Source organism: Anastrepha ludens, chromosome 6 (assembly GCF_028408465.1).
Source record: "Anastrepha ludens isolate Willacy chromosome 6, idAnaLude1.1, whole genome shotgun sequence".
Lineage (NCBI taxonomy): Eukaryota > Metazoa > Arthropoda > Insecta > Diptera > Tephritidae > Anastrepha > Anastrepha ludens.
In genome coordinates, this window is record NC_071502.1 from 109166402 (window position 1) to 109310580 (window position 144179).

Genomic DNA, 144179 nt, shown 5'->3' on the forward strand with positions numbered 1-144179 from the left:
CAAAAATAGCATTACCGTTAATAGCAGAGTTAGCGAAAGCAGCAACAATTTTAGGAATCAGTGTATGTACAAAATCAAGTAATGCAAGACTCACAAAAACAACAACAACCAAAGGCAACAACTAATCGAACAGAATGGTGCGCACGGAGCAATGCACGGAATTGAAATTCAAAATATTTTGAATAGAAAAAAAACAAAAAAAAACCAATTTAGGAAAAAAATTAAACCTGCAATATGTGGAATTGTGCAATAATTGAGGCGTGCGAAGCAAAATGCGAAGCAAAATGCAAAGCATTGGCTGTACAATAGAAGAACACTAACATTTTCACATCTAAGTAATGAATAAAAAACTAAAAATTGCAGGCAATTAATAAAAAAATAATAATAATTGGAAGCAATTCGGAAGCGCTGATGAATATGAGTTTCATTTGCGCAATAAAGAAGCAAAAATAGATTGAAATGAAATGGCATGGAGATTGATGGAATTGTATAGAAAAAATTAAAAGATTTAAAATTAAATTGAATGGAATTAAATGTAAAGTAACGGAATGAGATGAGAATAGAGAGGATATAGTAATATAAAATGGAACGGAATAGAACCAGCAAGTTAACTGGAGGGAAATGGAGAGTGAATTGGAACAGAATATAATAATGAAGGAATACATTGGAAGAAAATAGTTGAGGAGTGAAATACTGCAGAATTGAAAGCAAAAATAAAAATAAAACACTGCATGAGATGAAATGGAATGACATGTAAAGAAACAAATACTATAAAATTTGATAAATTAAAACCTAATGGAAGCATTGAATAAAAAGTTGAAAAGTTGAAACTGGTTACAAAAAGACTTTGGCATATAAAACGATGAGGTATTGAAAGTTGAAACACCAAAATTAAGAAAAACATTTTTCTAATAGCGGTCGCTCCTCGGCAGGCAATGGCAAACCTCCGAGTGTATTTCTGTCATGAAAAAGCTCTGCCGTTCGGAGTCGGTATGAAACTGTAGGTCTCTCCATTTGTGGAACAACATCAAGGCGCACACCACAAATAAGAGGAGGAGCACGGCCAAACACCCAAAAAGGGTTATAAATATATATATATATATATTGAAAGGAAATTATATTTCGGAATAAAATGTGGTGAAATGGAGTAGAATTGAGTGAAAATAAAACAACAAAATCGAAACAATGTATATTGTCTCATAATGAATGGAGTTTAATAAAATGGAGTGGAACTGAAAAAATAAAATCGGTAGAATAAAGTGGAAATACAGCGGAATCAATGAAATTAAATTAAATAAGCACAACGCACAATAAATTTAAATAAACAAATTTAAGTAAAGAAATATGTCATTAATTGAATTGTGAATTGTTAAAAAATTGTTTAAATTAAATAAAGATTAAGTAAACAAAAAACAAAAGGGAAAACTAGAAAAAATGAATTAAAATAAAATACCGCATTTTAAAAATACATAAAAAGATTAACTCATTGATGTAAAAAAAAACCAAGCAAAGTTAGATTAAACAAATTCAAATAAAATATGGTAAAAAATGAGAAAATAAAATGAAACAAATTAAATTAAACAACTTTTTTTAATTCGTAAGATAAAGGAAATTTAAAAAAGATTTACAAAAAAAATAAAACAAAAATAAAAGTGTATTTTAAAATAAATTTAAATTAAAAATTTTAAGTAAATAAATGTGATATAAATTGAACTATTGTAAATTAAAATTGGTTACAGAATAATACAAAAAAATACAGAAGAAGTTGTTCAAAATAATTCAAAAATTATAATAAAAAAATAATTGAATAAATTAAAGTAAAAATAAAAAAATATTTAGAAAAAATTTAAGAAATTGAGTTAATTGAATACATTATTAAAAAGTTAAAAATATAAAAAATAAACTTAAATAAAATAAAGTAAATTAGAATAACTAAATTCAATTTAAATTAATAAATTAATGAAAAAATAAAATTAAGAAAATAAATGTGAGTAAAACAAATTTAAATAAAATACTGGAAAAAATTAAAATAACACAAATAACTAAAATAAAATAAATTAAAGTAAACAACTTATGTTAATTAATAACACAAGAGAAAATAAAAAAATTAAACAAAGAAAAAAATATAAAAAAAATTAAAAATTTATTGTTTAAAATAAATTTAAAACAAGAATTAAGGAAAGAAGTATAAAATGAATTAAAATAATTCAATAAATAGAATAAATCAAAGTAAAGATAACGAAGTCAAATACACGAAGAAATATAAAATAGAATAAAATAAATTAAATCAAAGTTAGACAAATAAAACTAAAATAAAACGCAGCAGAGAAAAAAACTTAAAAAAAAATTAAATAAAATAAAGTGGCTTCAAAGAAAATAAAGTAAAATAATAGACGGCTCCCTGGTAAACGTCAAGCTGCTATATTGGGGCTTGCCATTTGTTAATTTTTGAATGACAAAGTGATCTCTTATTTTGTTGTTATTTCCCTTATTTATATAAACTTTGATTTAAATTTGGGTCTTGTACTACCCCCTTCTCCTCGTACGAACTCGGGTTGATTAAAACGAATCGTCCAATTGCTGGATATATGCATAAGACGAAACAAAATAGAGCTACTATATATAAATTTGAAATATAATCGCTTTTGGGTGTTCATTTTACAGGTCGGATGCAAAAGTAAATTAACTAAAATTTTATCAAATTAAATCTTTCATTTAAAATAATTTCAGAGATAAAACAAAGCAAAACCCAGACAGCTCCTCGACTACTCATTCAGAGCATTTCATGAATTTTAATCAAACGCCTGCCTCCTTTGTAATTGCCATAAGCTCTTTTGTTTACTATTTTAGTCAAAAGCAAGACCTGCCTGAATTCATGGCTGATTTATTAACCTTATGATGAACTTCAAGTACTCTTGCTAACAGAAAACATAGAATATTTTACAAAGTTTTCGAATTAGATTGACCGCACAAACAGGCCAAACAGTGAATCTCGCGGGTATTTGTGTATTCGCATGCTGAAATTAACTCCGGTGTAGCCAATTACATGCAAACAACCCCAGACAATTCTAATGAAATTCCTCTTCATTCATTCTGTGAATTCTCTAATTGCTCACATACCTTTCCTTCACTCAGCAAGCTTTAAACAAACTTAATCATTTATTATTTCTTGCGCACATCACACTTGAATGGAATATTCATTTAAATTGCTTAACGACTCTAATTGTTAGCGATCCATATTTTAATTGTTCAATGTCTAGGACAATTAAAATTACTTAAGGCTGTCATGAGTTTCGCAGGGACTTGATGAAATTCGCGGTCAGTTAAGAAATAAGTGTAGATAAATTTATGAATAGGAATTCGGTGGAAAAAAATCAAGATTTCAGATGATATATGGGCAAGCTTTAGTTAGGGTATTCAATGAATTATGATTGGGGAAGAAATATACTCATGATGCTGTTGGGGGTCAGCTGCTTACCAGAGGAATGATAAAGAAATTTCAGGAAGGGTAAGGAAACTCCTATACTCAAAATATATTTAGGCTTAAAAGCTAACTGCATATTATTAATTTGAATATGTACTAAGAAAGTCCTGGAAATGTACATAAATATTTTTGTATGAATTTGTAAGCTCATAACACTTAAATATATATTCGAAAATACTTTCTTTTTGCTCAATCATTCATTTTTCTTTTGTGCTCTTATAATTTTCTCAGTGCATTCACATGAATTCGAAACCTGTTCGGTACATTTATGACTTTAATTGGGAAATGAGGCGCAAATAGTAAAATGAAAAACTCAAACAAATGTCAGAAAATAATTACCAGCAAAACATGTCCAAAATTAATTTAGCCTATGTTCTACAACAATAACAACACAAATCAAAAGCCAAACAAGCATGAACTAAGTTGTATACAATACACTAACAGAAAAATACGCAGACGAAGCAAAAGTTTTAGTCAAGCAAAAAAAAGTCGTATAAAAAGTCAATGAAAATATGTCGCTTACACAGCCCAAAAGCGGAATTCAAGCCAGCCAGTCAACCTCAGTCAACAGCGCATTGTTGCAACATGAAACAAAAATAAACAAAAATTAATAATAAAAACAAAATATGAGAAAAATAAGAAAATAATAATAAAGCAATAAAGAGATAAAAGGAATATTTTAAAAATTTAAAAATAAAAATAAAAATAACTGTAGAGTCTGTTTCAGATTTTCAATTTTGGTACACGTTTGGAGATTTTTTATGCGCTCGCTGGATTTACACATAGGCGACTACAATCGTATTTAGACTGTTTAATAGCCAATTGCTTCCGTTTCTCGCGCTTTGTCGTGCACAGTCAAGTGGATCACTACACGAGTTGAAATGAAGTCTGACAGGAAACTAATTTTAATTAAATGCTAGAAGCCGGAGAAATTTCTATCAGTGTAACTCCATAATTTTTCGCTTTGAAAAAATTGTAAAATTGAAATTGGGTAGCGGCATAATTTTGTAATATATATAAAAAAGTTAATGAAAAAGCATTAATGTAGAATAGAATTTAATTTTTTAAGAACAAAAAAAATTAAACTTATTAATAAAAAATAATTGGGGCTAATGGAATTGCCGTCTAATTTCTCATTTTGAAAAACTACAAACTAAGTATAAGGACTATGAATAAGTTCGTGCGGGTTTTTTTCGAAATTTGAAACTTTATTGACGTAAAATGGTTACAAATTTAATATTCAAAATATTGTCCATCGCTTACTACTACTTTTTCCCATCTTTCTGGCAATTCACGGATTCCCTTTGTGAAAAATTCGGTCAGTTTTGCCGCAATCCACGAATCGATCCATTTTTTGACTTCATCGTAATTACGGAAGTGCTGGTCAGCCAGGCCATGTTGCATCGATCGGAAGAGATAGTAATCGGATGGCGCAAGGTCTGGACTATACGGCGGGTGGGGTAGGACATCCCATTTGAGCGTTTCTAAGTATGTTTTGACCACTTGTGCAACATGTGGCCGAGCATTGTCATGTTGCAAAATAACTTTGTCGTGTCTATCGGCGTATTGCGGCCGTTTTTCTCGCAGTGCTCGGCTCAAACGCATCAATTGTCGTCGGTAGACATCCCCCGTAATCGTTTCATTCGGTTTCAGTAGCTCATAATACACAACACCCAGCTGGTCCCACCAGATACACAGCATAACCTTCAGGCCATGAATATTCTGCGCCGACGTCGATGTTGAAGCATGGCCAGGGTATCCATACGTTGCCCGACGTTTTGGATTGTCGTAATGGACCCACTTTTCATCGCCAGTCACAATTCGATGCAAAAAACCCTTTCTTTTGTGCCGTTGAAGCAGTTGTTCGCATGCCATAAAACGGCGTTCAACGTCTCTTGGCTTCAATTCATACGGCACCCAATGGCCTACCTTTCGGATCATTCCCATGGCTTTTAAACGTTTGGAAATGGTTGATTGATCAACTCCCAAAGTTTTTGCAACCTCTTCTTGCGTTTGAGCCGGATCTTGATCGAGCAATTCCTCCAATTCGGTATCCATGAACTTTGGCGGCGCACCCTCGCGTTCTTCGTCTTCCAAGCCAAAATCACCACTTTTAAAGCGTGCAAACCACTTCTGGCACGTTCGCTCAGATAGAGCATGCTCACCATAAACTTCCACCAAGATACGATGACTTTCGGCTGCTTTTTTCTTCATATTAAAATAATGAAGAAGAATTCCCCGCAAAAACACATTATTTGGCACGAAATTCGACATTTTCAAGTGTGGTAAAAATATTGTTGTTTACGCTTCAAATAAAAAACTTATACTGACGTTTGTGCCTTACGACAGTAGCTCTCCAATGAATGTTTGGAAATGTGGATCGATGGAATAATAATCAAGTTACGCCATCTGTTGTAAAACCGCACGAACTTATAAATAGACCTATTATAAAAAATTGGAAGGCAATAATAAGAAATAGGAAATGGTGGGCAAAGGATTACCCAATAATGTTACGACATAAAAAAATTAATAAAAAACATTAATGAAGGCTTTTGGGGCGGGTAAAAATATTTACCTTATGATATCTTGGCAACGAAGAAAAATTAATGATAACAACAAAAAATATTAAATAAAAAATGTAATAAAAACAATAATGAAAAACAGGAATTTATGTTAGAACAATAAAACAAGTAATTTTTTATCATGAAAGGCAGCTTTTTAAAATAAAATAAAATTTAGATAAAACAATTTTTAGATAAAAAAAAATTAATAATAAAAGTAAATAATAATAATAAGATAAAAAATAATAAATCAAATAAATAAAAAATATAAAAAATAATGAAGAAAAGGAATTTAGGACAGTGAAAAAAGTAGTTTTTTAGTGTAAAAACAGTTTTTAAAATAAAAAATGTGACGAGACTTATAATTTTTATTAAAAAAAAATAATACTTATAGTAGTAATAATAAAAATAATGATACAGAATGAAAATTAAAATAAGAAATAAAAAATATAATAAAAACAATAATAAAGAACATGAATTTATGACAGCAAAAAAAGTAGTTTTCTAGCATAAAAAGCAGTTTTGTAAAATAAGAAATGTGAGCAGACTTATACCATAAAAATATAATACAATAGTAATAATAATATCTCACTCCCAACCAGGGAAGAATGGAAGACAAATCTTACCGAAATCGATGGCCCTCTGATTATATATACAGATGGTTCAAAATAAGACGGTAAAGTGGGATTTGGAATCTTTTCCAATTCCCCTCACATCAATCTATCATTTAGATTACCCGACTACTGTAGTGTATTCCAAGCGGAAATATGCGCTATCTGGTATGCTGCGAAAATTATCTTAGAAAAGAGAATATCACTAGAGGATATCCGCTTTTTCACTGACAGTCAAGCGGCCGTTCGAGCACTCAGCTCCTCTTATACCCACTCAGATGTGGTTCGATCCTGTCTCTTATCTCTTAACGAGATAAGTGTTCAGAATTCTGTCCAAGTTATCTGGATACCGGGTCACAGTGGATTCGAAGGTAACTGCAAAGCTGATGAGCTCGCAAGAACTGGAGCTGCGCAATCCAATGTTAGTAGCTTACCCACAATCGACATTACGCTCTCAACATGTAAAATGATCATTGATCGAGAATTTCACAGCATTGCTGATCGGTGGTGGGGAGTGGAAACTACTTGCGTTACGACCAGACAAATCTGGCCATCCTACAATCTGAAACAGACAAAAACCCTTATAAGTCTTTCGAAACACAAACTAAGGCATATAATATCTCTTATCACCGGCCACTGCCTTTTGGGCACTCACGCACGTCGGCTCGGGGTTCCTCAAAACGACCTGTGGAGATACTGCGAGGACGAAGATGAGGTAGTATCGAGCAGGCATTTGCTGTGCAGTTGTCCCGGCCTAGTCAGAAGTCTACTCGCTCTTCTAGGCTCTCCAACAATAGACAATCTTTCAGTACTCTCCGACCTGAAAATCGAATCTCTCATTAAATTCTCGAAACGAATTAATATTTTGGACCAGAATCTATAGTCAAAATCTCGGTTAGGTGGGGGAAATCATATAATATAATGACAACACAACGGACCCAACTTGCGGTCTATGTGGCACTCCGATGCGGGGTCACCCTTAAACCAACCAACCAACCGATAATAATAATAATGATAAAAAAATAATAAAAAATAATAATATAAATAAAATAATTAATACAAAATATAGTTATAACAGTAACGAAAAACAGGAATTTAGGACAGTAAAAAGAATAAAATAATTTTTTAGTATAAAAAGCATTTTTGTAAAATTAAAAATTTTAGTAGACTTATACCATAATTTTTAGATAATAAAAAAATCAATAAAAAAGTCCATTGAAATAAAATGAAAAAGTCAGAAAAATAACTCAAAAACTTATATTCAGTTTCTTAGCATTTGTCCAATTTAATCGACTTATTTATTTAAGAGAAATATAAAATATTTTGTACCGTTTTTTCACAATAAAGCCCCAAATCTTCGAAAAAAACCTTTAAAACTAATTCAATCTCCCAATAATTATGAAAAATCTTATTACATTGCAAAGTACATTTTAGCTAAAGATTATGAGCCAATTTAATTTTCATTTTTTTATCGATATTTAAAATGATTGCATCCATAATCAGCACAAATTTGTCTGGTCACCTGATCTGGCTATTCACCACTTTGGAACACTGTTGCTCTCAACGGGCTTTCAAAAATGCAAAACTATTACAAAATTCATTCAGGACGTACTATCAACTTTAAGTAGCGAAATATTATGAGTCGATGTGATGTACGAGTACACATCGAGAAACATGGCACACCAAAGTCATCTGACGCAAAACACTCAGAAATTTTAACGTCACCTCCTAATTATTATTATAAAAGCTACACTTATTGACAAGTTTTTTGTTATTTAATTATTTATATTTTAATTTTAGTTATTTTTTTGTATTATTTAAATATGCATAGTTCATACTAATATATAATCAAGACGATAATAATCTTAGTTTCAAACTCTATACAAGATTTATAAAATTGCGAAAAGTTTTAGCAAAAATATCAAAGTTTTGGATAAAAGTGTTAGATTTGAGTAGTAAAGTCCTCAACAATGACAAACAAAACTAACACTTCATAAGTTTCTCATCATGCCCCGTCCTATTGTATGGCGTGATGACAACATCCGAAGAGGCATCCCTTGAAATGTTTGAGAGAAAGATTCTGCAGAAGATTTTTGAGCTTTTGCACGTTGGTGATGGCGAGTCCCGCAGGCGATGGGACAATGAGCTGTATAAGCTCTACCTTGACATAGACTTAGCACAGCGCATACTAATCCAGCGGTTCCCGCGGGCTAGGTCATATTCGCCGAATTGATACAAATGCACCGGTTCTGAAAGTATTCGATGCGGTACCAACTGGTAGCAAAGGAAGAGGAAGGCCTCCTTTACGTAGGAAAGATCAGGTGGAGAAGGACTTGGCTTGACTTGGTGTATCCAACTGGCGCCGTTTAGCACGAGAAAGAAACAACAGGCGGGCTTTATCGAGCTCGGCCAAAATCACGCCAATTCGGAGGAAGAAGGAGTTTGAAAAAAAAGTTTAGGTGTAGAATTTTATAGCCTTATAAGTTGTATCATAATAAAGTAATATACAAGTTTGAAATTTTGATATTTTTTCCTCCTAAAAGTTTTGCGCATTTTCTCCAGTAACGAAATCACGACATTTTTTATACGAAGTAAATGCAAAACGAAAATTTTCAGTGACTTCGAAATTATACTTTTTGTACTAAAATTTAATGGACTTTGAAACAGCGTATACAAATATTTCCCAAAAATTCTGTTTAAAAATTTTAAGACTTTGATGATAATTCAGTAATTTTTTTTTTTCATTTGCACAAAGATTGAAGCTAGGTTTCATATGGCTTTCATAGGAGAATAAACAATATTTTCGTGAAGAAACAATTAAAATTAAAAAATAGATAAGTAAATAGTCAATATTTGGTACTTTTATAATAAATTCGGTAGATGACACTTGCATTAGGAAAGCTAAGAAGGAGCATCTTTACATATCAAAAAACATTTATATTTCCCTTAATTTTTTCCTCATCCATGCCGAAGTCTCGAACCACCGTAGTTTATTACATTTAGTGAAGTTTAAAAATCCAATTCATTGCAAAAACGTTTAAGCGCTAAATGACGCTGTTGACAGCGCCACAACTCAGAGACAACCGGCCAGCCAACCAGCCAGCCAACCAGCCAGCCCAATTGTAGCCACTAAGTACTTACTTAGCAAACCAACCGTTATTCATACATGCATACATACATATTTACTTTAGTATTATTGTTAAACTGGTCAAGAAACGGCACCGAGTGCGGCTTAACTCAGGCAAGTATGAACGAGTATATGACACGCGCTTGGAGACGTTTTGCCTTCAAATTCACCGGCCAGCTGCTCATTAAGTGGCTCATTATGTGAGATGTGTGTCGCGTCGCTAAATGAGCGAAAACGAGATTTTTAACGCCGACGATTACGAAATATTTCACAAGATGCTGGAAGGTAGATACCAAATGGACTGAGAGGCAGTACGCAATTTAACGAAAGTAACAACTAAATAAGTAAACTCGCTCCGTTGCATGAGAAATTCGTGTTTTCTTGCATTGCGTAATGAAAATTTTTGCCAGTAAAATTATTGATTGATTGAGTGGAGTTACAGAGAAGTAAGGATGCATATGTATAGATGATTCACAACTGGCTGCAGCAGTTAAGTGATTTTACAAGATTAAGAAATCGATGTTTAATGTATGGGAAAATAAAGACACTGGTGAGCAAAACTGGATATAGGTGATTTATTTTGCGGAAAAATCGCGTTGATTTTTAATGTTTCTTTGCCTTTTGCTGATCGTTTTTTGCCTTTATTCCATATAAAAATGAATTTCTTTAGGTAGAAAACACGCTGGACTGCATTTTTGTAAATTGCACTCTCGAATAATATGACCCTCAAAATTGAAGATGTATTAAGAATTGATATCTATCACATGCACCAATGACAAACGCATACAATTTCTTCGGAGGGGTTTAAAGTATTTTCTTTCTATATTATAAGTTCTAGCTGATATGCGTTTCGTGCTCCCAAAGCTCTTACCTGTGTAGGCCTGTGTCCTCCAATGACAATGTGCCAATCTACCATCTCTTTTCAAGCAAGAACCGAGCCAGCCAAAGCAGTACTGGCAGATAAAAACAAATTTTCCACTCTTTTACGCTTATCTATGCGATGAAAATTAGGAAGGATAAAAAGCTCGAAAAACTCTGTCACAAAAAACTCTCAAATAGAGGAACTATGCAGAAACCGGAGTTCTAGCATAGCAGTTGATGCTAAACTTCCTCGTCACAAGAGCCCTTGAAATAACTCTTAGCAAGTGCATCTCATCTCCTTGAAATAAAAGGATTATTAGTGAAATAAGAATGTCCACACCTATGCAATAGAGGCACCAATATTTTTACTAGGCGTTATCAACATACCCATTTCTCTGAACTTCGGACAAAACTCACTATACGCAAACTAGGGTTTGAGGGTCGGGTGGGGGCAATATTTCTATGTAGGATGGATTGGAGCGATGAGAAAATCTGCACCCAGGCCGGCACGTCTGTCTTCACTTACGACTCCAGGAATCAAGAGTCGGGATAGGGATTTTTTTTTTCAATCAGCCAATTTATCTATGTCCTTTGAATTGACGAATAAAAAAAAAATAAATAATTGGCGCGTACACTTCTGTTAGGTGTTTGGCCGAGCTCCTCCTCCTATTTGTGGTGTGCGTCTTGATGTTGGTACACAAATGGAGGGACCTAAAGTTTCAAGCCGACTCCGAACGGCAGATATTTTTATGAGGAGTTTTTTCAAGGCAGAAATACACTCGGAGGTTTGCCATTGCCTGCCGAGGGGAATACTTTTAGTGTTTATCAGTTAGAAGTCTTTGCGATCCTGCAGACATGCAAAATACGAGGGAGATACTAACATTTTTTCCTATAGTCAAGCCGCGATCAAGGCTCTGACGACGCCATGGTGCAGATCGGAACTAGTAAACACCGTAAAGAGGAGATCAAATCTCTTGGGTGTGCAGGTAACATTTTTTTGATCTGTGTTACAGAACATAGGAACATAGAAGGAAATGAAATTGCTGATGAGCTTGCCAGGAAGGGAACTGAATTGGTCTCAGAGACCTCCTACCTGGTCTGCGGCATCCACCTGACTGTTGTTAAAGGGGGATGGCACAACTTATTTCTCAGGAAACTCATGGAGTTTCATTCCTTCATGGGCTATTTCGAAAATACTTTGGCCCCAATACAATAAATGGTGAACTCAAAAAGTTCTGTGAGCTCCACGTTTTTCAATTTCCAAATTAGTAGGCGGGTATTTACCGGTCATTGGACGATCGGCACGCCCGCAGAAAAGCTAGGATTACCATTTTATCCCAATTGCAGAAGCTGTGCGGACCTTTCAGGGAAGGATAATGTTGCGCACTTTCTCTGTAAATGTTCGGGTTTGGTAGCTAGACGATTCAGGTCACTAGGTGCTCCTTTCTTCGACTGCCTGGGGAAGTGCGCCAACCTAAGTCCCATCAATCATCTGTATTGCATATCACAGGCAGTATATATCTTCCTGCTCATAATGGTTTCAAAACGGCGCTTTAGTGCTACTTGGGGGTGCCAGAGTGGTACTTCAACCATTTCACCTACCTATCAACATAGTTTTTTTACAAGCAACATTTTTTTAACAAACATAGTAATTTATTCAAAGGCACAAATTTTCAATGACCAATGTTCGTAATTTTTAATTCATCAGCGCTCCTTAGCCAGTAGTCATTAACCATTAACCATTAAGAATTGGTAAATAGTCATTACCCAATGCTCATGTCAAAAGAAGTACTGAAGTGGACAGCATCTAAGGATCATAGGTTGGTAGTCGCTAGCAAGTGTGAGTTCGTTATTAGTCAGTAGCCTTATCTGAAGAAATATTGGTCAGTATTCATTTACATCTAATATGGATCAGTGTAATTTGTCAATAGTCCTTGGACAATAGTCAGTAGGCAAGAGATGTAGAGCAGTAGTCACTAGTAGATTGTCGTCAATAGCAAAAATCATTGGTCAGTAGTAATTTCTTAGGAAATATTGATCAGTAGTCATTTCATAAGGGTCTTTAGCCACAAGTTACTAGTCATTGGGTTAATATAATTGCTCAGGCGCATATGGAAAGTAACAATTTTCCGGTAGTAAATGGTTCATTTGTCAAAGGTCATTAAGATCCTTGATAAATAGTCACAATTATCATTAGAAAATTTGTCATTAGTCAGCAGAAATTTTCAAAGAAATATTGATCAGCACTTATTATCTAAAGGTCATTGGGTATTAGTCTTTAAGACTGCAAATTGGTCACTAATTAATAGTCAAACTTCAGAAGCATTGATCAGTTTAAGGCTCAATCGTCACTAGTCACTAGTCACTAGTCATTAGTCGTTAGTCATTAGTCATTAGTCATTAGTCATTAGTCATTAGTCATTAGTCATTGGCTTATAATCATTGTGAAATGCCAGTTGACTTTAATTATTTCCTATGGCAACTGTTGGATTCGTCAACAGTTACTGGAATCCTTGATGCAAAGGCTCGCGTCAATTGTCATTATGCAGAAATCATTATTATTATTATATTATTATTTTTGAGTTGTGTGAAAGGGCTTAAAGAAATAGAAGCTATGAGGAAGTAGATTGGCGACATCGTATCGAGCAACATAGTCAGCAAAATGCGTGAAAGTGAGGACAGGTGGAACATGGTAAAGAGATACATCGAAGACTACATACAAGGCGAAACCTCACAGACAGATGCACAAGAAGACGAGCCTATAACATGAAAGCTGACTACAAATACGGTGAGCATAGACGTGGGTGAATCAAATTGGTCCTTTATGGATGCCTTCTTCTGAAATGGCTTCCTTATGGACACTCCATAAGTAATGCAGGAAGTAGTCCCGGGAAGTGTGCCTCCCTAGAAGAAGAGGAAGGATTATTTTAATGGCCACACCACTCAACGCAGTAAACGACGGTCGCTGTAAGTGCGAAGGCATTTTCAACGCTATCTCACCCAGCAAAGAAAACAAAAAAAAAATTATTATTATTTTAATTCTTTTCCTTTAACTCCTATTGGAAAATAAAGCGTCACCTACGTCTCTTCGCCAAAGCACACAGTTTTGAGCTATATATCCTTCTACGTTAAACCAAGAGAGTTAATTTCAGCTAGTGTTGAGCATCCCCAGATGGTACATGGTCTACCCTCTCCTCAGAGAGCTTGTTGGAAGAGCTTCCAACGTAGGGCTTGCCTAATAACATTGTCACCATTTTTCCTAAGCGTATGCCCTATGTGGCCCTATAGTTCACCATGAAGCGGAAGAATAAATTTGTGTATATATGTCCCATCCACTTCCCCCTCTTTTTTCCTGTTACCCGTTTTTAGCGGGTCCGAATAGGCTATTGCATGGGTCAATAAAATTCGCAAAATACAGGAAGTGGTTGGCAAAAATTTGCAGGCACCTCGTGATTGTCGCGGTTACTTGCCATGTGGTGCAGTAAAGATTGATCAATAAGAAGTAGCCAGTATAGCCAGAGTTTTAAGAGTTATTTGTTACAAGACTTTAGCCGGTAATAATTAAACAATAGTGAATTATTGATAGACAAGTGGAATAGTACTGAGTTAAAATCAATGCCCAATACTCGCTACTAGAAGTCACTAATCAATGGTAATTAATTCATCGTCGTTGTTCAATAGTTTTTGTTCATTGCTTATTTGACATTCAAAGAAACCTTGGACATGAACTTCCCTTGTCCGTATGCCATTATTCGTTTTCAAAGTATCGGCATTTATGGCAATGGAATTCTATTCATTTACTCTGCCTCTGCTTCAGACCTTTGCTCCAGACAAAAAGGAGCATTTGCTCTGACATCTAACGAAATAAATTATCTATTGTAGTCTTCTAGCTTATCTTCTCTTTTAAACTAAAATCCATTAAAGAAACAGACAGCAGGTCATGACTACACGCAGGATTTCGCATTATTGCGTCGTTTAACTATAATATTGACAGATAAAATAACCATCTTTTATTTTTATTTCCAATATTTTCTCATTTCTTAGAAACATAAAGGCAAGAAATGATTGAAAATATACCATTTAGTAGATTATCATATTTAAGTTCAGGCACAAATCCTGCGTGCAACCGCGTTTATCAATCATAGGCAGCATAACAGTGAACGATCGTACATACACTAGCACTTACATATAGTAATTTATTCTACCTTGCAGCATGCGAAATCCGCAGCAACCAGCACTGAAAGCCTTGACATGATAAACGACTGAATGAGTGGCTGAATGAATGGTTGTAGTGCAAAGCAGCCGAAGCCTGAAGTAGATGCTGCACTAATAAACGCAACAACTGCAACCAGAGCAAAACGAAATTATGGGCAACAGCAGCCACTGCAACTGAAAATAGCCAGCAAAAATGAATAAAAAATGTACTCGCTATCAGAGTCAGTAGGAAAAGTGCCAGCAACATTAGACTGACCTTAAAATGAATATTCATATGTACCTATACATATTTACATCTACAAGTGTGTATATATTTGTATAATTGTGCGCTTGTTGCATAAAACACTGACCGCAAGTATTCCTGACTTGTTGAGTTTTTTCGTTGGTTTTCTTTTGCTCATACAAATGGGTCGTAGTGGTTCTAGCCAGTGGTGACTGTTGCAATGCCTGCGTACCAACATGCAAATAGGGAGAACAGTATTTGCATTCCAGCAAACACACACACACATACACACATGGTATGTATGGGGAATGTACATATGTATACGTGCAAACAAACATTGTTACTAAATTACACGCCGCATACGAGTTGGTAAATACTCCGTTCAGAAAGCAAACAAGTGTGCCAAAGCAACTAAAGAACAAGAAGAAAAAGAACAAGAAGAGGGAGGTGATGAAGAAGAGCGAGAAGATGCATATACCCCTGTAGAACAGCAAATGAGGAAATAGCAGCTGCTACAGCAGCAGTATGATTGAGAAGAAGAAGGCCATTGACTTGGACGCAGTAGGCAAATGAGAGCTACTGCACTAGGACTGTTAATATTTACATGCATACCAGCAAGCATGCATACATACATACGAACATACATGGAAAACAAATCCATATATAAGCACTACACACTTCCCGAGGCTTGTATGTTTATTATTGGGCGTTAATAGGTTATTAGGGTGTCGCCTGTAGGGGGCTGTGGTGAGTTTATGAGAGTAAGCGAACGTGAGCGCATAGTCGTGGGTACGTGTGGAGCGAGCGAGAGAGAAAGGCAGACAATTGTTAATATATATTGTTCCGGGGTTGTGGAGAATGTAACCCTTAGCGTTCGAGCGCACAAAAAAGGTGAAAAGAGAAGTGAATTAAAATTGACGATAGGTGACGCTCTTTTTCGCAAAAATGCTGGGAATGCAAAAGAGAAAGACAAATTCAATAATTATGGAAATATTTTCTGAACAAATTTGAGTGGCGTACACTTATATATGATTTCATTCGACATGAAAAAATTGAAAAATATTAAAAAAAAAAAAAAAAATTGTACTCAATTATTTACAATTTAAGAAAATTATTATTGGAACTTTAATTTTTAAAGCTATACGTATTAGTAGCCCGGATATAAAGAAAATATATGCTATAATATTTTTTCTAATCTCAGAATATTTCTTCATATGACTAACTTTAAGACTGAATATCGTTGAAAATCGCTAAGCAGATCTGTAAGTGATCCAAGTATGTGTCCAAAATAGTAGTACAAATTTTTTTCTGAAATATGATTCATTTGTTGTCTTGAGTTTAATAAGAAATAAATTGAGAAAGTTAAAAAAAAAATATAAGTTGAATATTTTGGTACTTGAAGAAAACCAATTCAACTCTGTTTTTTATTTAATATTTCTTGGATTTTACCAACAAAAAAAATTTTAATTTAAATCTTAATTCATGTTTTTTGTGGTATTTCAAGTTTCTTGGATTTAAATGAAATTAAAAAAAAACTTAGTTTTTCTTGGATTAATAATATTGGAACATTTTTGTAATGATATTTTTCTTTAGTAACCAAATCTCTTTGGTCCCAAAATTGACAATAAAAGTTATTGCGCATTGTGCTAATAAAAAAAAATATAATTTTTTTAATAAATGATTGTCAACTAAAAAAAAAATTTGTTTACTACTTTTTACTACTGAAGAAAAAATAAAATATATATAATAAAAATAAATATAAAAAATTAAACTTTTCTTTTACTTAATATTGGAGCATTTCTTAATATTTTTTTTTGGAATTAAATGTTTCTTTGTCTAAATAGTGGGAATAAAAGTTATGAATATCAGATAATAAAACAGAAATTTTAAACCAATTTTTTTTTAAAGAAAATTATTTTTATTTAATTTGCTTGGTCTTAATATTAGAAACAACTTTTTTTTAAATTAAAGTTTTTAATAAAAACATGTTTTTAATTTAAGTTTTCGTAGTCATAATATTGGAAATAAAAAATATGAACATTTTATTACTGAAGAAAAAGGAAAATGAAATTAAAATAAATTTAAAAAAGCTTACTTTTTCTTGGACTTAGTATTGGAAAGGAAATATATTATAAGAACATTTTAGTAATGTAAAAGAAAAGTGTATTTTTTTAAATAATTTTTTGATTCATTTTTTCCCGAACTTAATATTGGCACATTTCTAATTATTTTTTTTGTTTTGTAAATAAATTTTTTGGTCTAATATTGGAAATATATACTTCTTCAAAATATATTTCCTTTTTTATTAAGTTTTTTAACTAAATTTTGTTTTAATTTTTATTGGTCTTAATATTGGAAATGAAAAATGTGAACAGTTTACTACAGAAGAAAAAAGAAAATCTAATTAAAATAAATTAAAAAACAATAGTTTTTCTTGGACTTAGTATTGAAAGAAATGATATGGAAATTCTAGTAATGAAAAAAAAGCTTTGTTTTTAGTAATTATTTATAAATATTTATTTTATTAAAATTTAATAATTTTTTTTTGCTCTAATATTGAAAAGAGAAGCTAGAAGCATTTTTTTAATTAAATTTTTTTAATTTAATTTTTGTTGACCTTAATTGTGGAAATAAAAGATATGAACATTTTAGTAATGAACAATTTTTTTTAACAATTCTAATTAATTTTCTTTGTGGTGTAAATATTGCAGGTAAAAATTATGAAGTAATAAAATATTTTTTTCGTTAGTTTTATTAGATTTTCTTGGACTTAATATTGGCGGTAAAACATGTGATCATTTTACTACTATAATTTTTTTTTATTTTATTGATTTTGTCAGCTATCTGGACTTAATTTTAGTTTAGAAAGTAATTCAAAGCATTATTATTAATTTCTTTTTCAAAAGCATGATAAAAACCAAATTTGCTTAAAATCACATCGCTCATAAATTATCTAAGAGAAAAATGCCAGCAAAAGCTCATGCCCTCCTGAATGCCACAAGTGTTGCAATGAGCGCGAGAAGCTCAGTGAGAATGCCAACTCATGGATGTTGGCAAACCAAAACACTCTTGACACGAGCAACAGCGCCAGATGTGGCGGCAAGTGGCAAAAGTATACAGCGCAATGCCAATAATGTTTACTTCATTTTTGTTTTGTTTTTATTTATGTACTTATTTTCTTTTTTTTTGCAACAAAATTCGTAAAGCAGCAAATATCCAAAAGCAGCCAACTGTGGCAAGAGTAGAGGAGCCACATAATCATTTTACACACTAGTTGCTTAGTTGAGAAATTCACCACATGCACTAACACAAACACGTGAATTGGATAACGTAGCTCACCACTGCTGGACTGCTCGAGTGGACCGAGCAAAATCGCTCGCATAGCTGCCAGCAGCTGGTGCTTGGCATTTTTCACAAAGTATCGGGTTGTTGAGCGTTGCGGACGTGTGTTGACCTGAACGCGGGCGTCAATCGGATATTAAAGTGAAAGAAAAATTAATTCAATAAAACTTAAAAACAGCTAAGTAGCAATTTGAGGAATTGGACAAATTGAAAAAAAAATTTGTAAAAAATACGTAAAAGGAAATAAATAAATCATTAAAAGAAAATAAATAAATAAAATTATCTAAAAAATAGGTGTTTAGCTAAGAACACAAAAAACAAAAACAATAACAAATATACATTCAACAAAGCGATTAGCGGCTTGGCGCTTGTGTAAGTGAAAACTTTATTAGCAGATTTACTGAATTGAATTCATTCACGCTGTTCGCTTATTCTTTGCTCGCAGCCACTGGATGGCTGTGTGTCGTTGACAGGCCGACTGTGAAGCGCGCCACACAATGCATTACATTTTTTTGAATTTTTTTGTTAAATATTTTTGCCAAAGACCAGTTCGTGTGTAGGGGTGTGGGAATTTGTGCGGGAAAATATAAAATTTGTTTTGCATGTGGCCAGTGTGACACTAATTGGTATACCGCCGGCACTGCATGTGAACTTTGTGCAATTTTTGGTGATTTAATTGAAGAGAAAATTGTATTTTATACCAAATTTTTTGTAGAAGAAAAGGATTATTTTGAATTTTGGTTAACAAATTTAAGAAAACATTTACAATCAGAAGGTAGAAAGATTATCGATCTGTTAAAATTTTCAAATAAGTAAAGTGTTCCAGCAGCCAAAAAAGGCTTAGTGGACTATAACAGAAAAAAACTAGATTTAAATAAAAAAGGTGGAACCAGAATAAAAAAATATACCTTGAACGCTGCTGAATCCAGACCTGCTTACGCATGACTGTTACTTGATCAAAACTAATAGAATTTGAGTCTTTTCTGGTGGTGTCACAAAGCATGATGAAAGTAAATCTGAAAAAAGAGCCTAGAAAGAAGAAGGCTAAGTCTCTTAAACTGATATTAAACCGTGGTGCTGTGCCAGGAAAGTTCTTATGGGGAATGTAGAATCTTAAGATATTTAAAATTTATAAATCTCCCTGAGAACAAATAAATAACGCTTTTGTGCATTCTCACAAGTCTCTACAGACTGTAAAGGTAGGTACACAGGCTTGGAGTATTGTCTAATTCTGCGTCGCATCCATAGAGATGTTATCAGTCATGGTGCTGAACTGTGATGAGGCGAGAAGAAGAGTCGAAAATCTCCTAAATCTTGGTCTGATAGGAACAAAAAACACATACTCGTATAGTCAGCACATAGCCCACTACCAACTTAGGTTCTTTTAAATAATTGGGTCTCGTTGAGAAATTGTGAGTAGTAAAGGACATAACTCGAAGGGTATACCACAATTTCAGATATGTATGTCAGTGATTGTATGAATCTGTGGCTTAAATTCAATAAATAAGTTTGAGCATACAGATAGCTTTGTTTCATTTTTATGCCAGCTCCCTCCAGTAAACAATCCTAATATTAATTTCTTCTATAAATCGAAATCAGAATTTACGACAGTGAATAAAAATTTAGATTATTTAAAAAAATTCAATAAAAAAAGTTCATTCTAATTTAAGTCAACTATCTACTACGGTATGTAAGATATGTAAATAATCAGGTCCGACGAGAGGGGGTGGATCGGGGACTTTTTACCCCGGGTCCGAAGTTCTCAGAGGGGCCCGGACTCGAGATTATACGTACTTACATAAATTAAACATAATTGAAAAGGACCCACATTTGCAATTTTCCCCCGGGGGCCCGGATATGCTCTCTACGGCCCTGTAAATACTCGTAATACTCAGTTATATATTACTGAGTTGGAAACCAAATAAAACAAATTCCGAAAGCGACCATCCCCCAACAAAAAAGAGCAAACGACCAAGTTCCGTCCTACCAAGATAAGGCTTCTCATAAAAATTTGTCAGCCATTCGGAGGTGGCTTAAAACTGTGGGCCCCTCCATTTGCAAAACAACATAAAGATACACTCCACAAATAGGAAGGGGAGCTCAGCCAAACACCTTACAAAGAAGGTACACGCCAATTATACATAAAAAGGCCACACACGCACTAAGATAAAAATTGGAAATCAACTAAAATTAATTAAAATTAACTAAAATATTACGAATTAATTCTGAAATAGCTAAATTGCCTTGTCTTGCCTTTGAATTCCATTAGTTCAATTTTATTTCACACATCTCTTTTAGTATTTGCAGCTTAAGAACCTTTTTTTACGTACCTGTCCAACGAAATTCTAACTTAACCGGTTTTCACTTTGCGCTTATACACTCACCCCATTAGAAATTGGCACAATAAATCAACAAAAATAAATAAAATAAAACAAAATAACTGTAAACAAAGGCAAAACTCTTGAAAAAAGTCACAACTTGCCACTTTAAAGTCACATAAAAAGGCGCGTGCAGTAGCAACCGTGACCGTCGCCACAAAAACCAACAGAGCAGCACCTACGCAATTTTACGTTGTACCGCCACTCGCATTTCGAAGCGCCCACACTGTGGTAAACAATAGCCGTTAGAGTGTTAGCACCCTTGTGGCATTACTGATATTATCATATTGATTATTTTATTTTTGTTGTGTGCTTTTCGCTTAAGATTTGTTATTGTTGTACATTTACTATTACTCCCAGTAGCGCGTGCATCCACGCTTGTCGCTCAACCGTCATTCAGAAGTGTATTTACTCGCATATCTACTTGTGTGTATTTAGTTAGGGGAGCGTTGGCGTGCGGTGCGTATACGTAACTTGTTGATACTCGAAAATGAGAGAAGAGACTCTAAGCCAGTAGCGTACGATTTGTGGTTTTCAAAGCGCGATAAGCGTATGTGAATATATATATATATATAAATGTGTGGAAGTAAAGAAAAATAAAGTATAACAAAAATAAAAATATTTATATTAAGGAATTTTAATTAATTTGGTAAAACAATTATTTTCGTCTTCAGAGCAGAAATATTCGGTATTGTTCATGATTTAGACAATTGTGTATATGCCAGGTATGTAATTGTGGTTACTGAATTAGGTTTGCTTAGGCGGACCGCTGTTAAAACTAATTCATTTCGTCACTACATAGACTACTTGTGGTCTCAATGCTATCCTTACATGTCTCTAAATCGGAAGCGCTCCAAGTGAGTCTGTATGAAAACTAAGTGGCAGAGCAGTAATCCAAAGTGCATTTTTCGCGGAGATAGTCATTTGAAAAGCAAGCAGAAAATGAACTCTGCGTCTCTTTATACAGTCGGTTGTATAATTATAAACGAAGAATTATCTTACTTACCTTTTTTACTTGGTGTTAGAGAAAATATTTTTACATGAATTTTTTGGGCAAAAGTGTTAAGAGAAAAAAGTTTTTAGATTATTCAAAATATCTGTTACTTACTCACGCCCGTTATGTCTGGTATTTCATTTCTTTTTAAGAACTTTAAAAATCCTATTCGGCGTTGAATCAAGTAACTTTTGGACTAGTAGCGTGCTACGCGAGTCCAATGAATGAAGGATGGCCTCTTTCAACTATTTCTTTGTGGAGTACTCCTTATTTTTTCCATAAGCCCCTCTCACGTTCCCCATGATATTGATATCTCGAAAAATTGGTGGCCACTCAAGAAAGGCGATAACATTGTTACATTGCTACATTGTTCAACACACCAACTCAAGGTGGCATGAGATGAATGACAGGCCGCATTATTTTGCTGGAAAACAAGATTTTCGACAGAATACACATTGAGGAATGGTAGTAATTTATTCGAAAATAAGCTCATATTCTCTTCGGGTCTAATGCGTGTTGATGGAAAGGGGACACTGACTTTTCCAAGTATACTCCCAGCCCCTCACACTATCAGGTAACCACCGCAAAAACATTTTTTTTTTTTTAAATGATCTTGGCTCTAAACGCAAAGCTCGCCAATGCTTCCTAAACCCATCTGGCCCATCTAAGTTAAATTTATTTTCATTAATTGGCAAAATTTGAAAAACCTATACGTTTTTGAAAAGCTATTTTATTTATTTTGACCTAGCATATTCCAAAATGATCTACATATGTTAAGTATTTTTCAATGCATCTACAAAATGGAAGTTAAAAAAATTGTGTGCAACATTTAATTTTTGCTGCTGAGAGGCGAAGGTCAGGAATTTATAATTTATTATATTTGCCTTTCTGAAAAGTGTCGACTTTTATCGAAGTACTAATTTTTTTTTTTTTGTTGAAAACTAAAAACAAATCGAGAGATAAAATTAAAAAAATCCCATAACTTTTTCGAAAAATTATACATTTTTTCTAACAAAATTTGTCAACTTTTTTCGAAGTACTCACCTTGTTTTTTTTGAAAATTAAAAAAAAAACAGTTCAAAAGGTAAAATTCAAAACATTCAAAACTTCATCGAAAATTTACATCTTTTTTCTAATAAATTTTTTTTTCGACTTTTCTCGAATTACAGAAATTTTTTGGTTTTTTGTTGAAATTTAAAAGGAAAAATCAAAAGATCCTTAACATTTTTCGAAAAAACTTCACATTTTTTCGAACAAAATTTATGGCAACTTTTCTTGAAGTACTGACATTTTTTTTTATTTGTTGGAAATTGAATAAACAAAATCAAAAGATAAAATTCAGAATATCCATAACTTTTTCGAAAACTTATACATTTCTTCTAATAAATGTTTGTCAACATTTTCGAAGTACTCAAATTTTTTTTGTTGAAAATTTAAAAAAAATTCAAATATCCATAACTTTTTCGAAAAATTACAAATTTTTTCCAACAAATTTTTTGGAAAACGTTAAAATTTCTTATAAAAAATTCGAAGCTGATTAAGTTCAAAAACCTAATATAGTTTTTTAGTAACTCCCATACTTCATATCGTTCACCCTGTATATTATAATGAACGAAGGTTTTCCGTCTCGTTTTGTAATCAACGGAAGAACCGCTTCTTCCTATTTGACGGCCCATTTCTCGAGATGACTTTTTTTAGAAAGCAAAGGCTAAAATGTTACCTTTTTCCAATTCTATAAGTTGTCTGCCACGCGGCATTTTAATAAAATATAAATACTAATATAAAATGGCAATACACCTCAAATGTCTAGATTTTGCTTTTATAATTGCGTAACACTTACATTTGTTTACTCTCTTCTTGCCTCCATTTAGCAGAGAAGCTATTTAGATTCACACAGTAAGGTATTAATATATCAATCCCTGGTATGGGTAGAGACACTCAATGACACACAACGGCAGGAATTTAAATAAATGTTCTTTCCAATGCCTCGAGATAAAATAAAAAGATTATTTGTGCTTACAGAAGTAATACTAAAATTTTGAGACTCTGCAGCAGGCATTTATTGCTCACACTAGCTGGAAGTGGCCGCCGCTTAAGCCAATAGGATATTTTATCAGAAGCAGGCATTGCCGCACAAAGCGTAAGCTCAATGCTTACTCAAGTCTGTTGACGAGCTAAAGTACTGGTTTATCATGTAAACCTTACCTTTCAAATAAATAAATAAAAAAATGAATGTGCCTTGATATTTAGATTCTTCAAATATATCACTCACATATATATATAAGTAATTATTTATGGGGAGGAAAAGGAGGAAAATATGTTTAACAAATTTCTAAAAAATTAAGAAGATTGAAGATCAAAACCATCCATTTTTCATTTCTCGGTTTTTTTCTTATCAAACTTACATTCTGTCAAAAGAGTACCCTAGGGTTTTTCAATAAACGCGAAATAATGGTTTAATCATCAAAATTTATTTTGTCGCCTTCAAAATGGGCTCCATTCGAAGCAATACACATAGCCCAATGATTAGAGCAGTCATCAAAGCACCTTTTAAATGTGTTTGGAGATATCTTCTTCAGCTCATTCAGCGAATTCTCCGTAATGGCTTCTATTGACTCAAAGCGGCGTTCGCAGAGCTGCAATTTAAGGTTTGCGAAAAGGAAAATGTCACAGGGGGCTAAATCCGTATTCACCGGTTGTTGTTTGATGATATATGTCGAGTTTTTGGTCAAAAAAGTGTTCACAATATGAGCCTTGTCAGACGTTGCCTTATCTTGGTGCACGATCCCTGAGTTTTCTTTCCACAAATTAGGCCGTTTCCTACGCACATTCTCTCTCACACGCCGCATAACTTCCAAACAATATTTTTTACCGTAGTACCATTTGAAATGAATTCCAAGTCCACAACTCCACGATAATCAAATAAAACGAGTAGAAGACTTTCATTTTTCACCGATTTTTACGTGGTGTTTTGGGTTTCGGTGGATAGCGCAATTCAGCCGCCAGTTAACTGGTTTGTATGTCAAACTCATATACGCACGTCTCATCACTTGTTATGATGCGTTTGATAACCGTTGGGTCCGAATTCACTTGCTCGAGCATGACTTCGGCCACCTCCTTCCGGTGAATTTTTTGAAAGTATGCCCATCATGCCCAATTGATGGTGTAAAATATTGCGAATTGATTCGTGAGACACGCTAAGGTCACGAGCTACCTCCCTCAAACTTTAATGATAGTTTTCCAGCATAATTTCCTTTGTCGACGTTTTCATCCGTTGAAGACGTTGATGGGTGACCAAATCAGGTCAAATCTTCCACGACTTCTAGACCGGTTGCAAAAGCCTTATACCACTCATAGACCCTTGTATTTGATAAAGCGCACTCGCCGCAGGTTTTCTGCAACATTTTCAATGATTCGGCGAACGAAATGCCGTTCAAAACACAGGCAAATTCTTTGTTCGATATTTTTATCCATAGTGAAAATCGTAGAGCACACCTGCGCCTTACTGATATAATTAAATGAAAAAAAAAACTCAAACTCTGTCGCACTATAGAGGGCAGTTGTATCAACATACCAGCAAAAAAATTTGAATCTTTGACAACGACGATATGTGTTTTCAACAAAGTGGTGCCTATGCCTAAACAGCCCACGAGTAATTAATTTTTTGCAAACGAAATTCGCGGAAAGAAAAATTTCACGATATTATAATTTATTAGCCACCAAGATCGCTTGATCTAATGCCTTACCAGCTGCTGGAATACGTTTTTTAGGAGAAAAAAAATCTTGAAGTATAATCAAGAATCATTTTTTTTTTTAATTTGACGTTGGCATATTTTCTTCTGCTGCGAAGTAAAAAAGTAAGCATCTTTTATACTGTTGAAAATCTTCTCCTTTCTTTTGATGTGAAAGTAGGAGGGAAAGGTTGGCAGAGTATATTCTGACTGAAAACTCCCCTTAGAACTTAAGTCTAGACTTCCGTATCATCCCTATACTTTCGAAGCGGCGCTAGCTACTAACAAGAAGGTAGTCATTGAGTCATTGAACTATTCAGTCCTTAAAAAGGTAAAAATATATTCTGTCAGGAGGTAGCCAAAGTCATTGCCGTTGCATTTGAATATTTTGCTACCTCACAAAGTTCCATTATTACCCAGTTGGCTAAGCAGACATCTCATGGGGTGATTTCTGTGCGCAAAGAGATGGTATGGGTGCCCTTATGTAATAGTTTGTAACTTTGAAAAACTTCAGAACTTCATAAAAAATATGAAAAAAATAAGTAGATATAAAAATTATGAAAAAAATGGAACAGCAAAGTTTTCTTAATACCTACTAATATTATTTTTTTTTTGCTTGTTTGTTTATGGCCTAGATTTTCTAGTTGCTCATTAAATGTCAAATCTTTTTATTTAAGAAACAAATATTATTTTATTTCATAAAATAAAAAAAAACAAATACGTTCATAAGTCACTCGATTTTGTTATTTAATTTACTTATTTTGAAATGATTTTACTTTCAGGTAAATTTATTTGATTTCAGCCAGCTGTTGAGTACTAAAAAAGTAAAGGGCAATTAAACGCCGATAAAAGCAAAAACAACCTACAGAACAAAAGGCCAAGTAAAAGCAAAATAACAATAAAAGAAAAAAAAACCAAAAGCAAACATAAAATACTATAAAATAAGAACAAAAAAACAAAAAAAACATGCGTTAAAAATTCCAAAATTACAGCTGTGCAATATCCGCATATATTGAGGAAATACCATCACTCCAACACATACACCAAAACACACACACGCACATGGCAGCTTAAACAGCTGTAGGCAGTCAACAATAACTCCTACGCAACGCAGAAACTACAAAGAAAAAATTGTGTGAAATTTCACAGAAAAATTTCGTTGAAATCAAAAAAAAATTTATAAAAATAAAAAAAGAATATTGCAAATATTCGCAATCAAATGAATTAAACAATAATAATAAAATATGCCAAAGTGATTTGTATACAATACTGTAACCAAGCGTTGAAGAGTGCGAGTAAAATGGCTAAGTAAACAAAGGTAAGGAAAATTGCGAAAAAAGTTGTGAAAAGAAAAAACAATAAAAATAAACATTGTGAGGGAAATAAAAGGAAATACATAAAAAAATCGATGGGCAATAAAATCGATTGAATAAATATAGCTGTCTGTGTGTGAGTGACGATATTTAGTGGGGGAAAAATTGCGAATAGCTGAAGGTGTGTCATAAAACCTAGTTTAAATAAAACAATTAGGAATAGCGAGCGAGAGTGTTGAAGATATGTTGAAAGTGGCAATCTCCGTAATTAATAACTAAAAATAAATGAAATGTTAACTGAAAAATAAATTTTTGAAAAAAGAACTGCTGTATATAGTTGTGAAGCAAGTTTTCAGTGTGGAGAAGTTAAAATACAGCACATTATAAAAGTCATAAAAAATCTTATAAAACCTATGAAGTGAAAAAACAAGTTTTTTTAATCTAAAAATCTGGGTGTTGGAAAAATAACGCTAAGAGTTTAAGAAAATATAGAAAAAGATTTGAAAAAAAAAAATTTTAAAATCAAGAAATTTATGCGTTGAAAACAAAATATTACAAAAAAGAAACCAAAAAAAACAAAATAAGAAGAAATGCCATAAAACTCAACTCACCATTTTGAGAAAAAAAAATCAGATTATCGCAGCAACAAATTTAATGATTAACGCGTACTCACAAATTCAATAAAAAAAACCATACTCTAGTATAGCAACTTTTTAAGTTTTAAGAGCAAAGCAAACTCTTGAAACTTAAACTCAAAACTGCAATAGTAACAACCACCTTTAACACCACCTAAACACCAATTTGCCATCATGTCCGAGACGCAAGACAACAATGGCGATCAGCAGTTGCTGCAGGAGGAAGCTGGCGGTAGTGAGAATAAAATGAAGTCTCGCCTGCGTAAGGGCGCACTAAAGAAGAAAAATGTATTTGCGGTTAAGGATCATTGCTTTATACCGCGTTTCTTCAAGCAGCCTACATTTTGCTCGCATTGCAAGGACTTCATATGGTGAGTTGTTAAAAATAAATAAAAAATAAATAATTGGCGCGTACACTTCTGTTAGGTGTTTGGCCGAGCTCCTCCTCCTATTTGTGGTGTGCGTTATAGGAGGAGGAGCTCGGCCAAACACCATGGTGAGTTGTTAGTATGTAGAAATTGTTCAAATATAATGTAATAAGGAAAAAGTTATTGCTTAGAAGAAACTTGAATTCAAAAAATTAACTATTGCTTACTTAGCACAAAAAAATATAAATTAATAAGTAAAATAAAACCAAGTAACAATTCGGGAAATATTCGAAGACTCATTTGTGTTGAAAACTAGTTGTATGTTCATCATACGCCATGTACTACCTAGCACTTATCGACAGATAGCATACAATAACTGAACGCTTCCTAAAATTAGTATAGCGGGAACGTAAGTTCAGCCAAAAGCTAATATATAATTATATAACCCGCGTGCGCTTTAAGTTCAAGTAAGCCGCATTTCTTTACTCACTGGAAAAAATTTCATAAAAAGGTCAACTTTCGGTGACTTCAATACTAATTCTCTGGTTTCTCTTCAGTTGTTGAATAAATCTGTAACTTTTCACTAAAAACCCTACGTTAAGTCCAATCGTGCACTTTTCTACTCTTATTTCATATAGGGCGGAACCTCACCATTGCACCATCCCGCATTCACACATCATCTGGAAGTAGGTCCCAGTGAGACCGTGCACGTATGGTTCTAAGTTGAATGAATAGGTTAGGTTAGGTTAGCCTGGTTGGCAATAAGCCACACCTAGACCTTGTGGTTCCTAGCGATACCAAATTAAATGAACATGAATACTGGAAGTAGACATCATGTAGGATGTCAGCGCTTCTGGCGAATGTAAGCAGAGCTGGGAGATCCGCTTTTGGGACGTTCTCCAGACCCTCAAAGTTGGATGGATATTTTCGTGGAAGAATATTCCACCTGGATCTTAAATCTAGGCTTCCATATCATTGCTATACTTTCAAAGTGGAGATAACCACTAACAAGGAGGCACTCATTTGGCTGCTCATTAATGTTATATCCTTTAAGGAGCTAATAAGTGTATTCTTATAGGCAAATTGCAGTCAAAGCTCTTACAGTTGCATCTGAGAATCTCGTTACCTCAAGAAGCTACATGACTAACCAGTTGGCTGGGCAGACATATTAATACATGTTTTCTTCGTACAGAGAGAAAGTAAGGCTACCTGTGGTCTGCTTTTAGCTAGGTGCGCCTGAAGCGAGATAAGCAACCAATGGGTAAGTACACTAACGTGCGTAGGTCCATGCCACGGTAGGTCCATCTGCCTCCACGTTATGGAAAATTATTATAAAGAAAGCTTATAAAGGTCAGAATACCGTAACTCTCTATAAGGTGAGAATCAGCTTAAAATCGAGTTCAATCTACGATGTGGAAGATAATGAGGTGGAATTATCCCGGCATCAGGTATTTCTACTGTTTCCTTTGAGCCACCCCTGAAAAGCCATTAGTTCTGGATACTAATGGCCTGTGAAATTTTTCTATTATCGAAAATACTCCATCGTTCAAATTTGTCTTTATTCGCATACTCTTGCCCTTTCATACTCTTTCCCTTTGCTTGTAGCACAATTCACAGCTTAAAGTATTCGTTTAAGTGCACCCGTCTTCTGTAGAGGACAATCATTCACTTAATTTAACTTAGTAAAGAGCAGCACTTTAATAAATTTTTGAAGGGGTTAAAACCTTTTAGTTTTTTAACGATCTGAGCAGATAACATAAAAGGTACAACTTTTCACACATTTTCATTATTAATCGAGAACAATTGGCTGTTTTGGCAACGAGTTAAACCACCTTCGTATGTAAAGGCGATGTGGTTTTTGACTGGCTTTGCCCATTTCAATGTGCAATTTACTTCATATCAAGAATTCGATATGTACGAAATTCCCTTTAGATATGACAAATTTACTTTAACGGATGGAAATTCAAATATAAATTTAGTGCTGGGTAGCCAACGTAGTTGTAGCTAAATTTGTTGGTGCTGACACTACCATTCGGAAGTGCACAGGTTCAAATCTCTGGACATGAAACCCTATTTGAGAGACACATTTGTTTCTAATAGTCATTTTTTCTAATGACCACTCCTCTGTAGGCAATAGCAAACCTCCTTCGATTGTATTTCTGCCATAAAAAAGCTTCTTTTAAAAAACTAACTGCCATTCGAAGTCGGCTTAAAATTGTAGGTCCCTCAATTGTGGAAAAAGATCAAGGCGCACACCACAAATAGGAGAAGGAGCTTGACCAAACATGAAACAGCGATGTTAATGTCAGATGAGGTTTCAGTGGTTTTAAAAAATTTCGAAAAATAATTCTTAAAATACTAAATATATTTTCCATTTTCCAAAGCTTCCGTTTTCATTCAAAAATAATCAATAAGTCGTTTGAGAGACAATGTAATTTTAAAATCGCAATATTTTGATAACAAATCTGGTCTCGGACCCGTAATCTTTACATATTTCACAGTCATGGACTTGGGAGTAAAATAGCGCGGAATCTAAAGATCTGTAAAATGGCTTAAAAGTGCTTTAACCGAGAGGAAATTTCAAACCCATCTCTTCAGCAAATAAAAAAACAAAAAATAACTGAAAAACTCCCATTTGAAATATTTTCAAAAATATCGCTACTTTAATGATATTTGCATCCAGACTTATTTTTTTTATTATTACTTCATACCAAAATTGACTCAAAGTCATAATTTAAGTCTCCTTACAGTTGTCTACATTCTAGCATAAACTCAACGATGAATGAAGTCTTTAAAATAGCTTCAGAGGAATACTAAAACAGTAGTCAAACAATCTGAGTCTTAATCCTAGGTTAAAATAAGAATTAAAGATGATACTTAGCGTTATCGTGTAGATAACCTTAGGCAAGCGCCCGATTACATCTCCAGGTTTATCGATTTATACGACTTGGCTAGGCTTAAATTTCGCCCACGGCCAGAATTCTTGAAAACAGTGAAGCAGAAGATTAGGTGAAAAAACCGCAGTTTGCACTTAATATCCCTTCACCTTTACTATTTTGCCCTTCAGTGTCTTCAACATTTCCTCTTTTATTCGTTATTTAGACGCTGCTGCTGCAGCTCACTGCGTAGCCGTTGGCCTTTAATAATATTATGTTATTTTCAGTATTATAAAAAATGCTTTAAGTCTATGCGGTAGCTAAAGCAGAAAACCAACGCTCGCTTGCTGATGGTTTGAAAGCCATAAAACCATAAAAATAAATAGAAAAAAATATATAAAAAAAAATTAAAAAAATATTTATATTAGATAGGCCTGCACTGCCTGCGCTATCCGTGTGCTTTTGCACGTGCTTATGTATTTGTTTTTGTTATTGAATGTCAACCACCAGCAATGTTGTAAACTAATATTGCAAATTGGTTTAAAACTACTGCGGTCGACAATACGTATCACCTCGTCAAACAAAAGATGATACGCTAGCTTGTGGTCTTGCCAGCTATGGTACATTGTTGTCTATCTTTCTGTTCCGCCAGCCCACACACACACCACCACCATATTTCATCGCTCCAAAAGTGTAGGGTAAATCGACACTGTAACCCGTCATTCAAATAAATATACACAATTCAGTTTTCACGCCCAGCTGGTGGTAGTAGTCGTTCATTGCATGATGAGCAGGGCGGCTGCCTATCAGTCTGGCTAAGTATTGTGTAAAGTGAGTCAGTCACATATTTACTGTCGCCCACTTTTGCGTCGCTGGTGTTAATTGTTATTTCCTTTTGTTACTGTTGCTTTTCGCATTTCGTGCCTTTATTAGCTCCATTTAAAAGGTAAGGTGGAAATACGAATAGCGCAGAAAGCAATCATGAAAAAAGTGTGCGTGTGCGCGTAAGGTGAGAAAATGGTGAATGACGGATGCCTCGCGGAATTGTGTCAAAGTGAATGATGTTTTTGACGAGTAAAATACACAGATGCGCACACCTCCCCATCTATAGAATAATAACGTGTGGGAGTCAGTGTGTGTGTGTGTACCTTTCACAGTGTGTAATCTAAGTGCTCCCACGCGTTCTCCTCACAGCGTGAAAATAATTCATTTGATCATTCACCTACGCCCTACCTTAAAACTGCGAAATAGCGCACGTGCAAAACTTGTTTCGTTATGCAGGTTGCCAGTTTTATCAGTAACGCGAAAAATTTTAAGTATTTCCACTCAAAATTTACAGCTCATAAAAAGTTCAAAGTTTAATGCGCTGTAACAAATAGTTTTCTTACATAGTTGACAAAATGAGGAAAAATTAATAAAATAATTATATTTGTGGGGAAAATACCTGTAGTTATCGTTAAGATATCGATAACACTGCTCAAAAATATATCGATTATTTTCCAGATATACCTATATAAAAATACCTGCTGCTTTTAGAAATATACCCATAATTATAAAAAAACTAACAATAAATATATATCAATAAATTTTCAAAGTAATGTGGACATTTTTAACACACATTTCCAAGCATATTAGAATTCCTAGAAAGTGAAAATATGCAAATATGCAGATGGGGAAAATAAGTAAAATCCTATGCGCTTGAAAAACAAAAAAACCCTTTATAAAAAAATACATTTATAGAAAAAAATCTAAAATTATTTTAATTAACGAAAGTGTAGACATATTTGAATGGGTATCTTAGTAGTAGTAGCCGAATGGGTTGGTGCGTGATTACCATTCGGAATTCACAGAGAGAACATAGGTTCTAATTTCAGTGAAACATCAAAATTAAGAAAAAGTGTTTTCTAATAGCGGTCGCCCCTCGGCAGGCAATGGCAAACCTCCGAGTGTATTTCTGCCATGAAAAAGCTCCTCATAAAAATGTCTGCCGTTCGGAGTCGGCTTGAAACTGTAGGTCCCTCCATTTGTGGAACAACAACAAGACGCACACAACAAATAGGGGGAGGAGCTCGGCCAAACACACAAAAAGAGTTTACGCGCCACATATAGATATATCTTCCAAAGCATTTCAGTACCTGGAAATTTCAAGAGCGCAAATAAGTAAAGAGTGGAGATAAGCCAGTGGAAAAATAGAAATAGGTACTAAGCATTTTTTTTGTTGTTCCTTGTTCACTCCACTCGGGAGCATAGGGCCTCGACAAGACTCAGTCTTGCGTTGGTTTCGTTAATCTATTTTGCTTTCTGGCAGAGTAGGTGATAAGCCTACCGCTACCAGTCCTAAATAGTTGGAATGTCCACCTGTTGTTGCTTAGGAACAACGCCTTTTAACTGTTAAGAGCGCCATCCGTGCTTCACATTTCTCTGGCAGAAGGATCACACGTATGGTTGAGGACTTCGCTAAATTTGGTGTATCAGCGCTATTACCGCGATTGCCCGCTTCCTCTTGCTGAAGCCATTGATGCAATGCGTAACTGTGTATGTTTCTTTGTTTTTTTGATTGGATAATGTTTTGGGGTTGAGGAATGAATTTTGTTTTTGTTTTAGAAACTAAGAGAGTAGGCAAGTTTGCAAAAGTGCGAGGACCGTGCTTTATGTGGAATTCGAACCCACACCCTCTGGAATGGCAGGCCAGTGAACTTACGCTAGACTAACTAGGCCGCCAATATTATACTTTATTATATACATATTATACTAAGCATATAAACGATTTAAAAATAAATATTGGAATTGTATAAATCGATATGCCGACATTTCTTACAGAAATTTGAGGACCAAATATTACAACACAGGAACAGAACAAAAAAAAAACGAAAACTTGATCCTGTAACCTGATCTTCTGAAGAAACAACAGTTGGAACATTCGCTTATGAAACTGCCATAGCCACAATTAGCACCCACTCCTATGTAGCCTCCCAACAGCTCTAGAAAGGTCTCGAAAAAATAACACTTTACTTGAAAGAGTGGCGCATTAAGCCAAACAAAGCAAAATCTTCCCAAATCACTTTTACACTAAATCGAAAAACTTGCTCGCCCGTTAAGTTCGCCATAAACAGAGCGCAACTCCTAGCTATTTATGCCAGTTCGGAGAAAGTCCCTTGTGTATGACGGAATACAAGCACAAATCCCAAGTAATTAAAAGTTTTCATTTTCCTGGGATTTGTTGCTAATGTGTGGCGCAGTTTGGAGATTTTCTCATTTTTTTACTGACCGTCGTCGAGGTAAGTGTAAGCGGAATAAGTATTAATAAAAATTTTGAAAAAAATCTATAAAATTCAAAAAATTCTTTTCGTTTTTTTTTCTTAATGCACATATAAATAACTATAAGAGATATCACGTCATCCGGTTTTTGTTTCGCAAGTTAACAGTGCGATGCCATCAACGAAATGATGGCTTATGGATTTGTGTACAGTGTGTGAGCTACGGACTAGGCACAATTCGTTGGGAATTGTGCCCTGTTTAATGTCCCAAAACATCTCGGCATGCATCTCGATAGCAAACTTACATGGAAAGCCCTTTTGTTCATCAAACGAAAGGCTCTAGAAAGAGAACTTAAAAACCTATACTGATTTCTACATCGAAGCTCTCATGTTTCTCTAAAAAGTAAGGTCTCAGTTTACGAGGCAATCTCGACACCGATATGGACATATGGCATTCAACTTTCGGGCACTGCAGCTAACTCCAACATCGAAAGGCTTTAAAATTTCCAGTCGAAAATTGTATAAAGAACTCACACGTCTGTTATCAAATGTACAATTGCATTCTGATCTCATAGTGCCCACTTTAATTGAAGAAATAAGAATAAATGTCACATCACACAGCACTCGACCACAATCGCACGCAAACCCTCTTGTCACAGATATATTTGCAAATCCCATAACCTTCACCAGACTCAAGAGAAGATCTACAAAAGACTTCATATCATAATAAATAAGTCTATATTATTATTTATCATAAATTGCATAAATAGTTACACTACTAATTCTTTAGAACACTGTAGGTATTTACACATATTTACTTTCTTGATAGACATCAGGAGAACTGCATTTTTAGATTCAAATTAGATTCACATGTGTCGGAAGAAAAGAACCAGGTTCATTTATTGTAACTACAAGGTATATTTCGCTCTGCTTTTTGCTGCATAATAATCCCACTCTAGGGCTACGACGCCAGTACTAACTCAGGTTAGTGCCGTTTGAAATTTTGCCGTAAACGCAACAAACAAAAACGAGTGAGAAGTACATGAAACGTTTCGAGACGGTATTTTTATGCACGCATTCGAAAGGGTCGAAATTGTCTCACACCGCGGCTGCAAAAGTAATTAAAAATAAGAAAAAATTTGTTGTGATGTGGAATCAGCGGTATAGGTAAGGTGTACAAAAATGTTGACGCCAAAAAAGCAGGATAAAGTGATCATGCAACATTTTAAGCCGGACCCTTCTTTGTGACTACGCCAAGCATGATCAGTTCTTGCTAAAAAGGGAATAGATGTGAGTATTAACACCATCGAACGTCGTCTGAAGAAGGCGAACTTATCCTACCGTCCCTTATCATCAAAACCACTGCACACAGAAACACAGATTGAGAATCAACAAAACAAGGAAATGACGTCACAGTATTGGATTGGCCTTCCCAGTCCCCAGACGTCAACCCCATTGAAAATGTGTGGAGAACTATGAACAAGCATCTTGCCGGAAGGCCAGTCCATGATTTAAAGCAATTCGTGCATCAAGTTCGCAAAATCTAGTCCTGTTTGTCGACGAGGGACGCAGAAAAGCTGTTTCAAAGCATGAAGAAGACTACACGGCTTATTGGGTAATTGCGACTCATGATATACTTTTATAATGATTAAAAACTTGTACTTTCGGCGTAATTCGCATTCAATGTTTGATAAGAATAATCGATTTCGATAATTTGATATAATATCGCTATTCTCATATAATATATCGTAAGATTTTTACTAAGTCTATTAATTTGAGCTAAGAGCGTATTTTAAGTGATATTCGAGATGCTAAGGATGAGAAATAGAGATGTTGACAATTCTACAAAAATCGAAATTTTAAAATATTGACATATTTTAGTGAGGTCTAATAAATTTTGTATGAACTTTGTACCATATAGTTGATATCCGCAGGGATTGAAAAATTATTTATGTACTAGAAAAAAAAATGTCAATAAGCATTTATGTGTATACGAGTATTGCGGTATTTTCACATAATTTTCGATTAAACATATCGTTGTCGATAACTCTACGAAAAATCAATACTTTAATATAGCGATATTGCTAAGCTAAACTTACAATTATTCCAATAACCCTACAAGCCGATACTCAAAATATACAGGACTTAAAACGCTGAGAAAATTTCAAAAACATAAAAAACTTACACTTTTATGTATCGATATATTTTAAGCATTCCACTGTGCTCTCCATTGCAAGCTCAGTTCGTGAAGGCACTAATTTTTTCACATTCATTGCTTCTATTGTTTAGCTTCACACACACATACTATACATACAAATAACTACACATGTGCCGCCTCCATATCTATTTCTGTGTTTTGTTTCGTAAATTCCTAATATCGATTACTATTTCCCGTATGTTCGCTTTTTTGCCGTGTTTTGTCGTCGCCCTTCATCACTACCATTGTGGGTTTTTACCAATTTTCTGTTTTGCGTTTTTTTTGTTCTTGTTTTGGATTCCCTGAAATGCTCTATAGCTTTGCTCGCTTGCCCGATATTTCACATGTCCATCGATTTTTCTTTTTCTATTTCCCAATCCACCCACACACTCAACTGCACGATATGTACATCGAAAAATTGCACAAGGATATGTACCGCCGTGCTGTTATTCACTACCAGGCAGTTTTTAGTGCCTTTAGCATTATTTGTACAGGCACATACACACACACACACACGTATACCACAATGTGCACTTGCCTATTAGTAGACTGTAATGACTAGAGGTTTTGTGGGCGTACTTATATGTTTCGCTGAGTGAAATGTTTTTAATTTTGAAATAAAGGTACCTACAAATAGCATAAATGACATATATAAATGATTTTTGGGCAGCTTGTGGGGAGACGAAGGAATGTAAAAAAAATATATTTGTGTATATGTGCAGCAAAAGCTAAACTCACCTCAATCTTCTGAAATTTGATTGCACAGGAAATTTTCATTGAAATTTTAGTCATTCCCACAGGATAGCTTGAGTGGATTTTGCCTTCCTCCTACAGCTCCTACGAAAACTTCTAAATAAGGCTCCAGCATTGACCGCCTAATGGCGGGCTATCCAATGACATAAGTTTTTGAGAGTCACAGCTAATTCTGTATTCTTCAAAGGCTTCTCAATAAATCGCAATTGATGTGGAAATTTCGCTTGTTGGCGCAACCAGACAAATGAAAATATATTAGATTTCGACTCAATTTATTTTTTCACAAAAACCAACGAATGTAACTAAACTAACATTTTCACAAAAGATTTTATTACCAAAGTGTAATTTTCGAACGAAATTGATTTCATTTCAATAATTGCTAAAGCCACTAATGTTCTTAGGTAAAAAAATCAAGTGTCAAAATTGTGAGGATATTAGATTTTGACCCTATTGAAAACCAGACTTCTTATTGAGAGCCCTTTTAGTTGGTCCAGGCTTTTCCCAAACTTGCAATAATAGCAAAACTAGCGGAGCTCATATCATTGGACTGGATTGCTCAAGTTCTCTCTCAGATACTTTACTCGCACATTCGTCTCTTACTCTTTCACCCAGCACACCGCGTTCATATCCTTTACCAATATCTATGGCCAATATGATTGAATAATCGCTGAATAACACTTGAAAAAATCTGATGAGGAATTTCAGTGACTTCAAAGTTTCACATTTCTTTGGTCATTCACATGAGGAGTGGTTTATATTGTAATCTGTTAGATAATTTCATGGCATTTATTTTTTGAGTATGATATCCGACATGCAGTCTGTGTCAGAAAAAAGGAACCGCGGTTATTCATGAGGTATAAAAGATTTATATTTACATTTTTTTTACTTGAAAGTATGTATAAAACTATGAGCCGCAATTACTCAATAAGCCCGTGTAGTCTTCGTCGTTGTTGAGTATAGCCTAGCATCTTCTTCATGCTTTGAACCAGCTTTTCTGCGTAGCTCGTCGACAAACAGGACCAGATTTTGCGAATTTGATGCACGAATTGCTTTAAATCATGGACTGGCCTTCCGGCAAGATGATTGTTCATAGTTCTCCACACATTTTCAATGGGGTTGACGTCTGGGGACTGGGAAGGCCAGTCCAATACAGTGACGACATTTTCTTGTTTTGTTGTTTCTCAGTGTGTTTTTCTGGGAGCAGTGGTTTTGATGATGTGGGACGGTAGGATAAGTTCGCCTCCTTCAGACGACGTGCGATGGTGTTGATAATCACATCCATTCCCTGTTTAGCAAGAACTGATCGTGTTTGGCGTAGTCATAAAGAAGGGTTCGGCTTAAAATGTTGCAAGATCACTTTATCCTGCTCTTTTGGCGTCACCCACTTCAAGTCGCGCTTGGAAAAGTCATCAACATTTTTGTATACCTTATACAGCTGATTCCACATCACAACAAATTTTTTTGATTTTTTAATTACTTTTGCAGCCGCGGCGTAAGATAATTTCGGCCCTTTCGAATGCGCGCATAAAAATACCGCCTCGAAACGCTTCATGTACTTCTCACTCATTTTTGTTTGGTTGCGTTTACGGGGACTAACCTGAGTTATCACTGGCGTCGTAGACCTTGAGTGAGACTATTATGCAGCAAAAAGCAGAACGAAATATATTTTGAGGTTACATGAAAAAACGGTTATATTCTTTTAACACAGACTGTATGTTCGCCGCTACTACGAGTTAAATGATCCAACCAATCAATCCAGTTTTTGACTACCTTTTCCAATAAATCTGGCTGTATAGCGGCTTGAATATTGCCTCGCAATGCTTCAAGAGTTGCTGATTTGGTGGTATGAACCAATGACTTACCACAAAGAGTAACTCAAATGCGTTAAAACGTTCGCCCATTGGGGCCAGTGAACAGAACCACTTCTGGGAAAAAAATTTTCACCAAATTGACTTTATAAAACTTCGATTGTTAAGCCTACTGTAGGGCAAGTTGTGACATCTCATTGGAAACAAATGTCGTCAATGTTTAGCTGATAAATTTTGGAAACAATAATTCAATCAGGAAGGCTCAATAGAGCTCGCCATTCTGCTCGCGTAACAGCAGCTCCTTCATCATTTCGAAACAAATAAGGATCGAACTTTGCGAACAGATTTTTTGTTTCAAAGTAAATTTCCACAATTTGGAAGCGTTGTTCGGACGTTAAGCGATTAATGTTGAGTTGCCAAACCTTATTGAACGGGAATATCAACACTGTACGGCATTTTCAGCTATCAAGCCATAATTATCGATATCGATAGTTCTCATACAACTAAAAACACAGCCGATATTAGACACTTTGATTAGACATTCGGCATTATGAAGCATTTGCTGATATACTGAATTGAACGCTGGCAACTAAATCACTGATCAAAATAAACCGTTATCTTCATACTTACACCCGTAAGCACACATGGACACGTGACTCCATTATTTCTGAGGTAATTTCGTGCATCTAAAACAACTGCGCTAACCCTGAAAATATTCGCGATACTTGCTTATGCTTTAGTCAATAATAAAAGTTACAGGAAGTCCTTCTATTCTCAAAATGTTTCACCTTCGTTTCACTCTCATTTCTCTTTTCAATTTGTGTTTCTCAAAGCCGCAAATAAAAAACGCGACATACCTGCACTGCATATGCACACGTACATATGCCACCAGATGTCTGTGTTAATGACAGCGGGAGGCATCTTTTATGCTGTCGCGAATGTTTGTTATTTAACTGCATAGCCACCTAACAACAAATAGCCGATAAATGACATAGAAACCAAACAAATTTGAAGTGGCGTGCAACACAATAAAGCCATAGAAAGTAATATGCACCGAGTTGAGAATGCAAAGCAAAAATTTCACATATCTACATACACGCATACATAAAATACAAATATACGATGCAAAATAAATAGGCAGCACCATAGACAGTCTAATAGTTCTGGTAATTGAAGCTCTTGACCCTGTGGTAAAATAACAGGTGCGAGGCCCATTACCGGTTTGATAGGGAAGCCAAGCAAGTAGTGAAATTTTGTTCTGCAGTAGAAACTGTGAACGAAAACAGACAATGCGATAGATGAATGCCACAGTGAATACCTACATGGTGGCAAAATAATGGCAAAAGATAATATAAGTGAAATAAATTTTGGAAGAAATTACTCTGGTGAGAAAAAAAATGCAAGTGAATGACCAAGGTGGCAGAAAAGTTGGAAGAAAAGACTTTCGGTTAATCGTCGGTATTATTGCAGAACATAATCCATGGGGTCAACATATGATTACCACTGGAAGCATTGAGGACCCAATTTGCCTGTCTTGCTTAGAGAAAGCGGATCGCTTTGAGCCTTCCCGCTGTAAGTATTCTGGATTTGCTGGAGCAAGGCTGCGGATTTTAAATTCCGGGAACGAGTAAAATTCGTTTTTCAAACTGGAGGATATTTCCAGATTATCCAAAGAATTTGGAAAGTTTTCACAGGTCCAGCTACCTTCACTTCTCGTTTCTATCCTGTCTTTTTGTTTCTGTTAATTCTCTCCTATCCTCCTTGATTGTCTATCCTTTCACTTTCCACAGCTTTAAATACAATGGGTTTCTTAGCCTGAATGCTTTAGAAAATACCAAATCTCTCGGTGCTTTTTGGCTCAATTTTGAAATTGTTTATGTTTATGACTGAAATTTTGATTGCAATGAATCCAACGTATATTGCCGTACCCATAATCTACTGAGGGATGCAGTCAGCATAGCAGAGCTGTATGAGCTTTACGATGACATAGACATAGCGCAGCGAATAAAGATCCAGCGGCTACGTTGGCTGGGTCATGACGTCCGAATGGATACAAACGCTCCGGCTTTGAAAGTATTCGATGCGTTACCAGCTGGTGGTAGCAGAGGAAGAGGAAGGCCTCCTCTACGTTGGAAAGATCAGGTGGAGAAGTACTTGATTTCACTTCGTGTCTTCAACTGGCGCCGGTTAGCACGAGAAAGAAATGACTGGCGCGCTTTCTTAAACTCGGCCAAAATCGCGTAAGCGGTTATAGCGCTAATTAAGAAGAAGAAGAAGTCAACCATTTTTTGGCTTTATAAAAAGTTAGGATAATCTGGTATAAACCTAGTCCAAAAATTCGGACAGAGGTATCATCACTCCACTGAAATTCAGTTTTTAAATCTTTGATGACATTCTTCAAAACCCTTTATTACAAAACTTCATTTATTAGTACTCAAATTCCTGCCGGTTTTCTTCAAGAAGTATTTATTATTTACGAAATATTGAGACAGAAGTGGTTTGCGTTTCGACCAGATATTATTTATTAGTGAGAAAAAGCACCATTCACAACAAAAAGAGCTTCCCTAAATATTAACACCCATTTGTAATTTCACTTACAATAGGATAGAGGACTTCAAGCGTAGTCCTACCATTACCGAAAGCGATGAGTGTAGTAGATTTCCTTCTGAGACTACCTTACTTACTTACTTAGCGGGCAACTGCAACCGATAGTCGGTCTTAGCCGCTAGGAAACGCTTTTTTTTTGGCGAGTTCCATCAGTACTTTTCGAAAAGAGCACCTTCTTTGCTGGAGCGTTATTGACCATTCGTTCAACGTGACCAAGCCAGCGCATCCGCTGAATTTTAATGTGCTTCACTACGTCGATAGACTTAGCTCGTAGTTCTAATAACCACCCATCGCTGTTCGTCAATGTCCTGGACTCAGCACGATACAGCAAGACTGAGAGAGCGAATCATTGATAGATATAACGAAAAACTCGCTCTATTTTGAGATCTCCACTTCGAAAAATATCCGGAAAGTCTAAAATATCGCTTCGCGATTGCAAAAAATTAATTAGTTTTGAAGCAACTGAAACCATTGGCATACCCATTGAACACCTAAAGAATATTTTCTGGAAAATTTTAAGCAATAAAAAGCGAACTTCGCGATGGGTGCCACATTCTCTCACTCCACACGCGTCTTAAAAAATTTAACATATTTTCATAACATTTTATTCTTACTTTTATTTTATTTCATTTTTTTCTAGAATTTTTAGAAAATTTTGAATAAGTTCGTGCTGTTTTACAACAGATGGCGTAACTTGATTATTATTCCATCGATCCACATTTCCAAACATTCATTGGAGAGCTACTGTCGTAAGGCACAAACGTCAGTATAAGTTTTTTATTTGAAGCGTAAACAACAATATTTTTACCACACTTGAAAATGTCGAATTTCGTGCCAAATAATGTGTTTTTGCGGGGAATTCTTCTTCATTATTTTAATATGAAGAAAAAAGCAGCCGAAAGTCATCGTATCTTGGTGGAAGTTTATGGTGAGCATGCTCTATCTGAGCGAACGTGCCAGAAGTGGTTTGCACGCTTTAAAAGGGGTGATTTTGGCTTGGAAGACGAAGAACGCGAGGGTGCGCCGCCAAAGTTCATGGATACCGAATTGGAGGAATTGCTCGATCAAGATCCGGCTCAAACGCAAGAAGAGGTTGCAAAAACTTTGGGAGTTGATCAATCAACCATTTCCAAACGTTTAAAAGCCATGGGAATGATCCGAAAGGTAGGCCATTGGGTGCCGTATGAATTGAAGCCAAGAGACGTTGAACGCCGTTTTATGGCATGCGAACAACTGCTTCAACGGCACAAAAGAAAGGGTTTTTTGCATCGAATTGTGACTGGCGATGAAAAGTGGGTCCATTACGACAATCCAAAACGTCGGGCAACGTATGGATACCCTGGCCATGCTTCAACATCGACGTCGGCGCAGAATATTCATGGCCTGAAGGTTATGCTGTGTATCTGGTGGGACCAGCTGGGTGTTGTGTATTATGAGCTACTGAAACCGAATGAAACGATTACGGGGGATGTCTACCGACGACAATTGATGCGTTTGAGCCGAGCACTGCGAGAAAAACGGCCGCAATACGCCGATAGACACGACAAAGTTATTTTGCAACATGACAATGCTCGGCCACATGTTGCACAAGTGGTCAAAACATACTTAGAAACGCTCAAATGGGATGTCCTACCCCACCCGCCGTATAGTCCAGACCTTGCGCCATCCGATTACTATCTCTTCCGATCGATGCAACATGGCCTGGCTGACCAGCACTTCCGTAATTACGATGAAGTCAAAAAATGGATCGATTCGTGGATTGCGGCAAAACCGACCGAATTTTTCACAAAGGGAATCCGTGAATTGCCAGAAAGATGGGAAAAAGTAGTAGTAAGCGATGGACAATATTTTGAATATTAAATTTGTAACCATTTTACGTCAATAAAGTTTCAAATTTCGAAAAATTCATAGTCCTATTATTTTTTTTCGATAGCTCATTGAGTTTTAGTTAATTTTTTCAGTCGAGGTGTTGCTTGTTTTGCTTCATGCAGCAAACTTTCTAGCATTCGTTATAAGGAAAAGAGCATAAGACCGCCACCAAAAAAAATGCAATGGCTTGGGCCACTTATAACTTGCCCTTTGTGGAATTAAAGTTACATAAGCTATAAAACTGTGTACCCGACATTTTTTTACAAACTTTTATTAAACATTTTTCTAAAACTTTTATTCAAGTTTTGATTACAATTTTTGGATTTTCTTTTCCCTTTTCCTTTGTGGGACTAAAATTTCATAGGCTATAAAACTGTGTACCCACAATTTTTCTTTTTTTGCTATTAAACTGTTTACCCAAAAATCTCCTAAAAACTTGTATTAAAAAAATTTCTAACATTCTGGATTTTCTTTTTAAATTGTAAGTTATAATTTAATTTTGTGGCAGAATAGGCTACACTTTTATAACCAAATGTTCAAATTAAATAAAAGATATAAAAATTGTTAAAACTTTTTAATAACTTTTAGTGCTAACTTATTTAACGCAGTATGTAAAAATAGTTATCACAAATTCAGGTGCGTGACTGTAAAAAAAGTAAAAATACCGCCATAAACTGCCTATTACAAAAATATATTTTTCATGATTCTAATTATAATTAAAGTAGTTGTATAAATAGCCGTGTAATTTTTGGACTACAACAATGACGCAACAGTTTTCATATAATTTCGAGCCTTTGTAAATGATCAGGTACTTTCGGTCAAGCTCTAATGACTGAATGCAGAGGAAAAACCCTCTCAGCCAGAAATAGTTAGGTAGCATAGAATAGGTATATTTAAAGAGCGGTTATGAGTGTGTATAGAAACATTTACTTATAATTAGAAGTAGCTAAGCCAAAATTAGTGCAAGAATTTACCTTACAAAACTTTTGACTCATTTAGCGTAAAAAGGACGAGCAATGGAAACAACAAAAAGTTGGTCTAACATACAAGAATAAACTTACAACCCACAACAATAGGAGCTCCTATAACAAATAAGTTGAAAGTGTCATGAAAATGAAAATAATACCGCAATTACTAACAAAAAGTTTTTTAAGTGTTTGTTTAATACACAGAATTGACAGGCAGAGGCCGAGAATTCTGCTCTAAATTTTATATATGGAGAATAATGCTAGTAACCTTAAAGTGGTAGAATTAATTATGTTTCGCTATATAAACAGAATTATCAAGAGAACAAATTAGAGTACGGAACTCAGAAGCTTTGGGTCTCTTTTGCTAATATCCTTTCTAATTTCTCGCTACATACACGTCCGGCAAATTGCAATAATACGTAAAATGTGGCATACGTGAGTTCCTAAAAGTACTCTAATGGTTTTGGTAGGCTTTATGGTCCATTGTGGAATTGCTAAGTTTTCCCGCAATGCCGCGCTTTTTTATTTGAAATATTTGGTATATTTAACGAACTATGTATTTTGGAATAGTGTCCTCATATAAGATATACTTTTTAAATGCCTCAAACAATATGTTTGAATATATTTGTATTCGCTCTATGCCCCCTTCAGCTTTTCTATAATACTCTATATTCAGTCCGATAGAAATATGCCCTGCCAGGTAGTTCTCCTGCAAACTCATTTATCCCACAAAGTTTTCAGGATTTAATTGTTTGAAATCTGAAAAGTCGAGCCAAGAGACACCGAGGGATTTGATAACTCCTAAAACACTCAGGCCAAAAAGCCCATTGTACTTAAAGCTCTGGAAAGTGAAAGGGTAGATATTCAAGAAGGAAAGGAGAGAAGTAGCAGAAGGAAATCGATAGGATAGAATAGTGAAATAGAGGTAGCTAGACCCGTGAGAATTTTCCAAACTCTCCTGTAATAATACCGACTATCATCCGAACGTCTTTTTTCACCAAGTTTTTGAAGAAAGTTTTTGTTCGGGCTTGTAACAAAATACTTTGGAGATCTGCAGCGTTCTAGACCGAACCATCGCTCCTTACGTAAATTGCACACATTATCGCTGGCAGCCGCCGTAGCAGAGTGAGTTGGGCCTGACTTCGATTCGGAACTCAGAGAGAACATAGGTTCGAATATCGGTAAAATACCATAATTAAAAAAAAGTTTTTTCTAATAGCGGTCGGCCCTCGGCAGGCAATGGTACACCTTCGAGTGTATTACTGCTATGAAATATATATATATATACATAATAACTGAACGACTTCATGATTCCTCCAGAACTGATTCCGATTATTGGCTCTGATCCCTGTGGGGTAACCAGTGATCCACAGTTGGCCAACTCATCGGAATTTTCATGGACTCCGCAGGGTCCTAGAACCCATATAAGTGCAACCTTATTCCGTCTTGCAACATAATTACGCTTCTTCTTACTTTCTTGAACAATCTTTGGGGTTTGTTTTGCGTTGTCAAGTGCAGCTTGACTGTCACGAAAGACTCTAATCTGTTTCCTGCTCCATCGTCTCTCAATTATCCATTCTGCTACTTTGCGTTTGGAAAACAGTTGGCATTCCTCCCATAACGTAGTGATACTTATTACTATCGTTTAACCGTCCGTTGTGTGAAAGTTTTATATTCTTTCGTTGTTTAAAATGGCCTGGCCAGGCCGCGTGCTTTATTTATAGGCTGGTACGAAAATTATGTCTGTAATCAATTTAAGTGTAATACCGATTATTAAAAAAATAGATTGATTAGTGTTAAAAGAAATTTATTTATCAAGGTTCATTCTTCTTACTGTTTTTTAAAAATTATTTGAAAAATTCAATTTATAAATAAATAAATAAAAATATAAAATTTGAAAAGTTGCTATGAAGTTGACGTAGTTACTGCAGCTAGACATATGCTGCAAGTGTAGGTTTTGGTTTCTAAACCGTGAGTTAAGCACATTGCATCTTTGCAAATGTGGCAAGTAAATCGGACTTTTCTTTTAAACTTATCCAGTTTGTTACATAGCTTGCACAATGGCCGGTACTTTGAGCTTACGGGCTTTGATGCAGTTTTTTGAGCTGGGGCCGTCGAAGTTGATGGTCGCAAAAGCTTGTATGTAATATAAGAAGCCAAGCCAGTAATGTCAAGCATATTAAAAAAAATGGCCAATGGCCACCGGTTTGTTGCGCGTTTGCAACTGTAGCCAGAAAGCAGTTTGTCCATTGTATCAACCCCAGACTTATTTTCATTGTAGTCTAAGACAGCTGCAGGTTTATAATTGTTTGAAGTTTCTGTGGCTTGCGTGTAATGTTGTGTCGACAATACTAGCACATATTTGTCTACTTTGCCAACGTATGATAACATAGATACATTTTCATCCAGGAAAGCAAACAAAGTCTGATATAGAGGTCGAAACTTTTTATACGGTCTTGTCTTTTTGTTCAGCGGAAAGCATAGAGGAACAAATTTTCTATTTGGGCGCACTGTGCCTACGACAGCTAATCCCTTCTGCATAAGAGACTTAGCCAATTCGAGTGATGTGAAAAAGTTATCGCAATACACCGTTCGGCCGGAATTACGATACCTCTCTACCAAATCCAGTACCACTCTTTCACCTTGGTTAATTTCTCGTTCTTCATTTGGTCGTTTTCCTGTGTAAATCTGTCCCTTGAGAGGGTAGTTTGTTGAAGAATCGCAGACCCACCAAATATTTATTCCGTACTTTGCCGCCTTAGACGGAATATACTGCGTAAACCTAGTTCGCCCGGAAATAGTTGCTCATCTACTGTTATTGCTGCATTTGGAGTATATGCTTCTTGCAGATTGTGATTCATCATAGTCCAAATGTCGTCGATTGGTGCAGATTTACTCAACAGCATACATTCAGAATGAGTATTAGCTCCATCAAAACGAACAAACCGAAGCAACATTTTGAATCGATCTAACGACATTGTTGCATTATAAATATCAAAATGCCGAGAATGCCATAGCTCCTTTGCCTGCATATTATTACAGTGGAACACACCGGAAAATAAAAGCAATCCAAACCAAGCATACATTTCCATTTCGTCTGTGGGCTTCCACTCTTTTGGTTTACATGTTGGATTAGCCTCGTTTCAGGCCTTGATCATTTCTCCTGCTTTCCGACTCGACTGACGAACGATTATATCGACTATTTCAGGTGACATTATGTCACGAAAAATAGGCACTGGATTTGGCAGAAATCGATGAGCAGGTCCCACTGGTCTGGTGCTGGTACTGGTAAATCGGTTCCAATGGCGTGCTCTAGATGCTGGCGGTTCCTTTTTCCAAAACATATTGTCAATATCGCACTCGTAACATTGCTCTTTTTCACCTAGTAATCGATTCACTCCACTGGCAAGTTTTGAGACACTAGGCTCTGTTTCGATTACTTCATCCCATTCAACTTCATAAATTTCTTCGTTTTCAGGCAATCCTTCTTCAACCTCAAGCTCATTCTCAATATCAGACACCTCTCCGTCATCAACAGGAACATAATCCTCATCATTATCGTCGTCGGTGACAAACGGAACATCTTCCTCATCCTCCGCTGCAATAAATTTGCTCAACACTTCCTCGTGATGGCGCATTTGCTTACTTCTTCTACCGATAGCTAATAGCCTTATCTACTTCGTTTGAAAGTGACATTTCTGTTCCGGCACAAAACACTTTATGAATAATACAGATCACTATTTCGATTGTTAATAAATACCTACTTTTCTCCACTCAATCAAAAATGATTGCAAAAAGCAAAATCAATCATTCACAATAAAATGTGCACCTGTAATAAATAGAACCAAATTCAATTCTAACGGCATATATCTGGCGCCTGTTCTCGTGTTTTTTTTTACTAAAACTAGTAAAACTGTCGAAAATGCGGTGAGAGCGACTAAAGTTTCAACTTCTGAGTGAGAGAGAACCGTATTCTTTCTTTCTTGTACTCTAATTAGTCAGAAGACGAAGTACGGTGCATGACTATACTAAAATTGCAGTGGTGGCCTGTGCAGGCCATTTACCCTAACATATGAAGTTTTTGTGTAAAATGTATTTTTTTTTCATAACCACTTCGCTGGAAATGGTTATAAAATTTTCAGAAGATTCATCTAACAGACCTGTATGGTATATTTTAGCCGTGTTTTGAAAACTTAACGAAAGAAAAAGGTATACCCCTCTAAAATTCGGAATGGCCTGCGTAGGCCACATCACACAACGCACAGTTAAATAACATCCGGCTCCAGAACCTATTACATTCTTGGAGTCTGCGGTAAAGAAAATATCCATCAAACCTCTTTGAAAGCACTTTGGATTGTTCTATTGCCCATGCAATGGCAATTTGACATCTAATTTCCTTCCGAATGAAACTATGGATATAAGGTCGTCCTTAGGTGCCATAAACAGTAGATTCTGCTCATATATCAGCTTAAAGATTTCTCTGTATTCCAAAGTTCCATCATCCTGCCCGAAACCATATTTATGGACCCTACACATTGCTTTCATTGCTTCCTGTTGCATCTTAAGATCTAAGGGGAGCAACTCAAGCATAGCAATTGGGGCATCGCCAGAGGTTGTACTCATGGCAGCCGTAGTGCACAAACACAACATTAGATTAGGTTAGGTATGGCAGCCGCTTTACACGTAGAGACAGCGATGCTACTTAGACCACGAAATGGGTACATTGTGAGCTGCAGGGGCTGGGCTACATTTCCCCTTCCATACTGAACCATCCTGAGCTTTGGACACAGCGTAAAAGGTTGTTGGGACCTAAAGTGTATTGATTATCTATATTCATTAAGAAGTAGGATCTGAAATATCGGTTCCTGCTTCTGAATAGAGCCGGGCAAGCGCAAAAAGGTGTTGATTTGTTTCCAACTCCTCTTCATTCCTGCAGCTGCGACAGAAATCATGCATATAAACGCCTAATCTCCTAGCGTAATTTCCTATGAGACAATGTCCTGTGAGGGCCCCTACTAAGGTCCTAATTTGAAGTCTACTCAATTTTATAACATTCTTGGACAGCCGTAGATTTAGCCTTGGCCATATTTGCCTAAAAATTTCAGGGGTATTAGCACTAATCCATCTTTAATTTACAGAACTGATTAGTGCGTCCTTAATAAGAATCTTACAAGTTGCGAGAGGTACCCCCATAAAATTATTTATGTTTGGCATAGAGGTACCTTCTCTTGCAAGTTCCCTGTTTTCTGGTATATCTCTGTGGCCTGGAACCCAGCATAAGATAATACGATATTATTTGGCCATCTCATTAAGAGATTGACGACAATGTAAGACACTCATTGGTGTTATTTGGAATACATCCAGGGTCCGTAGCGCAGCTTCGCTGTCTTATAGAAAGCAAATATCTGTTGATGATATGCAACATTAATCAAATGTGTAGTTATTTCCTATTTATTGCTATTAATATTTTGAAAATACAAGGCTCTTTTTTTTAATTGATGTTTGTGCTTTGTGGCAACTTTACTTTAGCGGGAAATAAACAATCAAATGCTCTGTGATTTCTATATCTGCTGATTTTCTATGAGACCGCTCACTACTCCTTTGTATGTATAAATCACAGCAAAGTGCAAGGCATTCCAATAGGAGTTGCTGAATTGAGTCCACCTCTTTCTCATCTTTGCAGTGCCTAAAATAAATAATAAATAGTTACGCAAAACTCCACAACAAACAGACATGCATTCGCTTTTTATTGCTTCAGTAAGTTCTCTGGCACATGCCGGATATTTGCTGGCTTGCATATATGAAAAAAGTCCATGATTTGATTAATCCCACAACTAAAAAGCTTTTGTTTGCTCTGCAGGCCCTATTTAGATTTTTTTGTGTGTTACAATATACTACGGAACCTCGCTTGAGCGAAAGGTTTACGTATGGGCTATTTTGGGTCCGTATTTGTATGAAGAAATCATTATCGTGACAATCTGAAAAAAAGCCCAAAAAGTCTGAGAAAGTATACTTCCTATACTACAATACATCGAATTGTATATAATAGAATTAATGTGTTTTAACAACAGAAATACACTCTAAACTTTACAGCTACTAGAAAAACTCTTTCTAGACTTTTAATTTTTCACCTAAGCGAAGTCGAAGTTAAGCCCACAACCTGCAATTTACTTACCCATACGCCGCGCGCAAATATGCATAGCAATAGCAGCTTTACAAAGCCCAGTAAAAGCAACAAAAAGGTTGAATAATAACAGCACAGCAAGAACGAATTTGTAGTAAAAGCTTTTGTTGTCTGTTTGCCTAAGAAATTAAACTTTCTTTTCAAAAAGGTGTCACATTTCACACTCGAAAGAGTTCCTAAAGTATTCACAATGTTTTGTGTGAAAATAATAGGATGTGGACGAAAGGGCAATATTTCATAGACTCATGCGTGAATAAAGTATAATACAAGCGAGTGATGTAAATAGAAATCAATAGCCATAAAAAAGATAGGAAAACTCAAATAAAAAGTAAATTTATTTGGCGAAATAAATCAAAAATATATGTACCTAAGTTTCTGGAAAAAGGCATCTCTCCTGAATTTGAATCATTTCAAGTAATCATTTCCTGTTTTCCAAAGCGCATCGAACCATTAAAAAACACACACTCAAGTTTATTGAAGGACACAATCCCAAATCCGGCAACAAATTATCGATTCTGTTGGTTGTTATTTTTAGGTGGGTGAAAAATCTGGCATACATTGGCCAATTCAGCCAGCCAAGGTTAGTTAGTTAGTCAGTCAAGCAGGCAGTCAGGTAGATAGGCATTTAATCAATCAGGTTGTGTACGGGTATATCAAAGGAATAAAAAATAAACAAATCACTCAGCCTAGAGCAGCTTTTGATTTGCAAATTAGTGACTTATTTATATGCGAGAGAAGGTGAAGTGATTGATTGGCGACTAACCAAAGAAAACCCCCCAAAAAAGCGAAAAGAAATACTGTGTCGGATATTTTTAACTATTCTCTTTTTCTGCACAAAGATTAATGCGCAAAAGCCCGGTTTGGTTTACTGATTTTTACTTACAAAAAAGTTTAACAAATTCAAATCGGAATTACTCGCTCATTTCCAAAAGAGGAAGTTACGTGAGAAGGCCTACGGCGGGGTTGCGTGAAGTAGATGGTGAAATATTTTCCAAGTATTTAAGCTTTGAGCGATTTTACTCGATTTATAACAACTCCCTCTGTTGTGATTAACATTAATTAATCACTTTTTAAAAGCAATCCCTACATTTTGCATGCACCTGAATAGGTTTTCCTATTTTCCCAATTTAACATGAACAGCTTGTACAGTTGGGTATTACGTGCTAAGCTCAATTACCTAGCAAATTATTTGCGTATTACAAATATATAATGCAAATAATTGTGTTTAGCTTGCACAAAAACGTTAATGAACACAATTTAGAAAAAAATTATATAAAAATGTAAATAAATAATATGAAGTTTAGTAGATGAAGTGTAGAGGCTCAGAAAAAAGCGGGCAATATATAGAAAATTAAAAGGTTAGACGATATGGGCAGGAATCAGCCGAAATGCAAATAGAAAATGAAGTCACACGCAGTCATGCCAGTACAACATATGAAGAAGGCAGAGTGCAGTTCAAAGCCTAGTTGAAATAGAGAATCGGGTCTTACACCGAACAGATTTCAGAGACGATTTTGATATGAAATTATATCCTAAAATAGTTTATCGAGCCTTACACGAAGTCTACCACAATTCAGAAGTGGTAAAGCTACAAAGAAGGCAAACATAAGTTCAAGGGAGATAAGATAACTTGAAAAGACATAGTCCAATATAAACTCTACCTGGTTTTTAGTACTTTTAGTAAGAAAGTATTTTCCAAACTGCTGCGTCAAAATCTTAGACAAGATTAGCTGCAGTTCCCAACTAGCCCAGCTACAAGGAATACAAGGTGAGGTTCAAAGACTAAATGCAGCTGGCCCAAATCTCACGAAAAGTAAAGAGAGTGACAAATATTACATCCATCGAACTTTTCTGGATAATTTTGGAAAGAGTACCACACGAAGTCAATTCACAAGTGGCCAGATATTAGCCAAAGCAAAAAAAATTCAGAGGCAAGTTAAAAGAGAGAGTCCAGTCTTTTTTTAACAATTTTTGCCAGACATTGATTTCAAAATGATACACCGACTGCTACCATTCATAAATAGCAAAAAATATAGAATTTTTATAAAACAAAAGCAGTACAAAAATGAGTCGAAGTGTAAGGGTGAGTAAAAGATTATACTTTATATGAGAGCAATTCCATATCAAGCAATCCAACTATAAGGTCAGTCCATAGGTTCGTGCGTTTTTTAAAGGTGGTTTTAAAATTAATAAAAAAAGATGTTTTAAGTATTTATTAATCAATAATATATTTTCCTTCATTATTTACAATACCTTCCCAACATTTAGGCAAATTTTTAATTCCCTGCTCAAAAAATTGTTTGTCCTCGGAGCCAAAATACGCTACGATATTCCTGTTTATAGCTTCTTTTGAGGAGTAGTTCTTGTTATCAATATGGGATTGAAGTCCACGGAAAAGGTGATAATCACAAAGTGCAATATCCGGAGAGTATGGTAGGTGTGGCATAAGCTCCCATCCGAGCTCGTTCAGCTTGCCTAATGCTATCCTCTCCGTGAACAGTGTTTATTTCTGCAGCAGCAGTTGTTGCATTTTTACGTGCTTCTGTCCGCGATTAAAATCACTTGTTGAATGCACAATATACCAAAGAAAATATAAATAGTTCCGTTATATTCCGCGAATAATTTTTTGTATTCAAAAAACGTACAAAAGTAAAATTATGGGTCAAATACGCACGAACTTATGAACTGACCTGATATTTCAGACATTGTCGTAAACTTTTCTGAAAATTGGTTTATTTGTAGGCTGGAGTGGAGTAATAAAAAGTATACTGAAAAGCATTTGATAATTTTGTGGTTTGTTTATTGTCGACAATTATGATTTTGGATAATTTTTTTAATGAAATATCTTCGAATCTTTCTAACGTCTAATTTTAATTTTTTAAAATTAGATATAACACTTGGGCTGAAAAGTACCGGCCCTATAACAATAACTTACGAACTAATGAATAGAATATCATGAAATTTTCACAGTTGTCTTTTTAAGGTTAGTACTAACTGAAGAAGAGGGTAACACAATAAAACTAGTGCCATGTACGTGTTAGACCCGGAGCTTTTTAGCACAGGCGTTACTTTAATTTACTAAACTATTATTTAAATTTGTTTACTTGTAGGTTTCAGTAAAATAAGAAGTAAACTCAATAAAAAAAGGAAAAGTTATAATTTTCAGTTATAGCGGCCGCCGTAGCCGAATGGGTTGGTGCGTGACTACCATTCGGAATTCACAGAGAGAACGTAGGTTCGAATCTCGGTCAAACACCAAATTTTTTTTTTTTTTTTTTTTTTTTTTTTTTTTATTTCCATTATAAATTACGATCTGTTAATATTAACAATAAGTAATTGGTGTTAGGGTTTGGAATTAAAATGTCCCTTCCCTTTGAAAGAGAACATTATTGTCTTTGGTGATATTTAGTTACAATTTTACTAATACATAATATAGTTTTCTATAATTTTATATTATTATATTTTATTTTATATTACAGTACGAGCAAGATCTGTGGGTGTTTTGCGCTTTAGTCTTCTTGGTTTAAGTTCCATTTCCGGTATCAGTCTCATCTCATGGTTTTTGTGCTCTAATAGTCGCAAGATGTGCTTACTGCTGCTTCTTTTTACTGCTTCAGTGACAGTGTCTATGCCGAGGTCGCGGTGAATATCGTCATTTTTTATATACCAGTTTGCGTTTGTGATGGTCCTTAGCATCTTAGATTGACTTCTCTGAATGATTTGTAGGTTTGATTTACTGGCAGTCCCCCAAATTTCTAGTCCGTAGGTCCATGTCGGTCTGATTATTGATTTGTATATCATTTGTTTATTAAGTAAGCTTAGGGTTGATTGTTTTCCTAGTAGCCAGTAGAGTTGTCGGAATTTGTTTTTCATCTCGTTTCTCTTGTTTCTTCTTCTTCTTAATTGGCGCGATAACCGCTTACGCGATTTTGGCCGAGATTAACAAAGCGCGCCAGTCGTTTCTCTCTCGTGCTAACCGGCGCCAATTGGACACACCAAGTGAAGCCAAGTCCTTCTCCACCTGATCTTTCCAACGCAGAGGAGGCCTTCCTCTTCCTCTGCTACCACCAGCTGGTACCGCATCGAATACTTTCAAAGCCGGAGCGTTTGTATCCATTCGGACGACATGACCCAGCCAACGAAGCCGCTGGATCTTTATTCGCTGCGCTATGTCTATGTCGTCGTAAAGCTCATACAGCTCATCGTTCCATCGTCTACGATATTCGCCGTTGCCAACGTGCAAAGGTCCAAAAATCTTACGCAGAATCTTTCTCTCGAACACTCCAACCGTCGCTTCATCGGATGTTGTCATCGTCCAAGCTTCTGCGCCATACGTTAGGACGGGCATGATGAGAGTCTTGTAGAGTGTTAGTTTTGTTCGTCGAGAGAGGACTTTACTGCTCAGTTGCCTACTTAGTCCAAAGTAGCACTTGTTGGCAAGAGAGATTCTACGTTGGATTTCAAGGCTGACATTGTTATCGGTGTTAATGCTGGTTCCTAAATAGACGAAGTCTTTTACAACCTCAAAATTATAACTGTCAACAGTGACGTGGGTGCCGATACGCGAGTGCGCCGACTGTTTGTTTGAAGACAGGAGGTACTTCGTTTTGTCCTCGTTCACCACCAAACCCATTCGCTTTGCCTCTTTATCCAGTTTGGAGAAGGCAGAACTAACAGCGCGGTTGTTAAGGCCGATGATGTCAATATCATCGGCATACGCCAGCAATTGTACGCTCTTATAAAAAATTGTGCCTGAGCGATTAAGTTCTGCGGCTCGTACGATGCTCTCCAACATCAGGTTAAAGAAGTCACACGACAGCGAGTCACCCTGTCTGAAACCTCGTTTGGTATCAAACGGCTCGGAGAGGTCCTTCCCAATTCTGACGGCGCTGCTGGTGTTGAGCAACGTCATCTTACATAGCCGTATTAGTTTTGCGGGGATACCAAATTCAGACATCGCGGCATACAGGTAACTCCTTTCCGTACTGTCGAATGCAGCTTTGAAGTCGACGAAAAGATGGTGTGTGTCGATTCTCCTTTCATGGGTCTTTTCCAGGATTTGGCGTATTGAGAATATTTGGTCAATGGTGGACTTTCCAGGTCTGAAGCCACACTGATAAGGTCCAATCAGTTGGTTGACGGTGGGCTTCAGCCTTTCACACAATACGCTCGCTAGAACCTTATAGGCGATATTTAGAAGACTAATCCCGCGGTAATTGGCACAAATTGCAGGATCGCCCTTCTTATGGATTGGGCAGAGCACACTTAAATTCCAATCGGCAGGCATGCTTTCATCCGACCATATTTTGCATAGGAGCTGATGCATGCACCTTACCAGCTCCTCGCCGCCATGTTTGAATAGCTCAGCCGGCAGTCCGTCGGCGCCCGCGGCTTTGTTGTTTTTTAGCCGTGATATTGCTATTCTCACCTCGTCATGGTCGGGTAACGGAACGACAATTCCGTCGTCAACGATTGGGGTATCGGGATCTTCACATTCTCTATGGCATGCGTTTCTCTTGTTTAGTATGTGTTTTTTCCATGTGAGTTTTGAGTCAATCGTTATACCTAAGTATTTTGCACTTGAGTGTATTTTTATGTCTTCCCCGTTAATTTGGATTGGATATCTTGCAGATTTTCTCTTCGCGTATATTACATGTTGTGTTTTGTCTTTATTGACCTCAATGCCCCATTTTTCAAACCATTTTGTTGTTGCTGATAGCGTATCTTGCAGTGTTTTTGTTGCTGCTTCTTCATTGTGGGTAGCTGACATTAAAACTGTGTCGTCTGCAAATGTAGCTATCATTGATCCTCGAGTAGTTGGCGTTGGTATATCTGCTGTGTATACTAAGTATAGTATGGGGCCCAGTACGCTTCCTTGAGGTACTCCAGCAGTCGCCGTCAAGATAACAGAGCACTCATCGTCATATTTTATGAAGAAGTGTCTATCAGACATGTAGCTTTTAAGGATATTAAATATGTTAAGTGGTAAAATGGTTTTTAGTTTATATAGAAGTCCTTTGTGCCATACTCTGTCAAAAGCTTTCGCGATGTCCAAATACACGGCAATGCAATATTTCTTCTTATCGAAGTCGTCTGTAATTTTGTTGACTACTCTGTGAATCTGTTGCACAGTTGAGTGTTGTTTTCGGAAACCGAACTGGTGTGAGGGGATAACGTCTTTTTGTTGTAGAATCGGGGCAATTCTGTCAAGCAGTATTTTTTCAAACAATTTAGAGAGGATGGGCTGCAAGCTAATTGGTCTGTACGAGCTAGCAACAGTGGCGTTCTTGTTTGGCTTGGAGATCGCTATAATTTGTGCAACTTTCCATGCTTTTGGGAAGTATTGTAACCTAATTATTCCGTTGAAGAGGTCTCGTATGTATTTTATTATAGTATCGGGTAGTTCCTTTAGTATTTTCCCATTTATTTGGTCATATCCCGGTGTCTTTTTGTCTTTAAGTTTCTTTATATAATATTTGATTTCTTCTTTTGTCGTGTTTTGTATTGTGTGGTCTGCATTCTCAATTGTATTCGGCAGATTAATGTCTTTATTATCCATGTTATTTGTAAATATTGTTTTAAAGTGGTCAGCTAATGTTTCAGCCTTTTCTTTGCTTGTTCTAGCCCATGTGTTGGAGTTTGTTTTTATTGGAGGCTTGTGTATGATTGTTTTAGTGAGTTTTTTAGTTGCTTTCCATAGGGAATAGTTGGTAGCTGTAGTTGTTTCGAGGCTGCTAAGGTACTTCTTCAGTTGGTTGTCATTATGTTCTTCGAGAATTTTTTTGAGTTCGTTTGATGATTTGTTTAGTTTAGCTTTATCGGCTGGGTGTTTGGAGCGTTGCCAGTCTTTCCTGAGTTTGCGTTTTTGTTTGATTTTGTCTAAAATAAAAGCAGGGATTTTCTTTGTTATTCAGGTGTCTAATATTGGTGTCGATTGTGTTACTGCTTTTATTAAGAAAAAACATTTTTCTTATAGCGGCCACCCCTCGGCAGGCAATGGCAAACCTCCGAGTGTATTTCTGACATGAAAAAGTTCCAAATAAAAATTATCTGCGTTCAGAGTCGCCTTCAAACTGTTGGTTCATCCATTTGTGGAACCACATCACACGCACGCCACAAATAGGAGGAGCCAAAAAGCCAAAAAGGGTGTACGCGCCAATTATACATATACATACATATATAGTTTTCAGACTTATTCAATGTTGACATGTTTTGATTTATAGATTTGTTAAACGAAATATCTTCGGTTCTTTCTAACATTTTAATATTTCTTTTAAAATATACAATACTTAAAAAAATTGTTTTGCAAAAAATTTCAGTTTTGGGGAAAAGGTAAAAAATTGCTTTTTTTAATATAAAAAAAAAATATATAATTTTGGGAAAATTAAAAAAAAAAACTGGAATAAATTTTAATTTGGAAAAATTTTTTTTTAACATATTCATCTTTCTAACATTTTTTTTGAAATAAAATATGCTTAAAAAAATTTTTTTGGAAAAAATTGTAATTTTGGGAAAATTAAAAAAAAAAATTGAAATAAACTTAATTTTGGAGAACAAATTTTTTTAACATTTTCAAAAAATTCCCCACTCAGAATCTCTTTTGTATATTTTCCTTTAATAGCTGAGACTATTTGCAGTAATCCCTGAATGTTTCATAGTGAAATTCCTGTAGCTTCTCGAGTTGTACTCACATTCGACTACGTACAGCAACTCACTTCAGAATACCGGTCCAGCGAAGCGCTGCCCTGCATACGATTCCAAATTACTTCCGGTAGCAAATCGATTGAAGATTCGCTATGTGCATTTAGAAGGAGAAGCATCTGCATTAGATTATAAATAAAGGAAGTAGCAATATAATCTTTCTTATAGCTAGTTAATCAATATGTGAAACAAACCATCTTTATTCGTGAGAACTAAATATTTTCATTAAATGCCATACATACAAGGTGGTGCAAAATTAATCATGCCATTTTGTTTCTGAATACTTTCTCTGCTAAATAAAAAAAAAGATTTTGAGTAGCGGAAATCTTTATTTTGACCTTTACGCGCTAGATTGCTTGTGTTTTTGTATAATGCATCTGTCTGGCTCACAAGTGTCAGATGTGATTGGCACGCCATTTACAAGAATTATAAATCTCCCGATAGGTTCATTAATTTTGCTCCACCTTATATGTCAACTATTTTTCACTCAGATACATAATCTTTGTTACTGGCTACATTTTTCTAGGACTCTGTATGAATATGCACAGTGTAGCTGTTTGGTTACATGCGAGCTCGACTAGACTGGAAATCTTTGAGCTTCCTGCTACTTGCAAAGAGAAGGTGGGAGCTATTTCTGGATATCTGTTATCTGACTTTAGATCAAGGTCTTTCTGGTCATGGCCAAATCGCAAGCATTCGAGGGTGTCCCTGAGTTTATCGAAATGTCAGCTCTCGACAGTGATGCAGATCTCAACTGAGCATTCTCCGATGGAAGTCCAAACTGCCAGACTCAATATTATTTTGATTCAGCTAATCAGCGGTACTGCTTTTCCGAGGATGGGGTTCAAGCATTTTGGCTCTCACTTTTTAACTACTTCTGTAAGATTAGCAACTTTTTAGCAACATACAGCGTTTTTCTATCGGTCTTCTGTCCATTTTACCTGCTTTGTTTAATGTCTATTGTCTTTTCTCGGGCTTTGTCTATTTCCATCTTACTCTGGAGTTTCGTTAAATGATGCCACATTGGACGAATTTTTCGTTACCCAAACGAATCACAACATAGTAGAGACAGAAACTGAGAAAAAACGTTAACTAGGCTAGTTTCCAGAAAAAAAATTCATAACACCCTATAAAACCCTCTAAAGAATAATAATTTAAAGCCCATTGACTCTGCTTATAGGGAATAAGTTATACCTACCACTTTTATATATATCTATTAGAACAGAGCAAGAACAGGAGGAAATATTTAATAGGGTCCAGGCACCAGATGCCTTTGTACCATGGTAATGGTAACGGTTGTACGGGTTAGGCTAAGGCCTTTACGTACTGCGACCAGGCTACTTAATTATAATTATTTAATATACCGAGGAATCGAACCAGCTGCTTAGGAGGAAGCAATTGTTGGTCTTCCTCCTCTAGGATTCTGTATCTCCTGGGGCCTAATGCCTCACAGTACCATTACCTTTGTCCGAGTTTTTTTTATTGGATACGCCTTTCCCGCTCGATATGTTCACAATTTTGTGCGTTTTCTGCATATAAAAATTTCGAGTATTCGTCATATGGAAGAAAATGTAAAAAAAAATTGTCAAAAATTAACGCAAATTTTTAGTCACTATCAGTTCCCACTTTATCATTTTAAAATTAAATGTTCCATAAAACTAGATATCCAAAAGTTGTCTAAACATTCTTTTTATAAAAGTTTGAAATTTAAATTTAAAAAAAATTAAAAAAAAATTGTAATTTTGAAGAAAATATTTCGATTTTTTTTTTTTGTTTTAATTTTGTACAAACTTGAAACTTTAAGTTATATGATTTTTGCTGTCGTAGAAATTATATTTTTCTAACAATATAAATAAAAATAACAAATAGAAAAACTGGTCAATAAATTCTAGTCGTATAATTATTTAAAGTAATGTACGAGCATTTACATCTGTTCATCAAAATGTTTATACCTCGCCAGGAATGTGTTTTCGCGCATTAGAACTAACTGGCATTCACTTGTGTGTTTTGTGAGTTGTGATAGAGAATTTGAAGAGTGCGCCCAAATCCATGTGAGCTTAAACGCCCACACCTGTTAATCCAGTGGCTGCTAAATACCATAGACTACCGAACAGCACAGACAACTGCAGGCGCTGTTGTGTTGAGCCGAATGTGTATGTATACAAATGTTTATGTGTATGCAATTCTATTTATTTTGGTTTTTGCTAGATAATCAAAATATTTTATTTACAAATACATATACACAAACACATGCTCGCATATATATGTGGGAAAATGGAAAAGATATATTGTTTATTGGTAATATTTTTAAAATTAATTTACAAAGTAAATGTGTAGATATTGAAATTAAAGTACATATATGTTGGACAGAAACCGATCAGCAGCCGCGCACTCGAATATTGTGTCTCTCCTCGTACGTTCTCGTTGCAAGACTGCCGACTTCTTTTCTCATCTTTCTCGATGGTGTGGCGCCACAGGGCGACACAAATATGGGTTGCCACCTTACTCACGTTCACTCCCACATTCGGCCATCCTGTTAAACATTCGTCCCGAATGGTAAGTCATTCTTGTCTGAACCTTTTACCCACGGCTTCATATATTCAGCGCAAGTTGTCGAATTTATAGGACCTTCGCCATTGCCGATTTTTTCTACCTCATATGCGTTATTACCTCTGATTTTTATTATACGGTACGGACCCAAAAATTTCGATTTTAGTTTAAGACCACTACCAAATTGTGTGCGTTTTATTACCGCCAAATCGTTGACCTTATACTGCTGTGCCGGCTTACGTCTGAGATTGTATGTTCTTCTGTTTTCTTGCTGAACCTCAAGAATTTGACGCTTTGCTTGTTTTCTAAGATCATTTCGATCGCCGTTGAATGCATTTATAGCTTCTTGTTCAATGAGTTCTTGTATATGTTTGTCGTCTTGTGTACGTATTTTTGTTCCCACCAAAAGCTCAAACGGCGTTGTATTTATGCTTCTTGTAAACGTTGAATTAATTGCTTGCTGAACTTTGGATACATGTTTGAACCATTTTGTAGGGTCTGTGGTGCTTAACTTTGTCAAAACTGATACTATAATTTCATTCAACCTCTCAACCTGGCCATTTACTCTGGGTAAGCCTGTTGTGATCATCGTATGTTTAATGTTCTCACTCTCGCAGTACTCTTGAAATTCTTTTGAGGAAAATGCAGCGCCTCTATCAGAAACAATGTTTGCCGGATTACCGAAAATTGCGCTTTGGGTGCGAAGCTTTGATATTACTTCTAAACTTGTTGTGGACTTCGACGGATACAACCAACAAAACTTTGTGAATGAGTCGATAACTGCTAAAATATGCTGATACTGTTTGCTTGTTGATTGTAAAGGACCCAAAAATTTATATGAAACGTATATAGTGGCAACTCCTCTTTCTGTATAGGATGGAGTAAACCTTCTTGTTTGCCTCGCTTTCGGTTACTTAAGATACATGGTATTATTGTTTAAATTCCCCTTCCATTCATTATATGTAATAAACTCATTATCTATTCAAATAAATGCGTAATTACTTGTGTGTATGTGCGTAAATATGTTTGCATGGAAACATAATTCAACCGGAAATACTGCATCAAAATATAAAAAATAAGAGATACATAAATATATTTATATTAGGCTGTATCACTCTTCGTATAAAAAATTGGCATCACTTTTTCATTGGAATTTTAAAATTTATTATATTGTATTTTAGGAGTTTTGGCAAAAATATTTCCGAAGAATTTGAAAACTTATGTTAGCTGAACCGAGTTGAAAGTATCTACTTCCAAAAATCGAAATTTTTCAATGCCGCTGATAAAATCTCTTACTATTTGCTATACAGACTTTTAGAGCACAAACCCTTCTAACATTCAAGTGGTTGTTTTAAGAAATATTTTTAAAAACCAGTCTAATCTATAAAAAACTCTATTTTTGGAAGTACTTTAAATCGGCGCAGCTCACCTAAATCTCAATATTTCACCGAAATAATTTGACAGTATTTCTGTAATATAAGAAGATTTATAATTCTGATGAAAATCAACCCAAACTACACTCAAATATTAATACCCTATGATCAGAAAATACCGGAAATGTTGAAATAAAACAAAACAGAGTTAAATTTCAGGCAAATTTATTTTATCTCCCTCTGAAGCAACATACATGCGCCAACGTTTAAACCATACACCCCTGGTAGGCCGACGAAGGGATGGCCTTCAGTTCCTTCGTCGCATTCTCTTTGATCTCCTCTATCAGCTAAAATCTCCTTCCACGAAGTGATAACTCCAACTTGGCGAAAAATCCAATGGCCCAGATTTTACCTACTGAAGTTGATTTCTGTTGTGGTTGTTGAAGTGGTTGAGCATTTCTACGAAAATAATCTTAATCAGCGACTGGCGCCGTTTTATTACCTCTGTTTCCTCGTGATTTGTTTTTAAGTCAGATCCATTTTGTGAGATCCAGATATAATAGCCAATTTTCGCCTACGTCTAAGATTTCGTTAAATTTGTTGTAGGAAAGATAATTTAATTTGTACCGAAAGAGCGAAGTCTTGTTCTGGCTAAACCTGGACTTTTCGCATAAATAGAAAAGACTTTCTTCAGCCCCTCCACCTAACAGTTTCTGCAGATGTGATTGAAAGGAAGGTTGAGTCTGGCTGCATGATCCCCTAACTTCCAGTGACCTGCAAGATTTGCAGTATGTAATATGTATGTAATTGGCGCGTACATCCTTCAGTTTCAAGCCGACTCCGAATGCCAAATGGTAAGCTTTTTCATGGCAGAAATATACTTGGAACTTTTCTTAATTTTGGCCTTTCACCGAGACTCGTAGCTTCTCTCTGAATTTCGAATGGTAGTCACGCACCAACCCATTCGGCTACGTCGGCCGCCGTAATATGTGAAATAATTTAGCGAGAGCATCTTAAGAGGTGATTCGTCCTCTGGGCATGAAGTTAATTTCTTCCACCTTCCTTCGGCTGAAACATAGTAGGTAACGAATAGGGTAGCAACTACCACCGCCTCTGCATTTCTAGTGTCGAACCTTTTCTTTCCAGCTCGTCTGCTTTCTCATTACCCTCTATATTCCTGTGTCCAGGAACCCATATCAGACTAACTTGTAGCCAATGAGCAAGCAATTCTCGTTCCTTTCTACACTGTGACACTAGTTTGGATGAAATGGTATGGGAATCTAAGGCTTTGATAGCTGCTTGACTGTCTGCAAAGATAACTACTTTTGCACCAATTTCTTTCTGGTGTTTCAGTGATTTGCAGGCTTCCCTGATTCCTAGTAGTTCTGCCTGGAATACGCTGGCATGGTCAGGGAGAGGAATTGATTTGGATAAGTTGAGCGGTTCCGAATAGAAGCCAGCTCCAACGCCACAATTCATCTTAGAAACGTCAGTGTAGATTTCGACATCGAATCTATCAATCACTTTCTCTTGCCTCTATTCGGCTTTCGGTGGAAAAGCTGAAGTTGAAGCTGAAACTGAAGTTAGATTAGTCCAAGGTAATTTTTTTAATAACTTCATTTTCTCAAAATTGGAAATATTCCTATACTTAACATTTTTCGTTATTGCTAGACTAATATGAAGAAAAATATAAAAATTGATAATATATTAAGGCGTATAAAATTCAAGTTGAAGTGGTTTCAGAAATGCAGAGTATAAATTTTTTTATTCTTATGTGGGGTACATGTACAGGTAGATAAGCTTCTTCTTCCAATATCGACAAGTTTTTGCTATTAATGGAGTAATTTTAATACATTTAGTGGAGGCAAATTTCAATAGTTTAGCATAAGCGATTCCGGATCAATTTGTATTTAGTGAGGTGAAGGTCGTTCGACAGTTTTAGGTCAAAAACTAGGCGAAGCTGCTCTACTTCAATTGTTCTATGTTAAAAGTAATCAAACAAAAATTTATTCTAGGAGATTCGTCAAATTCCTACAAAGAGGATGCCTGTAAGGTATGAAAATTTTGGAATCGCTTCTTTCTGCCGTGTCCAAGTCTTTTCACATCATAAAAAACATACAAAACCAATTTTCTACACTATTAAAGACATTTTTTTAGTTAATAAAAAAATGTTTTAATCACAAATACAATTTATTATTAAAAGAAATATTTTTAGTTCGAATAAAAATTCAATCACATCATAAAATTCATACCAACACAATTTTATAATAATAAAAATTGTTTTGGTTTTTACAAAAGCACGAAAAACAAAAACAAATAGCGTTGAAGATAACTTCTTTACAAAAATGGACATGGTCGATAAGACGGCTGTTGGGTCTTTTGCCTAATCGGAATGTAAAAACAAAAACAAATTAAGTAATATATACTTCATGTGAGTGAAACTATCACCAAAAAAATAAGAAAGGAAACATTTTTTTTTATATTTAATTGCATACTGCAGATTATTTTTCTCACCATTTATATTTTATTTACTTTATTATAGGTTTTTGACGTAAGAAAAAATATATGTCAATAAAAAGTTTAGCATCTCAGCTCTAATTACTGATTGAATAACATAAAAGAATATAATTTGAGATGGTTCAAGGGGTTTCCTTCCCTCCACCATGTGGCAAAAAGTACTCTCTAGTTAAACGAAAGCTTTAACTGCTGCTTAAGCTATGAATCTAGGTTAGGTTAGACCTGGTTGATCCCGTAGATGGCATATAGACCAGTAATTGATCCATAGTAAAACCAAGTGTTAGTATGGAGAGTTTATTTTGTATTTTTTCTTTAATACACAGTTTGGATAATTTAAGTAGGCTGCTAATTTTTTTCACTGCCATACTATCTAATGTTGAAAATGAGGCACAACCTGAGCAGTTTATTCGGGGTTTGCAAGGTGCAGGGCAGTGGCAGAGTAGGTGTTTCAGAGTTTCTCTCGCATTGACTTCGTTACATATGGTGCATGTATCGTTCTGCACTAGCTGAAGTTTGGGCTGTGAACCTTAAATATCTCCAAACTCATTGCATATATTAAGCGGCTTATGTATTCTCAACACTTTGCACCTTGAAGAGTTAGAAAAATAAAAAATATTTTTTCAAAAACTCTAAACCCCAGTATCCTCTTACTAAAATAAATCGTTGGGCTAGCGCTATTGAAAACCGCCAAACTACATCTACCCTTACGCGGCTATTTTTGGTTTTTTTTTTTTTTTTTTTTGGTTTTTTTATGGAACCCTTTGTTTGTGTTTTTTATTTCATTAATTATTTTTAAAAAAGAGCTCATGAACAAATATCATGTTAGTCAGAGCTTCACGACTTATAAAAATTCGACAAATTTTCATCACATTTTCAAACTTTTTATTCAGAATTAAACAGAAACAAATTGCATTACGCTGTTTTATATCCCATTGAATTTTTGTTTAATAAAATGCAAGTCTGATGTGGCATAAAATTCTCGTTGACTTTCGTTTATTCTACTCCTGATAGTATTTCGCATTTTATTCATAAAAAAAATGTCGCTCATTGATTATATGGTGAAAACGCGCATTCAAAAATTATCAAAAGCTACGAAAATGTTAAGGCATTTCAAAGTACTTTTATATATTTCAATGTTTAATTTACTTGTTTAAGCAGTTTTTGGGTAAAAAATTAAAAAAAAATGTTATATTACAATTGAAATTTCATTTTATAAAATTCTTTTTATCTTTCAAACCAATTGCAACATTTATCTAAGCAAAAATATTACACATGGCGTATGAGTAACCTTACCCAACCACTTCAACGTCGCCTTGCAATTTTATTTTAACAGACACACTCAAGCTCACTCGGGAAAGTTTCAATATTTCATAACGCTTCTGCTGCTTCTTCTCCACAGTTGGCCAATTTTTAATAGCTGTGCTCATATGAGATTTTCAACTAGTTTTTTCTTCTTGTAATTTTCCAGCACTTCCACTAATATCTTTGCATCACACGTTTTTTATGCCCACTTCAACACTCGCTGACTATTTCCCTTTGAAACTCATTGCGTTGTAAAGTTTTTTCATTAAAAATGGATTTTCATTACAAATGGATGGCTACGAATAGTCACACATACCACATATATGAGTGTTAACTTCATGTGAGTGTGATGGGAGAATGCACTGAGCGGGAGAAAAAGCAATAAACGTGTTGAACTTGAAAAATATTCTGCATATCACAAACGAGTACGTACGAGCTTAAAAACACAATTGTAATAGCGTGTGTGAAAGGCAAATTGCGAATGAGTTTTTTCCACATTATTACTACAATTTGTTTCGTACGTTTTCGATTTTTTTCCATCCTTACCACTTATAGCCATTCTCACGATCCGAATGATCACCTACACGCGTGAATTGTCAATGCGTTGTAAAATTTTAAATGCTCGTAAAATTGCAAATAACAACTTTTGAAATAGTCAACAGTCGTTGCAGAATGAAATAAAAATGCAAGCGATGTCAATGCAAATTACAGCAATAACAATAAATATGTGTAAAGCAAAGGCGCATGAAGTGAATGTCTTTATTTATATATGTATTAATTTTCATTTGTTTTTTCTGTTTGTTCTTTCAAAGCCTGTAAAATATGTACGTATTGTCAACTTGCAGGGCACTAAGTTTGTAAGCAGCTGTCGAAATATTCAAACAAAGGTAAATGGAACTGGGGAAAGCAAGGAAAGGCTCCTAGTTTCATCTACCTTTATTCAAATTCATTGAAAACCGTAAAAATATCTGAAATATCTAAGAATAGCTAACAAACTCTTCGAAGATGTAAGGTGTTACTAGGACATCCTCAATAGATCCAACCAAAATTTTGTCTTCTTAAACCTTCAAAAGAGGTTGAGCTCTAAGATAAAGTTTTGAATTGTCCCATCCCTTCTGTACTTCTGCACATGAAAATTGTCAATTATTTCTTTTCATCCCGAAATAGCAGATCAACAGTCGGTAAACGTCCAGAAAGCAGGTAACTGGGTGCCACATCAATTAAAGGAAAGGGATATTTAGAGATCTTTGGTGAGGTTCTTTGCATGGCATCGTGTATATGATAACCCTAAGCGTTGAAAATGTTGGAGACTGCCACGTGAATCAGGTACATCGGCAGCGAAAAAAAATGTTCATGTTTCAAAGGCTATGTTGTGCATCTGGTGGGATAAAAAGGGTATCTATTGTGTATCTATTTTGAGCTCCTTAAACCATTTGATAGCATCCCTGGCGATCGTTACCGACTACAGCTAATGCGTGTGAATAGAGTTTTCAACAAAAAAGCGGCCGAAATGGGACCGTAGATATGACAAACTGTTTTTGCTGCTTGGCAACGCCAGGCCACATCTAGGTAAATCGGTATAGAAATAATTAAAGGGACTGAATTGGGAAAACTTGTCCCACGCGCCAAACATTGCATTTTCGGGTTACCATCTGATCCAATCAATGCAGTCAGCCCTTATTGGAGAGCAGTTCACTTCTTACGGGAGCATCGCAAACTGGCTCAATGAATGGATCAAGTCAAAAGAACTCGAATTTTTCATCAAAGGATTCCGTAAGCTATCTGAAAGATGGGGTAAAAAGTTTAATTGCTTAAATAATTCGTAACTTCGACTAATAACGGACGGAAACTTATTCCTATACCCCATAAATTAAGTAAAAAATATTGTAAATAGTTTTGTAAGAATTTTGGGAAAAATAAATTAATCTATCTGTCTATATAAAAGGTAGATTTCTGAGCAGCTATCTGTTTTTTTTTATAATTTCATTATAATTCAAATTTCTACTCACGTTTGCTGAAAACTTTCTAAGCTTTCATATGGGTCTGCTATCATTTATTTAGCACACATTTGGGAACTCCAAATCAGATGAGTACGAAAAACACTTTAGTTCACAACAAAAAAACAAAGAAATTCATTACATTAACGAAATATAGCACAAGGACTTATTGACAAGTTATGACAATTCATTTATTTCTCACTTAATTTTAATAATTTTTTTATGAAAACTATGCTTAACTCTCATACAAAAACTAAAAAAATTCAAGTTTCAAACTTTCTATATTAGAATTTAAAAAAAAAATTAACAAATTTCCATAAAAGTTCCAGAATTTTCCGTAAAATTAAGAGTACGCAGACTTATAGCTTAGTGAATTTTAACCCTCCGTTGGGCACCCGTGTGACCTTTGGACGTGAATTTAATATATTTATATTATGTATTAGCTAACGAATTGGCTCTCCCGGTAGCTTTCTGAAATTAAATTTTCTATCAATTTATGGATATAACCTTTAAAAAGGATTCTCGAACAGGTCGAAAAAAGGACAGATTCGGGGGCCCAACCAAAAGGTTTAAACGAGCTGTCCAGCGGAGGCTTAGCAAGTTCCAAGTGGTTCAAAAATAACGTCGATTCTTGACATTTTTGTTGTCTCTTATTCTGTGCACTCTCTCCATATAACGAATGCTCAGCATATTTCCATATGCAAGGAAACACCCAACACTATCAACAGAAAAAAAATAATATGGGTTTATTAAGACAATCTCCATTTAATATCGCCGAATCGCGTAAATTTTCATACAAAATATTGAAAATTGAGCGAGTAACAGCGAATTTCCGGAGATCCCTCGAGAAACTTTATTTTGCGTTGTAGACCATAACTCGCAACAGAATCAGCTGACACAAAAATATTAATATATAAAAAAAATGATTTTCGCTCAAACAAAATAGCTAAGTTTAGTAGTTTATGAAAAAGCTCTCAGAGATATTCGGTAAATTGTGTGAAAAAGAAATCTGCATAAATTCAAAATGACTGATCCAGCAAGTTTTGAGTTATAGAAAAAATATTGATATGTAAAAAAAAAATTATGAAATATATTAGTTACAAAATTGACATTAAACAAAAGTTAAGCTCTTGAACAAAAATATTTTTGAAAAGGGTTGCCACCGCTCAAAAAATTTAAATAGTAAAATATTTTGCAATATTGGTTGTGGAAAAGTTTAATACAGATATATTTTTATTAGGGTTGCCAACACTATAAAAAGCTAAATGGCTAAAAAAATGCTATTTTGTTAAGGCTAGACATATTTTATGAATGCTAGTAATCCCTATAATTAAAAATAAGTTCAAAATAGAAGGAGATCAGACTTTAAATTGAAATAAAACAACAAAAATTCAAATTGATTGTACACTTTTTATTATTTTTGTGTAGCATCGTCCACGACATTTATTTTTTAAAGATAATCTTTTTCAAATTTTTGCCGCAACTGCGCCGTAATTCGACCAACACCAATTTTGAACGACTCGCTAAAAGACTTCGGTCGGTATTTCGGGAATAACTTTAGTAATGTTGGCTCTTAATGCCGCAATCAAAGCTGGTATATCCACAAAGCATTTACGTCCACAAATAAAAGTCCAAAGATGTGATATCACACAATCTTGGTGGCCAACCCACTGGCTCAGTAAATGCATTGTTGCACAGACTGTATGGCTAATAGGACACTCCTGTAGGAAGCAATTGTTGTGGAGATTGTTAGCTCCAATTTTCGACATCAAAAAATCGTTTATAGTAGCGTTATTGAGTTCACGATTCACTGCTGTATAGGCGCCAGCCTCATCTTGAAAAAATGTGGGCTAATTATTACTCCAGCCCATAGCTCGCACCAAACGATTGTTTTCAATGGATGTAATGGCTGTTCTTGGATGCGATTTTATTTATTTATTTATTTATTTATTGTCTTTGAATGGATACATTCTTACAGACTATATTAAGCTAATGTACAATAGTTTATTAGTTACTAAGAAAAGAACGATTTAAGATGATTGACTAAGATGCCATACGGCCATGTAAAATCAGCACCAGAAGAATTGAAAAACATATTTAAATCTGAACATGCCCTAGGAATCGGAGCATTCATCCCATAGTTGGTTCTCGAGAAGCCAATTTTAAAGGTTTCGTACTGTCGGAGCCTCATATTGGGTATATTAAATTGAATTTTACTTAAGAGGGAAGGACAATCAATAGATCCAGAAATAATACGAATAATAAATGAGCACGATAGAATAGACCGTCTGCAATCAAGTGGTTTTAAGTCAATTAATAAACATCGAGAGCGGTACGATGGTACAGGTTCAGAAAAGTTTAAAGATCGGAGCGCAAAACGAAAGACTTTCTGCACTCTCTCAATCCGATTAGACAGACCTATTTGGTACGGTCTCCAAATAATAGCGGCATACTCTAATCTTGATCTAACAAAAGCACAATACAATGTTTTGAGAGTGTGTGGGTTGGTAAATGCAGAACAATTTCGGCGAACGAATGCTAGCATCGCATATGATCGTCTTATGACGTGGTTAACATGGCTGGTGAAATTCAGCTTAGAGTCGAAAATAACGCCTAAGTCTTTAATTTCCTCAACGGATTGCAAAGGTAAGCCAGCAATATTATACGAAGTATGCAAAGTGTTGTTTGATTTAGCATATTTTACGTGAAAGCATTTGCTAATATTTAGTGACAGATGGTTTAAATAGCACCAGTTCCGGACATTGTGCAAGTCGGTTTGCAACTTTTCAGAGTCCCTAACACTGTTAATCACCGCAAATATTTTAAGATCATCAGCATACAACAAGTGTTCTGCAAATGAAAAGCAAGAACCAATATCGTTAATAAAGAGTATAAAGAGGAGGGGTCCTAGAATACTTCCCTGTGGGACACCGGAGGATGCAATAAATGCACGGGATGTCGTATTATCGACGGCTACAACGCAGTGTCTGTTGGACAAATATGATTTGATCCAAGACAAAAACGTGGAGTGTATACCCAATGATGCAAGCTTCGACAAGAGTATTCGGTGCGATACTTCGTCAAACGCTTTAGAGAAGTCTGTATAAATTGCATCAACTTGAGATCTGTTCTGGAAGGCTGAAATGCAGTAATCATTGAAAATAGACAAGTTAGTGACAGTGGAGCGACTTGCAACGAAACCATGTTGGTTGGTAGATATTAGGCCTTTGACAGCAAAATATAACTTATCATTTACTGTTATCTCAAAAAGTTTTGAGACAGACGAAAGCTTCGAAATCGGTCTGTAATTGCTAACATCGTTTTTATTTCCACTCTTAAATATAGGCGTAATGGAAGTAAATTTCCAGTCGTCAACAAAGATACCAGAGGACAACGATTTATTGAATATAATTGTAAGAGGCTCAGCGAGACACAAGCAATTCTTCAGCAAAATGCCCGAAAGGCCATCCGAGTCAGTTTTCGTTGTAGACTTAAGCTTCGTAATACCCTTGACGACATCAGTAACAGATAGGTACAAAGTCCCAAAATTGAGAGGTGAAAAACTATTAGAGGGCAAACTCGAATCGGAGTCTAGGTCGGGTTCAAAATTAGAGCAAATAAATTGGCAGATTCTATGGCAGAATTTGCATATTTACCATTATAAAAAACATTGTTTGGCACCATTGAGCAAGACTTTTTTGATTTGATGAATTGCCAAAAGGCCTTCGAATCTGAAATAATATTGTTTTCGAAATTCAAGATGTAATTTCTATATAAGAACTTGTTCAAACAGTTAAACTCTTTTAAATGGCATTGAAATTTTGAGAAGTGCATTGGGTCTCCAGACCTTTTATACAGTTTAGAGAATTTGTTTTTTAGATTCTTTAGGTGCCTAAGATTTTGATTGAACTTCAGCACAAATGTGTCAATTTTGCTTATTGACGTAGCCAATAAGCTAAAAATGGACCTCTTCAAACCATAGGTTGGCCTGAGCGCGCGATGAACACTTTTCACTGAGCGTCGATTTGAGTAATGTATTTGCACGACATGTAAACGTTGTTGAGGTGTAAGTCTTTCCAAGATGAAATGTGAATGAATATTGAAAACAAATGTGTATTTAGTTCCGCAGTAGTCATGCGTGATCTGTCAAAAGCCTCTATTGGAAAAAATACCTCCACTCTGATCACCCTTTATAATACATACAATATATTTTTGAATATAGTCAGGAACTTTATAGAAAATTTCAATTAATATGAATGTCAAATAATATTCAAAAGAAAACCCAATTATTCCAAATACATTTCTGCGCAAGAAATTCGCACTGCAGTAATAGCTGCTTAAATACTCATAACGTCGTTAAGTTTGCTCTTCTCTCTCTTCTCTTTTTGCTCCTATCTACTAGAAATCTTTGCCGAAGACCCTGGGCAAACAACTTGGTAAATCGACAGATGCCACTTTTTCCTCGGCGTTAGAATGTGGCTGTAAGCACGAAAAAAATCTATGCAGTTAATAAGTAATGAGATCTTCGCTAAGCTTATAGGGCTATGAAGAATGATATTGGTCACGACCATCAGCTTCAGTCAAATCAGGAAAGTCTTCTCTAAGTCTTTCGAAAGCAAGAAACGGTTAGGAAAAGGAAGGTTATTTGAACACGACCATCAGCTTCATTCAAATCAGTAAAGGCCTCTCTAAGTGTTTCGAAAGCAAGAAAAGTTTAGGAAAAGAAAGACGACCCTCTGTCTTGTGATTTCTTCTCTCTGGTGTTGGATATCGAAATTCTAGCTGCTCATCTCAACTACCATGGCGCAATGTACCGAAAGATTCATAAAAATTATTGATTTATTTTGAAAAAAACAAAACCTAAAAACTTTCGCTTATCACGTATAGAAATTAGCCTCCACCTCTGCGCGTGTGTCATATATGTATTTCAGCACCGTCATGGAAAGTATTGTACTTTTATCAAACATAACTTTTTAGTTTAAACCATTTGACTGAGATATTTTACTTTCTTGCAAATGTCGCTTTATGTGCATGTCAAGAAAGGAGCATCTGTGGAAAACTTGACTTTTTTATTTTAGAAAATTTAGTGCGGTTTGAGGTCATTAGAAGTGGTGAGAGACAAGGCGGTTCTCGCTTCCTTTTACGCAACATTTGTGCCCACAATTTCGCCAAAGAAACTATCGTTTGCTTTCAGCAAAATGAACATTTTGACCTTTTTTGAGCATTCGAGCAGGAAAGTTCAAATATGAGCGTTTGCGTGTGAGTGTGATTTTTCGAATTTCTCTGCGCGGACATGGAAATGTACCAAATGTCATTAAAGCGAAGCTATCTCAGATATTATCTACTAAAACTACAAAGTTGGCAATACATACAAAAATGGCATATGTATATATGTGTGTATGTGTGTGCGTTGTTTACATCGTTCGCATGCCATTAACTGGAAAATCAGATTTTTAACCAGTGAAGCATGTGCAACATGCAAGTGTGGAGTAGATGAATATTGGAAATATTCAAGCAAGATTTTAAATAAATTAGGGCTAGCCATAAGTACGGAATTTAATGATTTTCTGAAAATTGCATTGGAATACGGTTACCAGCTGTCTAAAAAACATTACAATTAATTAAATGTGGTAGATAAATAATAAACTTACAACAATATTTGTAACAAATGAAACCTGTTTGGGAATACTTCTATAAAAACATTTTTTTGCATAGGGTTGCCGTTTTTCTATATATTTATGTGTCTAAAACAAAAGTTAGGTTAGCCTGGTTGGCAATAAGCCACGCATAGACCTTTTGGTCCCTAGCGATACCAGATGGAGACCGACCTCTATGAATACCTAAAGTAGAGATCATGTAGGATGTCAGCGCTTTTGGCGAATCTAAGTAGGGCTGGGAGCTCCGCTTTTGCGACGTCTTCCAGACCCTCGAACAGTGGGGCTCCCAGGCATCTTAGTCGCGTTTTTGATAATGCCGGACAAACGCACAGAAGGTGTTCTAAAGTCTCCTCAACATCCTCTCTGCATTTTCTGCATTTGTCCGTGTTAGCAATCCCTATCTTGTACGCATGTGCAGCCAATAGATTGTGACCTGTTAGCATACCTATGATAGTTCTGCAGTCCTTTCGCGAGAGCGTAAGTACGAATTGAGTAAGTTTTTTGTCGTTAGTTCTACACATGAGTTTTGCTGTTTTGCATGTGGTCAGGTTAGTCCACCTAGCTTTCACTTGCCTTTTCATGTGGTCGTCCATTTCATTGTATATTGTGTTTAGCGGTCTTGGTATGTCGTTCTCTTGTTAAAATGGTAGTCTCACAGCACTTTTTGCTATCTCATCTACTATTTCGTTCCCTATAATGCCTTTGTGACCAGGTACCCAGTAGATATGCAGCCTACTGTTTCCGGCTAGCCTTTCTATGGCCTCCCTGCTCCGTCGAACATTTTTGGACTTAATACAATATGAGCTTATTGCTCTTATTGCTGCTTGACTATCCACGTATATATTAATTGTTGAGTTCTTTCTTGTTCTAGTGTAGGCTAGCTCCGCGGCCTTCCCCACAGCAAAAACTTCCGCTTGGAAAATACTGCTGTGGTCTGGCAGCTTGATAGACTGCCTTACTCCTAGTTTTGAGCAGTAGATACCCGCTCCCACTCCGTCTGGAGTTTTCGAGCCGTCTGTATAGATGTGAAAGGTTCTGTGGCCAGGCTTCATGCCTTTGTGCCATCCCTCCTCTTCAATTGTAGTGCGGAACCTTCTTTCCCAATTAAAGTACGGAGTCATGTAGTCCGTGCCACCTGAGCTCCACTTTCCCATTGAGCTGTGACCGAAGGTTCTGCAGGTGAATACCCCCGCAGCCATTAGCCTCCTCGCGGATTGCGCTGCCAAGTTTTCCGCCATGAGGTCAATAGGTGGCATGCTGAGTATCGTTTCCAGCGCCGCCGTTGGAGTGGTTTTCATCGCTCCTGTTATGCACAGAGCAGCGAGTCGTTGAATCCTTTCCAGTGGCATTAAGTATGTCAGTTTTTTTGTCGCAGTCCACCATACTAAGGTTCCGTACAGCAATATCGGTCTGACTACTGCTGTGTAGCACCAATGCATCAGAGAGGGTGATAGACCCCAAGTAACGCCCAGCATTCTTTTACAACAATCTAAAACAAAAATTAATGATATTTAACTATAGCAGCTAAAAATTATAAAACAATATTAGCTCAAAAAAAGCAAAACTGTGTGAAGAAACTTGAATTTAGGCATATATTTGTACAGGATTGCCAACAAAATAGGAAAAATAATGAATCATGGTAATCACGATACAATATTGATGCAAACCAAGAGTTTAGCTTTTAAACAAAAATATATTTGAATAGGGTTGCCACCTCTTAAAAAATTAAAATATTACAATTTTTTTTTACGAAAAGTTAAATCGAGATATATTTTGAAATAAGATAAATATAAAAAATAAATAAATTGCTAAAAAAATAAATATGTTAGTAACAGTAGTGACGCCAAAATAAATCTTTTCTACTAAAGCTAGACATATTTTTGAGGATGACTACTAATAACCCATACAATTAAAAACCGTTTACAACTACTACATTACAATATTCGTAATAAATTTAACCTGCTTGAGAAAGTTTTAATAATAGCAACTTTCTAAAAAAATTAAAATTAATATGAATGTTTAATAATACTCAAGAATAAGATACTATAGACGGCCGCCGTAGCCAAATGGGTTGGTGCGTGACTACCATTCGAAATTCACAGAGAGAACGTCGATTCGAATCTCGGTTAAACACCAAACTTAAGAAAAACATTTTTCTTATAGCGGTCACCCCTCGGCAATCAATGGCAAGCCTCCGAGGGTATTTCTGCCATGAAAAAGCTCCTCATACAAATATCTGCCGTTCGGAGTCGGCTTAAAACTGTAAGTACCTCCATTTGTGGAACAACGTCAAGACGCACGCCATAAATAGGAGAAGGAGCTCGACCAAACATTTAACATAAGTGTACGCCCCAATATTTATTATATTTCAGATTCTCTATTCAAACTAAGCTCCTTTGAGAAAACTTGATTAACCCAAATAAATTTTGTAACATGGTTGCTATCCATCTAACAGGTAATAATTTAGTTAGTAAGATATTTGAATGAAATATTTGTGGAATATGATAAGTAGATATTATATAATGCTATAAGTAGCAAACTAAAATTGTTGGAAAAATCTTTATTCTACAAATATTCCCGAATAGGGTAACCAACTTCACAAAAAAAATTAATTGAATATAATTTTAAATGATATATGAGATACACTATCAGGGTCAAATAAAACCTGTGTGAGCATACTTTAATCCGGATATAAGTTTGCATAAGGTTGCCACCTATCTGAAAAATTATAATTTAGTTACTTAGATATTTGAATACGGACATCACACGAAAGGATTTTGAGGGCACACTATTGGTCCAGATATATTTTTTCACAAGGTTGCCACCTAAACTAAAAAACATAACTTAGTTAAAGAAGTATTTGTATGCGGACATCAAACGAAAGGAGTCTGAGGGCACACTATTAAGCCGATTATATTTTCGCATAAGGTTGCCACCTATATGAAAAGTAATAATTTAGTGAATAAAGTATTTTAATACGGACATCAAAGCTGCCTTAAAACACATGAACGCTGTAAACTTTTTGAGTAGGGTTGCCACTTTTTAGTAATAATAATTTTTTTAAGGATTTTAAATTTTTTCTTTTTTATTTGATAGCTGAAACCTGTTTGAGAAAAACTTAATGCAGGTATATTTTTTAACACAGACCTAAAAAATATGAATTTAGTTACTAAGATATTCAAATACGGACAGGATATAAAAGATATACAATATACAAATATTTAAATCCAGCAAAATTTTGTAGTAGAATTGGGTAAATTTTTGGTATTTTTGTAATAACAAATTCTTTTTAATGTATCTTTTTAGGTTCATTGTTAAAGCACAAACGTTATAACGTACGATTTTAATTATTTTATTACCAAAGTCCCGGAATAGACCAACATACGTTTTTTTGTTCATTCGCAGAAGCTTCTTGTCTTCGGTTACACAAAATTTCTTGTATACAATTTTTCTTTTTCACACTCAATGACATTTATGACAGATTTTCACAAAATTTTATTTAGAAATTGGGGAAAAATTATTCAAATTATTAAAAAAAAATTATAAAAATTATAAAAAAATTGCTCGCTAAATTTTACTATGGCTTCCTGAAGTTATTTTAACCTTTTAACTACCTGTGTTGATGGACTTTTACAAAATTTCTTTCGAGAAAAAGCTAACTAAAGTATTTAGTAACGTTGTAGTTAAAATGTAGTACGAAACCAAACACACAAAAATGGTCGCCAAATTTTAATATGGGCTCCTAAAGGCAGGAATTAAATTAGGACTGAATTGGTAGATAATATTTTAAGTAAATTTATTGCATTTGTAAAAGGAGAAGGAAATTTTGCTCATTTCAAGAAAAATTTTGATTTGGTTTGGTTGAGGCTCCAAGCAGCACCCCTGGCATTAGTCCACACTTAATTAATGATTTCATTCGATTTACCAGGCATGCCACCTACTGTAATTGCAATTGAAAATCAACATGTCAATTTCGGTTTTTCGAAATACTAACCAGCCAGAATTTTGTATCCAAACACGAGTAAAAAAAAACTGGCGATAGCCAAAGTGAGTATATTCCAACTCCTCACCTTCCTATAACTCCAACGTATGTGTGACTTCACTTCAAGATTTTACAATTCCCAATTTGATTGGCGTTTGCAATCACCATCAGAAATACTCTTCCCAGTTGTGCTCATCAGATTCGTACACGAATTGCTTCTCATATGGGCAGTTAAACAAGTTGCTTGTGCTAAAGTCGCCCAAGCACACAACCACTGTTGTATTTGCACAGAAAATGGCAAGACTACAAATACTGAGTATTGTGGGTTTTTGTTTTTTCTTTTCTTTTTTCTTTCTTTTAACCATTAAACCAGACCGAGGCACAGCCAGCCGGTGTCCGCCATATTCTGCTTGCCGCTGAAAACAATAAAAGCAAACATTCATTTAATGGAAGTTGTTTTGCTATGTTTGAAAAAAGAAAAAAAAGGCAAATCACATTATCACCGAAAGCGTTCACTCATTCACCTGACAACTTGAAACTTTAATTAGCCGTTAACATGTTTGCTTTCCAGGTCATAAAATACTTCCTTGTTCTATAACGAAAATTTCATATACAATTTTCGACTAAATGCAAGCTCATTTCCAACTTGTTTTCCCCAGCCTTCTAACGTGAAATTTACTTCCATTTTTTTCATAAATTTCTCCCGATTTTTCTTTTTTTTTTTGCTAATTATCCTGCACTTATCTACCACATATGGCATGTGCCGCCCAAGGGGCACAACCGCAATAGTCAAACATGCGAGGAATTTTTTTCGTTTCTTTTTCGGTTTATGCCTTACTAAACATGCAATGTCGCTATCTACTATGCGACTAGGTTTTTTGTTTTTTTGTTCTTTTAGACTGTTTTTTTTTTGCGCCCACACATTTCGGTTAGGCTATAAAACTGTCACAGCGCCACAGCAAATCGTAAAAGAGATGAAAGGGAGCCAATGAATTACGGACAGCGCTGCTCTTAAAATCTGCTACCAAAAGCCAAGTCGTTATTACGAAATTGCTGTCCTGTAATAAGCGTTGAATCAGATCCCCCTTCCCATTCCTCTCTTACAAGTATTTACTTGTGTACCCGCTTTGTGCTACCTTTCAATGCTGCACTTAAAAAGTTGCCATTGGCCTTCTTGCTGCGGTACCCATCACCACAACCTTCTTGCAATTTTATGTTGAATTAAATAGCGTTGCATATTTATAGGCGTTTTAAATATTGAATCCTCAATTTTGTATACTTATGAAGATGTGGGTGTAGATGTGTACGCTGATGGCTGTTCATATACGTGGCATTGGTATGAGAGGAAAAATTGGTGGATTTTTTTGGTGTAGCTCTTACTTTTTTTATCTTGCTGCTAAGGCAAAAAGCTATGTGGGCTCTATGAAGCGGAAAATATTCGAAATATATACTCAGGGTAGAGTCAATACACAGATAATAGTGACAGGGCGGTCCTATGCCTTCAACGTCTTTGTAGCAGTGAGGAAAGTTATTAGATGGAAAATTCCTTTCATGTATCTGCAATCGACAAATCCATCTTACTAATCTAACCCCTAATCAAAATGCAGATAGAATAGAGATAGCTAACCATTTTTGATTCCTTTGGCTAGATTTTTCTAGGTATCGCGAAGACTTTTTCTGTGCTCACACCAAAGCGAATTCATACAAGGTGATTTGTATACCTAATCAGCTAGTTGGTTTCTTTTTTTTTTTGTTTTTTGCGAATCTGTATCTTGACACTCCAAGTTTGTTTACATTCTTTTTGAAATTTTTAAAATCAAAATATCAAATTACAAAAAAAAATTAATTTAAATGTTTTTGTTTTACCGAAGTCACCTTGTATGAATACGCGTTGGTGCCAAGAGTTATTTGCACTTTCCCGTGACATTAGATCTAAACTATTACCTGGTAGGAGAATATGCAATGTCAGCTCTTCCGCATCACAGTTTCCGCCGTAACCAAATAGATCGGTGCGTGACGATAGTGCACGGGTTGGAAACCCGGCAGGCAGTGACTAACCTCTGAGTGTATTTTTGCTTTGTAAAAATTCCTAATGAAAAAATCACTGTCGTAGGTAGGTGGCATAATTTTTATCCCCTGCATTTGCGGAAAACATCAAGACGAGCACCACACTTAGGAGGAGGAGCTCGGTCAAACACCCACAAAGGATGTTAGTGGCAATTATTTATGTATAAGTATAACACCTATCGTGCTCCTCGCTGTAAGAAAAAGGTGTTATTACATCGCTCAAATCTAAGTATCTGACGCCCAAAGAGTTGAAAGTAATCAGTGATGTCTCCAATCATTAGCGCTTCATCAGTGCAAGGACCTTATGGCTCTGAGCTATGGATCTGTGGATCTATGGACGAAGAAGATAAAACAGAAGATCTAGCATTCGTATCTATGGTACAACGATTGCGGCCGTGAAACACTCAATAGTTTGCTCAATCTCACATCGCTTACACAAGAACGCTCACGACTAAATTAAAGCAACACAATAAAATTTTACAATTCATCGGATGAGAATTGCAAAGGGAGGATTTCTGGTGTCGCATACACGCATACTCCTTGTTCAAAACTCAGACACATCATAAGCATATCAGCAGCCATATCTTTGAACAGATTGATGAGATCCATATACTCAACACCTCATCTGAGAAGAAATTCTGCAAGCTGCTGCCTTTCATTTCTCCCTTAAAACTTAGTTCAGACCTCTCAGGAAAGGCAAAAACTTGTTACAAAATACTTGAAAATACTTAGGAAATACACCCCTTTCTTTACCACCATTTTTCTTAATTTTTTATATATAGAAACTAATTTGGCAAAAAGCAAATCCCAACTCATGTAAGCAAGTGACTCATCACCACCCAACCTAAGTAAGCAGTATTGTCAACTTCAAGGATTTCCTTCAACATCTGAATTTTCACGCTATGAATATCCTTGAAAGTACAAATCAAAGGGAATTTCTTAAATGTGCTCGCTGAAAAGGACATTTAAGCGATTAACCTTTTTTAAATGCATGGCGAAACCCCGCAGTAGCTGGAGCAAACTCAGCAAATGTTTTAATGATAGCCATCAGTTTAGCAGATATGCGAACGGATACAAACACAAAAGCTATCTGGACACAAGCACATTCAAGTAGATACTCAGGCATACATAGATATTTGAGGACTATCACAGCAAACGCTTAATTGCTAGCATTCCAATGTGCGAGGGCATAGCAAAGGGCAAGAGAAAATGCAAACAAGCAACCACATTCATAAGCAAAAGATGCAACAAACAAATATTTATAAAAGTGTGCATATTTTTGTGTGTGTGTGTGTTTGCAAGATAATGCCGATTGTTTTTGCTTCTACGATAGAAGTGTAGGTCGACTTGCTAAACGTCCATTAATTGCAACAACTAGCAGGATACACCCAGTCAGACCAGCTCGACGAACGTTGGCTATAGAACCGAGAAACCTGAGTGACATTAGTGAGCACTTACTGGCAGGCAGCAGCAAATGATTGCGAAAGCGATGACTCGAAAAATTTTCATAGCAGATTTAGTAAAAAGCAGAGAAAGTAGAGAGGAGTAAAGAGACAGAAAAACAAGCAGCTATCGACGATTGCAGTATGAAAAAACAAAAATCATATAAACTTGCCCGCATGAAATCGTGGACTGCTGTGGGCAATGCTGCATGAGTGACAAACTGGCGATACCCCACCTTTTTGCCCACAGTTTTGAGTGCTGCTGGTTGGTATAGACCACCTTGATGAAAATGTTCCCGGAATATATTCAGAAAATTTAAAATGCAAGTTTTTTGCTTATTCCTAAAAAGTGATATGATCGCCCTCAAAGTGCTGCGCCTCAACTGCAACGCACTTATGCCAGCGTTTGATCCAACCCTCGAAACATTTCGGGAACTCTATTTTAGGTATAGCCATGACAGCTGTTTTCGAATTTTCCATTACTCGCTTTCGCTGATTTTTTGGTTCGATCAAATAGAAGTCAAGTGAATACGCTCACTGTTGTATGGTGTTCGTTTCGTTTTTGATCAAAAATTCACGGATAATAATGGCACTCTGCGAGGGTGCGTTACCAAGGTGCCAATTCCAGAGATGCTTTCCCGCAAACCCTTTCTTTCTTGGCGAATTACTTCACTTAAACGTCTCATAACGCCCAAATAATAGTTCCTTTAACTGTCTGACCCTCTGCCAAATATTCATGGTGTACAATGCCGTTGTAATCCATAAAAACTGTGAGCATCGGTTCCTATTTGACTAAAAACGACGTGTTTTTTTGGTCTCATTCATGCATTCGGTGCTTTCATTTACCTCAATGTCCTGAACGTATCCATCAGCAATGTTCAAGACCTCTGCCATGTCACTGAGGATTGATTTGCAGAAATTTTTTTTTAACTTTTTTCACTTCAAAGCTGTTTTCATCCGTTTTCGATGTCCATGGCCTGCCCCTACATTCGTTATCCTCAATAGACTCCCCATCTCTTCTGAAACGTTCATGAAACTGATAAACGACTGTTTTCTTTAAAGTATCATTATCTCCGAAAAGGGGTTTCCAACACTTTTTAAGGTTTCGTATCATTGAAATGATTCTCATGATAAACATAGTAGTTCCGAAAGCAAATCCATTTTTTAAACTGTAAAAAATTAAAAACACTGGCAGAGGTAGATTTATTCAAGACGTCGTAACTTTTACAAATGTCAAACAATAGTGATAAAATTTTGGTGGGAATCTTAATCACAAATGTGGCAATCTAACAAAAACAGAACAACAGAACTCAAATCAGTCGACTTAGAGCGTCACCTTGCAGTTGCTCCGGAAACTTTTTAATCAAGGTGGAACAGTGGCGAGCATAACTGAGTGGGGTTTTTTTCAATACTTACAATGTTTTTCGAGCTACAATTTTCATTTTATTATTACTACAATATTTTTTTTTTTAATCGAACTTTCAAACTTTATAAATCAAACTTTCTAATTTTATACAAAATCTAGAAAAACTCAGCAAATTTTCATCCAAATTTTATACTTTTTTAATCTGAATCTTTAGAGCATGTTCGAGTACGCAGCTTTTCTTTTAGCAGCTAAAAATCTACTGGATTTTTTATATTTTTTTTTTTGTGACGACTTTTTGCATTTTATTCCAGATAGAATGAGTTTATTGAGGAAGAATATGCGCAAGACTATTTGCAAAACAAAAAAAGCTTAAAAAGCATCAACTCCAGCTTTTATAAATTGAAATTATTGAATGTATGAAAAACCCGTAAGGGCCATCAGCAAAAATAAATTTCCAAAATCAAACCAATTCTTAACCTTAAAACTTGCATCTTATTATACCAAAATTCAATGGGCAGGAAAGCTGTTAGGTGTGCAACTAAGTTCTCGCTGTTTTTTGATGAAAATATAACTTTATTCGGAAAAAATGGTTACAAGTGAATCATTGAAAGTATTCCCCATCGCTGGCTACTACTTTTCCCCATCTTTCTGGTAGATCTCGTATACCATCGCGGTAAAACTGTTGATATTTTGAGGCTATCCACGGATCAAGCCATTTTTTGATGTCTTCATATGAATGGAACTGCTGGTCAACTAGACCATGTGCCATCGATCGGAACAGGTGATAATCGGACGGCGCAATATCTGGAGAATATGGCGTGTGGGGTAGGATTTGCCATTTCAGTGTTTTCAGGTAGGTTTTAATGGGTTCGGCAACGTGCGCCCTAGCGTTGTCATGCTATAGAATCACTTTTTCATGCCTCTCCACGTATTGCGGCCGCTTCTCACACAGTGCTCGTCTCAATCGCATCAATTGAAGTCGATACCGATCCCCAGTGATGGTTTCGCTTGGTTTTAACAGTTTATAATAAATAACACTAACTTGCTCACAGACAAATACATAGCACAACCTTCGCAGCGTGAATTTTCAGCCGAGGCGACGACGTAGAAGCATGACCGGGCAGTCCCCATGACTTTCTTTTCTTTGGATCCAGAACTTAGTTACGCCCCTAATACAAACTCGAATTTTTTTTTTAATTTAGATCAAAAATTCTAAAATGAAAGAGAAAATTATTGAATTTTTCCAAATTTTTTATAAAGTCTGATTTGTATTTTTAGTTACTTTTGTTTTTGTTTTTGTTTTTGTTATTCCTTGATAATATACCATAAGTTTGGGAAAAAGAAAATCATTATTTTCGCGTAAAATTCAAAACCTTATTTAAGATATTTCGGATTATCCGATTTGGGTCAAATATGCACCGTTTTGTTGTATAATTTGTTGCCATGGTTTTAGCCGTAATTTCTTATCACTCAAAAAGTTTTACAATGAGAGAAAAATGTGGTAATCGCTTGGTGCTAGGTGCGGACTATAAGGGTTATATGCATTGATACTTCCCAATCAAGCTCCCGGAGTTTTTGGAGTTTTCACTTCTGACGTGTGTGGTCTTGGGTTGCCCTAATGAAACACAACATCTCTTCTGTTGGTCAATTCTGCCTGTTTCTGGTCAATCGCTAGTTTCAAAGGATCCAGTTGTTGATAAATTTTCTTGATCCAAATTTAGAGGTCTAAATTTCTCATAATAAATTATTCCTTTCAAATTGCACTACAACTTCCTGGCCATTAGTCCTGGTTTGGCCACCGTTAAAGCTGATTCATCACGTTTTGACCACGATCGTTTTCTCACAGTATTGACGCATGTGAACATTTCTCATCCCCAGTCACCGTCCGTTTAAGAGATGGGTCGATTTTATTCCGTTTGGCCAAGGCTTCGCAGATAGAATTAATTTCACCATTTTTTGTTTTTTTTTTTTTGTTAATTAGTGTGCTTCGTCGAGCTTCTGATAGTTCTAAAAATAACTAAGGATCTGCTACAAAAACACATCTCTCGGCACATACAATCGCTCCTTGTCGGTGCGTAGCATTTGAAAAAAGGTACAAAATAAATTTAAATTTTAAAAATTATTGTAAATATTAAAGAAAAAATCATCAAGCACTTAATTTTGCTCACCACTGTAAATATACGTGTGTATATGTATGCCATTTTATGTGCATGTGTGCGCTCACTTATTTGTGTGAGTTAACTGATTTTGCTGCTCTGTTGGCCAATGTTTGCTCGCATCGTTTTATGTCGCTGTGTGAACATCAAATTACAGCGTTTAACTGTAAAATGGTTTCGGTGTCCTTTGACAGCCTGCGAAAAGGATGTTGAGCAGCCCTTACCTTCAGCATTATTTCACAGAGTTTTTTGTAATGTTTTTTTTTTTTTTTTGGTTTTTGAAATTCTCTTTCCATTCACTTCTTCTTAGACGATATGCGCTTCGGTTAGTCCTTTTCATCTGCTTGTATATTCTTCGCGCGCCACATTTTTCTATCCTTTTATACGTTTACTTAGTGCTCAAACTAGGTTAACCGAATCACAGGGTGTGATAAAGGATAAATTCGTGCCGATTGTGGCGAAATGGTGTTGAGGGCGGCTAAAAATATTATTGTGGGACGAACAAAAGCTAACAACCACCGAGAGTCTAAGGAAATTACAGCGTTTACATAGGAAGACGCAGCAAATAATCGGCGAAATTTTTTTTTTATATTTTCTAAACATAGATACCGACAAGCAATGAGTGCTTAAATAGCGAAAAGCATGAAATTCCTTGGAAATAAAAAGAGTAAAAATAAACCAGAAAATAAGTAAAACTGAAGAGGAAATAAAAGAAGGCCCAAAAGTATTCATACAAACAAAAAAAAACAAAAACAAAAATCGAATTAGAAACAAAAAAGTTCAAATCTAGATGGAATCGAAGTTTTTGTAATAATTTACTTAATGAAAGTTAAGTAGATAGATGAACTTTGCGTACAACAGAAAATAAGGTACACTGCGACCTAGATACAATTTTGTAGCCTAACAACAAGTCCCTGCACATCCCAAACTTTGAATCCCCAGCTACCTTCATACCACCTAACGAAGAGGGGTTAGCTTAAGGTGAGTGCGGAATCAGTTGCTAAGCAGAAAAATGAGGTTGAAATATAAACGGCCCACACTTTTTTGTTATTTTGGTATATTTTTGTATGGCCATTCAGTGCTACAACTCCAAAAAGTATTTATTTGAACTGAATAGATCGAGGCTGGTCAGTGCTTCAAGGGCGCAGTTCACTAAAATGTGGCTAAGCAAAGCTAAAGTAAACTGCTAGATTAACATCTCTTTACGCATGTAAAGCTATGAAATTAAGCCAGATAACAGATGCCAAGTCCTCTACTAGTATCACAAGCCCGATGAGAATTGCAGATAAGTGAGCAAATACATGAAATAGCACCGCTGGTTTTACCATTTACAAAAAAAATTACACCTCAGCTCAGAAACTTTGGAAAGGGACTTGCTTAATTCATTCAATAATTTTTTATTCATTTTGAGGCTTAGATATGCAATACCCAGCAGGTAAAAATCAACATTTTCGACACTTGCTCTTCTTTGCCTTTCAAAGCAAAAGGCCAAAAGCGGCCGAAGCAGCCTGGAGCATTTCCGACGTGTATGGAGAAGGTATCATAGGTGAGTCTATAGCACGGAAATGGTTTGCAAAGTTCAAAAGTGATGACTTTGACATCGGTGACTAGTCCCGCAGCGGAACGACTTCTGAATTTGTTGAAGAACGTCTCAAATCAGTTTTGAAGGGAAAATAAGCTGCGATCATAAAACGATTCCCAATCACCTTCATTCAATGGGGCTTACCGAAAAATTGGGAGCCTGGGTGTCTCACGAGCTCAACGAAAAAAGAAAAGAAAGTCGCTTCAAATTGCTTATCAGCATTTCGCTCGTCATCGAGCTTCACGTGGTCATAAACAGCGCTTTTTGTACCGAATCATCACGGGAGATGAGAAATGGTGCCTTTACATCAAAGAAAGAAGTGGGTGGCTCCAGAAGATTTGCCAAAGCCAAGAGTCAAGCTAGAAAATCAAAATATATGTTAGGTGGGTCTGAGAGAGCATGGTGCACTGGGAAATTCTCGAAAGAATGTCATGGTCAACAAGGAGCTCTACATTGCCACGCCAATACCGCGTGAGTTAGGCTATTCGGGTGAAAAGACCTGATTTACATGTTCAAACCATATTGTTTCACGACAACGCACAAGTCGTCAAAGCGTCACTCCAAGAGCTAGAATGGGAGGTTCTTCATCATCTGCCTTATTCTCCGGACCTTGCACCGACCGATTACCATCTTTTCCACTCCCTGTCAAACCATATGAAGGGCGTTACCTTCGATAACAAAGAAGTCCTTAAAAACTGACTCAACAAATTCTCTACCACCAGACCAGACGATTTTTGGCGGAACGGCATCAATAAATTGGTCGAGAGGTGGGAAGAGTTTGTACACAGTAAACTTAATGATGTAATTATGGTTTTTTGTTTAAATAAAAGTCTGCGGCTGCCACTTTTAGGTTAGGCTACGCTAACTTAGCCATTTGTTCTTTAAAACGCGTTCACTCAGTGTACATAGAAGCCAATTGTAATGCTCAGGAATTATGTTTCTAGTCCTATCACTGCTACCCTCAACCCAATCCTTTTTTTTTTGGGCAACGAGGCTGTCCATAAACTGTACAGATCCTTGATTAAGTGGATTCCTAAAAATAAGAAGTGTATTCGAAGTGTAGTTCGAGGGGCATTCGCAATTTAATACATAGATACTGAATGCCCTCTCCTCTTCATCTGGACAGAAATTTTGATTTAAGGCTTCCACTCAGGTGCCCAAGTATCCAATAGTCCAAGGACTCGTTGGTATCGCGGCGAGAAGTCGCTTATTGTTTACTAAAATTTATTTTTCCAGTAAAATTTATCATCGAGTACACAAAGTAAGTGCGATAGCTTAGAGCTGTATAATTTGCTGTTAGTAGCCGCCCTATCATCTTATCTACTTGAGAAACAGAGAACCCAACGAAACTTGCATGCTTTGACCTGAACTGTTGCTTTAGGTATTCTTCTTGTCCATTCATCCACCTCCTCATTTCACTAAACACCGATTTCTTCAGCAAGGCCATTCAGATTGACACTGTAGGTACCCTCGACGTAATTTTGAGAGCCTTGAGACTCTTCTGCTTAGTGTTTATCGACCAACTTGGCTTGATTGAAGTCTGACTGTCTTGAAAGAAGGCGAGACGACTTTTTGAGCAAAGTGGTGCCTCCTCTCCATCGATTTCAACGACATGTTAGTACCATAGAGCTTACGAAACACCAAACATTTGTTTGGAAGTCTGTAAACTTCTCCCGATGGCAGTTGCTAAGAGCAGAAACAAGGGATAAACAGCGTGGCCTTTCAATAAACTATTTGATAAATGATGTGAAAATTGCGGATTTGTGCTAAGTTAACATAAAGCTAAGAGATTATAAAATTCACTATTCTCAAGAGGTCCACCATACAAAATTTTGACAGCTTCACTCTTTTAATTGTTAGAGTAAGACACAGACGCACAATACCTTCAAAAGTTGCATGAAAATCAAAATAAAATCGATAGTCTGTCTCGGTATACAGGTCTAGCCAGTGCATTGAAAACTCTGTCGATTGGGACTATTGAGGTCTGCACTCAGCAATCTTAAAGCAGCTCTTATTAGTTTAATGCATCTTCTAAGAAAACTATGGAAAGCTGTTTAATTTTGCCCGACTCATTTACCGCATATTTTAGGCAGCCAAAATCATCATCCTTAGCAGAGTCCCTTGGCGGGTATGAGATATGTAGCGACTATGTGAAAATATCTTAGAAATGGTGGAGGCAAATTGAAAATGCCAATCGATAATGAGCTCATAATACATACATTCATGTATACAAAATATTACTGTCCACACATACATACACTCGCACACACATACATGCCAAAATCTGCTTATTTCATTTGCCATTTGCAAAATCACATTAATCACTGCAAGTGAACAGCTGTAACGGTCATTAATTTGTAGACTTTGCCACCATACAAGGGTACTAAACGTAGATGATGAGACGGCAATAAATATTTGTAAATGTAAAAAAACATAAAAAAATAAAACTATTTATATAAAACTTTATTCATGTATGTGCTGATAAGAGGCATTTATTTAATGTAGTCGCTAGACAATGGGCACTTATTTTTGGAGTGCTGTGTACAACGCACACTGTTCTCGCCTGAGAAGACTCCCACTGAAATTTTCAGAGAAATATTTTTGTAGAACGTTTTAAAGTGTTCAAAAATAAGGGTCAGAATGACCCACACAGGTAAGAAGTATTGTGCTGAAATGTTCGACAAAAATATGCGCTATTGAATTTTATTATATACTTTCAAAAACAATATTCGCAGAAAATGTAGTTTAACAAGAAATTTTTCAATTTCTTTAGATCAACTTGTGGTCAAATGAGGAAATCCCAAATGCACTGTTAGTATAAGAAAAATGGCGACCGCCGTGGCCGAATGGGGTGGTGGGTGATTTGGAATTTAGAGAGAGAACTTCGGTTCGAATCTCGATGTAAGATCAAAAATTAAGAAAAAGTTTTTCTAATAGCGGTCGCCCCTCGGCAGGCAATGCCGAACCTCCGAGTGTATTTCTGCCATGAAAAAGCTCCTCATAAAAAAATATCTGTCGTTCGGAGTCGGCTTGAAACTGTAGGTCCCTCCATTTATGAAACAACATCAAGACGCACACCACAAATAAGAGGAGGAGCTCAAATAAGAAAAATGTTGACGTTTAGGAACAAAACAGCAGCTGATTCAATATTCTACAGCTATTCCTCTTTCAACACTGGAATACCGCATTCATATCTTTTTCCTTCGTCGCTTTTTGTCACCCAGTGTATTCACACGAAAACTGACTAGACAAGCACTTCCCTTCTAACTTACACACTTACTAGTGTATAAGCTTACTTATTTACATAGCGATTTGTCTTGCAATTGCTTAGGGGCATTGAAAATCAATAATTTGCTAGTCGCCACTGCTTATAGTTATTTCTTTGTTGCCTTTATATTTTCTGCGCCATTTATTATATTCTCACTTACACTTGCCTAAAGCATTTCTTCTTACACACACAGCAGGCGAGCAGACGGAAATTCTTTGATGGGGGTTTTTTGTATATGCATACTTACCATACTTACATATATGTACATACTAATGTAATTTCGATAATGAAAAACCTTTTGAAATATATCAACGCGCCTCCCAAATCCATGTATAATCTGGAGGAAATTTCATTAGGTCAGGACGGCAATAAAGTCTTGCAATGGCTATTTTACTATCTCATATAAAATACATTCAGATATCAAGCACTGAGGTTTCACTCTTGATTCTTTAGTTCAATATCCCGGTTTTACTTTCGAAAATAACATACAAGTTTCCATAATTTGAACGCGTTATTCTATCAGGTAAGTATCCGTGGTGAAAATTGTACATCTGTCTACTTGAAAAAACGGCGCTTTAGTGCTACTTGAGGAATGCCAGACTGGCACTTCAACCATTTCACCTACCTACTTGACAAATATCAAAGAAGGCAGGAAAAAAGGTACCGCCAATGAATTATTTACTACCGACGTTAAGGGCGTCACTTTGGAATACCCTTTATAAGGCTTATGTGGGTGCCTAGTCACAGAGATATGGCAGGAAACTGCGAAGCGGATAAACTAGCCAGACATGGAAACTGTGAAGTAGTTTCCCGCTAAATGAGGAGGTCGAGATCCCGTTAACTACCTGCGATTTGCTCCTGAAACCTCTTTGCGTCAACTCAGCTAGGGCTGGGAAAGTACATAAATATGTACTGTCGCGAAATTATTCAAGCCACGTGTAGATCGGAGGTATTCGAAGGATCTTTTAAATTTAGCAAAATCCCAGGTCATGAATTTGAAGGGTGGACGGGGGACTTTTTACCTCTGACCCGGAGTTCTCAGAGGGGCCCGGACTCGAGAGTAATTCGAATTATATGAATTAGACATAATTGGAAAGCGCCCGCATTTGCAATTTTCCCCCGGGGCCCGGATATACTCTCTACGGCCCTGCTTACAGGACATTGTCCGCGACGTATGCAAACTGTGTGACTGCTGTACTTCGAGTAATATTTGCGTCAGCTGCATGGAGAATGAGATGGAATTAACTCAGAAAATTCTCTTAAGCTGTTCTGCTCTCGCGGGACTGATATTTAGTTATGCTGGTTCTCATTTCTTTGCTATGCCCGCTGATATATCAGACCTTGATATTAACCACCTGATGAACTTCATTAGCAGTATGAAGCGCTTAACACAACCGTAACTCATTCTGTAATATTAATTGCCTCCTCCTTATTTCTTTTGCAACCATTAAGCCTAACTTAATCTTACCTAGGTATTTGTGTGACCTTTACATTCCGTCACTCACTTTGCATCAGTAAAATTTGTCGGAGGTAAGTAATGTTTCGAGCTGGTAAACCAGTTTATAGTGCCAACTTTTTCAAGCATCTGTGCGTTTAGTAATTTTAGTAGGCATTTTTACTTAAGCTGCCAAAAACTTCAGTTCAAAGAGTGTCCCAAAAACTCAGGAGTAGATCAAAATGTAAGAAAATTAAAAATAATTTTTGTATGTGGAAATTACTCAAACTTGTTTTGAGAAACAACGAAAACTTGCTATAAAATGCAATGGTAAACGTAGGAAACGTATCTAAGGTTTTTGCAGCGAAGACTTGGCGTTTCCCCCAAAGCTTTTTCAGACATACTCTGTGGGCAAAAAGTAAGGTGAATTTATTTGTCACACTTCGCGGGATTCAAATTTCGCTCTAGTTGGCAGCGTCATAAGTTGGCAGCACTGTTAGTAACATCGGGGCCAACTTTCACGTGAATGTCATTATCAGTAATATATTTACGCTTGTGTTTACCAAACGACCAAGAGGGCATTTTTCGATTTTTACAATGTCTGATTTGATTGAGCAGAGAAGTGCCATCAAATTTTGTTTGCGGAATGAAATTTCAGCTGCGGAAACGTTTAGCATCTTGCAGAAGGCATTTGGTGATTCGACCATCTCGCTGAAAAATGTTTATAAGTGGTACAAAGACTTCAAAGAGGGTCGAGAACGTGTTGATGACTTGGAGCGCTCCGGACAACCATCGACGTCAACAGATGACCAACACGTCAATAAAGTGAAGGAGTTAGTCCTCAAAACTCGTCGGCTGACTGTTGAAGACCTTACTGATATGATCGGAATATCAAAAGGATCTGTGAAACCCATTTTGAAAGACCATTTGGGCCTACGAAAAGTCAAATCTTGTTTGGTGCCGAGAACTCTCAATTTCTTCAAAAAAGTCGTCGCGTTGATGTGTGTGAAACAATGCTTTCAGACTATCAGGACAAGCTCAAATGCATCATTACGGGAGATGAGACTTGGATTTATGCTTACAACCCTGAAATAACCAACCAATCAAGCGAAAATCGTGCTAAAGGCGAGGCCAGACCGAAAAAAGCACGTCAAAGTCGTTCAAAAATAAAGGTCATGATGACAGTTTTTTCGATTTTCGTGGTGTGGTGCACTATGAATTCCTTCCACCTGGCCAAACTGTTAATAAGGAATATTATTTGAGCGTTATGTGTCATTTACGTGAAGCAATTCGTCTAAAAAGACCAACTCTTGGTTTTTGCATCACGATAATGCACCGTCTCACACTGCACTCGTTCTTCGTGACCATTTCGCCAAAAATTCCACGCATATCGTTCCGCAACCACCGTATTCGCCTAATTGACTTCCGGCTATTCCCAAAACTCAAGAGACCACTCCGGGGAACGCGTTTCGAGTCGGTTGAGGAGATAAAAGCTGAGTCGAAGAAGGTGCTGATGGCTACACAGGAAATGGACTATTTGGGATGTTTCGGGGATTGGAAAAATCGTTGGCATAAGTGTATTTCATCGAGAGGGGATTATTTTGAAGGGGATGAAAGTGATTTACAAGAATAAATAAAGATTTTTCATTTTACAACCAAATTCTTCTTACTTTTTGCCCACAGGTATGAACGATTTTCCGTATTTGGTGATCGAATATTTTCTCTAAACCCAAGTTGAGAGGAAGGTTTTAATACTTTTTTTTAAATGGTCATCCTTTGTTGGGAACAACGTATGATTTTTTTGGCTTGAAGTGATTACAGTTTAGCAAGTTTTCTAGTGGCTGATACATGCATAGATATATGGTCGTTATTGGATTGGTTCCTGAATTATTTTAGTTAATTTTTATTTATTTACTTATTTTAATACTCTACAGTATAAATTACTTTACAGACTAGACACAAATGTAAAGAAAAGCAAACCAAATCCGGCAACTATAATATTAGGAATCAAGATAAATACAATATTAAGTAACTCAATTTAATTTTTTTACCAAATCAGATCTGGATAAAGCAAAATCAAGCAGACTAGTATTAGGTAAAGAATTATAGTTTCGAAATGCGTGAGCGACAGGTGCATTACGCGCAAATTTAGTCCTGAAGTTTTCGCCATAAAAAGGGTAAAATTTGCGCAGACTTATTTGGGGAACCATAAAGCTTATCCGCTCAAGTAGATCTGGATAGTCGACGATGCCATTAACAACACTGAAAATAAATGAAAGTGAAACGATTGTCGTTATTTTTTCAAGAGGTTCTAAATTAAGTAGGCTTAGCCGAGAAATGAAGGATGGGATAATCGTAGGGAACCAGTCTGCTTAAGAAAAAATTTTAGAACGCGCTGTGAACAGCTGTTTATAGGTATACGGATCAGAAATTGTAGAAGGTGCTAAAAATGTACTAATGGCTCGAAAATGAAATCAAAGGTTAAAAATTTAAATTGAATACCTTCATATTCACGCACCAAAGGTCCATCTAGTCTAGTTGAACTTTATTTTCGTAACTAATTAACAGACTAACAGAGCTCTACGGATTTGCTAATAAAACCTCCTCAATATCTGATTCCTACAAATAATATGAGGTGGCGCAAAATTCATAAATAAAATTCATAAAATAAATAAAAACAATTATTCTGAGTGATAGAAATCTTTATTTTGACCTTTACAAGCTCCATTGCTTGTCGGTTTGTATATTGCAGCTGTCTAATTAACAAATGCCACGTATAAGTGACGTACAACGTCACTCACACTGAGGGTGATTAATTTTGCGCCACCTTGTATGCATAAAAACTCCGTTAAATTGGCTTTTCCACACTTGCCCTAGCATTAGTCCTAGCATTACCAAGAGATTGTATGATCAAATTCTGTTAATAATGCATCTTCCGCGTGTTCCTGTAAATTTCTTATCCGCCGATCTGCACTAGCACTTAATGGCGACAAAAGCAAGACCAATACAGTTGAGCAGCAACAAAGCAGACCCTACAGGTGGTCTGCTTAGCATTGCCTTCATTACAAGCCACGTATGCGTCACCTTGCACCACTCCTTGTCTTGCAGCCTGAAATAGTGTTAAATGGTAAGATTTGACCTCAAAACCCACTACTTGTCTCTGCATGCTGTACACACACACCCTCATAGATACACTTCAGCATTTACTGTCAGCATTTACTAATGTACTGTCTATTTGTAGTTTGAATTAACTAAAAATTTACTTGACAATCATTTTGTAGTTGGACCGACAATTGGCTATTCAACAATATTTTTTTTCTTTATTTGCTTCTGGTGCTTGGTTTCTTACCACTCTTATATGCTACCTCCTTTCCTTCACTTCTAATTCTCTCTGCATATCTTCCTTCTCCATTCAGTTCTACGTTCTTGCCCTACGCATTGCTTATCTGATTATCTGTCGTTTGGGCTGTGATGCTGTAATTCATGTCTTAAACTCGAAGCCGTTTAGCCGCCGAGTAGACTAAGGGTGGCGATCTGTCCGACTGCTATTTGGGCTTCTCTGTATCTGATTATTTAGCTGTCAGGTTGGCTTTTGTGGTGATAAGTAAATACAGCTGGACACGCGCACACGCATAGATACATAGTTCATTCGAACAAGCGTACTCGCTTGCAGAAGTTTAATTCAACGTAAATCAGAGACGATAGTTAATGTAATACTAACTGCTTGTACTTGCACTAGTGTGAGTATTTATATGGTCTGCTGGTTTGGCTTATTTTGCTTTACTTCGCTAGCTATAAAGGGTGTTAGGTGTTAAACGGGAGAGATGATTAACGGTTTTTTATGGCCGGAACTGGATGGTATTGATCTGGACAACGTCCAAGCAACGAAATCATTGATCTTTTACGGGAAAAGTTTCCGGACCGTGTTATCTCTCGAAGGGGTGATCAGTGATCACAATTGGCCACCGAGATCTTGTGATTTAACACCTTGTGACTTTTTTCTTTGCGACCACGTGAAGAGAAAGCAAGAATGCTTAGAAATTCTTCAGTCCACCGAGGAATGGGGAGGAGGCGCCAATCTTACAGACGAAGAAATTATCAGAATCAGAAATTATCACGCCAACAGCCCAGGGTCGATTCAAGACCTCAAAGATGGAATTCGTGAGGCTATCGAGGACATAGAGCAGCCACTTTGCAATTCGGTTATGGAAAATTTCATGAAAAAGATATTATCCTGTAAGGGTGGTCGTGGTGGTCATTTGCCTGATGTTATTTTCCACTATTAACGGCATACCTTCCTCTTTATAATGAAATCAACATCCGATCATTTATATTAAAAAAAAACATTTTTCTTTGAATATCAAAATAACATCTCTTATTGGCTAACCCTATATATACTTCCTATTTGTATATTATATAAAAAGACTAGCAAACCCGGCCCCCTTCGCTGGGCACACTTAAATAGAATAGATATGGTTTAGAACAGAAAATATATGGTTTTCATATTATTTATTTCTTTATTCTTTATTCAAGCGCTTTGGCATAAACAATATTTTTTGTTTTTCTATTTGTTTTTGAGTAAATATAAAATATAAATTGAAAATCAGGAAAAAAGAAGATTGTTTTTAAATTTCAAATCAACGCAAATGAATAAACAATCGTCTTCTTTCCTGATCATCCATGAATTTTTCGTTTTAATTTATATGTTTTATTAAGCATTGGAGCTTTTTTAACCATTATTCATTTATATTTTTCAAAAAAAAAAAAACGAAAAAAATTGTTTTTTCCACGAACACATAATTTCATTCGGATTTCACATTAAATTCTCAAATTTCGTAAGAAATTATTCACTGTTCCAAAATCCACTCCAAAAAAATTCACAAACAATTTTTACATGTTGCACTTACGTTTTTTCCTTATAGCATCCAAATCAGAAAGAAATATTGACACATTGTAACTCACACTGTCAATTTGACAGTTCAGTTCCGCCCCAAGCGTTAAAAAAGTAAGCGACATTATGGCTGGTTCAAAAGAACGCTGTACCCGTTGCCACTGCTCCGAATTACAACCAAACTTTACGAAACCCATTTTCAATACTTACTTAATAATGTGCGTAAGTTTGGTTTAATTCGGTGCAAAGACACGGCGAGTCCACGTTTTGGCATATATTTCGAGCCCCTAGTCATCAATAGGTATGAAAACTACCCCGTATTAAAGCATTTATCAACAGCTTTCATTTGATACCCATATTGTATATACACGTCCGAAGGTTACCCGGGTCCACGTTTTGACCTATATCTCGAGACCTTATCTACCAATAGGTATTCAAACTATACGGAAATCATCTTCAATACCTACTTAACAATGTGTGTAAGTTTGGTTTAATTCGGTTCAAAGACACGGCGGGTCCACGTTTTGGCATATATTTCGAGACCCTAGTCATCAGTAGGTATGAAAATTACTCTGGACTAAAGCATTCACCAACAGCTTTCATTTGATACCCATATTGTACATACACAACCAAAGGTTACCCGGGTCCACGTTTTGACCTATATCTCGAGACCCCAGTCACGGAGCGGCATGAAAAATACTCTGTACTAAAGCATTCACCAACAGCTTCAATTTGATATCCATATTGTACAAACACATTCTAGGGTCCACGTTTTGGTCTCTATCTCGAGACCCTAGTCACGGAGCGGCATGAAAAATACTCTGAACTAAAGCATTCACCAACAGCTTCCATTTGATACCCATACCCACATCCGAAGGTTACCCGGGTCCACGTTTTGACCTATATCTCGAGCCCTATCCACCAATAGGTATCCAAACTATACGGAAACCATCTTCAGTACCTTCTTAACAATGTGTGTAAGTTTGGTTTAATTCGGTGCAGACACGGCCGGTTAGCGAACACACACAAAAAGTTGACTTTATTTTATATATTAGATTTTTTTCAGTTTGTGTCCGAAAAATCCAAATATCTGACGGAACCCTATTTTTTTCCAAAATAAAATGTAATCCATGTTACTCTTGGATAATGTAGTTTTCGAATGGTGAAAGAATTTTTAAAATCGGTCCAGTAGTTTTTGAGCCTATTCGTTACAAACAAACAAACAAACAAACAAACAAACAAAGTTTTCCTCTTTATAATATTAGTAGATATAGATGATTTGCGAAGGACCCATTGGAAATAATAATAATATCGAGTTGGTAAAACAAACTGAGTTCCCTTTCGAGCTTTGTGCTCAGATACTTGTGATGTTCTGTGTGTATAAGCAATGGTCTTCTGAGGCTAAAATCTAGATTGAAAGCTTGTCTCGATAGACTATTTCACTTCAAAGGTATCTTAGTCGGAGCTGCAAACCGAAGGTCAGTTCAACTCCGTTCTACCCAAATTGAGTGAGAAAATATAAAAGATCCATTTGTTCCCTTCTACAACAGAGCGCATTTCTGGGTATAACAAAGTGTGTTGAAAGCAAAAACTGAAGAAAAAAAGAAAATAGTTCGAAAGGTTGGGTCCTAATGAAACTCATTCTTTGAGTTTCCCATACTCAAGTCATGTGATAACAGTTAATGGCAGGACCCCTAAAAAGTCTGGACGTATGCAGATTGTTACAGATAATTTGAGCAGCTCTCAACTATCGAAAAATAGAGAAGTGAAGGATTTACTGGAATATGAAGCTACTCAAAAGAAGAACAGGCTTGGCTAAACTACTACTAAACCACATTTTTGTGAAGCAAAGATGAAGAAGAAGAAAAAGTCTATAGAGGCACACATTCTGGGCCAAATCAGCATTGCTAGAAAAAAAATTTGAGTTTTCTATGGGTCTGGATTGGGTTAGGCTAAGTTATGTGTTGACCATGAGAAGACCCGCTTGAGCGATTAATCAAAGAACGTTGTTTGTGATACTATTGCAAGTAGAGAAAAGGAGAGGACGCAGGAAATGAAAGCATTGAGATGGGGATTGAATTGAAGTGGTATGAGAAAAAGCCCGAACAATGACTAATTAAGGTTGTGTTAACCAGTACGTACTGCTGATGAAATTCATCAGGTAGTTTATATCGAAACCTACTATATCCGCAAGTCTAACGAAGAAGTTACAAGCAGGATGCCTAAACTTTAGCCCCGCTAAAGTAGGGCTGCTGAGAACAACGCGTTGAGTTTTCTTATTATCCTTGGTTGATGGTTATTAATTATCCTTATCGATGAAAAATCTCGCATCGGCAAAGCTAGAGCCGCATTTGGTATGCTGTCTTCTGTGTGGCGCAATAACAACATCAGCGTTAACACAAAAATGAAAATTTTAAAATCCAACGTAATATCGGTTCTACTTTATTCTAGCAGTACATGGAAAGTGACCAAGTCCGTCAGTACGAACCTTCAGGCTTTTATAAATCGCTGCCTGAGGAACATCTTCCGTTTTTTTTGCCCAAAACAATTTCAAACTCAGATGTACTGAAAAAGGCGCAAAGGGAGCCAATCCAAATGTTCATACAACGCCAAAAATGGAGATGTATTGGGCACACTCTACGCAAAAATTATGCATGTATTGCACGAAAGGCATTGGAGTGGGACCCTCTCACGAATGTTGGTCGCAAGCCTGGCAGACCAAGGGAAACTTGGAAACAAACAGTTGAAAGGGAAGCTGGAAACATCGAAAAGAGCTGGAACTTTGCCAAAAATCACACAAGATAGCGCACAGGCGTGGTTGATACCCTATGTCCAGACGAGAGATTAAGCGCCTGAAGAATTAACCTTAGATTTGCATCGATGCTCAAGGGACACCAACAAAATTCCAGAGCTGAATACTTTCCCGCAGACTTTAATAGGCTAAGTGCCATCTAGTAGAATGGATTGGCAGAACTTGACAACAGTGTGAAAGGATTTTTTGAATAAGAGAGAAAATTATTAATTACTGGTTATCGCAAAGGACTTTCGTAATAACCGAGTGACTTACAGTTTTATATACTGCATAGCCTCTCTCGGCGATTTCCTAAAGAGTTGTGTTTTAATAACAATGAGAGCCTTACCTAGGTTCCTAGCAGATAATGGCCATTCCTGGTATTTAAAAAATTTTATTTTTCTATACTAAAATCCACAAACAGAACTAAATTTTTCTTATTTTGTCAGTGAACTGTCAGCTCTACGGTCTCTCCACATTTTGTTGATTTCGTAATCAATAAATTTTGCTGTCCACTATTTTTCGAGGAATAACGCATTTGTTCGCCCATACATACAAATATCAGTATATATGTGAAATCAAGTCTATGCTGTAATATTAGCTCACAACTATTTGTGTGCACAATTGAATTTCGGTATTATCCCCTAACTGCTCTGTTAACAGGATGAAAATTTATCGATTCGAATATTAGCTCATGTGCGTGACATGCACACATACCCACATGCACTTACACTGTTAATCATTGTGTGTGTGTGTGATATGCTACTTTCATTGTATGAATACATATATATCCATTAATACATACAAACATATGCATGTGCGTACATACTTAGTTAAGTACCCACTTAAGTGTATCTGCTTGTTCAACTGCCAATTACAATTGTGTGTTGGTTTTTATGCCATGCACACACATACATACATACATACATACATACATACATACATACATACATACATACATCGAATGTTCATATGTATGAGCGTATTTGTACTCCATTTAAGTGCACTTGGCGATTTCCCATGTTGAATTACACAAAAAAGTATGCATTTTACGCTTTTGTGTTTTATTTAATTTTCAATTTTTTATACAAAAGCGCACTCAAGCAAACCTAAGTAAGCATTTATATTCATACATTCATAGTTTTGCGGGTGTGTGTGTTTAAAAAGCCTTGAGCTGTCACTTTGTATTTATATCTACGTATCCACTTTTACATTTTTACATAAATATTTCATTAATATTTTTGCAACGTAAACTTACACCTCCAATCACACAGACTTATACCTCCACCAACACACGTACAAGCGCGCTGGCCTCATTTTAAGTAGCTAATTGAGCGGCAATGATGGCGTTAAATGAATATCCGTACGAGTTGGTTAATTAACTAAATGAAATTCAATTTCTTGTGAAAATGCAGGTATTCAAACAAATTTAAATGGTATCAACTATCGTTGAATGCAAATGCAATTTTGAAAATTATGCATATTTTCTTTTTGTCTTTTTTTTCTTATTTAAATACTGAAATTATGAATAAATGTTACGTAATGATGCATTTCAAACTTAACATAAAAAATTAATTAAAAAACTTAACAGATTAAAAATAAAGTTTTTGGCATGTCTTATTGGCACAACCTTTTTTATAATTTTGGTTACACAACTTTCAGCTTTTTAAAATAATTTTATGAGTAAAATGTAATTTTTTCAATTACAAAGGCATTAATATAAAGGAATTAAATAAAATTAAACAGAAAGCGCCGGAAATGTTAATAAAAATTTCAATGAAAAAAAATTTTAAATAGTGAAAAATGTCCTGGCTGCTGGTAACTAAACCGGAGCATACCAAAGAACTGCATATAAACGATTACTTATGTACAAAAAATTTAAAATTATTACAATGGGAATTATTACAAAAGGGAATTTGATAAATGTATATAATAGATTTAACATAACATTTCTCGTTCTCTACGTACCGCCGCCGAAGAAGAAATCGGATTCCGGCGAGCCCGAAAAAACAATTGGTACGACGAGGAATGTCATGCTGCCGCAGAAAGAAAGGATGCCGCCTATAGAGCCACGCTGCGATCGGGCGCAACGCGAGCCATGTGGGATCGCTACAGAGAGCTGAAAAAGGAAGAGAGACGTATTATCCGACAGAAGAAACGAGAGGCCGAAATACGTGAGTGCGAAGAGCTTGAGATGCTGGCCAACAGGAACAACGCCCGAAAATTCTACCAGAAAGTTCGGCGGCTTACAGAAGGTTTTAAGACCGGGGCGTTTTCCTGTAAGAACAAAGACGGCGAACTGGTGACCGACGTACAGAGCAATCTTAAATTATGGAGGGAACACTTCTCGAACCTATTAAACAGTGACAGCTGCGCATGTCACCGAGAAAGTGAAGATCCCGATACCCCAATCGTTGACGACGGAATTGTCGTTCCGCTACCCGATCATGACGAGGTGAGAATAGCGATAACGCGGCTAAAGAACAACAAAGCCGCGGGCGCCGACGGACTGCCGGCTGAGCTATTCAAACATGGCGGCGAGGAGCTGGTAAGGTGCATGCATCAGCTCCTATGCAAAATATGGTCGGATGAAAGCATGCCTGCCGATTGGAATTTAAGTGTGCTCTGCCCAATCCATAAGAAGGGCGATCCTGCAATTTGTGCCAATTACCGCGGGATTAGTCTTCTAAATATCGCCTATAAGGTTCTAGCGAGCGTATTGTGTGAAAGGCTGAAGCCCACCGTCAACCAACTGATTGGACCTTATCAGTGTGGCTTCAGACCTGGAAAGTCTACCATCGACCAAATATTCTCAATACGCCAAATCTTGGAAAAGACCCATGAAAGGAGAATCGACACACACCATCTTTTCGTCGACTTCAAAGCTGCATTCGACAGTACGGAAAGGAGTTACCTGTATGCCGCGATGTCTGAATTTGGTATCCCCGCAAAACTAATACGGCTATGTAAGATGACGTTGCTCAACTCCAACAGCGCCGTCAGAATTGGAAAGGACCTCTCCGAGCCGTTTGATACCAAACGAGGTTTCAGACAGGGTGACTCGCTGTCGTGTGACTTCTTTAACCTGATGTTGGAGAGCATCGTGCGAGCCGCAGAACTTAATCGCTCAGGCACAATTTTTTTATAAGAGCGTACAATTGCTGGCGTATGCCGATGATATTGATATCATCGGCCTTAACAACCGCGCTGTTAGTTCTGCCTTCTCCAAACTGGATAAAGAGGCAAAGCGAATGGGTCTGGTGGTGAACGAGGACAAAACGAAGTACCTCCTGTCTTCAAACAAACAGTCGGCGCACTCGCGTATCGGCACCCACGTCACTGTTGACAGTTATAATTTTGAGGTTGTAAAAGACTTCGTCTATTTAGGAATCAGCATTAACACCGATAACAATGTCAGCCTTGAAATCCAACGTAGAATCTCTCTTGCCAACAAGTGCTACTTTGGACTAAGTAGGCAATTGAGTAGTAAAGTCCTCTCTCGACGAACAAAACTAACACTCTACAAGACTCTCATCATGCCCGTCCTAACGTATGGCGCAGAAGCTTGGACGATGACAACATCCGATGAAGCGACGCTTGGAGTGTTCGAGAGAAAGATTCTGCGTAAGATTTTTGGACCTTTGCACGTTGGCAACAGGGAATATCGCAGACGATGGAACGATGAGCTGTATGAGCTTTACGACGACATAGACATAGCGCAGCGAATAAAGATCCAGCGGCTACGTTGGCTGGGTCATGTCGTCCGAATGGATACAAACGCTCCGGCTTTGAAAGTATTCGATGCGGTACCAGCTGGTGGTAGCAGAGGAAGAGGGCGGCCTCCTCTGCGTTGGAAAGATCAGGTGGAGAAGGACTTGGCTTCACTTGGTGTGTCCAACTGGCGCCGGTTAGCACGAGAAAGAAACGACTGGCGCGCTTTGTTAAACTCGGCCAAAATCGCGTAAGCGGTTATAGCGCCAATTAAGAAGAAGAAGATATAATAGATTTATTTTATTACATAGAAAATGCATGTTTAATAAATTGCAAAGAAATTAAATAAAATTTAAAAATCGCTACTGTGCTTAATTTGCTTTTATTTGTAAAAAATTGGAAATAAAAATGCACTATGTGAAAAAAAATGATTGAAAACATTTCTTTTACAAAAAATTCCATGGTATATTATTTTATGTAACGCAACTGCAAACAATTATAACACCATAATTAAAAAAAAAGTCGCTAAAAGTTCTTTCTTCCTGTAAAAGTATTTTTTGATAAAAATAAAAAAATATCTGCCATTCGGAGTCGGTTTGATACTGTAGGTCCCTCCATTTGTGGAACAACATCAAAACGCACACCACAAATAGGAGGAGGAGCTCGGCCAAACACCCAAAAGGGGTGTACGTGCCAATTATATATATACAGCTATGGTCAAACGTTTAGCGCACTTAAAAAGAGTTCAATATAATGCTCGATTAAATGATGTGAAACCAAATTAAATCCAGTTTTTTTAACTAAATATATTTAACACTTTATTATAAGACAAAATAACTTAAAGTAGACAGTTTTCCCTAGTAAAAATATGATAAAATAGAAGTAATTCTTATTTGGTCATAGTGGGATTTGGACAATTTCTGTAAAAAATATGAAATATTTGTAAGGATTGAGAAAAGATTGTTGACTATTATTATTTACCATATCAATATTTGGTAGAATAGCCGTTATTCTGCATAACTGCTTCACACCTGCGTGGTAAACTCTCTATTAACTTTCGGCACCTGTCCAAAGGAATAGAGTTCCATGCTTCCTGTACACCTTCTCAAAGTTGATCGATATTTTTAAATTTTTTATGTCCAACCAACGTCTTGACATCATTCCACAAGTTTTCGATTTTAAATTCCCACTGCCATTCTTCACCGTCTTTTTTTGTGTACCGTGGATTGATTTTCTGATTTTTTTTACGATGTACATACGTTTTTCCATCAGGACCGATGCGGTTTATTTTAGTTTCATCCGTAAAAAGTACTCGTTTCCAAAACTCTGTCTTTTCGAATAGGTGCCTACGCGCGAATGATAAACGCGATTTAATATTATTTTTTGATAGGAGCGGTTTTTTTCTGCTTATGCGACCAAATATTTTATTTTCATTCAGACGCCTTCGCACGAGCTTACTGGACACAACTAAGCCTAATTCTGCCCTTACTTCAGCCGCTATCGTTCATGAAGAGATAAAAAGATCCGATCGACTTTTCCTTACAATTATTTGATCCTCACGGGGGAACTTTTACGTGGCGGAGCTTTACGAATTTTTTTTTGTTTTAATAAATTAGCATCCGACTTGACATCTCTGATGGCATTGTATACCATTTTTCTTGAACAATGCACTATTCTGGAAAGCTTCACTTGATTGGTCCTCTTTTGGTAAAGGTTCCATACTATTTTTCTTTATTCAACTGAACAACACTTTCCTCTAGTCATTTCAGCAAAAATTTAAATAATAGACGTTATTAATTAAATATTCACCACAAAAAATAGTTATTTGCCGAACCGGTCGCATGTAAGAGAAAAACACGTGTAAGTGCGCTAAATAGTTGTCAACGTAATTGAGACAGAACTCAAGAAAAAATAAGCAATAAAAATACGAAAGAATTATAACGGTTATTTTTTGGGCATAAATAACTCGTATCATGCTGAAAACAAAATTAAGAAAATTTGCACTCTCTTAGAAGTAACTGCATTATTTATTAGTATAATATAAAGTGCGATAAATGTCTGACCATAGCTGTATATAACTATTTTTCATAAAAAATTAAATTTATTTTTACAAAGTTATTTTTTTAAATAAAAATTGTATGGCTTAGTATTTCCTTATTATTATTTATTAAGAAGTTACTAAAAATTCAACTAAAATTCATTTTTACAAAAGTAACTTCTTTCATAAAAAATTACATAGCATATCATTTCATGTAAAGAAATTTTAATGAACAATTTACGAGAAAAATTAATAAAATTTATTTTTATAAAAGATATTTTTTCAATAAAAACTGTATGGCAGAGTATTTTATTATATAGTTACTGCCCCAAATGATAACCAATTTAATTTAAGATGTTATTTAAAAATTTTCATAAAACGTCTTTTTATAAAAGTAATTTTTTGTAATAAAAACTTCAGTTTATTTTTTTTCTAAATAAAAATTTTTACTTACAAAAGCAACTTTTTTTGATACAAAATTTCGGGGCATAATATTTTATGTAAAAATATTTTAAATTGGAATTTATAAATAATTTTACTAAATTTTTTTTGTATCAACATTTTTTTTTAATAAAAACTGCATATGAAAGATGACAGTTTTTTCATATAAATTTTATGGTAGAGTATTTTACGTAAATAAATTTTAACCAAAAATTTTGTTAAATTTATTTTTATAAAAGTATTTTACTCAATAAAAATTGTATGGCAGAGTATTTTATGTAAAGAAATTTTGATTAAAAATGTTGGTAAAATGTTTTTTTTTTATAAAAGTATTTTTCGCAATAAAAATTGTATGGCAGAGTATTTTAATTTAAGTAACTGCAACAAATGAGATATAATTTTATTAAAAATTGTATAATTTTTTTTAACATTTTTTGCAAAAAAAAATTTACGGTATAGAATCATAATTAAAGTAAATGTCACAAATTATAACTAATTTCAATTCATTAAATTTTAAAAGTTTCAATAAATTTTTTTTCTAAAAGTTTTTTTTTAGCCCTGCTACTATGTTAGAAAAAAAATACACATGTTATGTTCGGGTCTTATTTTGACCCCACATTTTTTTATTGAGAAAATTCGAATTTGTACAGTTCAAAAATATTTTTAAGGCTTGTGATCAATGCAATATGCCATCGTTAGAGTGGTTGTGTGTCGGTGTGACGGACAAACAGGTTCCTTTCGACAGGCAAAATTTGCACCTTTTCCGTTCACTAGCGCATTTTCGTTTTGGAGAAGGCGAATTCGTAGATGGTGATGCACTGTCTTCTTCTCGAATTCTTCGTACCAATGATGCAGAGGCTTCTGCGCGAGCAAGCCGACTACGCCTCTTGATATGTTCTTGAGCTAAAACTTCTCCGAGTTGCTCTAAAAATAGGTGCCTTTTGTGCAATTTATTTTTTTGCCGTTCAGGATATATTTCGCTCCATATTATAAAAGCGTTTAAGCAGAAATATCTAATAAATTAGAAAAAGGCAACTGGCCACCGATTGGCTTTCTTTTTGCACGAATATGTACGAACCATTTGGTCCAATGTTTCGACTCCACCTTTTGTCGAGTTGTAGTATTCAATTATTTCCGGAATTTTTTTTGGATGATCTTCCAAAATGTTGCTATTATGGTGAAGGGTGCTAAGCAAATAAATCATTCTGTATTTTTTAGGCACATACAAAACTACAGTTTCTTTTTCATGAAAAAAAAATTTACTTGAGTGTATTGGAAGCTCACGCAGTTCTTGTGATTTTGCATGAACCGGCAGAAAACGTTTGTTGTTCCTTACTGTGCCAACAATAGTAATTTTCTGCTTTAGCAGTCCTAATGCAAGGTTATGACTCGTAAAAAAATTATCGGTAGTCAGATTTCGGCCACGGTATGAAGACACTAAGTCTAGAACAACCCGTTCGCCTTGATTCCTTTCAGCATTGTCTCCTACTTTGCTCAAGTATATTTGGAACTGTAAGCAAAATGCGGTGTCAGAATCCGCTTCTATCCACGCTTTCATGCCATATTTCCCAGGTTTACTTGGAATGTATACTTTGAAAGGACATCTACCTCGGAACGGAATAAGCTGTTCGTCAATCGTTATGTTAGCACTTGGAACGTAAAGCAGCTGCAAGTTTTGAGTCCATTGCTCATAAAATGTGCGAATAGGAGCAACTTTATCTCCTCTTTGTTCTGATCTTCTTCTTTGCCTAGTACACGAGAAATATTGCTAAATCGCTCTAAAGACATGATTGCTCTCAAAAACGGTCGTCCATGAAACTCGTCCCACAGGGAGTTAAGACTTTCACCGTATGACCGGTAGACTCCTAAAAGAATAATATGTCCGTTATACAATTATAATAGGAAAAATATATTGTAAATAAATACCAATAAGTATAAGAAGTTCTAGGTAAGCATCGAACTCAGTAGCATCTATAGCTTGAAAATTTTCGAAAACAGCACTTCCTTGCAAATTGCTGTAGTGAATTATATCCCTTTTCATAGCTTATGTAAGGCATACATCAAAAGTATCACGAATTTTTGAAATACGATGAATAACATAAGAAGTCACTCCAGGTTTTCCGTGAAGAATATTTTCACTTGCTGCACGACTTAGACATTGCAAAGAAGGTATTGTTGTCCACTTTATCATCCGATCTTTATCAAAAACTTCTATGCTATTAGTTACGGTCAATGAAGAGAAGGCTTCTGCGCCACTGGAAATGGATTGTTCTGAAGATAAACATTCGTCTTCCTCAAGTACAAAATTAGCATCACAATCATCACTTGCATCGTCTTCAAGGTCACTCAAGAATGCACCAATGTCATGTTCAGTCATTTGTCCACGCTGACATTATGGCCAAGTAAATACAACCACGAATTTTACCGTATAACTACTGGTATGAATTTAGAAAGAAAAAAGTCGATTATATATACTTACAGTATGTCTAGATTCCATGTTTTATCAAAATCTATCGTCTATAAACTTAGATTTACAATAGCAACTGATCACTACAATATTTAGCACAGAACTGAAAGTATTTGGTTTCGTTGTTATTGAATACAAATATTATAACTGTAAACGCATGAGGTTATATGCAATTTGGGTCATCAAAAGACCTCAACGTAGTAGCAGGGTTAATTTCACTGTATTTTATTTAAAAAAATTCATACTAATTTTAATTACGAACTCATTAAAAATTTTAATCAATCTTTTATTTGTAAAGTAATTTTCATTTCAATCAAAATTTTATGGCATAGTGTCTTATGCAAAAAAATTTTAATTAAGAATTTACTCATAATTTTAATAATAAAAATTTAAATACTAAAGCAGCTGAGCAGAGACTATTCCAACATGCAAGAGATCACATAGGATCATCTAAAAATAGCAGAATAAATTAAAGTCCCAATCTTTTAACAACACATGTGAAAAACCGCTAAACTTTCATAAAAATTTCGAAAATTTACATTTTTATATTTTCCACAATTTTTTGGTTTACACAACTTTGTCTTCCACTAAATTCTAATATCATCAAATAAAATATATCAATTGTGAAGTGACTGTTGCTAGCAATCAAGAATAAATTAGGTTTACTGCTAACTGTCTTGCGCGTTTTCTCCATAAAACGCAGACGTATGACAATATGCCACACACCAAAAATGCTTAAAGAAACGATTCTCAGTGACTCACTATTTTATTTTTTTTTTTTCAAAGACCAATGCATTTTTTTCACTTTGCGCTTAGCTTCTTTACAACACCAACAATTTTGCTTCACATAATTTTTTTCTGGCTTCACCATGTGTGGAAGGACATATTCCTATTACTGTATAGAAAACGTGCGAGTATTCTCCTTTGGATCACGTTTCGCAATTGCCACTGACCAAATTATCCAGTGAAATGCTTGCCATTTTTGTTGCGGTTACCATTGTTATAACTGCCGCCACAAATATTTACGGACGCCAATGCTAAGCGAGAGGAATGTAAATTTGTGCACACGTTTCAGCAAGCGGCAATGCTAACTAACACAGATGCACATAATTGTTATGTATTTTACACAAAATACAAACTTAGAAACTAAAATTGCTGGAGAGAGCTGAGCATAGAAATATTTTGGATTCAACTGAATGCTATACAAGTACATATAAATATTTAGATATACTTATTACAACATATACATACAAACACCTCCATGTGTACATCTATTCTTCTGTGTTAGTCCATATGATTATTTGCCTTACCCCACATTTTGCCAATCACTTTCATAGTGCCTGTCCAGTAACTGGCGAGAATGCTAAGACATATTTTGCGACTTCACAGCCAGACGCCTTATCTAAAGACACTATTCTCCGGCATTCCTTACATAGTAGACATACTTCTATGTTCTATCCATACAACAGAGCTAAGTGCCGACCAATCACTTGTTCACTCATTGTGCAGCTCATTATGCGCTGCAATTATTTCTTCTACTTTTTTCCTTAACTTTCTTCAACTACTTCCCCCTGCAGCTTTTCTCCTGCCCCAGCATTGAATTATCATTAGCAAATGTGGTTTATGAGCTTGGAATGGGAAGGTGACAGTGCATAGAGAAAAAGAGTGCGAATGCTTGTTTTCTTTCACTCACTTCATGCTAATGGATCTGGCTGACAGTGCAAATACATCCAACACCCGCATTTCAATGATTTCAAGTACGTGCCAGTAACATTAAGTTGCACAAATGAAGCGCTTTTGTGCAGTTATTGGAGGCATTAATATAATTCAGGGCCAAATGGAAAACGTAACTGTGGCTACAAGGAATACTGAAGCGACTAAAAGTGGAGGGATATAAAATAAGCAGATAAGCAGGAATGTGGGAGAATCGAGCAAGTGGAGCAGAGTAAACATACTTATAATACAAATAGCCTGTTGGAAGGAGCGATAATAATGAAGCAAAGTGGCGCATATATTGCGGACAATGCCGTTACTGATTCTGATGCCCTCTTGAGAATATCATGGAATTTCTTCTGGAAGGAAAAGCAAGTGATGAGAGCGTTCATTGTATGACTCTATGACAGTCGGTGCTGCGTAACCGGAACGACCCTAATTTATATCCGGCCAAGGATACTCCTCGTATATGCATGGGGAATGTTTATGCTGCTACAACAAGAACAGCATTCATTGTACAGACCAATAAGTAAAACCACTCTCAGCTGGTTGTCAAAAAAATGCCCACGGCTGAGATCATCTGCTCTTTAATATAACAGGGATGCATAAGAAATGAATACATTTCATGGAAAATCATATCTAAATGTCTAAAAAATACTACAACTTCTGGTAGTTCTCAATGAAAAGCATAGCTAAGAAGTATATTAAAAATATTTGTTAATGTAAATTTTTCAAGTAAAATACATTATTTTGCATTTTTTTTTTTATTACTTTTAATGTTGTCATAAAAATTCTAATATGGCATAGCAACCGCGTCAATGCGCTCAAGAAAAAATACCAAGCACTCATACCATCGCACACTTGGCTGCATATCAAACTCACACCAAGGGTGCCTGCCAGGAATAGAAAACTAGGAAAAAGAAGAAAGTTTTTATTTGTATTCTTGAATAATGGCAAAGAGCGAGTCCATGCCAAGTATTTTGGAATTTTGTTAATAATTATTATTTTAGTAATAGAATTATATTTAAAAAATATTGACAAGAGTTAATAATTTGAAAATTTCTTATTTATTTTCAGTTTATTTCAAAATTTCTATGAATTTTTGATTTTCGGATAAAATATACTTTAAAACTTTTTTGAGAAAAAAGTTATGTATTTTTTTGTTCAAAATTTTTAATATCTTAGACTTTGCTGAGTAATCTTTCCCAGTTTCATAATTGGAAAACGTGCAGAAAATCTGTTCGAAATACCGCTCTAGCGAGGTGTTGAGTAAAGTTTCACAATAATTTTAAACAAAAAAAAATTAAATAAAAAAATATGCACATTTGAAAAAATACAGTGTTTTGAATATATATAAAATTTTTAAAAATTATAAATTAAAAAATTTTACAAATTTTGAAAAATGATATATTAAAAAAATATATAAAATTTAGAGTAGAGTAGGGTTTTCAATAAGTATAAAATGTTGAAAAAATATAAAATTTTGAATAAATATAAAAGTTTGAAGAACATATAACCTTTGAAAAATTCTAAGCTTTTGAAAAAGAATAAAATTAAAAAGAAATGTAAAGCTTTACAAAAATATAAAATATACAAAAATATACCATATAATTCGGTAAAAATATAAAATTTTTAAACAAAAAGAGTTTTAAATAAATAGAAATTTTGAAAAAAATATTGAATTTAAAAATATATTGTATATATAACTTTGAAAAATGTAAATCTTGAAAATATATAAAATTGAAAAAAAAAATTAAAAAATAAAAAATTTTGAAAGAATATAAACAGTTTTGAATAAATACTACCGCTACTGAAGCAGCTGACGGTTGGTTTCGTCATCCATTGGATGGCGTCTACCTTCAGTATTAAAATCAGTCGGCATGAAATGATGAGGTCAAAATGACCCCTACCTTTCAATTTTTTTACAAGTTCACCTGTTCAGCTGACGTGTTTCCCCCCCTCTACCCCGCAGCTGACTATTTCTTTTTTATTCTACTAAATGTCAATAATACATGAAAAAAATTTCAACCGGTATAAAATGAGTTGTTAAAAATTTTTTTTCGACACGTTTCGCAGCATCGTACGCACGTACCCATCGCTACTGGACCAGGTGACGGTTGGTTTCGTCATCCCATGGATGGCGTCTGCCGTCAGTATTAAAATCAGTCGGCATGAAATGATGAGATCAAAATGACCAGCGGCTCCCGAACTAGAAACAAATGGTAATCAGAAGGAGCTATGTCTGGGCGGGTGAGGTAGAATTTCCCATCCGGAATTTTCCAAATAATTTTTGACCGGTACTGCAACACGTGGCCGAGCATTGTCATGATGGAAAATCAATTTCTCGTGTCTGGTCGCCCATTCTGGCCGTTATTCGGCTATTGCTTGCTTCAAACGTATCAATTGTTGCCTGTATAGCTCTCCCGTGATAGTCTGACCCGATTTTAACAGGTCATAGTACAGCAAACCCTTCTGATCCCACCAAATACAGAGCCTTACCTTAAAACCATGAATATTCGGCTTTGGTGCTGATTTGCCTGGTTGGCCTGGCTTCACATATGATCTTTCACGCTTTTGGTTGCCGTAATGAATCCACTTTTCATCGCCAGTGGCAATATGATGTAAAAACGATTTCTTTTGTTGGCGATTAAGCAGCATTTCAGACATGCATCGTCTCTCAACGTCTCACGGCTTCAATTCGTGTGGCACCCAATTTCCTTGCTTGTGTATCCGGCTGCTTTTAAACGTTTAGAGATGGCTTGTTGAGTGACTTCCAATGTTTTTCCAAGTTCTTCTTGAGTTTGACATGGATCTTGATCGAGTAATGCCTCCAATTCTTGTTTTCAAAGTGTTTTTATGGACCTGATCGCCTTTGCCTTCTGTGTCAAAATCACCACTTTTAAATCGTGCAAACCACACTGACATATTCAGGATAAGCTTCTGAGAGTAAACGATGTGCTTCTCTTGCAAAAGCAAACCTCTCGCAAACACTGTTTTGTTGGAACGTAATTTGACATATTGACTGTAATGAAAAAAATTTGTGTGTTTTTGATTTTTTGGCGTGCTTTAACATAGAATAGCTGTCAATGTCAAAATATTAACTACATAAATAGATATGAGGTTAGTAACAAATACGAAATTAATTAGTTGTACACGCGATAAAATATTGAACATTGTGAATAATTATAAAATTTTAAATAAATCTAAAATTTTAAAATAAATTACAATTTTAAAACACATACAATTCTGAAACAATATGGAATTGAAAAAATATGAAATTTGAAAAAATATAATGTTTTGAAAGAATATAAAGAGTTCTAAATAAATATAAAAGTTTGAAAAATCTAAAATTTTGAAGAAATATAAGATTGATGGTTTTGAGAAAATATAAAATTTACTAAAATATATAATTTTGAAAAAAAAAAATATTATGAAAATATATAAAATCTTTAAAAATAATAAAGAGTTTTGAAAAATATAAAATTAAAAAAAATATATAATTTTGAAAAAATATTAAGAGTTTTGAGTTAATATAAAATCCTGAAAAAATACAAATTTTGAAAAGATCTAGCAATTTAAAAAAATATGGATTTGGATGGATGGATGGATTTTGAAAAACATAATATATATTAATTTTGAAATAACATAAAAGTAAAAAAAAAATCATTTTTAAAAAGTCTGTATTCTAATAACTTTAAATTTTGTTTAGTTATTAGAAGAACCAAAGTTATTTCATGGTGATTTCTCTTTCAGTTGTATCCAATATAGCTTCACGTATAAGTTTTTCGAACATTGGAAAGGAGGGATTTCGCATGCATTTCACTTGGAGGGATCTTGTATGTACTCGTAAAAGCTAATTGAGAGTTTTGGAATGTTAGCCTACGAAGTTTCTATGATTTTCAATTTCAATCCTTCCTCTTTAGCTCGAAAATAGAGTTCAAATCGAAATATGAGATCTAATTTTTATTACATATCTGTTGTAATGCTTCTCAGTTACTACAAACTTTGAATAGTTATATCTATTAGGTGCGCAACTAAGTTCTTTTTCTTGTGTACAGAGCGGCTACTGCTGAGTGTTCGCATTTACTGGAGATGCAATTATAGTGACTCCTGTGCAGCCGAACTACGGCAACTTTCTTACAAACGTTTCTACAATCTTCTTTTCCACAAAATTATAAATGCATTTATTGCATTAATTTTTAAATTTTATATTAATTTTTCATAAAAGTGGAAGCAAATTCTAGATCAGTGTTTTATTTGGATTTATTTTGAACTAGTGACGAACTAGTCGCAAAAAACTGGTTCGCACTTTTGGAAATATTATTAAAGCCAAACCAAAAATTCCACTAACCCCTTTTTAACAGATTTGTATTGTATCAAAGAATTGAGTCTTGTAGCAATGCGTGCTGCCTTTTTGCATTGCAAATTTTGTAGCAATCATTTAGGCGCATAATTTTTCATTGAATTCGTTTGGTTGTGATCGCAGCGTAAATCATTTTAAATATTAGTAAGCTATGCGGATATCAAGAATGGAATGCAACGAACTGAAAAATAAATGAATAGAAAAGTAGAGATAAAATATATAAGAAACAAAAAACAAAGAACCCCAATAAAAGCACTTCTGCTTTGGGTCACATATAGCAATAGAGCATGAAGGTGAAGAAGATGTGTGAAAAGGAAAGATATTTTTACTAATAAATGAATTTTTCTATGTAAAATGCCTTTTTTATTTGTTTGTATTGTTATTTTCTTTAATTTTAATTTTTATTTTTATTTATTTATTTTTTTTTTTTCTATGAAAAATGCCTTTACTATTTTTATACATTTTTTTATTCACCTTGCAGCCTTCAAAACATTAAAATGCTTTTATTTTTAGAATCCACGTACTTACTGTGTAAATACATATGTACATATATGTGTATATACTGGTTTTTGCAATAACATGAAAACTTACTCTGTCTGTACGTATGTACTTATACATTTTTATTGCCTCGCCATAAATTTGTTCAATGCTGACTTTGCGTGCCAGCAAGTAAAAGCACATATTTTGCTTATCACAAAAATAACAATTAAAATAATTGCCAGCAGTCATATATTTTTTCGTTAGCATATGCCATAGGGGGTGTGTGTTTGCTTTGCTAAAAAAAATTCGCAATTCATGTCATTAATTATCGGCGATTGCGCATAATTTATTAAAAACAAAACCGGAAGTGCTAGGTGAGGCAGACTGAGACCAAAGTGGAGTGGGTCGGGGGGGGAATGAGGTAGCGTGTAATGGGTTTAGAGATATGCAAACATGCATTGAATTTAAAGTAAAAAAAGAAAACAATTAATGCAAAATACGGCTGAAGGAGCTCCTGTAAGTAGGCTATTTTAAGTAAGTCACAGCACTAATCGTTAATGTAAAGCGAAAAATTTTAAAGGTAGTGTATTTTGTTTTTATTAAAAAAATTTCAAATGGCTGGAAATGAAAATTTAAATGTTGAAAATTTTTATAAAAACTGTATCAAAAATTTTATTGAAAGTGAAGAGCCATTCTGTCAAGTGATGCAGGTATTGAAGAAATTGTCGTAAAAGTTTGGAAAAATTGGTTTATTTTTAGGTATGAGTATAAAAAAGTATATATACATATATAAAAGTAAGCTGAAAAAATTTTAAATTTTTCTTTGAATTTTTGGTAATTATTTGAAATTTTACGATTTATGCAATATTGAAAAATTTTATGTAAGGGAGAATGGGGAGTTGTGAGAAAAAAATTGTATATAATAATATAAAATATAATACAAAATACAAAAATGTTGGGAGTTGTGAGACACCATGGTTTAAATCAATAAAAATGACTTATTTTAGTTGTTAGTTCTTTATTAAGATGAAAAATAAAAAAGAAAAGACAATTGTTATAAAAAAGTGTATAAAAAATGCAAAGCCATCAATTTGATGATTCGCAGTGAGAACATGTATAATAACCAGTTCGTAAATTGGCACACTTTAGGTGCACAGCTCGATCGCATACATTGCAATGAATCGAGTTGTTTCTGCTTAACTTTTTCGGTATTGCACCTTTGCAGATGATGGAAAAATCTTCTTCTTCTTCAAATTTCATGATATATATACAAACAATGCATGAATATTGCGAGGTACTTATGAAAGATGTGTTAAAACGTCGAAAAGAACGGTGTCTCACAACTCCCCAAATCGTTTTTTTTATAAATGGCCGCGTAGTCATAAACACATCGAACGTTCATGCCCAAGTGAATGTGTAAATTCAAAGCTAATAGGACAATTAATAATTTGTATATATTAACATTTGCAATTTGCTTCAACAACTGATCAAATGTATCGCAAAACAAATGATGAAAAAAACTTACCGAGAAATTCCAAAACACAGTAACTGGAGAGACGCGTCGAATGCGAGTAAATATGATCAATGCTAGCTAAAAAGTGAGATCGCATCGAGAACACTTGTTGACACTTAAAATCGAATGTAAACAAATGAATAATGCCGAACGGTAACAATGTCTCACAACTCCCTATGTCTCACAACTCCCCATTCTCCCCTAGTGCTTTTCGAAACGAAATATCTTCACTTCTTTTGAGCATTTTCATATATTTGTTTAATATTTTGGGACACTATTCAAATCATATTAAAGAAACCAAAAATTTTTTTTTTTTTGTTTGTTAAAACTTTTTGTGTAATTTTTGAAAATCAGTATAAGGGCTTCCTAGAATATTGAAAATACAAGAAAAAAATGAGGAACATCGAAAGGCAAAATTGGAAGTTTTGCTTACATTTTCAACAACAAAAAAATTTCCTTTGCAACACAAAATTTCTTAAAGCTTATATTTTATCCACAAAAATAAACAAAAATTATAAAAATCTTAAGAAGAACCCTCATAAAAGATCACTCAGAATCTTAGGCTAGCAGACATACAGGTATGTATGTATGTATATATACACTATCGAGCATCCAATTATTTGTTGAAAAAAATAAAATAAAAAAGGAGAAAAGGTGTTTTTCAAAAATGGCAAAAATAAAGATTTTGCTTAAATTTTTAACAAAAACAACATTTTTTTTTTTCAACAAAAAATTTTTTAAATAGCCAAAACAATTAAAACAACATTTTTTGTAGACTTTGAAAAGAACCATCAAAAGGTTCACGCAAAGCCTGAGGCTAGCAGGTTCAAGCTTCCAATAATTTAGGGAGAGCTGAAGTTTGGAGAGTGTCACGTTCTAGTTTTTGTTTTAAGTGTCCTTTTCTTTGGACTTTCATCATAGAATTCATCCACAAATCCTATAAGAAAGAGTCATGCATCTCTCTGACTGATTTTGTTTTTTGTTGACTGGTATTCTAAATTTTGAAAATTTTAAAAATATTACATTACAAAAACTATATTATAAATTTCGAAATTATATTATAAAATTTGAGAAAATTGCGATGCTCTGAAAACGAGTAGAGAACTTCATAGACTGTTCATTTCTTTTCTCTTGGTACTAGATCTATTCGACTACGCCACTGGGTGGAAAACATTGATCCCCCAAGCGATTTTGCATTTTGGCCTTTGAATGCTCCGCTGGAGTGATCTGGACACGAGTTTCACCAGGCAATCAGCTGTGTCATTGCTTTCAACTCGCTCATGCTTCTCAGTAGATCACAAATGATGCTTTTTTATGGCTGCTCCAAAAGTTGAAGAGAATTTTGCAGACGCCAACAAGCTCCAAGTCCTTTATATCAATTTATGGCCTTTATAACAACTTAAATATATGACACTAATCGTATTTGTAATTCAATGAAGGGATTTTCTGAAGCAGATTTCTATTCTATTTCGAAAATCTCTGCTTGGAATATGACTAGATAAGTATACACTGGCAGGCTTTTGTGGAGCATCGATTCAATATTACTTCCTCTAGCCTCGACCTAATAATATAACAAGCTTGACTTCCTTCGCCAATAGCTGCAGCAATTGCTCCATAGTGGTCCCTTTCAAGAACTATGAGCTGCTACCAATTTTTGTGAAATAATATCCGGGCATTTTATGAGAATAGTTTGAGAATCCTGTTGAGACTACCAAGTCAACAATTTTCGAGCTACGTGTATAAAACCAGCGCAGAGATCCCAAAAACCGCTTTTAAATTCAAATTGAGGGGTCGAAATACCTGTCTTGACGTCAAGAGCAGCAGTTGAGTGAATACACAAAACCACTGTGATGACAAAACAGACCAAAGGGTGGAGTTTATCGAAAACAAGAACGAAACTTACTTACTTAGTGTTTGTATGCCAGAACAGTAATGACTTTATCCCCATAATAAATGACTATCATGTCCAATTGTGCCTATGTAATATTCCTAAAATTTTTTCAAGAATCTGTTGAAAAAATGTGTGGCTTTGTTGGTAGTCATTGTGTATTCTGGTTTAATTTTTTATCTAGGACTAACCTAGGAATTCCTTTTGTCAGAACTGAAATTTGGTTTCTCTCTAAATGTATTTGAAACAAGGAAACTTTCTTCATCTTTTTTAATGCAGGCCCTGTAATAGGTTTATCTACACTCCTTTTCTAGCACACCAATTTTCAGTTAAATTTAATGCTGATTGAAGTCTTGTAAAAATTGTGCAACTAGGACAGTACGCAATATATAATATAATATAAACTTTCCACTAAAATTTAGAGAATCATAATCCGGAGAAGAATACATATTTTGTATTACATAATTCTACCTCTAACACTGCGGGCATATAAAATTCCACATATAACTTCTCTCTGCAAGAGCTTTAATTGTAATTTAGCGGTACAAGAGGCTACAAATGAAACATCTGAACAGCAAACGAATAAGTCATTTATACATTTCATCTGTACTCTGAGTCTATAATATTAAAAATACGTGCACATGTACATATACTTATATATATTTGCACACATACATATCTGTTCCATTCACTAATATTTCATTTTTCCTGTTTCTCTTTTCAGGTAAGTCTGCAATTCAGTTCAACCGTTAAGTAACAATTTTAAAATTGAATCAAAATGCATTTTTATAACTGCGTGGTAAGCTCGATGGCATATGTAGTGGGGCTTGTACTTATTCATGGAGGTACTTAATTACATAGCAAATACATAACATCAATTTTCAATTAAATTATTAATTAAAACATACAGGTATTTTCTTGGTCTATCTACTTGAATATAGGATGGAGAGGGCAATGAAAATTATATTTTAATTTTAATACAAGTTTTTGCTTTTTTAAGTATTTATGTTTTATAATTCAAGTTAAAGTCTCTTGAAAACTATTAGTTATTATCTAGAAATCCAAAATATGTGCGTGTGCCGGAATATAACCTCAGCTACTCGACTTTTTGACTTTTCAGCTTCCCGCTCCGGCTTCTTCAAATCCACGCCTTTTGGTAAATTCATTTTTTGGCATATCAACTTCTTTTTTCGGTTCAGGCCTGGGCGGTGTTGTCCATTTTGGCTCTTCTATTTATCTGAAACACAAAAACCAAAAAAACAACAATTAAACAGTATGACTGTAGTTATGTTCCGTACTATACTAAAAAAAATTAACCAACTGACGCCGTTTTAAATTTCACACTCTGAAAATCTGGTTTTTTCTTCAGGTGTTTAATCAAATCAAATAAATACGAAATAATTTAAATAATATAATATATTAATATGATTCTATTATTATTATTATTTATTTATTAAAAATTAAAATTATAAAGTAATATGTTTACTGCACTAGCTACCAGGGCTATCGGCTAGGACGGGCGATAGCCATTGATGTTGTGAACAACATATACAAATTTCAGACAATTCTGTTGAATAGTTGTTGTTTTTTTTTTGACAATACCAGGCCGAGAAACGTAGTTTTGTGATAGTTGAGTTTAAAGTTTTAACCATTTAAATGCGACCTCGTGCCGCCACGTCACGAATTTAACTCTATTTGCTAAAACGGCTGTAGAAACAAAAATACTGGGAACATCCTTCCAAAAATTTTGCAGTATATTCTTAAAAGCCTATACTTTCAACTTCAGGGCTTGGGTTAAGCCGCATGAGCATGCACGCCGTCAAAGGCACTCCTCAAGGCGGAGTACTTTTACTCCTTCTCTGGAATCTCGCTGGAAACAGTTTTCTTTGAAATCTCGAAAAAGCAGGCTGCAAGGTTGTAGCCTATGCAGATGATATTGCTCTCTGCGTGTCAGGCAAACACCTGATTACCCTCACTGAGCTCATGCAACGCTCAATCAATGTTCTGTCAAAATGGTGCACCGAATGCGGACTAAATGCGAATCCAGCAAAGACAGATCTTGTTCTCTTCAATAGGAAACAACAATCTCCTCCACTGCAAACAATAACTTTAAAAGGGGAATCATTCCTTCTATCAAATTCAGCTAATATAAATATCTAGGAATTATTCTAGATAGGAAGTTGAGTTGGAAATTCAACATTGAAAACAGATGTAAAAAAGCTTTAATAGCTCTTTATACTTGTAAGAAAGCTATAGGCGAAACCTGGGGTTTTTCACCTCGGATCATTTATTGGATATATACCTCGATCATCAAACCGATACTCTTCTACGGTGTGGTTGTATGGTGGACAGCACCCGAAAAACGGTGTAGAGTAGCCACAATTGATCGAGTCCAAAGAACAGCCTGCCTCCTGATAACAGGATGCTTAAGTACAGCACCTACTAAGGCTCTAAATACGTTGCTTCACTTGTTCCCTATTGATCTGGCTGGCAAAGCGATTGCAGCGAAAGCAGCGACACGCATGAATGCTATATCGAAATGGAATAAGTATCTTGGCCATTCGACCATACTGAACAGGAACACTGTTATCTCTTCCGACATAGACTATCATGTAAGTCTTCCATCACCACCCTTGCTATTCTCCTGTTCACTCCCAACTAGGGAAGAATGGAGCATAAATCTAACCGAAATCGATAGCCCTCTGCTTATAAACACAGATGGTTCAAAACAAGACGGTAAAGTGGGATTTGGAATATTTTCCAATTCCCCCCACATCAATCTATCGTTTAGATTACCTGACTACTGTAGCGTATTCTGTCCAAGTTATCTGGATACCGGGTCACAGTAGATTCGAAGGTCTATCGACAATTTCACAGCATTGCTGATCGGAAGCGGCGAGTGGAAACTACTTGCGTTACGACCAGACAAATCTGGCCATCCTACAATCTGAAACAGACAAAAACCCTTATAAGTCTTTCGAAACACGAACTAAGGCATATAATATCTCTTATCACAGGCCACTGCCTTTTGGGCACTCACGCACGTCGGCTCGGGGTTCCTCAAAACGACCTGTATAGATACTGCGAGGACGAAGATGAGGTAGTATCGAGCAGGCATTTGCTGTACAGTTGTCCCGGCCTAGTCAGAGGTCTACTCGCTCTTCTAGGCTCTCCAACAATTGACAATCTTTCAGTACTCTCGGACGTGAAATTCGAATCTCTTATTAAATTCTCGAAACGAATTAATATCTTGGATCAAAATCTATAGTAAAAATCTCGGTTAGGTGGGGAAGTCATACAATATAATGAACTCTAGGACAACACAACGGACCCAACTTGCGGTCTATGTGGCACTCCGATGCGGGGTCTCCCTTAAACCAACCAACCCATACTTTGAATATATAAAAAAAATATTTTTGAAAATTCTAGACCACCGGGACCACTTAAAGTCTAACACTGACATTTCCGGACGTTTAATGGGAAAATTCGACTCTGCTCAACCGGTTGAGGTCCCCATGATTAAAAATGTATACCACCGGTATCCAGGTGGTTTTAAATCTTTAATTTTGGAGACCACTAAAGTTTATAATAATAAATTTATAATATAATAAATTTTTATAATACCAAAAACACAAATTTCAGAAATTGAAAATTGCTTGGAATAAATTTTCGATTACAGCCCTGAATGCAAATACAGTCTTCTAATAGCAAATAATGACCCTGAAAGAACCTTATAATTTATTTGAATCCAATTACTTGATAAAATTTCTTCACGCCATTATGGATTTTTAAAAATTCAGTTCTTAATCAGCAAAAACCACATACTGAAAATTTTCAGCAAAACTTCACAATTTTTTAAAACAGTATTGTCATATTGATCAAATATTTCAGTGCAGCAAATCATAAAATTTTGGGCGGTCGCCGTAGTCAAATGGGTTGGTGCGTAATTATTGTACCATTCGGAATTCACAGAAAGAACGTTAGTTCGAATCTCGGTGAAACCCAAATTAATAAAAACATTTTTCTAATATTGTAGCGGTCGCCCCTCGGCTGGCAATGGCAAACCTCCGAGTGTATTTCTGCCATGAAAAAGCTCTGCCGTTCGGAGTCGGTTTGAAACTGTAGGTCTCTCCATTTGTGGAACAACATCAAGATGCACACCACAAATAGGAGGAGGAGCTCGGCCAAACACCTAACTGAAGTGTATGCGCCAATAATTATTAATATTTTTTTTTTTTTTAACTCATAAAATTTCAATAAATATTTAACATCTTGTCCAACATTTTTTAGAGTTTGCGGAGCCATTAAAATATTAAGTCTGACACATAGAACGAAATAAAAGATATGAGCTACCATTATTTTTTTACTCATCAACAGAGTTTTCAGAATAGCAAATAGAGCCAACAAATTTATGCAAAAATTTAAAAGCAGAGAAAATTTATAAACACACAGCAAACATCAAAAATCTCTAATAATTCACAGGAGAAAACTCGAAAGGAACAAAAAACACACAATATCTCGTGCTCATGCAAATATTGGCACGTGTGTGCGTGGGTGCTGTTAGCCAATGTTTGTTTATTTTCATGCTTCTGTTGCAGCTTATTTGCTCTCACACAGTTTGACAAGTGCACTGGAGTGAATGTGTGCGTGAAGTTATTATACCCAGTGGACAATAAGACTTGAAGTAAAGGTACATTTGAGAATGGCCTGCCTTCAAATCACTTTTTAGGAAGTGGCAAGCATTTGAAAATATTTTGATATTGACTTGAGAAAGAACTACAGCGAAAACTTTTAAGAAGCAGCTGTGTGGGCAAAAGCAAAAATGCGAATACGAAGATTTGGAAGCATTACACAACGAATACTCATGCAGAATGCCAGAAGAGTTTGAAGGCATCTTTGGGAGTGGTACAACCAGCTGTTTCCAAGAATCTCCCCTCTCTTCCCTATGGAAAAACATAGCTCAGAAAATTATATGTGAAGTCCCTCAGGACACATTGGCTCTCAAGCCGAGTGTTATTGATGGAAATATTCAAGGTATTGTGTGGTTTATGGATGCATAATGTCTCTTTGAAATGAGCTTTGGCAAACAGAATATATTTAAAAATATGAGCGCGTCATTTTCCATCATGATAATGCCCGGTTTCGTGTTGATACACCGGGATCTCGTATCTCAACCAAATAAGAATGTTCTTTCATGAATTGACTTAATTGAGATTGCAAAAAATTTGCTTCATTCCATCTTAGCCTTGTAAGTTTTCCTTTTTCACGATATCCACAAATAATAAGGGAGATGGGAAACATTATACATTCTGATAATTGGCGCTTCTACCCTTTATTGGGTATTCGTCCGATCTTCTCCTCCTATTTGGGAGCGCGCGATATTTTTCTAGTCATGTTTTTGATTTGGCAGTTTTATAGTGCAGATTGTTTTCTATGAGGTGTTTTTTCTTGAGAGAAATACTCACAAAGATTTTCCTTTCCCTCCTAAAGGGCGAACGAACTTTCTTTATTATTTGGTGCTCCGTTCCCGGGGTTTCGAGCCCGTGTACTTCAAAATAATAGTAAAGCATCAACCCATTCGACTACGGTGATGGGTAGGATGAAGGGGGATGCTTTAGATAAAGCCATATTCTCACCGATGTGTGATTGAAATACAGCCACAATTTTGCATAAAAAAAACTATATTTTCAAGTAATGCAGTCACCCAACACTTTCATATTTAATTTTATTTAATTGTTTTTTTTTTAATTTATTAGCAATTTTTTAGTACGATAATTTTTTTGTCAGAAATTTTTTCTATATTTGAAAAACTCAAGTGTCGTACCAACGAAGTGTCAAGTTCAACAACTGCATCGTTTGGTGGACTCATCCTATTACGTAAACTTGTTTCTTTTATTAAAAAGAAAAAAAAAATTTGAAAAAGTTTTTGTCTAAAAACAATTCGTTTCCAAAATTTTTTTTGTTTGCATAAAGTAAATAAATAAATATTTTTTTATTATAAATTGAATAAAACATAGGCAATTATTTCAGTATTCGAACTTGATTGCTTGTGGCCGCCGTAACCGAATGGGTTGGTGCGTGACTACCATTCGGAATCAAGAGAGAGCATTGGTTCGACGCTCAGTGAAACACCAAAATTAAGAAAAAGTTGTTTCTAACAGCGGTCGCTCCTCAGCAGGCAATGGCAAACCTCCGAGTGTATTTCTGCCATGTAAAAGCACCTCATACAAAACAATTTGCCGTTCGGAGTAGGCCTGAAGCTGTAGGTTGTGGAACCTGACGCACGCCACATATAGGAGGAGGAGCTCAGCCAAACACCAAAAAAGGGTGTACGAGCCAATTATATGTATATACATATATGTATATATAATATATATATACGTAAATTTGGATCCTCTATTACATTTTTTTAATTTTTTTTTATTTTTCCTAAACAAACATTTTTTTTGACTTTTTTTCTAAAAACATTTTTTTTAATATTTTCTAAAATTTTTTTTTTTTTAAATAAAAAATTATAAGTTTCTAAAAATACAAATTAAATTAAATTACGAAATTAAAAAAAAATTGTTAATTCTTTCTGAAATTTTTTTTTTAATTTTTTCCAAATTTTTTTTATTTTTATTTTTTTAAATTTTTGTTTCTTATCAAAAAAAGGAAGTTTTTTCTGAAAATAAATACGATATAATAAATTTTTTTCTAAAAATAAAAAAAAAAAAAATTTTTTTAGTCAAATTAAAAAACAAAATTTAGAAAAAACTGAAAAAAATTTTGTAGAAAAAATTAAAAAAACATTTTTTTTTTTTAATTAAAAAAATTTGTTTTGTAATATAAATAATTTTTTTTATTATAAATTGTTTAAAACATGGGAAATTATTAAGGTATTCAAAAGATTCGACTCAAGGTTGGAGCGTTAAATGCATAAAAGGAGTGTGTAAAAATGAGAGCCCATTCGGATGTATAGTATTTCGGGGGCGCGTATTGCACTACGAAGAACAGTGGTTTCGAGAAAAACGTCTTTTTTTACGTTTTTGTATTAACATACCGATTAACTAACTAAGGAAGTATCAACACTTCTTAAATATGTACAACCAGGCCCGACGAAAGGGGGGGGATCGGGTACTTTTTCCCCCGGACCCGGAGTTTTCAGAGGGGCCCGGACTCGAGGGTAATTCCAAGAAATATCCTGCTTGAAAAAATATAGTAAATAATACTTCTACCAGTGTTCCGTCACAGACTTTTTTTGGTGTCACCATATCGAATGTTATGATCACGATTACGAAAAATAAATATAATATGGTGATACAAAAGTGTATATTATTGAGCTCTTATTAAAATGGAACATTTTATGCTACTGATTTATAAGGTAATTAATAATTATAGAGATGATTAGATTAAATTTAGATAGTTGTATTTTAAATGAAGACCAATTTTGAAACGTAGTTAGCAAGGAAACTCGACTTCGATGATATTATAAGAGCTTTTGCCTCAGCTAAAGCAAGAAAAGCAAAATTCTGAGGTGTATTTGACTTTCACAGTAGTTAAAAAACAAGATTTGATTTTCTGAAGTACGATACTCGTTCCGTAATAGATATTAAATATTTTTTGTTTTTTTAATTCAAGAAATTCTAATACAGAATACAACCCACTTTTGAAATTCCCACTCATTGGAAAGTAAAAAATGTACAATATATCAAATTTAAAAATCACATTTCATTTCAAAACTTTCGAACTGTGTTCGCTTGGCGCTCTAAATGTGCACACACTCCCACACATATGCACATACAAAAATGTCACATATTCGCTTCCATTGTCATAGCTAATATTGAGATTGTTGTTGTTTCTAGGTGTTATGGCATTTCACATCATTTTTGCTTCTCTGCTGCTCCCGTGTACATTTTACGGCTGGTATTCTTGTGACACTCAGCAATGCGCGTTTTTCTATGTATGCACATAAAATATACACGCATACTTAAACATATGTGGGTGTGCGTTGTTTATTTGCGCACGTGAGTTCTCATTTGTTTCGTTTTTCTCATTTTCGCTCAAATATATAGCATTGGAAAATTCATCAAAAATCAACAGCTAGAACTAATGTACGTATATGTGTGCATAAGTGTGGGTGCATATTTGGGATTGTGTGTGCACATTTAGATGAATGTGTGTGTATAGTAAAACCCCTGCAAAGTAGAAGCGCGTATGGGGGATTGAAAGCTTGCAAATTTTCTAGTCCCTCTGGTGTTTACGAATAAATTTATTGATAATGTTCAGATGCGTGTGTTTGTGTGTGTCTCTGGTGGGAACTGGTGTTGGTAAAAGTTTGAAGTTGGTATACAGTGAGTGAAGTTGGCATATTTTTGAATCATCCAGATGTGCCATCATTCAACACTGCACTGAGTTTAATAGTAAAAAGTATGAGGATTCCGGATTTCAAGATTTTGTGAAAAATCAAATTTTGCTTGAAGTAAGTTTTTAAATCTTAAATACATTTATCTACTTTTTAGTTTATTGTCTGGGCTCTTTTTGAGGTACTATCCATTTAGCCTTAACCCTTACATCTAACTTAAGACGATTTTTTCCTTCTAAACGTAATTTGTGTGTCGGTATTCGCTTCCACATAAAAAATGCCGAGAATTCATGATATTGTAAAAACGCAGCAGACCGCCAACAAAAAAAAAAGTTCAAAAACTTGAAACTTGCATTTTATTATACCAAAACTCAATGGACTATAAAACTGCATACCCAACATTTTTCTAAATATTCCGATAAAATATATTAGTGTGAAAATTTTTTGAAAATTTAAAGTGAAACTCACTGTTTCGTTTGTAGTAATGCGCATTTACTATATTTCGAAGAACCTCTTTCTGCAGGTGAGGAATGGAAGTTATGTACTTTTTGCTTGCACATCCCCAGAATTGGATGCCATAGATCCAGACAGGCTTTAAAATTTGTTTATAGATAAGGAATTTATTGAAAGTTGATCATGTATAGCGCCATCCAATTAGGTAATGTAGTTTTCGAGTTTCAAATCGAGCTCGTCACGTTTTTTTACGCTATAAAAAAAATAAAAATAAAAAAATATATACAAAAAAGTTATTTTTTTTTATTTATTTATTTTTTTTTTCACTTTCCAGCGCAGCTTTGCATCGAGTGCAACACCTAAGTATTTGGCTTCAGTGAAAGATCGGCTTGTCGATTCATCCATAAAGATTGGCTTATATTCTCATTTTCTATTTTTCAGAGAAAAAACTTGTTTAGTTTAATCCTCAACTTTTTGCTCCAGGAAGTAATCGTCAACCTTAGTAGCAGCCCCTTGAATTGTATCGTGCACTGCAAGTAGCGTCGTATCATCCGCAAATGTTCCAATTTCATACTGGTTTGCCGATGGTAGGGCTTGTGTGTAGAGGCGATACAGCAGAGACTCCAAGAAGTTCCCTTGTAGTAAGTCCGCAGTAATTTTTTTTTGAAGAAGAATAGCCATTTTGGCATTTAACGCAAAAGCGCCTGCCCTCGCGATGTGACCAAATCACCTTGCAGACTTATGTCCTGTACTTTTATTCAATTCAAAGTAAAAAATGTCAGAAAATAATACAAATTCAAAAATCAATTTACTTTTGCTCGATATGACCACATTTTGCCTTGACTATGGCTTTCAGACGGTCCAGAAACGAATCGCAAGTTGTCCGAATGTGACTTGCAGGTATTTTAATATAGCCCACTCGCGGACAATGACTTTATTCAGTACCTCGAGACTGCTGAATCTTTTAGTTCGGACTTTGCTCTCCAAAATTACACAAAAAGAATCCATCGAATTCACGTCTGACGAATTTGAGAGCCGTTGTGTGGACGTTATGAAGTTCGGAGCGTTGTTTTTTAGCCATTCTTGGTTCACTCGAGCTTTGTGAGGCGGTGCCGAGTCCTGTTAAAATGTCCATGGTCTGCCAAAGAAATGTTTGTCTGCTCACGGCTTCAAAGCAACCTACAAAACACTTTGCACAAGCAATATTTGCATTTACCTTGACGCGAGGCTCGATGAAAACGCTATCTATCGTTTTGGGAGTTTACGAATTGCTCAATTTGAAAACATTTTCTCTTCAGAAAACACAATGTTCGGAAATTGACCGCTTTCGGTCGGGCGAGGCCACTCCTTTACTCTCTCATGTCGGACTTATTGCTGCTTTGATGTGCTTGACTTTGAAATAATTGTTCATTATGCGGCGGAATCCATGGTCAGATATTTTTAGTTCTTTCGCCATTTGATTGATACTTCGTCGGGGGTTTCGCTCAAGTCACTTCTTCACTTTTTGAACCATTTCACGTAACGTTGCAATCTTTTGTTGACCACCTCCATAAGGTTTCGTGATGATACCAGTACCATTGTAACGAGTAATGGTGCGATAAACAGAAGCTTTATTTACTTTAAGGTGCTCCAGTTCACGAACAATCACTGGTTGTAATTTTCCAGCCAAATATAATACAATCACACTTTTGCGTTTGAAATCAATTACTGATTCTCTTAGAATTTGGTCGATTGTTAAGTAGTTTTTTCTGAAACCAAAATGGTGAAAGGAAATCGAGTTGCTCTTTGCAATAAGTGGCAATAGAAGTGTCGGTAGTATTTTCTCAAATAATTTTGACGTTACTGGCAGCAGCGATATTGACCTATGTGAGGTGACTTCGTTAGGAGATTGTCTAGGCTCGGGTATCATTATAACTTTTGTGAATTTCCAGTGTAGTGGAAAGCTCAAGCTCAAGCATTTATTAATTAAGCTGGTCAACTAAATTATGCAGTTCATTGAAATATTTCGTAACCCTTCGGCGGCTATTAAATCAAAACCAGCAGACTTTTTCAACTTCATTTTATTGATGTCTTTGCCAACTTCTTTCGCTAAAGCTGGAGAAATGTTAACATCGCATTCATGCAAACTTTTTGTTGCTTCGATTGCATCGCAGCTGTCATTTTGGCTAAAGATTTCCTCAAGATGCTCAGCAAATGTTTGCACATTTTGCTCATTTCAATATCTTTGTATATGTTCGAGTTTTTGACTTTCCATTGCGCTGGTGCTATTGTTTTAAGTATCTTAGATTGAACCCCCTGTATAATGTTGAGCAGGTAAAGCTCGAGAGCTGTATAGCTGGCATCCATATTGGCTTTATAATGAAATTATACGAGAGGTCTTGTAGTCTAATTTGAGTGCAAATTTCCGGCGCATTTACAAAAGTAAATTCCAAGTTTTCAAGTTAAACGTATTTCTTGGTTTACGTAATGATGGCTGCTGATTACTTCTTCGCACCAGGTATCATAGGGAAGGTGCTTGTCACTAAGAAATTCACATTGAGTTAATTAAAATGAAGCATGAGGACCAGGAAACAACAAGAACGGGCAACGCAGCATAGCACGCCTCCTTTTGATGTTTTAGCATCGGACTTTTGGTAATTAAATTTTCCATAGTTCATCATACCCCACTAATAGTTTGAAGTTGGTTCATGCTTCTCTTCGTAATCACCAAGCGTTAATTTTCTATAAACTCCTCATAAACTTTCAATCTGTATTTCCTCTTACAACAACAACAACTATTAACTAATTATTAAGAAATTGCAGCTTAAATCATCTGAACTGTCAAAAGCAGAACAGGCCACTCACTCAATCACTGCCTACTACGCTGACACTAATCTGCCAATAAATTATTATGAGTAGTATTCGGAAATGTAATTGACATTAAGAAATTGCCCGATTAAGGAACTTTCTTGCTAACGCACACACACACATACATACCTATATTCAATCACTGTTGCGCGCACTAACACGCATAGATGAACGTTTACTATTAATTAAATTCATATATCCACAAATCAGTGTGAGGCTATTGTTAATGACTGCTGGAATCAAGAAGTTTGGTATACTTCGAGAGAAATCTGTTCGAGAAAAATTAATAAATCAATAGAGACTGGTTACTAAGTGCCGCAGTTTGTCTTGTTTTATTCCCTAATGAATTTACTCAATGATATCTGCTCCCAAGTACTCTATAATTTATAGGCAAACAGTGGTTCATAGGTCGGCGAAAAGTGTAAAGAAGAAAATTGACTGATTTATATTCTATCTGCGTACTCCTATGATTGAGAAGCTTACAAACTAAGATGTGAAGATTTCCTATGGAAAATGACGTCCATTCGTAGAGTAAAAATATACTTATAAAATATACTAAAATATAGAAAACAAAACAAATTCAGAATAAGAAAGTATTCAATAAGTCACAGAAATCAAAGTTATTTTCCAACTGGATATTAAAAAATGTGAATTTAATTTTGGTTATGAAATTTCAGGCGCTGGTAGGAGTGAAAAACAGTTTAAAAATTACAACAATTTAACTTTTTATGGCTTAAAAATTGTTTAGGGTCTGAAAATAATACCTGGTAAGTTCAATAGTACAATAGAAAAACGTTTTTTGAAGGCTCACAGCGCACATATAAACGAGTGCCCAAAAATCAATTTTAACAAATTAACTCTTTTATCCAAGGAAAGGGCTAATGCAGTAAGAGCAGTTATAAAGGGTTTTCCAATAAGAGATGTTATTTTGATATTCAAAGAAAAATGCTATTTTTTAATATAAATGATCGGATGTTGATTTCATTATAAAGAATTTTTCTTTTATATATATAAACCCCTTATTCAATTTTTGACCCAAAGCAAACTCAACGACCTTGTGAGGCACTCTAAAGTTGCTGGACTCAAAGTCAATGTAAAGAGAACAAAATTTTTGGCAATAAATACAAATGACCCGTCCGTCAATATTGGTGAGAACAACATTGACAAAACTGAATGCCTTTGAATATGTTGGAAGCCAATTCATGGCTTGTATGGGGAATGCAAAAGTGATGTTTTCACAAGGCTGTGTGACTGTCCAAAGAAATCAGCGTGCATACCAAACTTCGAATCTTTCATTCAAATATTAAATTTGTCCTTCTGTATGCTTGTGAAAGATGGTGGAACATCCCGCACATTTGGTGGTCAGACAATTGGATATCGAACGCCAGCTAACACTGACGATGCCAACAAAAACCATTCGCGCAAGATATCAGAGAGCGCGTGAGGAAGTGGCTCGGTCATACACTACGCAAGGGAGGCACGGAGATCAACAGGCAAGCACTATACTGGAATCCCCAGGGTCAGCAAAACCAAGGCAGACCTAAGGGTTTATCGAAAGTGAAATAAAAATTGTGAAAAAACCCGAATGTGGCAGCAAGTAAAACCAAAATCAGGAAACAGAACGGAGTAGAAAGCTTTTGCTTTGGCCCTATGCGCCGCAACGGAGCTCGAGGAATGAGGTGGTTCTATTTGCTCTACCGCGCCACATATTTAGGTTTTTCTGGTAAAAATCTGATGAAACCAAAAAAAGCTACTTTATACAAATTTAAAACCCACGCACTTCCGTGGAGCTAATAGACCACAAAATCTTCAGCAGTAGACTTGTATACTGCCTGAAATTATTGTAGAGTATTCACAAACTTTGCCTATTTACAGAATATTTTTTTTATGTTTTTCGAATCTCAAATATTTTTTTTATAAAAGTATGGGTTTTTTAAATCTGCAAAACCTGTAAAATGCAGATTTTTGGTAAGCAGTAACAAAATTTCAAACAAAAAAACCGTAAAAAATGCCTTTATTGGGTCGCCAATAATGGGCTTCTGACTTCGGTCTTACGTATCCCGCGATATCTGTCATTTATTTGAAAGTCAATATTATTTTCCTAAATATACTGACGGTCATCTGATGAATTATTTTCTTTTCCTAGCATCATAGCCGTATTTCATTATTATTGTTAAGTTATATTGGTTTAGTCTGTTATTGAGTAGTTGCAAAAATTTTGATGATGAAATTTTCATGTTAAAATCATTGGGGTTTCATATAATAACATTAAAATACTATTAAAAGTCCTTAGTTTTACTCTGTACTACTTATTGGTTTGAAATGAGAAACAAAGATTCAGATAGATGGTGAGATGATGAAAAAGCACTCTCACTTTACCAGAAAATATAAACCTCCACCCTTTCGACTTCCCAAATTAAACCGCCACGTTCTCCCGCTCTCATCGGAAGTTGGGTATCTGGGAGTGACACTTGACTCAAAACTCCATTGGAAGCTACACATTGAAAATCGGGTAAAGAAGGCCAGTATAGCCTTCTACTTCTGCAAATCTAATTTCGGTAATAAACGGGGACTGACGACACAGGTCGTGCTGTGGATGTACAAGGCAGTGGTTCTACCAATTTTAGCGTATGGGTGCTTAATTTGGTGGAAATCTCTTCGGAATGGACATAATAACACTAAACTGGGGAGGGGGCAAAGGACTGCATGCATTGGTATCACCGCAGCATGTAGAACTTGCCCCAGTGCTGCCCTGAATGTCCTTTTGCACTTACTTCCTATCGACACTTTTCCCGCATTTCCATCGCAAGCAGGTTAAAGGAGATTGGCCTATGGGGGCAATCTCTCAAGGAACATGGCAGCATTTTCGGGCAGCTAACACCATATTTCTCCGAAATTCCGCAACAAGAGTTTGAGGGTCGTGCTAGGGCAATCCTTCCAAATAGGCACGATTGGATCGAGGGGAAAATCTGCACCAAAGCTTGCACCTCTGCCTTCCCCGACGGTTCCAAGATGGAATCGGGAGTCGGAGCAATGGTTTTCTCTAAATCAGACAATTTATCTATTTTCTTTAAACTGTGTTTACCGGTCGGCACACACGCGGAAAAGCTAGGGTTACCGTTTAACCTCCATTGCAAAATCCGTGGGGACCTTTCAGAGAAGGAGACTGCAGAGCTTTTTCTATGTAAATGGCCGGGTTTGGCAGCTAGACGACTAAGCTCACTGGGCGCTCCTTTCTTCAACAGCCTGGGGCAGTGCGCCAACCTAAGTACAGCCAATCTCCTCCACTATAACATTAGCTCTGGCTGGCTTTAGATATCTGCCTGTTGGGGGTCTCAAAACGGCGCTTTAGTGCTACTTAAGGTGTGCCAGACCGGCACTTCAACCATTTCACCTACCTACCTACCTACTCTCCATTTGTTTCCATAAGCAGAAGCATATACAAGCTGGCACGAAATTAATCATCCCATTTTGTTTTTTAATAACTTTTTTGCAAAATAACAAACTGATTTTGAGTATTTTCATCACTCTGTTTTGACCTTTTCACGCTTCAGTGCTTACTGTTTGTATACTAGAGCTGTATAGTTCACAAGTGTCAAATATGAGTGGCGTATGATGATATTTACAAAAATCACACTTTTTCCGGTAGGATGATTAATTTTGTGCCATCATGTAAATGCAGTATAAATAGACTGATTGTTTTTTCGGTCCTCTACTTTACTTTCGATACTTTCAGAGATATCCCTTTCTTCATAGAGGAGCTGAAAAAGTATATAAATATCAATACCGACACCTTGACACAGAATAATAAGAAAAAGTTATCTTTTCATGTTTCCCAATGCAGCGAAAGACTCGCTGAAAAAAATGTTGTATTGTTTCGCAAGCTGCCAAAACAAGTCTTGAAATTCTTTGGCCGCTGGAGAGATATTACTGAATAGCTTCGAAATATATCACACTTACTTTCACATAAATGGCCGCCACTCATGTGCACTCAAGTGCTTATAGATTATACTAATCAGAGCAGCTACACGCTTACATATACACCGAGACAGAAAAACTAATCAATTACTTTGTTTCTATTTTTTTTGATTTTTTTTTTCTTCATTACTTCAATACCTGCCTCAGTAGACTGTTTTGCTTTCGATTTCTGTTTCATAGCTTTTTTTTTATTCTTCTTCTCTTACTACATAAACTTTCCAAGATGCTACAAGCTGTTACATATTTTATATCCGCTTTTTGTGCTCTCTTTGTTATCTTCGCCTCCTTAATATGAAAATGACACATGCTGTTTTCTTTTAATATGTGTGTGTTTGTATGGGCGTGTGTATAGCTTCAAGTAGTTTGCCCACTCAGGCGTATGAGTGTTGTCATTAATAAGCAGATATGTAAGTATGTATATGTATATGTGTGAATCAGTATGTGACTGCCGTGAATGGTTAATATTGAATAATTCATTGGATGAGAGGAAATGTGTTATGTGTGCGTTTATGTGAATCGGCTTAATGTTTGGCACTGAAAGCATTAAGCTTTAATTTTCTTTAAACAATATTAGAAAGGAAAAGTCATTTAAAAAGAAGATTTCGAGTGAATTCAAATCATGTACACGACTATTCGCATGGCCTAATGTTTTTACAAAATTTTAAAAACGTTTATTTTTACAATTTCTCATTTCTATTTTAACCAATAATTGCACATTTCAAATAATAAACTTTTCAATTTCCACATCATGTCATAAATATTAGGCTTGATGAAAATATTGAAAGAAAATATACTTCAGATGGTATTTTTCGCTCGAATCTTATACAGCTTGCTTCTCTTCGGCATAACAATATGCAGCAGCTAACACGAAGACAAGAATGCGATATAGCAATCACGAAAGACGATGAGCTGTCGGATATTGGAACACCTGTCAATTTATTCCTACAGCTTAATACTTTTTTTATGCAGAGCATTTTAGTTTCCCAATTTGTTCTCAAGTTGATGTGAATTATTTGAAAAATTTGGTTTGAAACTACAATTCCCATTCATAGTGTCTCTGATAAACTAAATAAAATAAAATTTAATTCCGTGAATTATTTTAACACAATATTTTTTAGTCGTGGGGGTAATTTGACCTTCATGAGGAGTCATCTCAGCGAAAATAATGTGCTATAACGTCCAATAGTGCAGAAATCTGGACTAGTTCTGTTAGCTGGCATTGGCTTGGAAGGAATTCGTATAAAACTTATTTATCATCAATATTATCTTCAAGAGTATTTATTTAAACTGAATTACACATTCTTGTGGAGCATTTTAACCCAACATTTCCTACCCGTGTGCATCATTCTGAATTTATTTTTAAAAATCTGAAAAACACTTTTTATGTTCTTGAAGTGGCACTCAAGGAATAATATGCTTTGCGTCCCAATAGAGGCAAATCGGCCAAATCATGGCTGCAACTGCACTAAATCGTTATTTGAAAAATATAATCGATCACCGCCGCGGCCGCCATATCTGCCGTTCGGAGTCGGCTTGAAACTGTAGGTCCCTCCGTTTGTGGAACAACATCAAGACGCACGCCACAAATAGGAGGAGGAGCTCGGTCAAATACCCAAAAAGGGTATACGCGCCAATTATAAAGGGTGGTTAAGCTTTAAGGGCCGATGTGGAACTTGATTAAAATACAATTTTTTTAAGACATTATTGTCATTTCTCTTTATTATGATAATATCAGTATAATTCAATTACGTATAAAACAAAATATTGGTCAAATGGCTGCCGCGGACTCGGCGGCACACCTCCATCCGATGGTCCAAATTTTCGATGACGCTGGGGCATAATTGAGGTTCTATGCCGTTCATGTGCCGAATTATCTCATCCTTTAGCTCTTGAATTGTTGCTGGCTTATCGGCGTACACCTTTTCTTACAAATAGCCTCAAAGAAAGAAGTCCAACGGTGTCAAATCACATGACATTGGCGGCCAATTGACATCGCCGCGACGTGAGATTATTCGGCCAACAATTTTTCGCGCAAAAGAGCCGTTGCACAGTGGTTCCGCCATAGGACATTGGATGAAAATAGTCATGTTAAAATTATCCAACAATATTTAGCTAAATTTTAGTTCATTAGTCTTAGTAACTTAGAGTACAAAAGAAATTTCAACTGCACAAACAATTCACTAATAATTCTGCCTCCAAAGTAAGAGAATTTGAAAAGGGATAGTTAGCGTGGTCTCCGCTCCGTACTTACGCAGTTCCGGGAAGTGTTATTTTTCTAAGAATTACTGTGTTTATGACCTGTTGTACAATGGAAATTCAAGTTGAAGGTATGTAAAACATGTTGAACGTTTTCTTATCTTTTTTAATTATTATTTGATGGGTTTTCAGACCGTACGAAATACGTACTTTAAAATTTCCCATTTTTTTTTTTTATAAGAAGTTTGTAAAGTTTTAACTAAGTTCGCACGAATTCGCACAAATGAAACATACATTAAAATATTCTTACATATGTCCTCTTTAAGGAAAAATAGTTTCCAGCTGCGATGACCTGCGACTGCGTTTGATATAGGGTCTAATCTGTACCTATGTGACTCATCTACGAGTAAATGTTAGATTTGTGGTGCGACACCTAAAGAAATGAATGACTTAGAAAAGTGTAGAAATAAACAAGTAAACTCCAGTAGATTTGAATTTTGTTTATTACCCCTGCATTCTTGGATTAGATTTTTTGAATACTTTATGCATGTTTCTTATAGAATCGAATTTAAAAGGTGGCAAGCACGTTCATTTTAGGAAAAAGCACTTTTAGCTAAGAGAAAGGAATTTGTTCAGAGGGAGTTTAGAGAACAATTAGGCTTGATAGTTGACAAACCGCGAAGTGGAAGAAGTGGCACCTCTAATGATGAAAATATAGCACGAAAATTTTTCCTTCATTCAACCATATCATCCGAAATCACAGGAATAGACAAACACGTTATAGACAGATGTAGTTATCTCCTACAATGTCTTTCATCTGGTTTTAAAATTAATTCGAATAAATTCAAAATATACGCACTAGACACTGCTAAAATTCTAGTTAGTAAATATTCATGGATATTCACGGATCTTTTACACAGGCTTCTTCTTAATTCCGATCCATTTATATCTAGTCTACGAAAATTACCATGTAAAAAGAAATCTATGATGTCAAGAGAAGTGTTAAATTTACTGAGTTAAAAGTTTTGTATTTCTAAGTACATTAACTTTTTGGAAAGTGAATATTTTATTATTTTCATAAATAAGAATAAGTTAACTCATCCTTTCGGAATTTAATGTTTTCTTCTATTACTGTTTATAATTTAAGATTTATGCAAAACCTTAAACGGAACAAAAAAATGTTATGTAAAAAATGTGTGTACCTAATTTTCTTTTGACTTTTTATATTAATTATATATTACTTTATTATATATTATTATTATTATATCTTATATATATTCTTATTATATATATATTACTTTTTATATGTCTTAATGTTTTTTTAACAAATAAAAACATTTATCAACTTAAAAACGTACTAAAAAGTCATTTATCACGCCAAAAGTTCCTATGACCGCTCTTTCTACGCAGCGGGACCACTGTGCGTTGTTTCGTTAGCTGTGTGATAAGTGGCACCGTTCTGTTGAAACCACATATCGTCCACATCCATATCTTCCAATTCGGGCCATAAAAAGTTCGTTATCATCTCACGATAGCGAACACTATTCACAGAAACTGCCTGACCGGCCTCATTTTGTAAACCGCACCAAACAGTCACTTTTTGTGGGTGCATTGGTTTGTCGGAAGTCACTCGTGGATTATCATTTGCCCAAATGTGGCAATTCTGCTTATTGACGAATCCACTGAGGTGAAAATGTGCCTCATCACTAAAGATGATTTTCTTCGAAAATTGGTCATTCACTGTTGCCATTTCCTGCCACCATTCTGACGGTTGCTCGATGGTGTATCTTTCCATGGTTCAAATTGAGTTAGCCTGAAATTGAAAAATATATAATGAAATGCTGAAGAAACTTAACGTTTAGGTATGGTTCACATTCAACATCGGCCCTTCAAATTTAACCACCCTTTATATATATTATTTATATATATAATCGTTGGCATCGCTCGGTTAAGCAACTTGTCAAAGTGCGTCTTGTATTTACGACGCATGAAAAGCAATTCCATCCAGTGGAAAGTCATCCAAGTACTTTAGATATGTTAGCCGACTCTCCTAAAAGCAGCTTTATTTGTAGGCTTGAATATGAATTAAACTATGAAAACATATGTAAAAATACTTTGTAATATTAAATGTTGAACATTTTGAAAACGAGTTTTTAAAGTGTAATCATCAGTTTTTTTAACTTTTCTATAATTTTTTTTTTAATTGTTAAGGATGAAATATACTCCAGTTTCGTTTTTTTCTTAAACACAATATGGTAACACTTCGTTCAAAGTTTATGGGGAAAACATTGTTTTTCTCATTTTTGAAAAATGATCCACTCAGATATTTCTACTATTTTTGTTTCAAAAATGACAAAAACGAACATTTTTACCAAAAATTTTACTAATTTGCTTGAAACGAAAAAAAAAACAAATTTTCAACGAGAAATTTAAAAAAAAATTAATAAACAATTTTAACAAAACATTTTAACAAAAATTTTTTTACGCAAAATGTTAACAAAACATTTTTTTTGATTTTTTTGAACAAAAAATTTAAAAACAATGTTTTTTTTTCAACGAAAAATTAAAAAAAAAAATTTTTTGACACAATTTTTTTTAGCAACAACATGTTAATTTTTTGTTCAATGTTTTCAGAGAAAACATTTTCTCTGAGATGATCGTTTTTCAAAAATGACAAAACCGAACAAAACTTTTTAAGTACTTTTTATCCCAAAATATTTCAAAATATATATAAAAATTTTGAACATTATTTTATAGTTTATTTTTTTATTTTTTGTTTATTTGCTTATATAAAAGAGAAACAATTATAAATACAATAATAAAAAAAATTTGAATTAAAATATAACACATTATATATAAAAATTGTAAAAATAATTTTAAAACTTCTTTTAGTTATTTATTTATTTATATAAAAGAGAAACAATTATAAATAATTGCTACGCAAGGGTCGTCGGTTTGTAACTCTTAATATAGACTATAAATTCAGTATAAAAATGTAGATATAAATATTTTATAATACAGTCTTATTATTTTGTATTATATTTTAAAAAACTGTACCAAATTTTCAACATTAAATAGATTTGAAAATTATTACCTTTTCTTCCAAAAATATAAAATTTTATAATTTTTTTTTTTATTCATTCATTTTAATAATTTTTTTTTTCCAAAAAATTTTCTGTTTACTTCTAATTAAACTCAAGCCTACAAATATTCCCGTTTTTAGAAGCATTGACAATAATTCCCAAAGTGTTTGGGTCACTTGACATGAATCGCTCACCAACCGCTATGAATTCTCGATATCTATATGTTACTCATACGCCTGGGTGCCCACAAAAATTCTCTGAAATAGTTATTAAAAAAATGCTGCCGATATATTTTTAAATACTTGTTAAGCTGCTTGTACAGCACACATTCAATTTGCCATACGCTATATGACTAAGAAAAACAGCGCAGGTTCGTATAGTTCACGTTGCCAACGAAGTAAATTCTTTTTAATTTTATTTTAATTTTTTATATATTTTTATTTATTTAAATTTTTAACTCAATTTGCTTTATATTTATTTCTGTGCACCTTACCGGTATTTTTTCCCACATTTTTTCATTGCATGTGCACATTTCTCCACATAGTTTTTACGTCAGTTATCTTTTCTCATCATCCTCATCGTTCCATTAAGCGACTTGTTGCGAACGAAAAGTAGTTAAAATAAAAGAAACCAAAATGTGGCGATAAAAACGTGCCAACGAAACACACTTTCAGCATGTGCTCGATTTAATTAGTCCACTTTTACACCCACTCACACACACAAATTGAAATTTTCGTTTCACTTAACTGTCATTTATATTTGCTTTTTAGGGAAATTTTATACCGCCAGCACTGAGCGATGGCCACTCACAAAATTTGCGCGCTTGCTCCATTATTCGCTAATGAAAGAAATAAAAATAAAAATAAGTAAATAAGTAAATAAATAATAATAATAAAGGTATAAGAGTACGTATATAACAAATATATATCTGTGCAAAGAAAATAGAATAAAAAACCTGAAAAATAAGAAAATACAGATTCTTTGTTTTACCTTTGAGCGTAAATGTAAGCATCGCACGCTGTGAAAGCTGAATGCACGAAGTTATAAAGTTTTTGATGCTGCGCGAAAATTAATAAATTGAGTTAAGTCTGCGAAGGACGGTTGCCACTGCGAAATATAATTGTGATAATATAATTGGCATTCAAAGTTTTAAATGTATAAAATGTGAATGAGCAAATGCATTTATTCAGTTGGGGAATATATTAAAAAATTGCAAGTCCTTCATTTGAAACGAATTTACAGTAAAGAAATGAGATTCAAATTTAACGCGAAATGAAGCAAATAACGAGACTCTTTTCTATTCATCTTTCTATTGCACACACTGCAATAAGTGTGTGGCTGTTCTGAGCATCCAAGAATGGGGCTTATGACAAGAAAGAATGAAGGGTCTTGCTACCATGTTTTCTCTTTTAGCCACCTCTAAAAAGCAGTAGACTAATGATATACCGCCTTTCCAAACCAAACTTTCGCATTTGTATTTCTTAAAGTTCATTTTCTGCCGGGATCTGACTGAGACAAAAAGTTCAATATATCAGTGGAGGTTTCGGGCGTGCAAGTTTGATGGCCTTTTTTCTGCCAATAACCTCAGTAAGACATGTTTCGTCGATGCACAAGCAGAAGCTGCAGTTATCATTGTCTCTCTGAACCTGGTTTTAGATATGTTCGTGTGGAAACTATCACTTTTATATAATATTTCTATATCCGAAACCATTTTTTATATACCAGCAGCTTCCAGATGGCTTAAATGGCTTTACACTGACTGCTTGGAAACCAGAAAACCATTATACAATATTTATCTGTTTAGCCTTGCTAGTATTGTCTAGGCAGACGTTCTTACACTTGTCGACACCTTCGAAATAAGCGCTGATCTATTTCTTCAAGTATTTTGGCTGCTATTTTTACTCTGTCATTTTTCACAACAAAATCGAGACTGACTAAATAAAGCGAATATTATCGAATATTACCAGCGATCAGTCCTCACAACATTAAAATTTCTAATCAATAAACACATCCGAATAGATGTCTGAGTTAGTCAGAGAAGGGTTTATTGAAGCTGTTAAGCAAGGTTTAATTTCCAGCATCAATAGGTTTGATATTTATTAACCATCAGCAACTTAAAGACCCCAAACATACGTCAAAGTGCAGAATTACGAAACTCATATGGGCTGAGTGCAGTCTTAGCTAAGCGCATGCCTCGTTCTTACTAAGCACTGACCTGACAAAAATTTGTGGAGAACATTTTAGTCCATAAGCGTCCTGTTTAAAAGGACTTCTCGTACTTATCTTAAAAGGGAATTAATTGACCCGCAAAAGGTAAAGTTAGCAGGTTAAAGGGTTACACAAAATTGATTCGTGTGAAACTCTGCTATAGAAGAGAGGCAATAAATTTCATATCAAAAATCAATTTATAGCGCTTCTTACTAAAAAAAAGGTCTAATACCAAATCTTAAAATTTTGAACCTCTGAAAAAATATTGAAATATCCTGGAGAATGAAATTGTTCTACGAAATTGGTTAAGTCACGATTTACTACAAAATTCTTCTGATTTTTGGCAAATTTTTCTTCTTTTTCTTCCATATGAACAAATTCGAGCAGCTAAGTACTTTGTATGGAAGAAAACACCCAATACCGTCAATAAAAAAGTCTCATAAAGCCTAATACTCATATTTTTTTATGCTGAAATTCAATGAGCTATTAAACTTCATACTTGGAATTTTTCAAAAATTTCTCTTTAAAAATATTTAATTTTGAAATTCCAATGATGCTTGATTTACCTGTTACTTATATCTGGGTGGAAAAATTTCAGTGACTCGGTAGACTTTTTTCAATAAAAAGTCACTTAGCTCTTTTCCACTCACTTCTAAGTAATAATGCTTCCTATCCTTAAGTAGGTCTGGGTATGAGCCGGTAGTATGAATGAAGCATCACCGTTTGCACCATTTTTAGGTCGGTGAACCTCACTAAGAACGGACAGCGCAAGCTACTTCAGTTAAAAATGTACCTTAAATTGCAATCCCATTCTCATTCTGAACTATTTGCAATGCGGCAAAACCCATATTTCACATATTTTTCAAGCAATCAAAAGCTATAGCGCATTTTTCTTTGTATCTACATTGCCATCGGCCAATTTCATTACACTCAAACACAAAATCAGCCAACAAGCAACTTAATTACCACATGCGGTGTGCCTGTTGGTGGCATTTCTCCCGTATTGTTTTTGTTTTTCTTATTATCGCCGCAGCAACGCTTTGATTTTTAAGCCGCCGACCATAACAGTGCCAGCAACGCCCCGGGTGCCAAACAAATTCACTAACACATGCACATATAATTATGACTCTGCGCGCACGCTCAATCAGCCAGCCGCCACCTGACATCTCGCATAGCTAGTGGCAGCTGTCAGTTGGCGTTGACTGCATTTAACACGTGACTTTTGGGGTTTTAATGTAGTAGTTATTATTTTGTTTTTGCTTGCGTGAAACCGCAGCTGCAATTTTCTATGTGGCTGACTAAAAGCTGCTAGGAGTTTGGCAAAGTGACACACTTTCGAATTTTCCGGCGAATTCGTGTATGTGTTTTCCTTTTTCGCTTTTGCTGAAATTGCCTTTTAATTAGAATTGTATGCTAGCGGTTTTTCGCGTGAATTGCAAGGACTTGGTTTGAGGTCACTCATACGCCATGGCGCAGACTAATCGAAAGGAGGTTATGGAAAGTAATTAAATGAAATTTATAAGAAAGAAATTCAAGCGAGGAATGTTAACTAGACATTTTACTTTTATTTTAGCTACTTAACTCATGTAATAAGCGTGCCCTTTTCACGCTATTTGGCAATTCCTAAGTAGTAGAGGCTTCTGCTATTTTTAGACTTGATTTTATGTGTGCGATAGTTACCCATAGCATACTCTACTCGGGCAAAAAAAATCGCAGGTGGAGTTAAACAAGTATCATTGTACGACAAAATAATAGTTATTTTTTTTAAATAAAAAGGTTCCGCCAATGGATTCCCGTAGGGAGGAAAAAAATAGACTTGTATCGGCGATTTGAAAATTTACTCCTAAATAATTGTTTAGGGTTGGTCACGCGGTTGGGCAACAATTTCAGTTAAAAAGTGGAAAAAAAAATTAGTGTGCATCAGCGATTTAAAAATGTTACGTCTAAATTTTCTTTTTGGGAGTTCAAATTATTTAGGTTAGACTCTTATGGAACATCGGCGCAAGGAACTATGTGAGCCTTAAATTTAAGATAGACGATATATTCAGCAAATTTATATAGAAAACAATGGGGAACATTTCTATGGAACAATCTAACCCTCGAACTCCTCAATAGATGGACATTTTTCTTTCTTCTTCAGCGATTTGAAAATTTACGTGTGAATTCTATTTTTGGGAGTTCAAATTCTTAAGGCTACACTCTTACAGCAAATCGGCAAAAGAAACTATGTGAGCCTTACACTTAACATAGACGATGTATTCACTAAATTTATGTAGACAAAATTAGGAAATTTTTTGTGGAGCAATCTAACCCACTAACTCTTCACTTGATGGTACTTTTCTCTTTCCTTCGAAAATGAGCAAGGAAATACTCATTTTTGTGGCGCTACAGCTCTGTGTGAGCTTTGGCCTGCCGCACAAAATGTCTCCATTTTACCTGGTCTTTGGCTATTTCCAGTTGTTTGCGTTGAGTTTCCTCATGTCATCCTCCAGTTCGTCAATCCATCTTGATCTGGGTCTACCTTTTACTTTCGTCATAAACGTTTTCGCGTCAATTATATTTCGTTGAGTTCTCGTTGGATCTATTTTCACCATCCGATGTTTAGGTTTTTGATGAAGCCCTCAAAATTCTGTCCTTTTTGTTGGTGCAGATCAGTTCATGATTCCATTTTATGCACCATTCACCGTTATTGTCTTTGACTGCTCCCACGATTTTTCTCAAAATTGTTCTTGGTTTGGTTCTCTACATTTCAATTAATGGCCCTTACTCTGATCCTCAACACAAAACCGGTCGGACCATAGATTTACACATCGTTGTTTTTACAGCTATTAAGCAGCTTTGAATAACAGAGTTAATAACAGGTTGAAACGTGCCATAACAGTATTTGTCAAAAAATTATATTATTGTATAAATCTCTGAATGCAGCAAAGTTCAAAATTCAATTTAAACAACAAATCCGGGCATACAAAAGAATCCAGTTCGGTAAGGGGCTAGTGCATCTCAGGGGCTATGAGAACTACCCCAACAGCTGGCATGGAAGCACTCCTTAATCTCCCACCACTTCATATAGCAATCCAAGAGGAAGCAGCTACACAAGCACTCGTGCTACACATGACAGAAAATTTCAAATTAGGCAACCTCACCAGTCACCTAAATATCCTAACTAAAATCAAAAACACCATAAGCATGGCTCAAGTCTCAGAACACATTGACCCAACCCTCTGTTTCACAAAAGGATACACAGTTACCTTTCCTGAGAGGATCGAGTGGAAAACAAACCTAAAATGGACGAATGATGATTCACAAAAATGGTACACTGATGGATCAAAAACACCTTATGGTGTAGGAGCAGGAGTAGTGGGACCCAGAATCCACAAATCATACACTCTAACCAGGGACACCACCATCTTCCAAGCGGAACTATACGCAATAGTGAAAGCAGCAAACATCATGCAACGTAGAAACCACAAGAGAGTAAAGATCAAAATACTCTCGCACAGCCAATCAGTTCTAAAAGCTTTAGATAGCTATACCTACAGCTCAAAAACCCTCTTAATTTGGGTACCGGGACATGAGGGATATGACGGCAACGAAAAGGCAGACTTTCAAGCCAAAAAAGGGGCAGATGAAAACTTCATCGGACCTAGTCCCATGTTCGGATTCAACAAAAACAGCCTGAAACAAAAAGTAAAATACTGGATCAAAACTCTATTAAACCAGCATTGGAACAACGTAGAGGGTCTTAGACACTCCGAAAAGTTCCTAAGTGTCAACGCTAAAAGAGCTAACATGGCCCTCACGTGAAACAAAAAGAGCATTCGCACTCTCACAGCCGCCCTCACGGGTCACTTCACCTGCAACAAACACCTACATAAATTAGGCATAACTGACACCAGCACCTGCAGATTTTGCTGCGAAGATGAGGAGTCTATAGAACATCTCATTATCGAATGTCCGGGGTTGACGCATAGAAGGAAAAGGTTTTTAAACAAGTTCATGCTTACAGATCACTGCTCA

At 35.4% G+C, this 144179-nt stretch overlaps 1 protein-coding gene across 1 annotated transcript; it reads left to right on the forward strand.

The window, feature by feature from the left end:
* Positions 1-18485: 18485 nt before the first annotated feature.
* Positions 18486-118438, forward strand: LOC128866712 (protein kinase C, brain isozyme-like). Its single transcript, XM_054107627.1, has 3 exons — positions 18486-18796; positions 26310-27846; positions 117778-118438. The coding sequence occupies exons 2-3, from the start codon at positions 27650-27652 to the stop codon at positions 117779-117781; spliced, it is 201 nt and encodes a 66-aa protein (XP_053963602.1). The 5' UTR covers positions 18486-18796; positions 26310-27649; the 3' UTR covers positions 117782-118438.
* The last annotated feature ends 25741 nt before the right edge of the window (positions 118439-144179 follow it).

Bases quoted from the DNA above. Each gene is read 5' to 3' on its own strand.
- LOC128866712 (XM_054107627.1), top strand. From the start codon at position 27,650: ATGTCCGAGACGCAAGACAACAATGGCGATCAGCAGTTGCTGCAGGAG.